The sequence below is a fragment of the Canis lupus genome, chromosome 21 (genome assembly GCF_048164855.1).
Source record: "Canis lupus baileyi chromosome 21, mCanLup2.hap1, whole genome shotgun sequence".
In the NCBI taxonomy this organism is placed as follows: domain Eukaryota; kingdom Metazoa; phylum Chordata; class Mammalia; order Carnivora; family Canidae; genus Canis; species Canis lupus.
The window spans coordinates 31,777,035-31,921,213 of NC_132858.1; the positions used below are offsets into that span (position 1 = coordinate 31,777,035).

Consider the following 144,179-nt stretch of genomic DNA (forward strand, 5'->3'; position numbering starts at 1 on the left):
ATGTTTCTATGAAGGTGTTTCTTAGATGACTAACACTTAAACAGCTGAACTCTGAGTAAAGCAGATGACCCTCCATAATGTGGAAGAGTCCAATCAACTGAAGATCTTATTAAAACAAGACTGGCCTCTCCCAACAAGGAAGGTACTCTGCTAGCTGTCTGCCTTCGGACCAGAATGGCAATTCTTCCCTCAGTCTCCAGCCTGTTAGCTTGTGCCGTCAGATTTTGGACTCACTGAGACTCAGGCAGAACAAATCTTATCTAACACATGTTTTCTCCATAAGGCACATCACAGACTTCTTGCACTTAGAGCACCAGGCAGCATTCACATGGCCTACTCTTGTGGGCCACTGTTAGAAGCAAAATCACCAACAAAAAGTACACAAAAAGGGCAGCTCAGGTGGCTCAGTGGTTTAGGGCCGCCTGCAGCCCAGGGCGTGATCCTGGAAACCCGGGATCAAGTCCCACTTCGGGCTCCCTGCAGGGACCCTGCTCCCTCTGCCTGTGTCTCTGCCTCTGTGCGTGTGTCTTTCATGAATTTAAAAAAAAAAAAAAATCTTAAAAAAAAATTACACAAAAAAATGTGAAAGGAGCGCCTCAATGGCTCAGTCAAACATTTGCCTTTGGCTCAGGTGGTGATCACCCAGTCCTGGGATCCAGCCTCGAGCCTCACATCGGGCTCCCTGCTGAGCAGGGAGTCCGCTTCTCTCTCCCTCCCTCTCTCTCTCTCTCTCTCTGTCTCTGCCCCACCCTACTGCCTGTTCTTTTTCTCTCTCTCAAATGAATAAGTAAAGTCTTTAAAAATAAAACAAAAAAACAATTTTAAAAATTAAAAAGATGTGGAAAATGTGGTGCTAAGTAGACCTTGAAAAGGACATTTGTTTACATCATGAGAACTGAAACAAGAAGTCAAACAATCACCTTTTTCAACTTCATCTGGGAACATGTGCATCAAGGGTCTCAAATTTTTCACACTCTACACATTTTGTGAATGACAGTGAAAGCATCAAGTAGCTTTGGGGGTTTGGGGGTTACACACAACTTGTATCAAGTAGCTAAGTTTGCAAATGTAAAATCCACAAATAATGAGGTACAATTGTATGCAAAAGGTTTTAGACTTATACCTTCCTTTATTGTCTTATAATATACAAAGTGAGCTTAGGGGGCTTTAGATAAAATATTTAAAACAGTAAATCAGAGTTCATATAAACATATAATAGGCAAAAGAAATACAGTTAAGGAGAAAACAAAACATACTCACACCACAGGATTTCATGGTGCTATTAAAACCAGGTCCCACATTTGGCACTGAGCTTCCGGGTGTGAAGAATTAGATGATTTAAGGGTCAAGCACAGCGTGGGAAATATGGATATTGAAGAGACGGATAAAGGGAGAGCATTCATATGAAGCCAACTGCACCCAGAACGAGCCTTTCACCTCCTTGCTGAGTACCACTGTCCTGACCAATGTAAAATAGAGTCTCAGTATACAATTTTCTCAAGCAAATAAATACATTGTATTAGGTCATTTTCTAAGTGAATACATTCTATTAGTGTTAAGAGTGCACTTTGCAACTCAGTTATCAAATGTACTGTCTTAATAATGAAGTGAAAATCAGTGCTACAGTGATTATTTCATCTTAAGCAAAATGTAATTCACAAAATAGTACATAGATCATATCAGTGCATCAAGTTTGTATCTAGACCTGAAAGTAGGAAATTCCACGTATAGAAAAGCATGAAGGCGGACGCCTGGGTGGCTCAGCGGTTAAGCCTCTGCCTTGGGCTCAGGGCCTGATCCTGGAGTCCCGGGATCGAGTCCCACATCGAGCTTCCTGCAGGGAGCTTGCTTCTCCCTCTGCCTGTGTCTCTGCCTCTCTCCCTGTGTCTCTCATGAATAAATAAAATCTTAAAAAAAAAAAAAAAAGAAAGAAAGAAAAGCATGAAGGGTAAGGTAAAATTGGCGGCTGATGGAGGAGACACACCTCTGTTCTTGCGAGCCCATCGTGCAGTGTACATCTCTTCCCAACACCCCTCAGAGGTGCCACACTCATAGTCTACAACAGGCAATGTGGGGAGTATTTAAACAATAGAAATCAGGAAATGGTCAGGAATGTTTTTATGCCCAAAAAATCAGTTGTTAAACCTTCACCATCATAACCCTGACTAAAACTTATACTTCATTATCTTATTTGTTTCCTATAAAATGTTCCTATTTGTTTTACTAATAATTAATGGCTTATCCTTGACATTTAATCTCTCAATATATACCATAGTTGTAGATCTAAGGAAATGCAAAAACTCAAAGCCACTGACATCCTCTGTTATTAGTTAGTTATTTTAGGTTTATGCTTCTACTTTCAGAACCTAACTTCCTTCCTTCTATGTGCAGTGTTGAAAGATGTTAAAAACCTTGAGCTCCTCAAGTATTAGAAGCTTTATTAAATGCTGATCAGTGGGAAAAAAGTCCTTATTCTTTTTTTAACTATGGGCTGACTTAATTGTTATCACCTATAGCATATCTTCTCATGTAAAACTGATACCAGGTAACATCAATGATCTAGGCCCACTCCTCAAAGATATCAAAGAAAAAGGGCAAGTCTAAAATGTAATGCTTCACATGCTTTCCTTCACTCTATTTAAATTTTCATCCTATTATAATTTCTCATTTTAAAAAGTTACAGTAGAATATTTACTACTTATTTTCTGAACTTTCATAACCAGGGCATTATCCAGCTAGGAAGATACTTTTCTTTACTGTAGTCCTAATTTTATCTTTTTCTTCCCTTCAAAAATATTAAAAGTGTTTTCTTTTTCTAAGAATTTAATTGAAATATTATTGTAAACATAGTTCATGTTTTTCAAAGAGAATTAATAGTAAATATCATCAGATATATTTTATTTTTAATAGATGTGTTTCTTACATTTTTATTTAAATCCATAAATAAATAAATAAATAAATAATAAAATTAAAAAAATAAATCTAATCTAATTCTAAAACGTGATTTTAAGGAACTTAATCTGTTTTCTTTTGGACAATTGGCAATAAATTCCAATTTCCTTCTTTCTCTGAAACTCCTTGTCAATAGGTTACTGATCTGTAAGTGTGTGCTTAAATTAACTCAAGTAGTTAGGAGTTAAGAGGGCGACCCCTAAGATGAAAACATTTTCAAATGCAAAGAGTAACATTATCAAGTAGTGATCAGGATATTTCAAATTTTTACTATATTTAAGTGTTCTCAAATTATATTATGTAAGGATATTTTCTCCAAATTAGTAAGAGAATTGAGTTTAAAATTCTTTTTATAAATCAAAACTACAGAAAAGATCACCTGGCTGTTATTTAATGCTGGCACTGCTATGTTCAGATGCCACAATGATACACACACTATAGCTGGTGACAGCGGTTCTCTGCATCTTTTATTCCCAAATTTATCAGTAGAGTCAGGAAAGTGTGCCAGGAAAGATGTAAATCTGTAGGTCTGGTTATCTAGCCAGCTACTAGTTCCTCTCCAGCATCAACAACCTGGCTGTAATCTCTCTCCACAGTTGTAAAATGAAGGAATGAACTCAATGTGTTCTAACCTTCCTTTCTTGGCTCTTCTGATTCCACATTTTCAAATCTAAAAACAAAAACACAAAACACATAAAAGGACATATAGCAATGACGCATGGCATCTCTTTCCAGGTCTCTGTTCTCAAGTTGAAAAAGTATGTCTGTGTATAGGTGTAAGGTTAAGTTACAGAAAAGTAAACTTTCAAACCAAATATCATATTGTGATTTTCCCCCAAGTATGCGCAATATAGTTTTGTTTTGTTTTTTTAAGAATGCAAGTAAATACTTTGGAAGTTGACTGTTTGCTCATGGCAAAATGAAGAGGCATTCTCACCCTTGAAAAACAGGTTTTTTATTTTTTAACACAAATACAAAAAAAGCCCAATCTTGTAATATAAGTGCTACCCCCAAGTCAACAAGATTATGCTAGATAACAGATAAGGTCCTAAACAGCTTCCATTCAAGCAGTAAAAGAACATCTCATGATTTATCTTAATAATTTTTCCTGTACACTTGGAAGTTCCGAAATAGTTGCAATAGAATGACTTCTATTAAATGGCAGAGAATGTTTAATTTTAACAACATTTCAACACTTCTTATCATTTAATTCTATCTTTCATAGGCCTAGAAAGAAGTAGAACCTTCTTACCACCCTTTGGACTTCATCCCCACTTCCATCTGAGGACACAGCCACCTGAGAGACAAGAGCCTCCCTTTCACAGAGGCCACTCTTCAAGAAGTGCTTAGGGTGGCTAGCATACTGGTCCTGATTCAGCTTGAATGGAAGCTGAGTTCAAAGGACTCAGCACTTTCTAGTGTAACGCCATTTTCCAATTATGATTTCCAACAATTATCTAGGTACCATCAAACTCCAGTTACTTCTCCTCTTTTCAAGTTAACTGATTTATTTAGCACACATTTACTGAACTATCCATTTTCTTCCAACACAGACTCTAAAAGACATTTTGAGTTAAATAGCATCCACATTAATAAATGTCTTACCAAATCCTTTTCCCAACTACACAACAAAAAACAAAAAAGACTGGAAGAGAAAAGGGAGAGAGAATTTAAAGGCATGAATTGGGAAGAACATTGACTTGCGTGCCTGAAGAACTGTACTCTATAACTTACCCTTCCAAGTATTGTTATTTCTCTTGAATAAAAATTTTGAGAAAACTTATCTTTACACATGTTTATCAAAATGCTAAAGCATATGATCTTTTTATAATGATTTTCTGGAGTTCCCTTACTAGGAAATCACAATGATTATTATTATTCCTTTGGCTTTGTAGCTCTATCTTTAAGATTTCAAAAGAGAATATTCCTCCTTATGTGATAGGAACTGAAGGCCAGAAAAGAATATACACTTAAACACATCAATACGATATATTGATATTTTTTAAAGACCAAAGAATTACATATGTAATTTGTTCTAATCAAAACAATCAAAAAACAGCAACAAGAAAAGTCATACAAATCCTAAATTCGTTAATTTCAAACCAATCATATATGGTTCAGAAACTTTAGAAACGAGTACAACTTTAAAAAAATTTATTTAATTTTATTTGAGAGAGAGAGGGTGCATGAGCAGAAGAAGTGCAGAGAGAGAAGGAAAGAGAAAGAGTCTCTAGTAAACTCTGCGCAGAGCTTGGAACCTAATGCAAGGCTTAATCTCATAACCCTGAGATCACAACCTGAGCTAAAACCAAGAGTTGGACACTTAGTCAACTGAGCCACCCAGGTGCCCTCAAATTGATTTGACTTTTACATGAAAACTTGTGTGGAATCTATCTCAGAAAAACCTGGTGCTCTATTTACAAACAGTTTAAGTTGGTAATGTTTGAGGAGTATTCCCTGGAATGGCTTTTTTGCAACACAAATTTTATCAATTATTAAATGAAGATAAAAACTGATATAAATTCTGTATTGTTATTTTTTATCCATCTCTCTCTTTTTATTTACCTCTTTTTTAAAATTATTACTTTGCTAACTTGGTAATTTGGTAAATTATACAGCATTTTTAGAAGTGTAATTATAAAGACTGGTAAGAGATTACTAAACCTATTTTTAAGAAACTAGGCAAGCCAGTAACTGTTCTCATTCTGAATTCCCAGATACAAGAAATAAAACATGGACCTTAACAATCTCTAAGACCTCTTCCAGCTACAAAACTCTCTGACTTTTCTCCTCAATGTATAATCCTAATTTCCTCTACATTTCTTTTTTTTTTTTTTTTAAGATTTTATGTATTTATTCATGAGAGACACAGAGAGAGAGAGAGAGAGAGGCAGAGACACAGGCAGAGGGAGAAGCGGTCTCCATGCAGGGAGCCCGATGCGGGACTCGATCCCAAGACCCCGGGATCACGCCCTGAGTCAAAGGGAGGCGCTCAACCACTGAGCCACCCAAGGATCCCCTCCTCTACATTTCTTAATAGGTCTTGAAGTTGTGCAGTACGCTGCTGGATTTCATTCAGAACTACAAGACTCAACACTGTCTCTAAATCACTGCAGATAATTTGCATGTCTTTGAAATTAAAAGCTACTTTTTACTTTACTATGAAATACTCATTGTATTTATTTTACTATGAAATACACAACTCTAGAGCCCTCTGTAATTACATACCTGTTTCAAACCAGCTATATGCATGCTAAAATTGGCAATAGTATATGTGGTACAAGAAAACAGTGCTGTGTTGACATTACAGGAATAAAAGAGAGATGGAACACTTTAATCAAAAATCTGCCCTGAGGGGCACTTGGGAGTTTCAGTCAATTCTGCCTCTGACTCTTGACTTCAGCTCAGGTCATGATCTCAAGGGCATGAGATTGAGCCCCACCTCAGGCTCTGTGCTCTCAGCATGACAGGCATGAGGAGTCTGTTGGAGATTCTGTCTTCTTCTCTCCTTGCCCCTCCCCCAAACCATGATCATGCACTCTCCTTCTCTCCCTCTCTCTCTCAAATAAATATATAAAATCATTTTCTTTAAAAGAGGCACTTATTGCCAAATCTATGCAAAATATTTTGCTGACTGCTATAGCACCCAGCACAAAATCTAAGCTATTGAGGACTTAAAAAATGATAGAAAGAATAAAACAAGCATCTATTCACTTCTTCCTTCCTTTTCATTCAACAGTTTTTGATTACTACTTACATGGAGTTTACATACTAGGGAGAGGTATGCAAAAAAAAAAAAAAAAAGAAAAGAAAAGAAAAGAAAACAAATAAAAACAACCACAACTACCTAAGTATGACAAATGCAAATAAGCCAAAATCTGTGTGTGATCAATGGGTTCAGGATGGTTTCTTTAGGTTGACTGGATAAGCAAAGCCCTACTGAAGAGGTATCATTAATGCTCAGATTTACTTTTCAACAGGAAATAGCCTTTTTGAAGAGGAAAAGAGCATTTAAGGCAGAATTAAAATTGTCTAAAGTATATAATATGTCTGAGGAACAATTAGATAGCCAATGTTTGTGTGATGTGAGTTGAGGTCACGAAGGTACACAGGGAATAGATTGGCTAGTGACTCATAAGCATAAATATTTGGGTTGTATTTTCTATGCTAAGTAAAGCCCTGAAGATATTTAAGGAACTGAGTGATTTATACATTCAATGATTTATATATTCAACGTATAAGGTTGGCCTGTGCAGGTTTTCCTGTGCAGAATATACTTATGAGAAGGAGTCCTTCTCCTTTCTTTAGTAAATTGGGAAGAAATAATGGTGAAATGCTGATGAAATAATAAAATGAAAATTATGAAATGAGAACGAAGCATTGATATCTTTGGAGGTTGTTAATGGAGCTGAAGTACAGAGAACAAATTTGGAATATATTTTGAAGGTCATTTTGATGATACCCATTTGGATGTTGAGGTTGAGAAGAGAGAAGAAAAAAGAAGAAGGAGGCTAACTCCTAGATAGTGGCTTAGCAAATATGTAGATGATGATGAGTTTTACTAAGCTGAGGACTCGGGGAGACCAAGTTTGGGAATTTAGCCATATTAACTCAAAGCTGCCCTTAGACATCCATTTTAAGTTACGGAGAAGGCAGATACAGCATCCTGTAGTTAAGACAAATTTGCACAAGTTCCACTCTTTAAATAAGTGAATTTAAGCATCCTAAACACCATGTTAAAATAATACAAATAAAGAAAGTTTAAAAAATAGCTATGTTTCTTCTGTTCTTTTCTCACTCTTTATCTAACCCTTGAGAAGGAAGAAGGGAGGGAAATAGGTAGAGCTTAATTCTAACTGACACCACATATTTCAGAGTAGAAATTGCTGAGTTTGTACAAATTTCCCTAGCCCAGTGGCTTATTTAGAGCTAAAGAGAAGAAGCTGACTTTTGTTTAATGCCCAAAGTGCTGATATGTACCAGATGAGAGTCTATTTTATCTCATTGAATATTTGGGGAAGTTTTTCAAGGCATTTATGGTTTTCAACTTTATTGAGGAAGAAACTAGGATCAGAGAGATTGGGAAGTTTGTTGAAGAACACCCAGATAGACTTGGTGGAGCTGGATGTGGAATGCTTGGATCTTGGCCCCGTATTCTTTTCCCACTCCACCCCAGAATCCTGTCTGCCAGCCTCTTCATCCCAGCTGGCCACCATTTTAATCTTCTCTTCATGAGACTGCTTGAAAAAGAAAGCAAGCATTGATTCTGTTATTTGCTTCCCTGTTTACTTTCACTGAAAGAAGGAAGAAACATCAATTTGCTTCGTATAGTTTTCTTCAATTGAATGTACAATTAGTTTATAATGAGTAGAAGGGATATTTTTACTTAAAAAGGAAAAGAAAAGCACTGGAATGTAATTCATCAGAAGGCATTCTAATAAACATAGCAAAATCAATTTAAAGCCTAAATAGATAATATCCTGCAGCTATGATTTGATATTCCTTATTGTTAAACATAGAAGGACAATTTACCTTTCCTTCTTCAGAAAAGAGAAAGAAGGAAGGAAGGAAGGATAGAATAATGGAAGGAAGGAAAAGAGGGAGGGAGAGAGAGAAAGAGAGAGAAAAGAAAGAAAAAGAAAAAGAAAAAGGAAAAAAAGAAAGAAAGAAAGAAAGAAAGAAAGAAAGAAAGAAAGAAAGAAAGAAAGAAAGAAAAAGAAAGAAAGAAAAGAAAGAAAAAGAAAGAAAGAAAGAAAGAAAGAAAGAAAGAAAGAAAGAAAGAAAGAAAGAGAAAGAAAGGAAGGAAGGAAGGAAAGAAGGAAGGAAGGAAGGAAGGAAGAAAGAAAGGAAAGAAAGAAAGAAAGAAAGAAAGAAAGAAAGAAAGAAAGAAAGAAAGAAAAAGAATTCCCTGTCCTCCCAAAATACATTTTTGGTTATGTTGGATAAATTAAATAATCAGCAAGTATTTGAGTGCCCACTTTGTGTCTAGTGAATTATGTAATATATCTATGGTTCTTACTTCATAAATATTATTCTTTTCAAGCATTTCTTCAGCAAGGGTAGCAACTTGATTCCAACTTTTTAGAACTATTTTTTTAAAGATGGATCCTCTGATAAAGTCGGTATGCCTTGCAAAACCAAGTATTTTAAACAAGATATTTAAACAAAGTTTCCTGAATATTGGCTGATGCAGTTACTTATCTTACTTCAGCTAAAGTCAGCAAAATGAGTCAAGGTTGCTAGATTTGACCATACTTACACCTAAACTTTGGAGCCATATAAGGCTATTTCTATAAATACATTTTATGAAAATATACATGACCAGTTATTATACATTTAAGTATTTGGAAAGATTTTAGTAACTGTTGCTCTCAAAGGAAAACATAGCCTCAAAAACTCTGCTCCAAAAACTTTATTATAATTAGAGGTATAAATATTAATGTCTTTGAAATTAAAAATATTTCCTAGAGTCAGTTTTTACTAAAATAAAATTATTCTGGTGGTGCCTGGGTAGCTTAGTCAGTATGCCTGCAACTCTTGATGTTGGTTCAGGTCATGATCTCAGAGGTATGGAAATCAAGCCCTGTGTCAGGCTCCACGTGCAATGCGCACAGTGCACTTGAGATTCTCTCTCTCCCTTTCCCTCTGCCCCTCCTCTGGGTGGTACACTCTAAATTAATTAATTAATTAATTAATTAATTAAATATTTTTAAAAATAAGATTTTCCTGAAATTTGTCTTTGAGGGAAATGACCTTCAGGGAAAGTTACTCATAATCAGTTTTGGGCCAGTGGTTAAAATTAAATCACATGGCACTGGGTAGATTTTTTATAGAAGATCATAAATAAGTACAATCAGTTGAGATTCAAGCTTTTTTTTTAGGTATAACAAACTCAAATCAATTCTGGAATTAAATCATTTGGTTATCTCTGAAGGGGAGAGTTTCAACTTAGTCTAGACAGAATTTTGCATTTAGTTGAAGTCTCCAATTTCTTAGGCATATCTGAGCACACTAGATAATGGCCCCTTCAATTTCCCCTACACATTCTCACACACATCACTCCAGGGTGGAAATGTTATTCTTTGAGTTTATAATTAGCTTTCCTCTTATTTATCTAATACTGAAAAAAAAAAAACTCTAAGTATCATTGTTCTGATCCAACAATACCCAGAAAATTGCACAAAATCTATTCTACTAAGAGTAAAGTTGATATGATCCCAAAATTTCCAGAACAACAAGCATTTAATGAAATAACTGAATGTACTTTTTCTTCCCTGTGGTCTTTCTGCTTTGAGTAATACTAACCACATCTAGCTCCTATATTCAAGTTAAAATAGTATTTAATAACTATCAGGTGCTTTCTCTGTGCTAGGCTACTTGACTAGGACTAAGTATACAGGATTAACAAATTAAATTCATCCCTGTCTTCATAGAACTTAGACCAATGACAAAGGCACAAAATTAAGGAGAGAAAAAAAAATATATATATAATTAAAAACTGTGATCAATGATAAGAGAATCAATTACGGTGTTTTGCAAACAAATAACAGAGTGGAAAGGTGCTACTTAAGACTGGATAGTCAATGGGATCCCTCGGTGGCTCAGTGGTTTAGTGCCTGCCTTTGGCCCAGGACGTGATCCTGGGGTCCTGGGATCGAGTCCCGCATCGGGCTCCCTGCATGGAGCCTGCTTCTCCCTCTGCCTATGTCTCTGCCTCTCTCTCTCTCATAAATAAATAGATAAAATCTCAAAAAAAAAAACAGACTGGAGAGTCAAAAAAAAAGTCCTCTTTGAGACAACGATACTTAAAGTAAGACTTCAGGGAAAATAACAATGTACACTGTCAAATGTGTTTGGTGGGTAGTTGGGGAAAAGAGTTGGGTGGAGAATCCTTCAGAAAGAGTTAATGCACAAGCAAAGACCCCAAATATAGGCAGGGTGGGAGGAAGCTTGCTGTTTTTAAGAAATTGAAAGTAAATGAGCGTGGCTAGAACCTGGCCATCACGGTAAGATGTATATGATACTTGAAAATTATTGTTAGAGTTAGAAGATGACAGGTGTCATGAGAGCCCACTGGAAGACTTTAGGTAGGACAGTGACCTAACCCCTAATGCTATTTTCATTTAAAATGATCAGTTGCATTGAAATAATTCAATATGGTGTCCCTTCTAGGTAGAAAAAAATCATGAAAAATGAAGGGGGTTGATGTTTGAGGACCCACAGATCATCCAGACACTCAGTGACTCACTAGTATGACTCACATAACTTGTATTCACTACAACACAGCAAGCATACACAGCAGGATTGCAGTAAGAGAAAAGGAAGTAGGCAGATCGGGAGGTGTCCATTTATGTAAGCTTTCTACACTCTCTGTCTGGAAAGAGGCCACTCCAACGGAGCCTTACCTTCAGCAGTGAAAAGCCTGTGTCTTTTCATTGAGCAATGTGTCTGCCTAGGAAACCTGTTTGAGATTCAGGCTGAAGGTTTATTGGAAGATGGTCACCTAGGCACAACGATAAACCATAGCTAATGAAATTCCATACTCTCAGAAGCAAAGCAGGTGTTGAGTGCCCTAGTCAGGTAAAAACAACCTTATCAGTGTATCAAACATTTCAAAGGCTGAATTTCCACAGGCCAGCCAACGGCCAAACCCACAAAAGTAGGGCTTCCAGATAAGTGCCTCAGGCCTGTTAGGATAAGTCTTTCCCGCACAGCCACAGCCGCTGAGATAGGAATGGGTCCAAAGCATCATGGAGAAGGAGATTTCAGAAGTGTACAAGTTGGCTTCTCAAAACTGGAAGTGCCTTTTCCTACAAAGGCACAGTAGGAATTCAAGACCATCTCAAATTCTACCTCTTTTACATAATAAGCATCTCCATTCTCTACCTCTGTTCCATCACTGAACTTTCTGTTCCCTGCAACCCTATAGCTATTTGTTTCATTCTTATGATATTTTATGCATTATCATGTGTTATACTTCCAACTGTTGTCATTCATTTTTTTATCCTAGGTTGTAAACCTTTACAAACGTAAGTTTTGATGGAGCTTTGCAGTCAGTTCCCTCACTCTCTTTAAGAGCAACGGCCATCTATGGATGTAATTGCAGGAGGAATGAGTCAAAGAAATGAGAAAAGTGTAGAACAAGAGAGTGGAAATTTGCATTCCTTTTGCATATTTATTTAGGTCTGGGTGTTTAGAATGACATCAACCCTTAAATCTTCAAAAGGGACAAAAAACCATACTGATGGAAATCGTTATTGTGGTCTGTATTACCCAAGATCACAGTGTATACATAATATTGGTAGACATTACCATTTTCATTTTCACTATGGCTTTTATTTTTTAATTTAAAATATATAGCTATTTCAACAATAAAAGAGTTAAATTTACTTCTAAAGGAAAAATAAATAACCATGTGGAGAAACATATTTAATTGTGCCATTGGTTTTGTTATTATTTTATCTCCTAGTAGCAATGTGAGCATATTTATTATTGTTTTAAACTTCACCAGCCACCCTAATGGTTTCCTATGTTTGTTTATTTTGGGTTGTGGTTATGATTCCTACATAAATGTTTACAGATCTCTTCAAGTTTCAAATACTTTTGGAAAGGCTATAGCCTCTAAAGGTAAAAATTTACAGTCCCGTGGGCCTATTCATAAACTAGAGTAGCATGTTTAACATGAGAAGTGGCGGAAATAGATTTTGTTGGAACAGAATTAATCTGTATCTACCCTGTTTTTGCTGAATGGGTAAATACCAAGTTGGGAGGGAGGGGGGCAGGGTAAGTAATGCCTCTTCGTAGCATACCAGACCTTGGAATCACCAGTAAGTCTGTAACAATAGCAGTGGGTAGACCCATGACAATTAGGAAGTGGATTTCAACCACTAACCCATTCACAAATGCTACACAAAATGCTTTCAGACACAAACCATGTTGGTTTCTACCATGGAAGACAGAATGCACAGCTTCAAAGTTAGGCAGCACTTTTCTATTTTATGATCAGCAAAGATAACTTGAAAACGTAATAACTGTATCAATTTGCTCATTTTAGACACCTATATAAATAAGTACAACGCCTTCTTTTTCTTTAACTGCTAACCACGTTTCTATTTGATTTTATGAAAGTAATTTCAAATGCTCTCCTTCCCTGTATCTAGATTGTTTTCTCTATCTACAGGGTAGATGAATAGATTAATTATAAAGAACTTGGTAAAATCGGGAAAACTTTGGTTCAAAGCCCTTCTCTTCTACTTACTAACTGCACAAGTTTGGTAATCTCCCCAAATCTCAGTTTCATCTTTAAAAAGGCATAATTGTATCCTTTCCAACAGGTTCTGTGAGGATTAAAAATAACACACACAAAATGCATAGCACAGTGCTTGATCTTAGTAAGCCCGACCTAAGCATTTTAGAAGGGAATATTACTTGGAGTAGCTGTACTGCTATAATTGAACTGGCTGTGTCTGTGACAAATTGCAATTTAGTTATCTTATTTCAGAAGTAAGAATTTGCCACTTTGGGCTGACCTTAGGGCTGAAGATTCAGTTACTGTCTTGCTTGACTTTGCTCTACTTCAGCTCTAACCAATGTGTCAGCTTTGTAGGTTGCTAGAAGAGGGAGGATTGTGGCCTCTACAGAGGGTCGCAGAGATTCACACTTAAGCAATACTAACAGAGACAAGCAGATTTTAAGAGCAGAGGTTCCCAGCTTTTTAAATTTTTGGGAATTTAATGCTTACTGTCTGCTGTGGTTCCAGGATGGCTGCTGGAAATACATCTTTAAAATATGACTTGGCCTACAAAATATTTTCTTTGTTTAGTGGGGGGAAAAAAGGAGGAAGATTATATAAGTCCCAAGGAAGATGTTATAAAGAATTTTGAAATTTATGACATGAAAATGTTAGACAACCATAGAGTACTTACAACTCTTCTAGGATGAAAAACAAACAAACAAGCAAAAACAATGTCCCTCTATCAGTAATAAACAGATCAGGGAGGCAGAGAATTAATAGGACATAATTGTCCTGAGCAGAATCATCAACCAAGTGGATCTAATTAACATTTATAGAATGCATCAACACAGCAGAATACTTCTCAAACCCACATGGAAGATTCACTAAGCTAAATCACATACTGGACTATCAAATACAACTCAACAAATCTGAAAGAAGCAAGATGACAAAGAATTAAACAGAAATCATTAACAGAGATATAGCTAGAAAAATCCAACATTTAAAGATCATACAATATGATTCTAAATAACAGGTCAAAGAAGTCTCTAGAAATTAACAAATATTTTGAGCTAAATGTAAATTAAAGCACAAATTATTAAAATGTGTGGAATATAGTGAAAGTAGTCCTTAGGGGGACACCTATGGCATTGAAGCCTGTAACTAATAAAATTCAACAATACAAAAGCAAACAATCCCGTTGAAAGGAGGGTTAAAGTTTGCAAAGAAATGTATAAAAAGACATTCAACATAATTTGTCATCAGGGAATCGCAAATTAAAATGAGATACCACTGCACATACATTAGAAGGGCTAAAATACCCAACGTTGACCACACCAAATGCTGATGAAGATGTGTAGCACCGGTAACTCTCATTCGTTGCTGGTGGGAATGGAGAGAGATACAGCCACTTTGGAAGAGAATTTGACCATTTTTTACAAAGCAAACACAGGGGCAGCCCGGGTGGCTCAGTGGTTGAGCGTCTGCCTCCGGCCCAGGGAGTGACCCCGGGGTCCTGGGATCGAGTCCCACGTCGGGCTTCCTGCGTGGAGCCTGCCTCTCCCTCTGCCTGTGTCTCTGCCTCTCTCTGTTTCTCATGAATAAATAAATAAAATCTTAAAAAAAAAAAAAAAGCAAAAATAGCCTTAATGGTGCCGCACTTGTGCTCTTAAGTATTTATCCAGTTGAGTTGAAAACTTACATTCATGTGAAAAACTGCACAGGGATGTTTACAGAAGTTTTATTCATAATCATCCCGAATGGGAAGCAACCTACATGTCATTAAGAGGTGAGGGAGAACCTGTCGTGCATTGCACAACGGAATATTGGGGCAAATAAAAAGAAATGAACTATCTAACCTTGAAAAGACATGGAAGAGCCCGAAATACATATTGCTAAGAGAAAGAAGCCATGTGAAAGGCTGGCTCTGTGGCTCTAGTGTGTCACGCTGCAAGGGCAACACTAGAGACCCTCTAAACCACCAGCGGCCTGGTGCGGGAGCCGGGGTGGAGCAGAGGGCCGTCAGGGCTGGGGACGGTAACTACGTGCAGAGTGTCGCGCATTTTCAAATCCAAAGATCTTTGTCAGACAAAGAATAAACCTTAGCATAAGCACATTAACAACAACAAAAAAATCACTTAGGAAGTCAGGAGACTGCAGCAAAGAATGAAGACTACGGCAAAAACAAAACAAAAAACCTAACTGTATTACAAATATATAAAATAACTTTGCTGAAAGGGGGAATGGGGATAAAAATATAAAATTAGATGCAATTACCTCTGTCAAACTGTGGGCAGACTTGCGGTAAATAGAGCTTTAAAATAGCCCAAGTACAAAGTGGCCCTGGCCTCTGAAGGAGTGGGGGTGAAGGGTTCTTCCCACTAGTCACTCCTCAAACTGAGAATCACTGAATTCTGTTATCTTAAATCTTGTGTGTTTGGCCTTACATATGTGACACTAAGTCAAACTCAATGAATTCTTGTGGATCTTCCCACCTGGAAGTGGTGCTAACCATTCTCTGTCTCAAAGGGCTGTCTGTGAACTAAATGCCATGTATCCAGCAGGCCTGGTTAGGAGGTACCGGAGTCCCAGGGCTATTCTGACAATTGTTTTGGTGAGAAGCTCTTTCATTTTCCATCACCCCAAGACTCACTTTTTCAGTTCCGTTAGGTAAGAGCAGAGTTTCGGGATCTAATGTTTCCAAAGCCTACAGTTCTTTCTTCTCCCTTGAGTCTCATCTCCAGTTCCCAGAACTAGCCCAAGTGCTGGAGGAGAATCCTACTCACGATTGGAGGGTAGATGCTCAGCCAAACCTACGTTATGATGGGGGCACGACCAGGGCCCTGTGGAGCAGCTGTTCCTGGTGCCAGCCCCAGGGCCCTGGCATACCAGGAGCTGTGGCCTCTTAGAAAGACTACACCCTCTCCTGCACCACCTGTATGCTTCCATCCAGGTCTCACCAAATTAAGAAATGATCTCTTAACCATCAGATAAATACTAGTAAGTAACTGGAATTCTAGAAAGAGTATTTCTGAAACTAGGCAAACAAAACAAAACACCTATGATGGCTCTCACTGGGCGTAATCTCCTGATGAATGAGAGACGAGTCCGAAGGGCCTTTCTTACATTGGTATCTTAATCATTTTTCGTTAGAAATAGATCACAAAATATATTGATTGGCTTATACATTTTCTGCTCTACCAGCAGTTTCTTTGGTATAACTTACAGAATTACCCTCCCATACACCTTTAAGTTCATTGCTTTCCATTGAGATTTAAAACTAAAAGTAATACAGCTTCTTCACATTAGTCATTTATAAATTGAACTACATTAGACTCATGGCTGTTTCCATCATGAGTTAAAATGATTAAAATTATAGGCAGAAGAAGTCCCATAAGGTCATGGGTTCCTATGAGTTCCTAAGATTCATATATGGCCCCCTCTTCTTTGCAGATTAAAATCAAAATATTGCCTAAAGACATTTAGAGGTCTTAGAAGTTTAAAAGTGGTATTTCTTCCTGATTGTCTAATGGTTCTACAAGAGATGATATTATGTCTGAGGCAAAATCTGACACACCCAGAAAGATTTGGTTCATTTATTCTCTACAGTTTGAGAAATTATTAGTGCCCTTAAGTAAAGACTCTTTGCTTGTGAATACAATTTTTTCTTCAGTTTCTTCCTTTTCATTCTGCACTTCATCTAAGCTGCTGCCTCATGAATACATTAGAATATTTACAAAACATGAACAGGATTTTAAAAAATGAATATTCTGAATTAAAATTCTTGAAATCGAGGGGAGGGGCAAGATGGCGGAAGAGTAGGGTCCCCAAGTCACCTGTCCCCACCAGATTACCTAGATGACCTTCCAATCATCCTGAAAATCTACGAATTTGGCCAAAGATTTAAAGAGAGACCAGCTGGAATGCTACAGTGAGAAGAGTTCGCGCTTCTATCAAGGTAGGAAGACGGGGAAAAAGAAATAAGGAAACAAAAGGCCTCCAAGGGGGAGGGGCCCCGCGAGGAGCCGGGCTGAGGCCGGGGCGAGTGTCCCCAGGACAGGAGAGCCCAGTCCGGGAGAAGCAGGAGCTGCACCGACCTTCCCGGGCGGAAAGGGGCCCGCAGGGAGGTGGAGCAGGACCCAGGAGGGCAGGGATGCCCTCGGGCTCCCGGGGACACTGACAGACACCTGCGCCCCGGGGGAGTGCGCCGAGCTCCCTAAGGGCTGCAGCGCGCACGGGGACCCGGCGGGACCCGGAGCAGCTCGGAGGGGCTCGGGGGCGGCTCCGCGGAGGCGGCTGCGGGGCCTGAGAGCGAATCCACCAGTGCAGACCGGGAGCACAGGGCACCAGGACACAGCCCAGGATCCGGCCTCCCCCCGGGACAGGCAGAGGCCGGGAGGGCCCAGGACAGCAAGGACGCTCCTGCCCCAGCTGAGCAGATCAGCGGCCCCGCCCCGGAGCCTCCAGGCCCTGCAGACCGAGAGCTCCGGGGTTACTGCGGGGGCTGACTCCAGGGCTCCAGAGCTGGCCCCGCCACTGCGGCTGTTCCTCCTGGGGCCTCATGGGGTAAACAAAACCCACTGAGCCCTGAACCGGGCAGGGGGCAGAGCAGCTCCCCCAAGTGCTAACACCTGAAAATCAGCACAACAGGCCCCTGCCCCAGAAGACCAGCTAGACGGACAAGTTCCAGGGGAAGTCAAGGGACTTAAAGACACAGAATCAGAAGATACTCCCCCGTGTTTCTTTTTTTTTTTTCCTTTTTGATTTCTGATTGCTTCCCCCACCCTTTTTTTCCCCTTTTTCTTTTTCTTTCTCTTTTTCTTCTCTTTTTTCCTTTTTTTCTTCTTTCTATTTCTCTTTTCTTTCCTTCTTTCTCTCCTCTCTTTTTCTCCTATTCCCAATACAACTTATTTTTGGCCACTCTGCACTGAGCAAAATGACTAGAAGGAAAACCTCACCTCAAAAGAAAGCATCAGAAACAGTCCTCTCTCCCACAGAGTTACAAAATCTGGATTACAATTCAATGTCAGAAAGCCAATTCAGAAGCACTATTATACAGCTACTGGTGGCTCTAGAAAAAAGCATAAAGGACTCAAGAGATTTCATGACTGCAGAATTTAGATCCAATCAGGCAGAAATTAAAAATCAATTGAATGAGATGCAATCCAAACTAGAGGTCCTAGCAACGAGGGTTAACGAGGTGGAAGAACGAGTGAATGACATAGAAGACAAGGTGATGGCAAAGAGGGAAACTGAGGAAAAAGAGACAAACAATTAAAAGACCATGAGAATAGGTTAAGGGAAATAAATGACAGCCTGAGGAAGAAAAACCTACATTTAATTGGGGCTCCTGAGGCCACCGAAAGGGCCAGAGGGCCAAAATATGTATTTGAACAAATCATAGCTGAAAATTATCCCAATCTGGGAAGGGAAACAGGTATTCAGATTCAGGAGATAGAGAGATCCCCCCTAAAATCAATAAAAAACATTCAACACCTCAACATTTAATAGTGAAGCTTGCAAATTCCAAAGATAAAGAGAAGATCCTTAAAGCAGCAAGAGACAAGAAATCCCTGACTTTTATGGGGAGGAGCATTAGGGTAACAGCAGACCTCTCCACAGAGACCTGGCAGGCCAGAAAGGGCTGGCAGGATATATTCAGGGTCCTAAATGAGAAGAACATGCAACCAAGAATACTTTATCCAGCAAGGCTCTCATTCAGAATGGAAGGAGAGATAAAGAGCTTCCAAGACAGGCAGCAACTGAAAGAATATGTGACCTCCAAACCAGCTCTGCAAGAAATTTTAAGGGGGACTCTCAAAATTCCCCTTTAAGAAGTCCAGTGGAAAAATCCACAAAATCAGGGACTGAATAGATATCATGATGACACTAAACTCATATCTTTCAATAGTAACTCAATGTGAACGGGCTTAATGACCCCATCAAAAGGCGCAGGGTTTCAGACTGGATAAAAAAGCAGGACCCATCTATTTGCTGTCTACAAGAGACTCATTTTAGACAGAAGACACCTACAGCCTGAAAATAAAAGGTTGGAGAACCATTTACCATTCGAATGGTCCTCAAAAGAAAGCAGGGGTAGCCATCCTTATATCAAATAAACTAAAATTTACCCCGAAGACTGTAGTGAGAGATGAAGAGGGACACTATCTCATACTTGATCTATCCAACAAGAGGAGTTAACAATCCTCAATATATATGCCCCAAATGTGGGAGCTCCCAAATATATCAATTAATAACCAAAGTTAAGACATACTTAGATAATAATGCACTTATACTTGGTGACTTCAATCTAGCGCTTTCTAACCTCGATAGGTCTTCTAAACACAACATCTCCAAAGAAACGAGAGCTTCAAATGATACACTGGACCAGATGGATTTCACAGATATCTACAGAACTTTACATCCAAACTCAACTGAATACACATTCTTCTCAAGTGCACATGGAACTTTCTCCAGAATAGACCACATACTGGGTCACAAATCAGATCTGAACCGATACCAAAAGATTGGGATCGTCCCCTGCGTATTCTCAGACCAAAAATACCTTGAAATTAGAACTAAATCATAACAAGAAGTTTGGAAGGACTTCAAACACATGGAGGTTAAGGACCATCCTGCTAAAAGATGAAAGGGTCAACCAAGAAATTAAGGAGGAATGAAAAAGATTCATGGAAACTAATGAGAATGAAGATACAACCGTTCAAAATCTTTGGGATGCAGCAAAAGCAGTCCTAAGGGGGAAATACATCGCAATACAAGCATCCATTCAAAAACTGGAAAGAACTCAAATACAAAAGCTAACCTTACACTTAAAGGGGCTAGAGAAAAAACAGCAAATAGATCCTACACCCAGCAGATGAAGAGAGTTAATAAAGATTCGAGCAGAACTCAACGAAATCAAGACCAGAAGAACTGTGGAACAGATCAACAAAACCAGGAGTTGGTTCTTTGAAAGAATTAATAAGATAGATAAACCATTAACCAGCCTTACTAAAAAGAAGAGAGAGAAGACTCAAATTAATAAAATCATGAATGAGAAAGGAGAGATCACTACCAACACCAAGGAAATACAAACGATTTTAAAAACATATTATGAACAGCTATACACCAACAAATTAGGCAATCTAGAAGAAATGGATGCATTTCTGGAAAGCCATAAACTACTGAAACTGGAACAGGAAGAAATAGAAAACGTGAACAGGCCAATAACCAGGGAGGAAATTGAAGTAGTCATCAAAAACCTCCCAAGACACAAGAGTCCAGGGCCAGATGGCTTCCCAGGGGAATTCTATCAAACGTTTAAAGAAGAAACCATACCTATTCTACTAAAGCTATTTGGAAAGATAGAAAGAGATGGAGTACTTCCAAATTCGTTCTATGAGGCCAGCATCACCTTAATTCCAAAACCAGACAAAGACCCCACCAAAAAGGAGAATTACAGACCAATATCCCTGATGAACATGGATGCAAAAATTCTCAACAAGATACTGGCCAATAGGATCCAACAATACATTAAGAAAATTATTCACCATGACCAAGTAGGATTTATACCCGGGACACAAGGCTGGTTCAACACTCGTAAAACAATCAATGTGATTCATCATATCAGCAAGAGAAAAACCAAGAACCATATGATCCTCTCATTAGATGCAGAGAAAGCATTTGACAAAATACAGCATCCATTCCTGATCAAAACTCTTCGGAGCATAGGGATAGAGGGAACATTCCTTGACATCTTAAAAGCCATCTACGAAAAGCACACAGCAAATATCATTCTCAGTGGGGAAGCACTGGGAGCCTTTCCCCTAAGATCAGGAACAAGACAGGGATGTCCACTTTCACCACTGCTATTCAACATAGTACTGGAAGTCCTAGCCTCAGTAATCAGACAACTAAAAGACATTAAAGGCATTCAAACTGGCAAAGAAGAAGTCAAACTCTCCCTCTCCGCTGATGACATGATACTCTACATAGAAAACCCAAAAGCCTCCACCCCAAGATTGCTAGAACTCATACGGCAATTTGGCAGCGTGGCAGGATACAATATCAATGCCCAGAAGTCAGTGGCATTTCTATACACTAACAATGAGACTGAAGAAAGATAAGTTAAGGAGTCAATCCCATTTACAATTGCACCCAAAAGCATAAGGTACCTAGGAATAAACCTAACCAAAGAGGTAAAGGATCTATACCCTAAAAACTATGGAACACTTCTGAAAGAAATTGAGGAAGACACAAAGAGATGGAAAAATATTCCATGCTCATGGATTGGCAGAATTAAATATTGTGAAAATGTCAATGTTACCCAGGGCAATTTACACGTTTAATGCAATCCCTATCAAAATACCATGGACTTTCTTCAGAGAGTTAGAACAAATTATTTTAAGATTTGTGTGGAATCAGAAAAGACCCCAAATAGCCAGGGGAATTTTAAAAAAGAAAACCATAGCTGGGGGCATCACAATGCCAGATTTCAGGTTGTACTACAAAGCTGTGGTCAAGACAGTGTGGTACTGGCACAAAAACAGACACATAGATCAATGGAACAGAATAGAGAACCCAGAAGTGGACCCTGAACTTTATGGTCAACTAATATTCAATAAAGGAGGAAAGACTATCCATTGGAAGAAAGACACTCTCTTCAATCAATGGTGCTGGGAAAATTGGACATCCGCATGCAGAAGAATGAAACTAGACCACTCTCTTTCACCATACACAAAGATAAACTCAAAATGGATGAAAGATCTAAATGTGAGACAAGATTCCATCAAAATCCTAGAGGAGATCACAGGCAACACCCTTTTTGAACTCGGCCACAGTAACTTCTTGCAAGATACATCCACGAAGGCAAAAGAAACAAAAGCAAAAATGAACTACTGGGACTTCATCAAGATAAGAAGCTTTTGCACAGCAAAGGATACAGTCAACAAAACTAAAAGACAACCTACAGAATGGGAGAAGATATTTGCAAATGACCTATCAGATAAAGGGCTAGTTTCCAAGATCTATAAAGAACTTATTAAACTCAACACCAAAGGAACAATCTAATCATGAAATGGGAAAAGACATGAACAGAAATCTCACAGAGGAAGACATAGACATGGCCAACACACACATGAGAAAATGCTCTGCATCACTTGCCATCAGGGAAATACAAATCCAAACCACAATGAGATCCCACCTCACACCAGTGAGAATGGGGAAAATTAACAAGGCAGGAAACCACAAATGCTGAAGAGAATGTGGAGAATAGGGAACCCTCTTGCACTGTTGGTGGGAATGTGAACCGGTGCAGCCACTCTGGAAAACTGTGTGGAGGTTCCTCAAAGAGTTAAAAATAGAGCTGCCCTACGACCCAGCAATTGCACTGCTGGGGATTTACCCCAAAGATACAGATGCAATGAAACGCCAGGACACCTGCAACCCGATGTTTCTGGCAGCAATGTCCACAATAGCCAAACTGTGGAAGGAGCCTTGGTGTCCATCGAAAGATGAATGAAGATGTGGTCTGTGTATACAATGGGATATTCCTCAGCCATTAGAAATCACAAATACCCACCATTTGCTTCAACGTGGATGGAACTGGAGGGTATTATGCTGAGTGAAGTGAGTCAATCGGAGAAGGACAAACATTATATGTTCTCATTCATTTGGGGAATATAAATAATAGTGAAAGGGAATAGAAGGGAAGGGAGAAGAAATGGGTAGGAAATATCAGAAAGGGAGACGGAACATAAAGACTCCTAACTCTGGGAAACAAACTAGGGGTGGTGGAAGGGAAGGAGGGCAGGGGATGGGGGGGAATGGGTGACGGGCACTGAGGGAGGCACTTGACAGGATGAGCACTGGGCGTTATTCTGTATGTTGGCAAATTGAACAATAAAAAATAAATTTATTATTAAAAAAATAAAATAAAATAAAATTCTTGAAATCAAAGATAAAACAAGATGAGAAAAGTTTGTTTTTCTCCTTAGGCAAAAACTATTGTAAAGATACTTATTGCAGATGGAGATTTTTCAACTAAAAAGTTGAAACTAAAACCATCATTTAAAAATGAATATATGTAAATCATTCAGCTTCCTGGGGCACCTGGGTGGCTCGGTTGGTTTAGCTTTCAATTCTTGATTCCCACTCAGGTCATGATCTCAGGCTCATACCATCCAGCCCCACATCGGGCTCCAGGCTCCACATGGGCTTGAGATTCTCTCTCTCCCTCTCCCTCTATGCCTCCCACTCACACACTCTCTCTCTAAAATTAATAAAATAAAATAAAATAATAAAGTTTCCTGAAACCTTTCCTTTACACTGGATCCAGGCAAGTTACGGAAATATCAAGAAGTCCTTTAGATGGTTGTTTTTAAAGGGTCACCTCCTCTGTCCTATTTTGCAGTTCTCTAGAATATTATTTCTGAAAGCATGCATTACATACATTACAAGGAAGGCTGTCTCTTCGGTCCCTTTCAATGCTGAAGCCCCAGTTAAGATTAGCTTTTTGGTAACCTGACAAAATATATTTTAACCCAAATTCTTCTATTCCAAGCCAACTGGAATATGTAAATAAAGCTAAAAACATAAATCTCTCATTTAGAATTGGCATAATAACCACTCTTGGCATAGAAAAATCTTATTTAAATGTGTTTACAGAATTACCCTCCCATACACCTTTATGTTGATTGCTTTCCATTGAGATTTAAAACTAAATATGGAGGAACTGACCTGGTCTATGTTTATCAAGATGTATTTTTAGAAAATGTCTTGTTTCTATATGCCTGGCTGGATTTTAGATCTGTTTTCTGTCCAAAAGAAGTTCCATGAACACTTTTATGTATGTGAGCATTTTTCCCCAAGCCAAAACCAGTCTGGAAGTTATAAACATGGCTCCATTAAAAGTAATAAACTGTAATTTCCTATTTCTTATATATTCAGTGTTAGAGGAATTATAGCTTCCAATGAAGTTTCATTTAAGATTTCTTTTCTGGTATTATGTAAATATGTCATATCTATTATCAAATGGCCACTATCATCTTCTTCCTCTAATTCAGTGGTCTTTGGGAAGATTTCCTCTGGAGGCCTTTGCTCCCATAAAATCTATTTTATTCATCCATTTAAGTATGTATTCTTCAAGCATTTTTAAAAATCTTTTCTTGTGTCAGAAGCCTTTTTTTGTACCTTGTGTGCACACTAGCACTGAACAAAACAGAAATCCCCGCTCTTATGCCTCACACATTCCAGTAGGAATATGTTAATGATTAGCAAATTAAGTTTTATATATTAGATAAATATATGCACATTAGTAGTGAGTATGGAGAAAAGTAGAACAGAAAAGAGGAGTGGGAGGGAGGGGCTATGGCAGGGAAGTGCATCATTTTTATTTCTTTGGATGTCAAAGATGGTAATATTTCTTTTTCTGCTACTGGATTATAAATCCGTAAGATAGAAACTTTTGTTCTGTTTCATTAACTACAGTGTTCTCAGCATATGTACGATTGTGCTGGACATATCTTAAATATATAACAAACATGTAGGTTGAATGAGCAAAGTAATGCTCAGGATGTTAACTATAAAAGTTGACATTGGTCTTCTAAGATTCTAGCTTTAAGAATCCCCGCAGCACCCATCGCCACAGACTTCCTCACGTGGCACAGTCAGCAGTATTGGCAATGGATCATCAAAATGCCAAAGTAGAATGAAATTTTCTGGAATTACGTGTTTAGAATAGTAGAGAAAATTGTTGAGGATCTATGGGTTTTCCCCCAAACCAAGATGATTATATTTCTTCATTTGTATTACCAATTACAACTACTGAAGTTTGATCAAAGTGCAACTTACAATCACGTCAAAAACTGTTCCAGGGGATCCCTCGGTGGCGCAGCGGTTTGGCGCGGGCCTTTGGCCCAGGGCACGATCCTGGAGACCCGGGATCGAATCCCACGTCGGGCTCCCGGTGCATGGAGCCTGCTTCTCCCTCTGCCTGTGTCTCTGCCTCTCTCTCTCTGTGACTATCATAAATAAATAAAAATTTAAAAATAAATAAATAAATAAAAACTGTTCCATTTGATCAGCTGTTAAGAGGCAATTCTAGGCGAGTCCCCCATATTTCAGTACATTTTACAAGCAGAAACGCTGATAGCTTGTGTTCTGGGATCTTGTCAAGGATGTTTGTACTATGAACAACTTTGAAGGAGAGATGGAATGTCTCTGTCTTAAGCATACGAAATCTGTCTGCTCATTTTGTATTTCCAAGCACAATACAGATAATATTCCTCCATCCAGTGCCGAGTTCAGTCAGGTTGAGAGTTTTTTATAAAAGATTAAGATTCCCTAATCTTGGCATTTCTCGGCTGTGATGCAAAACTACAGCTTGTGAAGCATCCACCTGAGCCCTCCTGGGTCATCCACGTAGGAAACGACAGCAAGGGGAGCTCAGCAAACACGAAGCTTATGCAGCCTGCTACACTACGAGTAATAAATATCTTTGTCTCTGATCCAGGAGTCTTGTATCTTCTGCCGCGATCCATTGAATTATGACTGGCTAACTTCATAACTTCTCAAGTAGGGTAAACGCTCAGATACTCCACAGTTCTTGATACCGATATTCTTTTAAAAGAATTTAAGCAAACCGTTTCCTTGATAACTAGTAGTGGTAAAATTAAGTTTCAGGTGAGTGACTTGGGTTGTAAATAAATAATATTTCAACTTATTCCAAGGTCTACAGACAAATAAATTACTTTTAAAATGCAATTTAAGAGACCTTTTCATTAATTGCAACAAAAATTTTGTAAAGGTTTTATTTATTTGAGAGGGAGCGCAAGAGACAGAGCATGAGTGGAGGGGAGGGGCAGAAGGAGAAGCAGACTCCCCCTGGGCAAGGAGCCCAATGTGGGGCTCAATCCCAGAACCCTGGGATCATGACCTGAACCAAAGGCAGATGCTCAACCATCGGAGCCACCCAGGCATCCCAGCAACAAATTTAGTCCCTTTAATAGATATCCTGTGGAAAGCCATGTAACTCATACAAATACAGTTGTTAACACTTTGAACAACATGGGTATTAAGAGCACTGGCCCTTGTGTAGTCAAAAATTCATAACTTTTATAACTTTGGTCTTCCCCAAAACTGTTAATAGCCTACTATTGACCAGAAGCCTTCTGATACAAGCAGTCAAAAACTCATATTATATAAGTTGTAAGTGTTATGTACTGTATTCTAACAATAAAGCTAGAGAAAAGAATGTTAAAAAATTATAGAGAAAATCTATTTATGGTAGTGTACTGTACTATCACAAGAAATCTACATATAAGTAGGGCCATTAAGTTCCAACACATGTTGTTCGAGGGTCATCTATAGAGTTAATTCATTTAATTTGTGTTAATTACACAATTCACATTACTTTTATATCAGGTTAAAATAATGTTAATTTTAATATCTCTAAGATATAATTGTATTTAATATATACTTATTGTGGTGTTTTGGTAAATATGCGAAATGGGGTAGGAAATAAAAGGGAATCAGATGGGATATAAGTGAAGTATAAGGAAGACACAGATTCAGCACAAGAAAAGCAATATTAGCTAGTGATAATACTACATAGAGCACATACTTTCTTAATTTGGACAATCCTAAGAGAAACTGAACTTGAATATGACATACTTACACCAAAATGGGAATCCTACCCGTGTTAAACTCAGCTACAAGTCATGGTGGAATTGACACTCAAACGCTAGAGGCTATGCCAAGTGCTTTATCTCTATTTCTTACAGTATTAGTATACGTTAGATCATAGTAGTTATTATGTCTCCGGAGTCAGAATAAACTGTGTGGCCTTACTTAGCAAGGTACTTAAGTGGAAATCATGGTAATCCCTAGATCATTATCAGTCCTTTAAAGAGCTTAGTACAGTGCCAGTCCATAGACTCAGTGTTCAATTCATATAATACACTTATCTACATAATTTCTGTATCTCTATAACCAACTCTCCAGAATAAATTAAATGTCAGATTATAAATTATTATTTATATCCTCATTTTAAAATGAAGAAAATAACACTCAATGAAGTTGAATAATTTGGATAAGTCAAACACCTGCCAAGTATCAAGACCAAGCGTTGAACCCAGGTCTGTGATTCCATTACATCACAGATGGTCCAGCTATGCATACAGAGCTTGGATTTGGATTGAATAATAAGTGGCAGTATTGGGTGGAAATTCACCCAAAGACAATTGTTACGATTTTCAGTAGGTTATCAGGGAAACTTGACATAGTACCAGCAAGCTTTGGAGATCCAGAGAGGTGGTGAGCAGTATCAGTGGATCCAATAGCGAGTAACAAGATCTCAACGATGTGACATGGTTTTTGAGGACACACTTCTAATGTTCCAAGGAATACTTATATGGATAGGATGAGATTCACATTTCAGAGGAACCAGTGTGCCAAGTAAAGTAGATGATTAAGGCAAGGACACATGATACAACTAGCATGAAGTCAAGGGAAGGGAGTTTTAGGGCAGGGATTTGATCATAAGAAAAAAGTGGACCTAGATACTCAGGCAGACTGACTAATTAAGATTATCTGCAAAGATAATCTTAGAGAAGCCTCACTACCAAAGTGGATTAATTCCACCTTACAAGATACAGAAGTTAAGATAGAAAAAAATGTGAGTTAAAAAGTTTGTCCATGATATGATTTAAATATGAAAATTAGTAGCCCGATAAAGCACCATGTTATGGTTATATTTCACCATATACATATATACATTATATACTCACCATAATTTTCAATACCACCTGAATCTTAATGTTTTAATATAGATTGGTAGATTTTGTTTAGGGAGGGTAATGTATTCATTGAATATTATTTGGAGATTCATAACCATATATTTTATGTTATCCATTGTTTCAGATTTACTAACTAAAAGTGTAAGAATCAAAATTTTATCTGTACTTTAGTTGAAGACAATATTGAAGGCAATGTACTATTATAAGGCTTCTACCTTGTTGAGCTATTCACAAAAATAGTGAAAAATTACTTTGAATTTTTATCTTAACATTGCCTTAAATGTTTCACACTCCCAATTGCTAATTCCTAAGTCCTCCCAAAATCTTAGCCTTCCAAGAAATAGGCTAAAAATGAGACATTCTAAAATATAATGATGCCCTACCCAATATTAGCACTCCTGGCCAAAAGACAGATGAGAAGCTCCAATTCTTCCAAAAATTAATTAAAAAAGCACATTCCAAGTCTCATGTCTAGATAAGTTTTACACAGACATTATTCACAATGTCATTTACTTGGCTATGCCAAGTAATTAACAATATTCCAACCCTCCACACCTCATTCCAGATGAGATAGAAAAAAATCACCTAAACTATTCTACTTAATTGGGACACCTGGGTGGCTCAGCGGTTGATGGTTTGACTTTGGCTCAGGTTGTGATCCCAGGGTCCTGGGATCGAGTCCCACATCGGGCTCCCTGCGGGGATCCCGCTTCTCTCTCTGCCTAGGTCTCTGCCTATTTCTGTCTGTCTCTCATGAATAATCTTTTTAAAAAAATACTCTAATTAATTTCAAAAGAAATCACTAATCCAAAATAATTAGACTTCTTAGCTTTCTGGGTTTTTAAAAATATTAATAAATCTCATTACATACATCCTTTTTTAAAACGCAGCATAAAATACTAATGTTTTTCATTAATACTTTCATGTTTTTCTTTCATGAAGGTGTTGAGTTGTCTTTGATATGGATAGGAATCACCTAAACTTATAGCCAACTTCTTCACTTACAGGTAATCTTTTGTAAGGAATATGATTTATCTGTTTTCATTTCCAAATACTTAAAGCAAAAATAATAATGTGACTTCACTCAGGATTGTTACAAATATATGAGTTAATTCATATGAACTGTAAAGCACATTAATTTTTAGGTATAAATATTGTACTATTAAGTAGTTCATCTCTCTCAAGATGACGTTACTCTCCCTCCCAGCTTGATTGTTTGAAATGTGACCACAAATTTACCAGCCCCTGCTGATGAATTATATTTTAAGTACCTGTCATTTTTTTCCATCTTTGATAAACTCCCTTCATAAACCATTTAAAAGATGGGTCAAAAATTATTTAAGGTGAGTCTCCCGAAGAATGTATGCATTTTTTAAGACAATACTTTATAATATTTGTACATTTCAAATATTTGATATGATATTATAGGTGATACAAAAAAAGGAAACTGTGATACAATATTTTAGGAAGTATTGATTTAATTGAATTTTATAATCTTCATAGTTAATTTTTTTCCACACTCAGAGCAAACTACTCTTATACGGAGGTCTCCAAGATGTTACTTCATCGAAGATTCTAGATAATCCAAATCCATGAGTAAGCCTGAATCTATTAACCTCCCCTAATCAACTGTCCCAGAAAAGTTGCTCAGTTTAGGAGTTAGCCTTGATGATTCTACTTCCTCCTCCCCCACATTCAGTTCATTAGCATTGATATCACTGCCCTGAACAAGTCTATATCTTTTCATTTCCATTGTCTCTATTTTATTTCAAGCAGCTTCTATCTTTCCCTCTGATTATGTTCATATTCTACTAGTTGGCTTTCCTCTTCCTCCTATGATCTTCATCCTGTTCATTTGCCGCACTACAGAAAGAGGAGTCTTGTCAGAATAAATATTCAGTCATGTCATTTTTAACAATTAACTGCTTTTTAGTTCCCTGAGGAGAAGCAATATTCCTCATGTTGTAACCTGATCATATTTCAACTTGAAGTTTTACTAACTCTCTATTTAAAAGAAACTTTCTACTTTTGCTTTCTCCCACTTTCCTCTTCCATTTTTTTATTCATTGGTTAAATTTCACCTTCGATTCTTTTTCCTTCTTTCCTTCCTTGTGTGAGGAGTAGACTTGGGGGACAGAGTTGATTAAAACTATTACTTGTTTCATGAAATGTCATCAGTATCTAAGTGAACACAATTGTGCAGATTATATTTTCCAAAGATGACTTCAACAGTGTCTCCAGTCCCACATGCTTTTCTTGACACTCCTCCCACTCAGAGATGGTCTCTATAATCCTACTTCTTCTACCAGGGTGACGTTGTGACTTCTTTGACCAATAAAGTGTGGCAGAATTGAGATGTTGTGACTTCTAGGGCAAGGTCATTAAAGACCATGCACCCTCCACTTGGTTCCCTTGGAGCATCCTTCACGAGAGGACTGAGAACAATCAGTCTTAGAATCTGGCCGTGAGGCTAAGAGGAGCTTCAGCTACATAGAGAGGCCATCTGTCAGAGTTCCGAGGAACTGTTCCAGCTGGGCCAGGCTTCAGGTCTTCTCACCATTGATTTGAAACTTGTGTTTGAAGACATCATCTTGGAAATAAATCATTCAGCCCCATATGTTTACATCCCCAGCTATTTAAATTTTCCTAGTTGAATTCTTAGACACAGTGTAGCCTCCAAGTTCCCTAATTCACAAATCTGTGATTAGACAGATACAGACAGACAGACAGATAGATTTTCTCATGTTTCTCCAAAATCATGCTTGAGTTTTATTCGGATTATTTTGAAGTCACAGATAAATATGAGCTTTAACACCTTTATGATAAGACATTTCATTCAAGAATACGTTCTCTCTTTCCATTTGTTTAATTCTTGTGCTATGATCTAACTTTTAACAATATTCTAAATTGTTTACAGGTAATTCCGAGATAGTCTATAGGTTTTTTTTCTTGGGGGGGGGGCGGTGGAGAGGGTTGCTGGGAGTGGATATTGTTTTTGCTGTTTTGAACAGTATCTTCTCACTCTAAGCTTACTTTCTTGTTTCACATCACTAAATTTGGGGAGGATTTGTTACATAATAATACCAATAATAACCAGGAAAAATACCATTTTGTTTCATTCTGTTTCATGATTCATAATTCTTACTCTTTGGGCCATGATTCCCACTTCTGTTTCCTTCTTTCCTTCCACTGGCAGCCACGCTAGTTTTAATATGTGACCTGGGATCAGTACATACCTATAAGAAATATTAGCAATTGTCTTATATACCTCCTTATTTCATTTAAATAAATCTTCTTGTACTAAGATTCTCCCCCCATTTTCACTCTGCACTCCTTCACAATCCATCTGGGTTGTATATGCACATCAAATTTACTGCTCCTAAATTTTTCACACTACTCTACAGTGTGCATCTGTCCCACTTTTTATCATCTAGCTGTCATGGGACGAATTCCTTGGTTACCTCCAACTCCCCTCCTCATTTAGTATGCAGTCAGTATGCTGTATGGATTAGTGAATCAGTTACAAGGCATATAGAACATAGAAATTATAGATTCAGAAGTATATTCATAATAAACAGGCATCATCACATAACTACAGCATCTCCAGCAAGCTGAACCCCTCCCAGCAGTGCACAGGGGCCCAAGCTCCATTTCATACACATTTACAAATTTCCATTTGATTTGTTGGATTTATTTTGATTTGCAGAATTTCTTATGTTTTCTAGATATCCATGCTTTGTTTTAGGCCTTGCCTATATTTTTATCCAGTCCCTAATGAATTTTCCTGAACAACAAAAAAGCCTGAAATTTGATATATTCCTATCTACCTCTAATATTTTTCATTTAGGTCTTCTGCTTGGGTTTTACAGTTCACTTTTTATATTTGGGTTTTTATTTCATCTAAAATTTACCTTTGTGCATAATGTCTCACTACTTTTCTTCACAAAAATGAGCCACATTTTCTAGGTGCACCTACTGAATGATTCATCTTTTCTCCCCTGAAGCTTGGTGCCTCCTTAATCTGATGCCCAATGTGTGTGTGCCCAGGACTCTCTTGGCCTATCTTCCTGCTCCTCTGTCAGCAAGGCAGTGTTTCCATGTTGATGGCTCTGTGACTCACCTTAGAATCTACTTGCAAAAAAAAAATCTACTTGCACTTTTCTTTTTAAAAAAATTACTTATTTGAGAGAGAGAGAGAGAGAGAGAGAGGGAGAGAGGGGGAGAAGGAGCAGAGTGAGGGCCAGAGGGAGAACCAGACTTCTCGCTGAGCAGGGCTCAATTCTGGGACTCCAGGATCATGACCTGAGCCAAAAGGCAGCTGATTGACCTCCTGAGTCACCCAGGCACCCCCTCTTTTTCTCATTTAAAAACTGAATTAATCGCTGACTTTGTCTCATACAAATTTTTTTTAGAATAGTTTCTCATGTTTCTCTAAAACATTGAGTTTTATTAGAATTATTTTGAATATTTTGGACTCAGATAAATTTGAGAATGAACACTTTTACTGTAAAACATCTCACACAGGAATAGGTTCTCTCTCCCTTGTTGAAGTCTGGTGTTATGACCTACCTTTGATCAGTCTTCTAAATTGCTTACAGGTAATTCCCACATGGTCTGTAGAGGTTTTTTTGGTTGGAGTGGAGTATTCTTTTTTTCTCTTTCAAATGGTATTTTATCAACCTAGGCTTACTTTCTTGGTGATTATTTTTTTTTTCTTGGTGATTATTGATGGTAGGATGAACACCATTTACTATTATGGAAGAGGTTTCTGATTTCCATTATCATAGCCGTGAGGTAATTTGTTAATCGTATTACCTTGTGATCCAACTCACTGCCTTGTCTGTCTATTCTATTTAGGAGTAGAATGTCAAAACACACCCCTCATCCTGCGTACCTATATGATTTCTAAATGATTCTGAGAATCAGATGGTAGAGCAGGGCAGGCTGCATCCTATGAGAACTTATCCAGTGGATTTAATATAAGTGGGTGGGGCTGATGCCCTGGCAGGTATTAACATTTTAACTAAATGTGATTCTGCTCGGAGAGACATTTAATTACATGCAGCTCTATTTTCCCACATCATACAATTCTAAGATAATATCCAATGTTTCCCAAGTTTATACGACCAGGGACCTTTTGTTTTGTCCTGTTTTAGTGGATGGTCTGTCAGTAAGGACCGATGTTCTTTGCATCATACTAGGGAAAAACTACTCTTCATATTTGGCGTTTTATTCCTGAATTAAATCAGGCTCTTAAAGAACCCCATACCCACATTTTAGTATATTAGCATCCATAGAAGTGTTTATTCCATATTAGATTTCAGTATAATTCCCTGAACTTACACTGAAGGGCTTGGGAAAGACCCGTTCTAATGAAGCACTTCAATGTATTGACTATAAAAAAGTGGCTGAACTCATATGTTGTTAATAGTACATGGTTCTCTTGGTGAGACCCAATGGAGGAATTCCTAGTACTGGCAAGAGGGTATCTTTACTTTTCTAAACAACTGTTTTGCTTCTCTGAAACCACAAATTTTCCTCACTAATTGTGTTTGCTTGATCATAGTAACCACTAGAAAGCTTAAAAGCTTAAAATCAAATTCATATATGGCCACTAATGACATTTAGGGTTTCTATTCTAACTCCTGGTTTCATCAGAATTTTATAACTTATTTTTATTTTTCTCATATATTTTAGTTATTTTAACATAGTCGATTTTATTACTTAAAAAAATCCTCCTTTGTCCTATAGAAGACAAGGGAAAGTGTAAAGTTCTTTGTTTACAAAGAAGCCAATTTACAGTAATGAAATCATTTCCAAAAATTTGTACTGCTAAAATAGCAGAGAGAGAGCAAAAAGAGGAATAAAATAAAAGAAACAGTGCTTATTACATATCTGCTATTATTCTGGAGTGGTAAACTGATTTTTCCTTTACTAACCACACCTCTGCCCCTCCCTCAATCATTCCTGGGATCAAAGCCTTCCACACTCCGGCCAGTGACTGACTGAGCCTATGATATGATGTAAGTTAGACCAACTGAACACAACCAGGATTTTCGGTAAAAATTCTTGGGAAAAAAGCATGCTTTTTTTTCTTTCTTTTTTTTTCTAATGAGTTTCCCTTAGAGTAGAAGATATGAAACAGGAATTGCTGATGGTAATCTTGCCACTGCAGAAATTGTCTACCTGAATCAAAAACTTAGATAAAAACAGAAAAGAGACATGGAGATAAATTGTCATGGAATTATCTAAGCTTGTGAATTTAACTACGCCTAATGCATCCTGGGGCTTGTCACTGGCAAATTTCAAATTAAAAAAAAAAAAAAAAAAAAAAAAAAAATTTAAAAAAAAAAAAAAAAAAAAAAAAAAAAAAAAAAAAGACTGACTATGAAAGTAGAGGTAACTTAGCCTGAGTTGTTCTCCAGAAAAAAAAAGGAGTGTTGGACAAGTATTTGAGGGCACGTAGCATATTTTGAGAAGTGATCTCCAAATCAGATGGGGAACTGGGAAAGAGGGAGAATCAACAGAAGAGTGCTGTGTAAAGTTGGTCATCAGGGTGGTCAGTGTGGGCTCTGTCCTCCTAGAACCTACTGAGAAACACTCAAGCTTACCCCCAGAATTGTCTGCCCAAGGAAGAAAAGAAGGGCACATTTGTCCAGCAGCTCTCATCCCCATTGGTCAAAGGATTTCTCTAGAATAGATTAACTCCCTTACATTTCCAGGTTTCACAAACATGACTACAAGATGTATTTTTCCAGTGAAATCCATGCCAAATGTTGTCCTAATATTTAACAGTGGGAGCATTATCCCACTGTTATATTATAAAGAATCATAACTTTTGGGCAAGAGCTGATTTGTTCTCTATATTCATCCCTGACTATTCACAATTTGTTGAGAAAAAGACCTAAGCCACTAGCGGAGGTTGAGGGGGATACATAGACCCCCAAAAGATTTTAAGAGACGAGAATTCTCAGACCAGAGTCTTGATGAATGAGCTTTGATTTCTCAATGATCTCTGCCTTGGAAGTTGACCACAAGGCAACAAAGTTGGCATTTTGCGAATCTTTTGAGGGAGGTAAACTGAAGAAGGCTGTCAGACCGGGCACGGCTCTACCCATTCCTCAATCTCTGGACTCCCAAACCATACCCTGAGGACATAAGCAATGAAGCTAAGCACTTTCCAGAAAGAGGGCCTCTCCTCCAGAATACCCTACGGATGTGACCACGCAATATAAACAACAGGAGAATTTTCTTGAAAGGAGAAGAAGATTGGCTGGGCGTGGAACTCATTCTGCTGCCAGGGCAGGGCTGGTACTTACTGCTCTGCAGGATGTGTTATGAAATTTGGACAAGTGATCGCGGGGTGCTCTCTGCTTCTTTTTACCAAAACGGGAGTTTTGAGTGCAGGCTTGTCCATTTTATCCTATTTTAAGTATGTTGGCAGTAATTAAATAGCACATTGAACTTTAAGTTGCTAAATCATGAGTAACTACATCTCATGTTCTGAGTTAGCTCAGCCAAAAAGTTTTTTTGGCTTCAGCTAGTTTAAGTTGTTTGCTGATGATTGCAGTAAAAAATACACTGGCTTTTGGATTGTAAAATTAACTAACAAGAAGGGAATGGTTAAGTAAATTGTAGTGCATCTATTTGATGCAACAGCATAAAACTACAGCAAAAACAAACAGAAAGGAAAACAAAAAGAAAAAAAACAGGAAAAAGCCTCATTACTGATGTGAGATAATGCTTATAGAAGCCATAATTTAAAAGAGGGACAGTAACTGTAAATAGTGCTGCTCAAGTAATATAAATGAAAAAGTATGTGCAGTATGTCAAAATTATTGGAGGGAAATATGCAAAAATGCTAACTGCAGGGATTACCAGAGCATTTTCTCTTCTTCTTCTTCTTTTTTTTTTTTAATATTATGGTGTTGTGCATATTTCATGCAATATTTTTAAATGTTTTTAAGTAAAATTGTATTAAAACTGAAGTTATTTGAATAAGATCTCTTCATTGTCCTATGATAAAACTAAAATTAAGTATATCAATATTGCCCAGTTTGGAAAATTCAAAATTTAAATATATAAGTATTTATAAGGTACAATATATACATGGTATATAAAATACAAAACATATGATATATATAACATATGTATGTAATAGTTAATTTTCTTTGCCTAAAGATAAATTTGAGGTAAGATCCAGATAAATCATTTGAAAAGTTTAAGTATTATCCATATCTGAAATCTTCTATCAAAATATAGTGGGAATTCTTACTTTATGGCAAACCAGATTATTAGTTAATATGATCTTAAGGATAAAAGTGTAGAATTAGTTATTTTGTCTGAGTAGACTTATGGCATAAATAAGTCTTTTGACCATAACAAAGGGACTGTGGGATAGTCTGTAGCATGTAATGACAATTACTTAAATTATCATCTATGAATACTTGTAATCAAATGCCTGTAGAATCAAGGCTTTAGGTGACCAAGAAATTGCTGCCATAGAATATTTAGGGAAAACAGGAATATGGTGATTTTAGTTGACTTTTTGCTTCTAAATGTGCCTGAGAACTTAGAAACAGAAAATTATAAATTTATGCCTTTAAATTTCCAGCTAGAGATATGAATAAGGAATTATAAAGATTTCAAGAAGAAAAAAGTATATCTCCTATAGCCTCAAGTAGTAATTTCTTACAGCCAAACTCAAAGTCTCATTCTGTGGGTAGCAAAATGAGTGGGTAAACTGTATTTTGAATTCCCAATATTACAGTCTTTTTTTGGGAAGCAGGGGGTTCCTAAAATTTGAGATAATGTGAGTGCAGATTTAAGTGAAGCTGAAGATCTTAAACCCCTAAATTCTGTTCAGCTTCTTTTGCCAGCAGGAGTCAACCATAGTGTCCACTCAGGGGAATGCTGACCCTCCCGAAGATCTGGTTCCATCCATCCGCGTTGCTCCTAGACTTACCACCAGATTCAAGTCCCAGAAAACCCCACTGTGTCAAGTTGTAAGTGTGAACTGTGAGAAGTCATCACAGACACCATAATAATGGCAAGATTTTGCCCAGTTTGCCTGGATCCTTTGAGGACCGACCTGGAGATGGAGGCCACTAGGTGACAATATATTGCTATCACAAGACAGAGTAATGTTCTCTAGGATCTGGTATATCATCTACACCAACAATCAACATGCAGTGTTATTTCTCACATATCCAGGATTCACAACTTGATTCTGGGGACTTAGGGGTGGAAATGAGAGTGGATCATTTCACTTTTATTCGTTATTATCCACTACAAAAATTTGGCCTCCCTTCCCTGCAACACTGGGCTCTGCTAGGCTAGTGGTGATAGCTCTCGGGGTGGAGTATTACCACCCGAAGGCAGAGCAGTGGTTACTGGAAACTGAATTTGCCCTGTGGCCACTCTCCAGTTCTCATTTCAGTGTACCAACAGGAAAAGGTGATTTCTAAACACATTGGAGAAATGGTTCTATTGCAGTGAAATTGGGTTGATATGAGGGGGTAAGAAGGAATATAGATGGAACACAGGATATCCTCTGAGACACCTAATTCTCCCACATTCTATGGTAAAACACAATATCCCAATATAGGCAACATTGTTCATCGACAGACTGTTCAGGAACAAAGGCTTGGGTTACCCCACCAGGCAGGGAAACAACCAGTGTTCTTTCTGAGGGCAAAGGGAGAAACAAAACATATAGGGAAAGAAGGAAAATAAAAATCACAGCTATTGCCATGTGACCACATGCAGAAATAAAAACATAATTATGAATATTTCTTTCTTACACTGATATGAATATATTTGCATATTATTCACTTTCTTCCTTTCCCCATCTTCTAATACTTAAGATATGTGATATTTTAATATAATAAACTTATGTCTCAGTGTATAAGTTAATAAGTATCAATGGGGGAAATATGGGTTTAGTTAGAAGAGAACAGAACATAATCCAAATACACGTATTGTGCCAGTTGGACTCTGTATTACCTTTTGGAGAGTGGGATAGTATATTTTCAGTTGGACCAGAGGTAGTTGTATTAGGTGAGGCTGATACAGTATTTTGATGATGTATTTATGTGAAAATGAAATATGATTTAAACGGGTATATATGGTTCTTGAGTTGAAAAGTGGGGGACTGTGGTAGTTTCTTACTGTGTCAGCACTGCTAAGCTCTAACTACATTTTCTGGAATCTCTTTCTACCCCTTTATAGTTCTGAGTTAGATTTGGCCAAAAGGGAAATGTTCACAAGAATCAATCACAGAATTTAAGAATTATGGATTGCTTCCTGAAGATTCTAGTGACTAATTGTTCTAAGAAACAGATGCAAGGTGCTAGTGGGTTTCGTCTTGTCCTTCCTCTCTCCCCCCCCCTCCTTGCAGCTCGTCTTCCCAACCAGCAGCTCTGCTAACCCACCAAGCCAAGCCTGCCACTAAATGCAGAGCCAATAGCCTTCCACAGACTTCTCTACAAACTATCAGTTCCAGTTTCCTTCTGACAGCTGGAATCACCTAGATCCCTAGATATATCCCCGCAAACTCCCACCTACGCATCACACCAGTGCTTCAGGAGGGCCGGTCAGTTCATTTTTCACTGGTAACTTTAATCTCCTTTTTGGATCTTACTTCCTTAGCTACTCCTGCAGTTGCATAACCGATAAACTCCTCATTCTACAACACTCATAGTGGTTCTGCTTCCCTGCCTGAACCCTGATTGATGAAGAATAGTTTCATTTAAAACAATTGGTAATTGTTGCTGATCTGATACTTCTCTTCTTCTCTTGGTTTCTAGGTCACCACTTTCCCTTTAGTATCTTGTTATTTATGTGAGTCTTCTATGCTATTCACTTTTAATAATAAATATTCCTGAACTCAATCATGGTCTTCTTCTCTATCTAAAGACTACAATCTACTATCCTTTGGTGAATCTAGGTAGCCTTGCAACTTAACATACTTAATTTTTTCTTCCATGCCAACATGCAATCCATCAGTTTCACAAAATACCCAGAATTCACCAGAATCCAAACATTTATACCACCTCATTTATCTGAGCTATCATTATCATAATTGTCCCTCCTTGCTCAATTAATACTGTAGAGGCTTCTTTAAAAAGAAGTCAGAGTAATTGTTCGAGATCATAGGTCGCATCATTTTATTCTATTCTCCAGATCCCTCAAGATCATCCCCTCTTATTTAGAACTATAGCCAATATTCTCACAAGTGCTTAGGAGGCCCTGTAAGATCTGGCCTCCTGTGGCCATTTTGGTGCCATCTGCTCTTCCTTCCCCTAGCTCACTCCACTCCAGCCACGCTGGCACTGCTGATGATTCTTTAACATACCAAGGATGCTCCTACATTCAGGCCTCCGTGTCATCTGCTCAGTGAAGCCCGTGGTGACCGCACCAATTAAAATTGCCGCTCATGCTTCCATCAGGATTCCTCAAGGCTGCTATATATTTTTTTCTGTATATTTATTAGCTTCAAACATACCAAATAATTTTATTATGTATATTTTTTCACGCTGATCTTCCCCACCCCAACTGTGGTTAGAATATAAATTCTATCAGGACAGGATTTGATCTTTTTTGTTGTTGTTTTCTCGGTAACTTAATCCAAGTGCCCTGAATAATGTCTAGCAAATAGCAAACATTCAATAAATATTTGATGCATTAATAAATGAATGTGAAATTCACCTTTATCAAGGATCCAGTACCTAGCCTGGCAAATAGATTTTTTTTTCTTTCTTTTTTTCTACTTTTATTGAGATATAATTGACACATAACATTGTATTGGTTTTAGGTATGAAACATGATTTGCAATATATATATATTGCAAAATAATTACCTCAATAAATTTAGTTAATATCTATCACCACACATAGTTACAAATATATATTCTTATTATGAGAATTTTTTAAATCTACTATTTTAGCAACTTTCTGTTTTTTTTTTTTTTTAAGATTTTATTTATTTATTCATGAGAGACACAGAAAGAGAGGCAGAGACACAGGAAGAGGGAGGAGAAGCAGGCTCCATGCAAGGAGCCCGACGTGGGACTCGATCCTGGGAATCCAGGATCACGCCCTGAGCCAAAGGCAGATGCTCAACTGCTGAGCCACCCTGGCATCCCTTTTTATATATATATATATATATAAAGTAATCCCTACACCCAATATTGGGCTCAAACTCAGAACCCCAAGATCAAGAGTTAGGTGCTCTACTGACTGAGCCAAACAGGTGCCTTCTTTTTCTCTTTAAGTAAACAGCAGCTTTCAAATATACAATACTATATTGTTAACTGACAAATATATTTTCCTATATTTTCTTCTTTTTCTTCTATAGAAATGTTGGTAAAGAGAACAATTTTAAAATGTTAATGTTTTAACATTAAACAAAAATACATTTTTTCCTAAAAGCTAGCCTTTGAAAAGAGCAACAGCAAGCAAAATTTTAATCTCTTATTATTTCTAAAGGACAAAAATTTACCATAGCAATGAATGAAGAGAAAATTATCTAAGCAAAATATCATGCATAATCTACCTTGATCTGCATTATAGTTAAGTCAAAATAAGAAAGGATCTTTAAAAAGATTTTGGAAATTTAAAAAATATTTGTTTAGTACTTCTTCCTTGATAAATGCCAACTAGATTTAAATTTAAACAAAGCAGGAGCAAAAGTAAAAGAAAAAAGAAAGAAAGAAAAGAAAAAAGAGGTAAGATTAGCTGAAATTGAACTGCCTGCCAGGAGCCAGCCAGGGTAGGGAAAAAAAAAAAAAAAAAAAAAGAACAACAACTAACTGCAAAAACCACATCTCTGGAAACACTTCCAAATATGATTGAGGGTGCAGTCTGGTGGTTTATGTAGCAATGTAGAACAGAAAGTCCATCAGGAAATCAGAAAAACAGACGTGACCGTGAGCCAGTGACCAGTGCAAGTATAGCCCAAGGACAACCAGGCTGGCTGTAATGTTTTTAAGACATTTGAGGAGATCTGCCTTTCATGGAGCAAAGCTTTAATGATGTATGGAGTCTCTTTGGTTTCAGAGGTTTTTCTTCCTTATAAGGATGCCATTCATCTCTCCTTTCACCTTAACAACAAACAGCTAACTAATCTAAAAATAGATTATTAGAGAGTCTGACCTGTAACAAGTTGTTAAATTTTCCTCTAGGAGTAACATCTTACTTTGGGGGCATACTTTGTAAAAACACTCCTAATAAAAATTCTAAACTAAGTATAATCCTTACCAGTTCAAACATTATTCTAATCTTATATTTCATGTTGTAATTTAAAATCACTACATCCACTTATCTGCAAGTAATATTTACAGCATCATTAATGTCATTATCCATCTGGGTAGTTTAGAGTATGTCTATTCTTATAGTTCACAGAGGTTAAGAATTCATTTTAGAGAGAAGACTTTGATAAACAGCAATATGAAAGGAATATGTGTGTATGTTTGTGTATATGTCTCAGAGATGAGGATGAATGGCCCCAAATCTTGCCAACAAAAGCATGCACCAAAAGCAACATGATCAAAGTAGTAACATAACCACTGACTTGGCTTTGTGATATTTTCCAAGCCTCATTACACAACAACAACAAAAAAGAATAAAATAAGGTAAGAAACATTCATTCCCTAATATAAAAGGAATTACCAATCTAATTATGTAAAAAAATGTTCTCTCCTTAAAACTGTAAACGGTTTGACACCAGCCCCTATAAAGAGTCTTCTATAATGCCAAGTATGGGTCATGTGTAAAGATGAATGAAGACCTTAGTGGTAAATGTTATTATTGTACATTAGATTAATGTTGTACATCACCCTATCTACAGAATTTCTTTTTTCTCTGAAATCACACACACTCCAAATATTTCCTCATGTCCAAGAAGTCATTGTTTAAGGAACTAGATTTAGCTGCACACATATTTTTAACTATACACATTCAATAAACCCTATCTATGCCCAATTGATTAATAATCAAATGACAAAAAATTAAAATATCCCAATAACATGTGACCAGATAAAGGTTATGACAGACACTCAAATATGTATATGAAACCAAATGACACATTTCTCAAGGAGAAAATATTTAACCATGCTAGAGTTACCTCTAGTTTGTCCAAAATAATGTTCTTTTGGCAGAACATATTTACACACACACACACACACACACACACACACACACAAACAAAATGAGTTGATAAGGATACCTGTCTTCATTCTTTTTTAAAAATAATTTTTCCACATATGTATAAAACAAAGTTAGGTTAAGTATCTGCCAAGGAGACCAGCTGATCACAATATACATCTAAATAAACTGAGGCAAATCAAATGTAAGCGATTTGTCTGAGTAAATCTGTAGCAGAACTATAATTATAACCTCTTCCTTAAAGCAATGTCTGTTCCTTGGCCCATTACACATTCCAGTGAGCCTTGCAAATTCAGGAATGGAGAAGATAATTATTTATTTAGTTGGAAATGTGAGTGTGATTTTAAAGAAAAGGAATTCAAAATTTCAGAATTTTTCTTTCTTCTCCAAATATCTTAAATCGTTTGTAAGTCCTTAGCTGTTAGTTTGTGGTTAAATAAAACATAATTATCTGATAAATCTTTGTAGTGTGGCCTGATTTTTCTTGTAGCAAATCCAATAGCCCAAATTAAACTAACACATTTTCTGGCTTCCTTCCGCTGAAAGAAATTATAAGAAAGTGAGCCAGACTTTCTGTCCTGGGGCAGATCTTTAAGAGCTAACATTTCAGTTTGTTAGATAAGGAATAGAATAAAAGTCTCTTGGCATCTTTACAGGTTTAAAGTCACAAGACATGATGTTCAATTTCTTAAAGCAGGTAACACAAAGCTATTTATCTGTCCTCATATCTATTTTATCTCACAGCCATCAATCTGATAACAGGTCAATTGCAGGTGCCTAGTTTCTAGGGCAGTGACTCGTAGACAGTAAAGACATCTGACGCCTGGCAGGTAGGAGTGGCAATACCCAGTAGTGCCCAGATCTGTAACTTAACCCTACTAAGTGATATTTTACTTCCATACCATGATGCCAAGGAAAGTCTTGAAAAAGACAATGTATAGTAAAAGTCACCAACATCAATCTTAAACATTTAAATAGGATCTGAATTAACAAGTTGGGAGTCTCCTATTCAAGAAACAGGCCAGGTTTCTTAAATATGGAAAATAAAAGTTGGAGATTCACTTTGAAAATATGAATACAGTAGGGAAAAGAGTTGGACCATGACCAATACTTTTCTAAGTCCAAATCTTAAGAACAATATAGGTTATAGATAAGAATTCCCTGTTTCCGTGATAAGTCTGAATTTCGAGCTGATCAGTTAAGCAGCCTCCTTCTCCCGCAGTCGCTCAAAACACAGACATACATTGGACAGGCATAGAGAAGTGGCAGCTTATGGAGCTAGGGAAGAGAGAGGGGACCTCAGGGCTTCCTTTCAGTCTTCAGATTCTAAAAGTAAAGGCACCACAGTCAGCTAAAGGGAAACTTAGTAGTTATAAATAAATAATGGCATGTGGAAATGGAAGGCTGCCTCCTTCCAGAGCCCATAGTAATTTTATTTATTATTTTCTTTAGATAGTTTTTAATTGCTTATCTTAATGTTTATGAATTTTCAGAGCCTGGGTGGCCTATTATTCTGCATTAAAAATAAAAATTAGGAACTTGTGAGTTCTTTGTTCTTCCAAACATTAGGCCCATGGCCTTAGGCAAGGTGCTACATTTCTTTGACACTGAGAGACGAAATTACTAATTGGAGGAGTTAAAAACCAAGAGACAGTGATGAAAATTATTTGTTACGAATACCTCAGATTCCTTGAGCCTTTGTTTGTTGACAGACCTCTCTTTCCTTCCTTCTGAGTTCAAATAAGAATCTTTCAGTATATAAGTCAACAAAATTCACTGCCTATAATTGCAGAGGAATTTTTAGGTCGAAGTTAAAATTCTCACTGAAAAATATAAAAATGATTTAAGCCCCCTTCACTTCCAATTTATACCAAAACTCAGAGTAATTGCGTATGAGTTTGTGGAGACTGCTACTCTCTTGCATTTATTTTTTTGTTGTTGTTGTTTAACGTCAAAACCACTGTTAATAGTTTCATTGAAATAATTTGCTGGGTGTATTTGGTAAGAAATATTTTTGTTACTTAGTTTTTACATGAAGGGTCAAGTGATCATAATCTCAGCAGAGTGAACTAATACAAACTTTGTCTCCTATTGTCAAGAACCTATATTTAAACCTCTGAAAACTAAAATTATGTACAGGGGCACATGGGAATGGACAGACAGGGGGAGATTGGACAGTGACCACTGCGGCCTTGATCCAGAAGAACTTCGTCAAAAAACAATTTGTGGTTCAACTTTTCTATGTTTATTTCATGCTTTCTAGTTACAACTTTTGTATAATAAAGTCATCTTTATATTATACTTACTCTCTCTAATTATAATCAGCATAATTTACCTTTTCTCATTCTCATGAATTGAGAAAAAAAGAAAAATCTACTTGTGGTTATTAGAAATTTAAAGCCACAGAACTACAGATAGAGTTCTTTTTGTAAAGAAAATAAAAATTCCCTAATCGTCAAGTATCTCACTGACTTTCATTAGTCATGATTTTTAAAAAAAATTTAGATAGTTCATACCATTTGGTGCATTTCCAACATATAAACTGTTTTTTATTATTTTGTCTAGTACAGTCCTGAAGAATAAGAAGGACAGTAGGATTAATGAAAGCCCTTTCCTTGAAAACATATTTAGATTTAAAATAGAGTTTAGAAGCTGACCTTTGTGAGCTCTTTTGTCTTCCTAACCCGCCCTGATGTGCAAACTAACCTTGCCCTCTCTAAAGCAGGTGCACAAATAGCCCTTCTGTACATCCAGCAGGAAGGGTGCTAGTTCCCCCATATTCGCATGTCAGTGTGCAGTCCTCCCACTCATCTGTGTGTAGAACTATACCTGCATTCTCTATGCAATCTTTTTGCTTTAATAATAAAGTCCTTTGGTAATTTAAGAGTTCTGTTTGTCACATCATGTCCAGCACTTATCCCAGAATGCAGCTTCCAACCTTTGCTGACCTATACTTGAAATACTGCTTCACCTAAGAGTAAACAACAGCAATGTCTACTTTTCTAGAATGACGATAGCATATGGGCAGAATTAGCTTTGTGTGACCTGTGGTGGGGATAAGGTTCACTCCTCCACTGCCATGTCATTTTGCCTACTATGTTTTAGACTCTTCCATAATTTTCTGTCTGTTAAGTAGGTACCTAAAGTGATAGATGGAAAGAACATCAAGGATCTGCACAGTCTTGACCAAACTGCTTAAAGCTCTGGTCCTGTCTTCTAATTTTTTTAAAAGATTTATTTTTGAGGGAAAGGGAGATTGAGAGAGAGAGAGAGAATGTGAACAGGGGGAAGGGCAGGGGGGGAGAGAAGCTTCAAGCAGTCTCCAGCTGAGCATGAAGCCTGAAGCGAGGCTTGATCCCAGAACCTGAGATCATGACCTGAGTCCAAAGCCAAAAGCCAGATGCTTAAATGACTGAACCACCCAGGTGCCTCCTGTCTTCTGATTTTTAAGATGCACAGTCTATATCAGGTATTTTCAAAAGCCCCTTTAAGTTATAAAAATTCATAAGTTTCATAGTATTTTGGTGGCATTTTTATCACTGTTCATTGTCGGGGTGTTTTCCCCTCTCCCTCCTCCTTCCTTCTTTTTTCCCTCTTCTTATTCCTTTTAGGCAATGCTGATGCACATTTGTACTAGTTGGCAGCATTGATAATTATATGTGTTAGCTTTGCATTCAAATATGCTCGTGTTTTACAAGTCTTTATAACAAGAATATGCTGTCTCTAATGTTATTTCAACAATCTTCAGTATAGCTGACCATGATCTATATGTTATTTTCACTTGCCTTTAAATAAAGACCCCAACTATTCAGAGGCCCTGGCTCACAACCTCCAACTACAGAAAGCTTACCTGATTAAGACTGCAGCTGCGGTGCTCCGAACTTGGCCTTTGAGGCCACGCTTCCCACCAGCCAACGACAGTCCCAAGGCAGGACTGTCCCTCAAAGGCATAGACCTCCCTGAGGACTTTGGCTGAAGGGCTCCCAGATGGCCTCACCGAACCTTCCTTACACTACACTGTTGGCTTCCGCCCAACTTTCATCTCCTTCTCCTCACTCAGGGTCAGATCAACAGTGTGATCTTAAAGCTATCCCAGACATGCTCCACTCCCTCTCCATTTGCTCCTGCACAAGTGGTTCTCTAATAACATCCTCGCACGTTTAATCCCATTTTGGCATCAATTTTTCAAAGGTGCCAGACAAACACAGGCCCCAAAGACCAGAGATGCACAAATACACCAATATTTATAAGCTAAAATAAAGAATTCAAAGAACCATAAACTTCATACGTATTGAAATCAAATCAAAGGATGAGGTGACGAATAGCAAGAAAGGGTTTATCGTGTTCACAGTTCCAAATGTAATTTTCTTTCTTTATAGAGGAGGCATTCAACATTTAGTTCATTCCTATTCCAAGTCCCAAGCTGTTCTCAGCACAATAAACACAGCATCTCATCTAATGTTCCTATCTGCATCTTTTTGGCAGATAAGGAACCCTGAAACTCAGCGAGAGTGATGCTGAACACACACAGCTGGTCGCATGGTATGTGGATCTAAGTTGTAAATCCATTCTTAGTCCTTCCTTCCATGCTACATTTGATATGGTGCTAGACTGAAAGATCAAGGTGGTGTAATAGCTGCCACATTTTTCCTATTGTTCTTGTTTTTATGTAGATTGCCCTAATTCATAGCTACTTATCAAAAACATACCAAACTAATTGTAATGAGTGCATTCATGTCAAAACTACTTGATTATAACATGCCACAGGGACTCACCCTATCCTATGTGGCTGAATATTTTTTTAAGATATGAAAAAGACATGTTTGTCAAATCTGCAGAAGGCAATAGAGAGTTGTTACTATGTAGGATTACACATGTTGAATGCAAACTGAACTTGACAGAATGAACTGAACTGCAAACAGCAAGATAAAGTGTTACAGACAAAACCATGTGGCCCTGATTTTAAGTTCAAAAGATAATTTTGTAAGTACAGGATATAACTGCTCAAAGATGAGACCATTTTTCTTTTGAATGTAATATAAGGTTGGACTTGTGGAATGACAGGAGTTCATGAAAAGGTCCAAGATTTTATATGACCACAAACTTGATATGAGCCAACAGCGTTGTTCTGTTGCTAAAAAGAGAACATCTAATTTTGTACTATACTCATTTACAAATGCATTATCAAAGAAAGTTAAATACATGGATCCATAAGACAGTCCCTGGGTCTGGGCATCAGTTTTAGGGGGAGTCTTCATGAATTCCAAAATTGTGGAAATCATGCTGAAACAATATCCTGGATTAAGGCTTACTTACCTATGCATTTAATAAGTGATGAAGTGCGCACTATGAACTAGACATGTGCTTGATAAATGGGATGAAAAAGGGATTCTTGCACTCAAGGAATTCAAAACCTGAAGCTGATGATCTGAATAACCTAAAGGATGATTTAAAGGAAAAATGCAAGTTGCTTTAAGATACCTGAAGATATTTTGACAGGGAAGGTTTACTTGTCCAGGCCTGACTCCATTTAGGCAGTTGTCAGAAAACAGAAGTTGGCCTGCAAAGCTATGTGGAAAATAGTTATATTCCTGGTACTGAAGATAATCATCCCTCTTAGTCAAGTATTCCTAAGCCCCCTGATGAAGAACAGTGATATGACAAAGCTATCTGTCACCTCGGATCTGAAACACAACAATAACTGCCCCAGGGAACGAGTGGTACCTACTGTCCCCTGGGATCCAGCAGGTAAGAGTTAATTGTTATTATATCCCAGCCTCTGAACACACCTGGGAAGGAATGAAGACCTGTCAAAGTCATCCCCCTAGAGTTTGACATTCAGCCCTGCTGGATGCTTATGCTGCCCCATAGTATGGCAGGTAGCGTGGAACTCACACGCTTCTTATCCTGTCTATATTGCCTCTTTCCTAAGAATTTTGCTTCAACAGGTCTGCTGGGCTATTTGACTTTCTTTGACTAACACATAAATTAGAATACATTGTGTAACATGTTGGGTTCACAAATGTTTGAGTGCAATAACTAGGAACTAAGCTATAACCAGTGGGTGGAAGTTGCACTCAACAGAATTTTAATGGAGTAAGAAAGAATGTTATAAAATTAGAGAAAATAGGACATGAAATAAAAGTGTGGGATTTTTGGTGTGCTTTTTGGGGGGCTGAGGGGAGGTTCCTGATGTAGAAATGTTTCAGTCATGAAAGTCTTCAAACACAGATGATTGCATCAATTAAGGATATTATTCAGTTTATTTTCACATCAGGTGATTCCTGTATTGGGTGGAAAATATTTTTGTTTTGTGTTGGTTTTTGTATCTGCTTTTTGGTTTTCTTTTTCTTTTTCTTTTTTTCTTTCTTTCTTTTTTTTTTTTTGTTGTTTTGTTTTTGTTTTTTTTGTTTTTTTTTTTGTAAATATCTAAGTCCCTTTTTAATGTGAAAAATCTGTTCTCCTATTTTGAATGGGTTGTGTAAAACTGCACCCAAGCAGTTGTCTTATGTGAATGATTAAATGTGAATGATTAAATGCAGGCAGTTGATCTGTATATTTTCTCAATGGCAGTATTCTTACTGGATTTGCACATTTCTGTTACCCTCTCCATCCTTTATTTCTTAATGTTATATGAGTAATTTCATACTGCAATTATATTTCCTTTATTACTTCTACATTATTTTTTTACATTATTTTTAAAAAAATGTTTTGAATGTCTATTTTTTCATTTACTTGAATTTTGTCTTTTTAAAAATTTTATTCATTTATTTACTTACTATCTTTTTAAATTTTAGAATACATATTAAGCTTAGTAAAGGGCTAAATTTTATCCAAACTTGTGAGAGATTTTCCTTGGAAGTATAACTGAAACCTATCACTTTTTCTTCACAGTATACTTATTAATACTATAAAATGAGAAGACTGTGTCATGGTGGAAATGTTAAAAAAAAAAAAAAAGGTTAAATGTTATTTGAGGTCTTGAAAACCTCCTAACAAAGAGTCTTATTTTTATATGTCCCTCAAAGATAATCTATGCTGGCAGCAATGAACATTATAACTAAACTTGGCATTCACAAATATAGCTTACTCTGATGCCAGAATTTCACCATAAAGGAATGCTCCTCTTAATCAGCTTCATTAGTTATTTCCTTTCTCATAACACACAATGCAGTTAAAGCGGTGAAGCCAAAATCCAAATGTTAAAACTATCTTGAGTAGGGACTGTAAAAATACTGTGCCCAAATGATGAAGAGCTATAAATGGCTAATTCCAAAACAGAGAAAGTTATTATCCCTATGAGACAAATAACTAATCAAATTTATGTGAAAAATTAATAGGGAGAATTAAAACATACCATCATTTCTGATCGCGGAGATTTTCCATTTATTTGAACTTTCCATTTTGGAGGTGTCTCCATTTTGATTTGTATCTCACAAAAGTTTTAAGGTAGTTATCTAGCATACAAGATAATTTTCAAATCTATTTTTCCTCAGTTGTTTTACAAGTAATTCAACCTCCTTAAGCTCTAGAATGGGAACTTAACTTTTTCTTCTTTCAAATAAACCAATATAAACATTTTTGAATATTTACTCCTCTTATTGTTAATTTGTTACAGGGATGTTTGTATGTGCCAAGAGCTATTCTTAAAATACGGCAGAGAACTGGAAATGCTATTTTTGGAATCACAATTTAATTTTACATAGCATCTAAGCACATGATGCAAATAGAAGTGCTCTAAACAAGAACTTTGAGAAATTCGAAACAGAATGAGCTTATGTAGAGAGAGTGAGAGCGGAGAAGAGAAAGAAAAATAAGGAAAAAATATAAGTAAAAAAGGAAGGGAAGGAAGAATTTTAGATTTCAGATAGGCTGGCTAAATTGTTTTATATCAGTCTATTTTGAATTGCCTTTATGTAATTTTAAAACAGCAGTTGGGGCTTCTTACAGTGTTATTTCTTTGATTAAAAAAAGAATTTGATATACTTATAGATGCTTCTTTTTAACTAGCAAGATTGAAACCAATTATCCAAAATTTGTGTGTATTGATTGCAGTAACATGCAGTCCCTCATTCATAAACCACTGTTATGGCTGATAGCCTACAATGTCCAGTTTTAGTTGAAGTTGTTCTCAAAGTAATATTCATAAACCATCACAGATTTTTAAAATTAATCTTATATATATTTTAAAGGTTTTATTTATTTATTCATGAGAGACACAGAGAGAGAGAAAGAGAGAGGCAGAGACACAGGCAGAGGGGGAAGCAGGCTCTATGCAGGGGGCCCGATGTGGGACTCCATCCCGGGACCCTGGGGTCACGCCCTGGGCCGAAGGCAGGCGCTAAACCGCTGAGCCACCCGGGCTGCCCTAATCTTATATTTTAAATGTGTTTTATGCACACCTCTTTGGTTGCAGGTAATTGACAGATTTTTCCAAACTATTTTACTTGTTTTTTGTGAAAATAAGTTTTCTTTCTTCTCATACTGCTGCTTTACCAGTTATGTAATATTTGACTAGTTGCAATAACTTGTTACAAGAAGAATAAATGGCCTCATCAAGTTTTTTAAAAAGCACAATACTTTCTTGATAAGCATGATAGTCTAATTGTTCAGAAAAAAGGTAAGTGATATGCTCTAGGATACAGCTAACTGACCCTGAATACGCATTAACCATACTGGTTAATCTTAGAAATCAGTTAAATAGAGGTATAATGAGAGAGCTCTTTTGTATTCATGCAATGATGAAATGTTGAGGATATAAAATGTTGAAAGTAATCTTTCCATTTTTTTTTTTTTGTAATCTTTCCATTTAAGAAAATGTTTATATGTGGATATATTTACATGATGCAAGGTTTTCGTCATAGGTAGATAGACAGAGATAACTATTAGTTATCATATATATTTCACAAAGGAAATGCTAGTTCGATTTGCTTTAAATCAATAGATCAAAGAGATTTTTTTTAAAAGACCAATTTTCTGTCTCCATTCAGAATCTGTTATTTCTGGACCTGCTAAAAATTCCTGGTTTATGCATATTACGTTGTGAACAACTTCAACTAAAACTGGACATTGTAGGCCATAACGGTGGCTTATGAGTGAGAGACTGCATGTTACTTCAATCAACACACATACATTTTGGATAATTGCTTTGATCCCAAGTCCTTTAGGAAAATATTGGACAAGTATGTGCCTCATTAGCAACAATGGCAAGGAGTCTTTCAAAACTTCTTGGTTTCAAATTCTCTTAAAAACTGCAGTTGGTAGTTAGAGTCAGATCTATGACATACTTGTAAAAACCTAAGGACTTTCTACATGTTAAATTCCTACATTCCTTGATGAGATCAATTTATATGGGAATATTCAGACAAAAAGATCACCCAGTATAGTCTATGGAGTCTTAATGAAGATGGACAAGTTCTGAAGACGTGGCCAGATTCCAGTACAGTTTCAGAAGACTTTTCATGAATACAGTAGGTCAGAAACAGGTTAGAGATCATATTCATATTTGCCTGTATGTATATCTGTTTTTTTCTTGGATAACATTCTCCTATACTTTAAAAATGTTGGTGTGCTTTGAAAAAAAATGCCAGAGTTTTAAACTATTTACTTTCTTATAATAGAGATGAAGACTTTATAACCTAACTGCTTTTAACAAAAAATGCCATTTTATTTTTCAAATTTTACACAAACATGTTTTTTGAAAGTATTAGGTACCTCTATCATTACCCACAAAGCAATATAAATCCTGTCCAATCTTTTGACAATAAAGAAAAAACCTAAACTAGACTTTTAGAGGAAAATAAGAGATCAAAAAACATACATTTTTCCCTCAATTTTTAGCATCGATAGGTGAAGTATCTAGTCTAGTATTATATCTTGAAAAGATATCAGACTTATTGATTAGAAAGTAGCATTTTATTTAATCTAAGCCATATGAATTTAGTTGATTTTAATGTATATTTTTAACTAGTTACTAATCGTCTGCCTTTAGAAGAAAAATTAGAAAATATTTCAAAATGAGATTTTTGTCTAGCTATATATATAATAGGCAACCATGCCAAGTAAAGTACGCCCTCAGATATTCTCAATATATAAATTGTAGAAACAATATGTTTTAGCTACTGATAAAGAACTCTCAAAGATGACTAGGAATTATTTTACATTGAGTTTTATTTAATGATGGATTTACTTTGAAGAAAAAATTTTGTTTGTGGCCTAGCAATATGTTTGAACATGACGATTTTCAAAGTGCATAGCAGAGTCCTATAAATCTCTCTGTTTCAAGTCCTTAAGGAGTTTTTTTTTAATTGTGATTTCACACAGAAATAAAAATATGTGGCAAGTGTTATACAAGTATGGCATTTCAGCACTGTGAGGTAATGCAAGAACCATAAGGATTTTTTAATTAGACAACAAAAGCATATATACCATTTCTTTCTTCTTCTAAATTCATCCCAGACTTGGTTTTTCCTCTTTTCTTGTAGTCTTTGCTCAGCCTTTCTCTTTTTAAGAAATCAGTACAGGCTAATACACACACAAGGCTTAATTTCATCATGCATGCCACACTTCTCCACAGAATGAACTTCTATTACCTAGATCCATCTCTTCATCATTAAAACACTGCTCAAGATTCAACTCTTCAAAGAAGCTTTAACAGTAATTTAATTTGCTCCAGAAAAATCGTCTTGACAAAACTTCACTTAATTTCACATATCTATTCATCCCAATAACAATATTTTTACTGATATCTTTAAGCAAAAATTATTCAGTAAGACTTTTCTTAGAGCCTTATTACTTTGAACATATTAAAGCACCTTTTATTAATCCTTGTTTTTAAAGCCCTAAATCCAGTTTTACTGTATACCTGTGAACTCTATAGGGCTTCCTATGAAATCGGAATCTCTTCCGTCCTCCCCTAAGGGGATATAAGTGCTAGTCTGGCAGGAATGTCTAAATAACAAGGTGTAAGTGACGCATTTTCGACGCACCATAGCATGAAACCTTGATTCAAAACATCAAGTCGAGCAAGGATCCTCTAGAAAAAGCCAAGCTTCAAATCTAGAGATACCAAATATATACACTAAGTACAATGGGTGAGAGGTAGGGCCAAGATCAGAGTCACAGAACGTGAGATTGACACTAGTTAGCAACAACATCTTTCATCACAATAAGAGAAATCTGATGTTTGAGACTACTATATTTTTATACTTCGGTCTTACAGATTTTGGATGTAGAATTACGAAATTGATTTTTAATCAAATCCATGATGAACTCAGTCTTTTTGAAAACACTCAAACATTACTAACATTTTATGATCTTACAGTTTCTGCAGTGAACAATAACCTACATGGCTAAATAATACTTCAGCATTTTGATATTTCTTAAGTCAATAAATTCATGAAACATAGAGTTCAATATTAAAAAGATATCAATTTATGGGGCATCTGGGTGGTTTGGTCGATTAAATGCTGGACTGTTGATTTCAGTTCAGCTCGTGATCTCAGGGTAGTGAGATCAAGCCCCACATCGGGCTTTGCACTCAACGAGGTGTCTGCTTGAATTTCTCTCCCTCTCCCATTGGCCCTCCCTTCACTTGGTGAGTGCCTGCGTGTATGTGTTCTCTCTCTCTCTCTCTCAAATAAATCTTTTTTTAAAAAAAAGTATTGATATATGTTGATATATACTCAAATAGAGATAACCCTGAGATACCCTAAGGTTTAAAAAGAACCAACTCAGGAGGCCTGGGTGGCTCAGTACAATTGAGCATCTGTCTTCAGCTCAGGCATGATCCTGGAGTCCCAGGTCAAGTCCCACATCAGGCTCCCTGTGAGGAGCCTGCTTCTCCCTCTGTCTGGTCTCTGCCTCTCTCTCTCTCTCTCTCTGTGTGTCTCTCGTGAATAAATAAGTAAAATTAAAAAAAAAAAAGCTTCTAATAAAAATAAAATAATAAAAAATAAATAAAAAGAACCAACTCATTGTTATATGTAAAATTAGTCCTATGTTTATTAACCATTGTATATAGAGAGGGAATAAATTCTAAAAGGGTATTCACAAAACTGATAATTTTAGAACTGTTACTTGAGTTAATAAGAATGTAAGTTTTAACTTTTATTTATATTTTAATTGTTATCATATTTTTAATAATAAACTATAACTTAACACATATAAGCAAAATATTACTTAACAAATCCTTAAATGTTAAATATTAGCAAAAATAAGGGGAAACTTCTATGTTTAATTGCTATCAATATCTCTCATAACCCTATCTTCAATATAAAAGACCAATTTTTTCAATTATACAAATCATTATTATTCAGAAATTCAATCTTGTTTGCTCTTCTCTCAGTTTTTGAACTTGAATTTACATATGTCCCCTGAAGGTAGAAAAATTCTACATCTACTATTGGCTATATGCCAAATTCCCCCATGCTCCTAGTGCTGCAGCTTTATGAAGCAGTTGTCTGTCTTTTCCTCTGATATTCATAGACACACATATATTCTCACTTAAATACCAAATTTTCTTTCAAGGTCATGCACACCATGCCAAAAGGCAAATGGAAAGAGAATTCCACTGTCATCCGCTTGTCTAGCGCCAGCCCATCCCTAAAATACCTGTCTTGACACTGATCCTGGATCACTAGTCAAATATCTCACTTCTTTGTGATAAATTTCTCTGAACACCTGGGTCTTTTCATTGCCATTGATGCTAAGGACTCCCAACTTCATGTAAATTGTCTAATAATGTGCATCAAAAAGGTAACAGCTTAGTTTCTTTATGACATTTTGCAAGGAAAACCTCATCTGCAATGCACATTTTCTAATCAACAACTTTTTAAATTCTAAATGTACAGAGTATTACCTTTATCCACCTGCAAAGAATCATGTTAGAGACTCCCTTGAGATTAATAGAAATCTCCTTTACCTTATTTGTTGTTTTAATTAAGATTTGTCTAAAGGTGACAGAGACCAACTCTTGCTTATTTACACATACACACACAATAATTTAATAATAGCTAGATTTAAACTTAAGTAATGGGCATTATCTATATTAAGACAATTTTCAAATGCTAGTGAAAGCCAGAAAAGAAAATTTACCTATTTTTGGATAGAAACACCCAATAATATGCCCATTCTCCCAAATTCCATCAGAATTTCAATGTAATCCTTATGGTATACCAGTAAGACTTCTCTGTTAACCAGGCAAGCTCATGATTAAGTTCATACTTTTAAAATAGCAAGTAACAATAATTTTTAAAAGTGAGCATTTGAACAAAAGAAACAAAACACAAAAGAAATTATGTTGCATGACTGCATTTACATTAAGTCCTAGAAAACCAAAAAGTAATCTGTAGTGATATAAATCAGCTCAATAGTGGTGGGAAGCAGGGGATTTGCTCAAAAGCGGCATGAGGAAAACTTATGGTATGATGGAAATATCTCATTTTTTCATTTGGGTGGTGGTGATTACATGGGTTTGCACAATTGCCAAAACTGATTTCACTATAATCTTAATTTATGAATTTTATTGCATGTAAAATATACTTCACCAAAAAATATATATAATACATTATTTTTTAAAGAAAGGAAAAAGCAAAGCTGAACATATGTTTAATTCAATGCATCCCTTGAATAGCTAATAAAACACATTCATCTTTCCACTGATGCAATTCCAATCTTACTTCTTCCTGTTCCTATTTTGTAACACCAGACATCCTTGTACTCATCACCCCAACCAATACTGTAACCTCTCCCTTTTATTCATTTTGCTTTTTTTTTCCTGTGGCATGGGAAGCTCATAATCATTAGAAGGTATTTTCAGATTCCAGTTCAATGAACTCACTCCATTATTAGGTATAGTGAAATCTTCAAATTAGCAGAAAGCAGAGATAAGAAATTAAAAGCCAAAATTTTAAGACTTTAGGTGTGACCATGAGTGTGATATCCACTCCTCCTCTTACCTAATATACACACACATACACACAACACACACACACACCACACTTTTGGCTTCTGGATGGACCAGTGAATTATGGCTATGAGGTTTAAATGAAATAGCACCATATATCACTTTGTTTTTCTCCAGGATCAACTGCCTCTGGGCTTACGAGCAGTAAATCTTATGATAATCTTTACATTTTGAAGCAAACTGAGTTTCTTAGTAATAATGGTATGAGATACACAAAAGTTATATAAAAGAGAACTGCTGGGCTATGGTACCAGCGGAGGCATTAAGGACAGGGAAATCAAACCCAATTTCAGAATAGGTTTTTGTCTAGTGCCTTTTTCTTAGTAATGTCAGAAATTTAGTGTAATCACTTGGATACCTCTGAGCTTGCTTGTCCCATTGACTTATAGAGCCATAACTGGAGGTCAAGGATTGGTTTTTGTAGATGAAAAACTGGTCGCTCAGACACGGTGAAAGCTATGTCTGTCTTTATGAGGGAGAGTTTAATGTATTGAGTGCATGTATATAAAGCCTCCATCACTACCACTAGGATCACTTTCCTCAAGAGCCCATTGAAAAAAACAAAATACCTAGGGGTGCCTGGATCCCTCAGGCAGTAGACCCTATGACTCTCAATCTCAGGGCTATCAATGCAAGCTCCACTGGGTGTAAAGATTACTTAAAAATAAAAAATAAGGTACTTAGAGACAGAAGTTGATCATTATCCATGGAGCAAGTTATCATATCCAATATGTGAAGAGCCCTTTCTACCTCAGAGACTTTGTAAAAAAAACCAAACAAACAAAAACATTCAAACAAAACTATATATTTTGTGATTTTGACCCATTTTAAGAAGTACATACTTATCTTTCTAAATTGTGTTATATGCAATATTTCATTCTTACTCCTTCCAAGCCACCATCCATCACATCAGATCATTAGCCTTTTGCCCAGGAATTGGTATAGGTACTGATCTTTTCCAGGCAGTTGTTCATCTAGAAAGAAAGAGAGATGATATTAAGGTATGGTAAGTTGTTATATCATGTAGTAGGATAGATTTCTAAGCCATGTACTAAGGGAGCAGAAAAAGAATATTGTTAACCAAGTGATCTGAGAGTACTAATTGGAGATGGCAAAGATCTAACATGGACCTTAAAAAAAGTGGTTAAGATTTGGTAAGAAAATAATGGACAGATGGTGAAGGAGGTATATAATCTAAGAATATGGAACACTGGTTCAGAGTTGGATTGTAAAATGTAACTAATTTTTATGGTATGTTTAGGTTTCACATTGAAGGATTTGCCTTTATTTTATCTTGTAGTGGGTAGTCATCAGATGAGTTTAACCAGGTAAATGATTCAGCTAGATGAGTGTTTCAGGAAGATAATTCTGTTAACACCATGCAGAATGGATGGGAATGAATAATATTAGAGGAATGGAGATCAGTTTGGAAAAAAAAAGAGGAGGAATTCCAAAGTGGAAAGAGAAATAAGATTTAGATGGGGGGAAAAAACAGTGTGGATATAGAATCAATAGAATTTGACAAGCAATTAGACTGAGTTGAGAAATAACTAATAGAAGCAATTCTAAAAAAGCCTTCCCTCATCCAGCATCTCTCCTGGGAAGGATAATGGACCAGAAGTATAATGGAGTAGTAGCTGTCTCCCAGAAAACCAGCAGGGTTTCAAAAGAATATTCAGGTCTCCTAAGCCCCAGAAGAGAAGAAACTCACATAATGGAGGGGCTGTCACTATGAATAATTCTGGGAAAAGGCAAGATCTCCTACTGGGTCACCTTTTGTCTGTGGCTTTGCACTATTGGAATACGTGTTACTCTTTCCCACAGAATAACTAAACCCTGCTACCCCCTTTAAGCCTGTTTTTTTTCCCTATTGTTTCTGTTTCCTAAAAGCTACTTTCTGTATCACTTCCTCCAGCACTGATTTTGTTTGCTTTTCTGTTTTTACCGGTTTTATCTAGTAATCCTGATCTACTTTTTACCATCATGAACCTTGAAGTAATTTCTAAATATTCTCAAGTCAAAATATCTTGGTTCTCCACACTGACTACTGAACTTCATAGGACTAAACTGAGCTGCCCCTCAACTTCTTTGGATTTTATCCCTACCATCACCTTTCAGGGTGAAACTGAAGGAAGGTTACTGAGAAGGTTTTAAGTATCTTGGAGTTTGGTAAGTTACTAGTCAACTGATTCAGAGGTTTCAGAAATAGGCAATATGATTACATGCAACCTGTTTTTTATCTTCCTTTCTTACTGTGAAACGGTCTTTGTGCTGCAGGAATATTACCCTACGCGCTAGCGTGGGTATACAGATAGAAAATCGAGACCACATCTTGTATTATGCAAAATTCAAGGTTGTTTTATATTTCTTTTATAATACTGACTTATTTTTATTTCATTAAATTTTCTATCCAAATGTTTCTGAAAGTTAAAATTGACTCTTATTGAATGCTGTGTTCTAACTCAAAATATGATTATTGAAGAAGGTTAAAATTTAGTCTAATCATTTGACTATCTGCATCTCAGTTTCGTATTGTAGAATGAGGATTGGACAAGACAGACTTTACAGTCTCAAATTGTTATAGAACACAATTAACGTATAATTTATGTATATCTAGTCAAAGACTATATCATTCCATTGTTCCCAGCTCTACCTCCATGCCTTCCCCTACCTTCCTCCAAGGATGAAAAAAAAATCATTAAAATTGTGATGGGGTTCAGGAGTGTGTGGGGTTTTTTTCCAATTTAAAATGTTTTTCTTAATTTTTAAATGCATAACATCTACTGATTAAGTTAATCCCCAGGATGAATTCAAAAGAGTAAATTTGTACCATTATCAAGTTAAAAATCCAGTGTAATTCCCCCAGACTCTATATCAATAGTACTTTATGATAATTAATATTCTTTATTGAGTGGCTCCCATTCCATAGTACAAATCTGATCATAGGCCTTTTTAAATCTGCAAAACTAATTTAAAAGAAATGAGATATACTTTTGTATAAGACTTAAAAAAATAAGAATAATATCCCATCATGTCTAATTATTTCAAGAATGTTTAGCTCCTGCTGGGCAAAACCTAATAATAATTAAATGATGCTTGGGGCAGTATGAGAAGTCCTTATTTGTTTAAGCTTCGTTTAAAATATACCCCACAGTACAAAATGCCATATCGTGGATGTTGTGGTTCATTAACTCAAGGCCATATCATACTCAAAAAGGAACATGGTTTTTCAATTAACCTATAGATTTTAGATAACTGTCCAAAACTTATTTAACATTCAAGATGATTACATACTTTTAGCATTTTTATTTTCAGTTTAGTGAAAGTTCATTTCCCAGTGGCTTTTACCCTTTCCTAAACTGCTGCAGACATAAGCCATTCTGCTTTAACAACACCTCCCATATTTATTCTCCCCCGTATGCTTTAGTGGTATCTAAATTAGACTTGGCAGAAATAAAGAGAGACTTTCCACTTTGGGACAGCATATCCTATGGGGCACAAATTTGAAAGAGACAAATTGAAAATGAAAAGAGATTTGATTCTACAAGGACAAAGCTAGAAAAATGGTTGAAAGTGGCACAATTTAAGAATACAATACCCTATGTTTATTTGTAATGTCTGGAGAATGCCATGGTTTGCTTATTTGAAAATTATGGGCAAATTCAAGGATACATATGCCATACAAAGATTACTGATTTTCAAAGTGCAATGGGATAAAATGCATTCAGCTTTTAAACTTCAATTTACCCAAACCTGAACTTTGATGATTCAGATGGACCCTCATTGTTTGTGTATTCTTGACCTGCCAAAACATGCTCCCTCTCTAGCAAAAAAGAATGAATTTTTGTTTTTATTCAGCCCCAAGAAAAGCAATGTGCCTTGCAACAAAGGGGAAGGTTGGTTTGTGGGAAACCACTGCATATTTTAAAAAATATTTCTATATTCCTGCTACTTGTCAAATGAGTCTATACATGGGAGTTCAAGAGAAATACAAGACATGGGCAAGAGGCATCAGAGACTACTCATGTAAAAACTTACCAGCTCACAAACTGGTTCATTTGACTTATTCTACAAAATGGAGATCCACTAGAAGCCAGGTTTTTCTAAGTAGATATAAACCTTAAAGTCAATCACTTTAGTAGTCACTGTTTAATAAAGTGGAAAGGAGAAATGAGAAGAAAAAAACATTAAACCATACTGTCATTCATTCATTCATTCATTCAAACATAATTAAGCACCACAACATTGCAGACTTTACAAAAATTCAAATGAAAGAGAACGTCAAAGAACTCGTTTAAAACAGGAGATAGTTGGGACACCTGAGTGATTGAGCAGCTGAGCATCTGCCTTTGGTTCAGGGCATGATCCCATAGTCCTGGGATTGAGTCCCACATCGGGCTCCTTGCATGAAACCTGCTTCTCCATTTGCCTATGTCTCTGCCTCTTTCTGTGTCTCTCATGAATAAGTAAATAAAATTTAAAAAAAAAAAAAACAGGAGATAGTCATTTAAGCAAATAACCATAATATATTGTCATTAGTACTCAAGGAGAAATATGCACAAAGTACTAAGAGAAGAAGAAAGAAGTGGGGAAAAAAGGGCTTGGTTTTCCTAGAAAGTTGTGAAGAGGGACGCCTGGGTGGCTCAGTGGTTGAGTGTCTGCCTTTAACTCAGGGTGTGATCCTGGGGGTCCTGGGATGGAGTCCTGAATCGGGTTCACACTCCCTGTGTTCACACCACAGGGAGCCCACGTCTCCCTCTATCTATGTCTCTGCCTCTCTCTGTGTCTCTCATGAATAAATAAATAAAATCTTTTTTTAAAAAAAAGAAAGTTCTTAAGAAGGGCCATTTATAAGTGGTGAAATTCAAAATATCTTGAAAAATGGTTGAAGTGTCAAGAATAACCAAAAGAGACCATGTACTTAAGAGACAAAAGTGACTATGTACAGCCAGTGGGACAAGCCACAGGTATGCAATTAAGACCATTTGAGCCCAGGGAGACTTGTTTTTATATTTTCTATGCCTCTTTTAGAATACATGGCAAACTCTACCCTTAAAATTTGAAAGTCCAATTTATTTCTTTAATCTCTTCAAGATTTTATGTGTGGAATAGGGACCCTATGTCTATTAACTTTGAAAATTTTCCTCACTTTGTAATGAAATAGGTATAAAATTTTTTAAATACTCATCTGTGGATTTTTCATGTTTAGTAAGTCATACCTTCCCCCCACTCTAGAAGATCTGGCAAGGGGATCAGGAAAGTAAAATTATTGCCCAAGGAGTCAAACACTATCAAGTACCTAGAACAAAGGAAGGCTCTAAACATATTTAAATTACAAATGGCTGGCAGCCGGTGTGGCTCAGCCTTCAGCCCAGGGTGTGATCCTGGAAACCCCCAGATTGAGTCCCACGTTGGGCTCCCTGCATGGAGCCTGCTTCTCCCTCTGCCTGTGCTTCTGCCTCTCTCTCTCTCTGTCTCTCATGAATAAATAAATAAAATCTTAAAAAAAAATTACAATGGCAGTTGTGGAAAATCAGGTACTATCAAATGTTTTATATATTCCTGTATCTCTTCTTTACATATTAATAACAAGCCTGGCTAACATAAAGTTTCGATGTACATTTGGGTAAGGAGAACTCAGGGTATCTGTGATTTGAGGAAGTAATCAAGTAATAGGAAATGTAAAAAGGAATCACTTCCCAATGGCAAAGAGGGAGCACTGAGGAGAAAAGAAAAAAGAAAAAGAAATATATGCTAGAATTGGGTACACTTGCTACAGTTTATTTTTCCATTTACTCATTTATTCATTTAACATTTATTCAATAACTGCAAAGTATCAGTTATTATTCTAGGCTCCATGAGTAGAGCATTAAACGTAAAGCCTCTATACTCATAGGCAAAGCTCTTGGAAGGAAGGTGTTTTAAGAAAAACCCAGATATATTTGAAGGAATCTTGGAGAAGTGAGGTTTCTTACTCATTTCTCAGGTTGCAAGATGAAAACCTGCAAGTACCCTTAGGGAAAAACTGCATCTAACTTCACCAGTTAGAACATTAGAAATAGTTAAGATAAGGTTTGAGGCAAAGACCAAGATGTCATCTTGGCTAGGAATAAATTCTAAGACATGGAAAATTTGGCAATAACAGAAAGAAAATACAAGGAAGCTGCTCTTGAATTACACAAAACAGAAATACTAGACAAAATAACAACAACAACAAATATATACACACATATATATGTATATATTTTTTGGTTTAGTTTGCTTCTGGTACCTTTGTTTTCTTTTACATAGCTAAGTTTGAAAGCATGAAAGACCAAAAAGGAAAAAAAAAAAAGGTAGTAGAAGTTAGAGAAAGAAATAAGCTATGGCATGAATGGGAAGTAAGGAAATGGGCCATGGAGTATCATGACAGAATGAGCCCAAGGGACTGGAGTGTTAACACCCATGTAGGGACTGAAGTTGAGGCCACAGGTCCTAGTAACTTGTGAATCTGGAACTAATCTCAGTATAAAGCTGGGAACCATCTATAAAATCAGGCCTAATAAAATTCCTCCCCCTAGTCCAAGTGGAACAAAAGTGGGCATTGGGCATAAGTAAAGATAATCACATGTGAAATTTTAAAGCCTATACCTGGAAACATAAGGGTAAGAAATCCTAAGCTGAGAAATTACCATGAAAATTGGCCCCAGAGTAGAAAATTTACAGGTCAACTGTAAGGCAGTCACATTAAGGATATCTGTAACTCAGTGTATACATACAATTCATGTGGAAAACAACTCATTCTAATGAGGTCACTGTCCAACATTAGAAAACATGAAAGGAAAATAAAATGTTAAAAGAGTGTGAAAGTTAAAACACACATACACACACAAGAGAATTAGGATCACACAACTTAAAAAACTAGAGCAATCTAAAAGAACAAAACATATTTGTCAAAAAGTTCAAATAGATGAAAGAAGCAATTAAGCTATAAAGCAAACAGAAAATTTGGAAAAAGACATCTACATTTGCAAAACACAAAAAATTTATATAAATGAAATATATATTGAAATTAAAAAGCCAGACACATAGAACAGCAGGCTAGAAGGAGCAAAGGAATGAATTAGTGACCTAGAAGATAAAGTAATGAAAATAATGAAGCCAAACAAAAGAGGGAAAGAAGAATTATGCAAAACAAGATCAGACCTGGAAACCCAGTGACTCCATCAGACATATTTGTATTATAGGAGTCCCAGAAGAAGAAGAGACAGAAAAGGGGGTAGAAAATAAATTTGAGGAAATTATAGGTGAAAAGTTCCCTAATCTGGGGAAGGAAACAGACATCCAGATTCAGGAGGCAGAGAAGTCCCACCAAAATCACCAAAAACAGGCCAACACCAAGACATATTGTAGTTAAATATGAAAAATGAAAAAAAAAAAGTGCTGAATGGGAAAAATCCATAGCCAACAACACTTTATCTAGCAAGGCTATCATTCAGAAGAGAAGGAGAGATAAAGAGTTTCCAAGATAAGCAAAAACTAAAGAAGTTTGAGACCATTAAACCAGCCTGCAAGAAAAAGGGGGACTCTTTGAGCAGAAAGATCAAAAGTGACAAAGACAAGAAAGCATCAGAGAAAATTTTCAGAAACAATGACAAAACAAATGATAAATTGGCAATAAATACGTATCTACTAATAATTACTTTGAATGTAAATGTACTAAACACTTCAATCCAAAGACATAGAGTGTCATAATGGATTAAAAAAAAAACAAGGCCAATCAATATGTTGTCTACCAGAGACTCATATTAGACCTAAGAACACCTGCAGACTGAAAGTGAGGGGGCGGAGAACCTTTATCATGCAAATGGATGTCAAAAGAAAACTGGATTAGCAATACTTAGCTCAGACAAACTAGACTTTTATTTTTTTTATATATTTTATTTATTTATTCATGAGAGACACACACAGAGAGAGAGAGAGAGAGAGAGAGAGAGAGGCAGAGACACAGGCAGCGGGAGAAGCAGGCTTTATGCAGGGAGCCTGATGTGGGACGGGATCCCAGGTCTCCAGGATCACGCCCCTGGCTGAAGGTGGCGCTAAACCACTGAGCCACCAGGGCTGCCCCAAACTAGACTTTTAAACAAAGAATGTAACAAGAGACAAAGAGTATTATATTATAATAAAAGGGACAATTCAACAAGAAGATATAATAATTGTAACTATGCACCCAACATGGGAGCACTCAACTATGTAAAATAGTAACAAACATAAAAGAACTAATTAATACTACTACAATAATAGAAGGGGACTGTTAACACCCCCACTTTCAGCAATGAACAGATCATCTAAGCAGAAAATCAAGAAGAAAATATTGACTTTGAATGACACACTGGACCAGATGGATGTTACAGATAGATTCAGAACATTCCTTCTGAAAACAGCAGAATACACAATCTTTTCAAGTGCGCATGGGACATTCTCCAGAATATGTCACATAGTGGGTCACAAATCAGGCCTCAACTGGTACAAAAATATTGAAATCATACTTTGCACCTTTTCTGACCACAACGCTATGAGCCTAGAAGTGAATCATAAGAAAAAATATGGAAAGACAACAAATACATGAAGCTTTAATAACATGCTACTAAACAATGAATGGGTCAACCCAGAAATGAAAGAAGAAATTTGAAAAAATACATGGAAACAAATGAAAATGAAAACACAGTGGTCCAAACCTTTGGGACACAGCAAAAGTGGTTCTAAGAGGGATGTATATAGCAATATAGGCCTACCCTCAGAAGCAAGAAAAATCTGAAATAAGCAACGTAACCTTATACCTAAAGAGCTAGAAAAAGAACAACAAAGCCCAAAGCCAGCAGAAGGATGGAAATAATAAAGATTAGAATAGACATAATTGATAAACTATAAACAAAACAAAACAAAAGCAAAGCTGGAGACACCACAATTCTGGACTCCAAGTATTTACAAAGCTCTAGTGATCAAAAAAGTATGGTACTGGTACAAAAATAGACACAGAGCAATGGAACAGAATAGAGAACCCAGAACTGAACTCACAATTATATGGTCAATTAATCTTCCACATAGTAGGAAAGAATATCGAAAGGGAAAAAGACAGTCTCTTTAACAAATGGTGCTAGGAAAACTGGACAGTTACATGCAAAAGAATGGAACTAGACCACTTTCTTACATCATACACAAAAATAAATTCAAAATGGATTAAAGGCCTCATCCATAAAAGTCCCACAAGAGAATACAGGCAGTAACTTCTTTGACATAGGTCATAGCAACTTCTTTCTACTTACATTTGCTGAGGCAAGGGAAACAAAAGCAAAAATAAACTATTGGGACTACATCAAAATAAAAAGCTTCTTCACAGCAAAGGAAACAACCAACAAAACTAAAAGACAATCTACTAAATGGGAGAAGATATTTGCAAATGAGATAGCTGATAAATGGTTAGTATCCAAAATATATAAAGAACTTATAAAGCTCAACACCCAAAACATGAATAATCTAGTTAAAAAGTGGGCAGAGGACATGAACAGACATTTTTCCAAAGAAGACATCCAGATAGCCAACAGGTACATAAAAAGATGCTCAACATCGCTTTTAATCAGGGAAATGCAAATCAAAACTACAATGAGATATCACCTCATACCTGTCAGAATGGCTAAAATCAAGAGCACAAGAAAAAGCAAGTGCTGGCAAGGATGTGAAGAAAAAGTAACCCTTTTGCACTGTTGGTGGGAATGTGAACTGGAACAGCCACTCTGGAAGACAGTATGGGAGTTCCTCAAAAAGTTAAGATAGAAGTACCCTATGGCCCAGCAATTGCATTACTAGAACACAAGAATACTAATTCAAAGGTATACATTGACCTTGATGTTTATAAGAGCATTATATACAATAGCCAAATAATGGATATAGTCCAAGTGATGAAAGAATTAAGAAGTCTCTCTCTCTCTCTCTCTGTGTGTGTATATATATATATATATATATATATATATAATATTATGTATTATGTAATACATGATTATAAATAAATATATTTATTATATAATATACATTACATAATTATATATTATATAATATGATTATATATAATATAGATTTATAAATTATATATAATTTATAAAACTCAACATATATATTTATATTTTATATATTATATATATAATTTATAAAACTCAACATTCCTATAAGTATATAAGAATGTTATTTAGCCATAAAAAAGAAGGAAATCTTGCTATTTGCAATGATGTGGATGGAGCTAGAGAGTATTTTGCCAAGTGAAGTAAGTCTGTCAGACAAAGACCAATACCATATGATTTCATTCATATGTGGAATTTAATAAATAAGCAAAGACTAAAAAGAAAAGGGGGGGGGCAAATCAAGAAACAGACTCTTAATTATAGAGAAGTGATGGTCACCAGAGAGGAGGTGGGTGGGGGGGAAGGGGGGTGAAACAGGTGACAGGGATTAAGGCATGCACTTTTTGTAGTGAGCACTGAGTGTTGTATGGAAGTATTAAATCACTATATTATATACATGAAACTATATTACACTATATGTTAACTAAGTAGAAATTAAATAAAAACTTAAAAAAATAAAAGTCTTTTTATTCTTTGGAATGGGAGGAATGTCAGTATTTTATTTTGAAAAAGCAAGAATGCATACTATAAATTATAGGGTGATCATTTAAAATGCTAACAGAGTGAAAATAAAAGAAAGGGTACTAACAGAGAGGGAAAATGGAGCAATTCAAATTCTTAGTTTGTAAATTCAAAAGAAAAGACATGAAAGGCACATAAAACAGATGAAACAAATAGAAGCAAAAAAAGTTATTAACACCAAATATATCAGTAATAACGATTAATGTCAATGGATTATATTCTTCAATTAAAATACAAAATCATCAGATGGGATAAACACACACACACACACACACACACACACACTCCTATATGCTGCATACAAAGAAACAGCCAAAATATAAGGATATAAAAGAATAAAAGGAAGATACTGAGAATAAATATTAGACAAATTCTAAAGAAAAGTTAATACAATTTTATTGATTCCTGAGGAAGTCTTTTTTTTTTTTTAATTTTTTTTTTTATTTATGATAGTCACAGAGAGAGAGAGAGAGGCAGAGACACAGGCAGAGGGAGAAGCAGACTCCATGCACCGGGAGCCCGACGTGGGATTCGATCCCGGGTCTCCAGGATCGCGCCCTGGGCCAAAGGCAGGCGCCAAACCGCTGCGCCACCCAGGGATCCCGATTCCTGAGGAAGTCTTAAGGGAGATAGCAGTTAGTGATAAAGAAATATATTTCTTTCTTGTTTTTTAAGAAATATATTTCACTATCATAAAAAAGGATCAATTCACCAAGATGATAAACATCAATATTTACCCAATGACATATTCTAAAATTTTCTAAATTCTAAATTAACTAAATTACAGGAAAAATAAAATTTCATTATGGGATAACAATTTTTCGGTATATAATAGAGCATTCAGGTAGAAATAAAAGAAGCAGAAGGACTTTAATAGCATAATCAGGATCAGCCAATTTAGACCTAATAAACACATGTATAAAAAACATTTCAAAACTACCAATACGTGTTATTTTCGAATGCACATGGAAAATTTACCAAAACTGACCATGTGCTGCACTTAAAGCAAGGCTGTTCTGGTCTGTTAGGACTGCTCTAACAAAATCCCACAGACTGGGTGGCTTCTAAACAACAAAAACTTCTTTCTCACAGCTCTGGAGGCTACAAGTGTGAGATCACAGGGCCAGTAGAGTCAAATGCAAGATCAGAGTGCCCTCTTCCTCGTGGCTGACTTCATAAGGGCTCCATCTTCATGAGCTAAGCACATTCCAAAGGCTTCACTTCTAAATAGGATCACATTGGGCATTAAGATTTCAACACATGAATTTTCAGGGAACACAAAATTCAGACGATTCAGACTTTGCCGTCTCAACAAATAACATAGTATTCAACTTATATAGAAAATGATTTAGCAAGAAATAAAACTGGAGAGTTCTCATTTATTTAGAAATTAAGATCATGAATTCAAAATAACCCATGCATAAAGTAGAGATTATAATAAAAATTGGAATACTTTTAACCGAATAAAAATGAGAATACAAATAACAGATTTGGGGGGCACCTAGGTGACTCAGTGGTTGAGCATGTGCCTTTGGCTCAGGTGGTAATCCCAGGGTCCTCGAGTCCTGCATCAGGCTCCCTGTGGTGAGCCTGCTTCTCCCTCTGCCTACGCCTCTGCCTCTCTCTGCATCTCTCATGAATACACAAATAAATCTTAAAAAACAACAAATAAATTTTTTAGGATGTACCTAAAATCAAGATTAGGGGGTTTATCATATAAAAATATATTTTTTAACAAAAGAAATGCTGACAATCATTGGCCTAAGTATCTCTACTGAGTAAAAGAATTAAAATATTGAGAGAAAAAATATAAAAGGAAACAATTAGCACACGAATTTGTAAAACAGAAAAAAGATCTATAAGTGGATCAACAAAACCAAAATGAGGTTCTACACAAAGACTAATAAAATTTATATACCCATTATCATAAAAAAGGGAGGTGAGAGAAAGAGCGAGCATGCATGCTTAGATGACCAACATCAAGAATAAAAAAGAGTGGTTTGTGGCTTATTTGACAAACACTAAAAGAAAGTAAGAAGATCTCATGAACTTAATTATCAAGAACAAAGAAAAAGCTTGATGAAATAAACTAATATCTAGAGAAAGATAACCAATCTGATTTAAGAAAAACGTAGAAAACCTGAACAGATCTCTTTACTAATAATTAATTATATATATAATCAGGAAACTTTCAAAGAATTCTTTTGGCTCTGATGACATAAGCTGATAATTACATCAAACTCTTGAAGAAAGAATTCTAACAATAATTCCAAAATTTTTCAGACAGTTGAAAGGGAAGAAACCCTATACATCTCATTCTATATGGCCAGAGTAATTTCAATTCTAAAACTCGACAAACTCTTCCCTCATAAAAACCTCTCTTACAATCATATTCGTAAATATTCTAAGTGGAATATTCCCAAGCCAAAATCAGTAATGTAGTAAAAGAGCAAAGAAATCACAGCCAAGTTACGTTGATGCTGGGAACTCAACGTGACTTCAAATGAACCCAGGCCGCTCACCAAGCTATTGGATCTGTTCTGATGTTCCCATCAGCCCCTCTGGGACAGTTGTCTGCTCCCTCTGCCTTTGTGCCTTGGCTTGTCAATCAGTTTCAATTGCTACCCGGTTTGTCTAGTCAATGGGAGACACTGGCCAAAGAAGGTAGTAAACAGTGGTACCGGACACCTCTTCTTGCAGTTCTCTCCCCATTGCGTCGTCCATCTGCCCCTGTGCATGTTGCAACCCCAAATCCGAGCTTCGATTGCAGGGGTCTCCTATTCCTCTGTATCTCACCAAAGTGAGGTATCTCTCTACTCTTCTGCTGTCGTATGCAGAGCTTTCCCGCTACAACCAGTTCTGAGGGGCTCTGACAATTCTTGTTGGATATTCTTTTTTTTAGATTTATTTCTTTATTTATAATAGACGTAGAGAGAAAGAGAGAGAGAGTGAGAGAGAGAGGCAGAGACACAGGAGGAGGGAGAAGCAGGCTCCACGCCGGGAGCCTGAAGCGGGACTCGATCCCAGGACTCCAGGATCGCGCCCTGGGCCAAAGGCAGGCACGAAACCGCTGAGCCACCCAGGGATCCCCTCTTGTTGGATATTCTTAACCCTACTTTTTGCTCTTTCTTTCAGAGAGGTAAACGGACAGGTAAGAATATCTTATGATGATCTCAGCAGATGCAAGAAAAACATTTGAAATAATTGTATAAATTCCTGCTATAAGTTCTCAGAAACTAGGATTGGTAATGGAAAGAAATGATAATCTGATAACTATAAAAAAAAAACCTTCATAAACATCATGCATAATGGTCAAGTGTTGAAAACTTTCCATTTAGGTCAAGAATGAGACAAAAATGTCCACTAAAACCATTTTAATTCAATTCAGTACTGATAGTTCTAATTTACACATTACTGAAAGAAAATGAACTAAATACGTAAGATTTTTTAGAGATGACATTTTAAATCCATAATTTGCTCACAGATAATAAGAATGTGTTGATAGAAAGCCCACAATAATAACAGGCATAGAATTAGAATAAGCAATAATTTCGCAAAGTGGTTAACATTCAAGAATCACATGTATTTTTACACCAACATAAAACAGAAAAGTAAATTTGAAAACTATACCATTTATACATTACAAATATCAAAATCTAGAATTCATCTAATAAAAGATACACAATATCACTGGCAGAAAAATATAAAATACTGAGAGAAATTAAAGAATACTTAAATGAATAGGTTATATTCATGGAATGGAAACATGAAATTTATAAAGATCTCATTTCTCTTTAAACTGATAAATACACCATTAAGAGTGCTTGTATGTTTGCATGCCAATTTAAAAAATAATTCTAAAATTAACATTGAAAAACAAAGAGCCAAGAATAACTGACACTCATGAAGAAGCAAAAGGTAAGATGATGGGACAATGGGATATTCATATGGAAAATACATTCAAACTCTTCCTCAAATCATGTACAAACTGCATTTTTAAGTGATCCACAGATTTAAATGTTAAAACTAAAACAGTACATGTTCCACAAGTTAAGACATTGTTTTCACAATACTGGGATAAAGCAAGTTTGGGTAAATAGGAAAGAAAATGACATGATACATAAGATAGTACTGAAAACTAGACTGTATTAAAATTGCACATTATTATTTACCAAAAAACCATTAAGAGAATGAAAAGATAGGCCACAAAGTAGTAGAGGACATCTGTTGTATAGATGACAAAAGACAATATATACAACTAAATCTTGATTTAAAGAAAAGAGAGAGAAAGAGGGAAATAAAATTTAAAAAATCAAGAAGGGGGCGCCTGGGTGGCTCAGTCCATTAAGCGCTCGACTCTTAATTTCAGCTCAGGTCATGATCTCAGAGTCTTGAGATAAAGCTCCACTTTGGGCTCCATGATGGGTATGGATCCTGCTTAGGATTTTCTCTTCCTCTCTCCCTCTATACCTCCCCACGCCTGTGCCCTCTCTTGCTATAGTTTTTTTTTTTTTTTTTTTAATCAGGAAGTATTTTTAAAATTTGCTTCAAAAAAACAGAATACCTAACTGACTAATAAATAAAGATATCCAAATACATTAATAATCAATGAAATAAAATTTCTAACCACGGTGAATTATTATTAATCACTAATTAGAGTTATAATAAAGCAAAGTCATAACATCAAGTATTGGTGTAAATGTGGAGCAAAAGCAAAACCACGACACTGCTGTTGGGAATGTCAATTGAAATATCATCTCCAAAAAGAAGTTTAAAATTATCTATTAATAATGAAAATAGAAAACTGCTATGATATAGCAATGTGATTGCTAGCACTATATCCAACAACCTCACAGACCCATGGGCAGTAAGAGGCATGTGCAAGAATGATCATATAGCATTATTTTTAACAAGCAAAAATTTCAAACAATCTAAATATCAAAGCAGAATAAATTGGTAACAGTATACAATGGGATACTATAAATTATAGGGCAAGGAAGTAAGCATCTACTGATGCATGGATGAATCTTGCAAACTCAACATTAAGTGAAGGAAGCCATTTGAAATATAGTATTTACTACATGGTTCCATTTAGATAATTTCAAAAACAAGACAAAACTAAACTTCGTAGGGGCCCACACTTTGGTGTCCAGTGAAAGAAAACCATGATACTATCACAGTCAAATTCAGAAAGTTTGTTCCTTTGGTGAGGGTAGTTGGATGCAGCAGGAGTAGGGCTCCTGCAGGCACAACTCCATAGGTGGTGGTCATGTGGGTTTTTGATTTGTGCTAATTTTACTGAGCTATTTAAGTCTTGCTTGTTTTCTTTTTTTTTTTTTTTAAAGATTTTATTTATTTATTCATGAGAGACACAGAGAAAGAAGCAGAGACACAGGCAGAGGGAGACGCAGGCTCCATGCAGGGAGCCCGACGGGACTCGATCCTGGATCCTGAGCTCACGCCCTTAGCTGCAGGTAGATGCTCAACCACTGAGCCACCCAGGTGCCCTGCTTCTTTTCTTAATGTACGTTGTATTTCACAATAAAGATTTAAAATCAAAACTATAAAAAGCTACCAAACAGAAAGGATAGCTGCTCAGGTTATACTGACAGTAAGCTTCTTGTCAGCAACAATAAAAGCCACAAAACAATGAAAAAATTACATCAACAGTAGGCAAACAAGCTGTAATTAATTGGCTATTTTAAGTTTTATACTCATTAACATTAGATTGGGATTTTCAAGATATAATATAATCAATAATAGAATATTATTAAAGAAGAAGAAGAAGAATAATAATAAAGAAAACTTGTATTTAACAGATATGGTATGAAATGCTTTCCTTGATTTTTGTCCCTGTTTTTATTTTTTCACCCTGCCCACTATCTACCTTTAATGAAGAGGTTCTAGGTGTTGGTCCTGGAGATAAGCAGAAAGACGATTCCACAGCCAGTCTTTCCTGGAAAATTCCAAAACATTGAAAAGGAAAATATTCTGTGCTATTACAGCATTACAAAAATTTAATATCAAAAGGTAACTGAGAAACTCTAACCAGAAGTTTTTCTTATTCGGAAAATAGAGGAGGGATTTTCCATAGGAGAGCCCAACGCTGATCAAGGCATCGTGAAGCCAAAGCATGGCAAGTGTGGGCAACCAGGAGTGGTTGCACGTGGCAACGGTCACAGGTGTCCAGCAGTTAAAGCAAAAAAACTAAAACAGGTTCTTCCCATAAAAAGCATTTATGGGAAACCCTAGATATTCAGGATTTTAGAAAAATCCCTCTATAGCCTCTTGGCCTTGTAATTATTAAATTCTCAAAAGTATCCCAGTTTGAATGATAAAATTGTGTGCTCACCTTGGTATATAGGAAGATGGGGAAATTTGTCACTTGGAAAAGCTACTGCACCTTCAGACATGTAACTTTATGTTATCTATTGATTCGACTAATAGATTCCTGTACTACAAAGTTGAGTTCTAAAGATATGAAAACCTGTCTAGGAAGTTTTTGAAGTTTGGAGTCCGGGGAAATTATTAACTCACAGAGGCAAAGCGAACTCCGTGGGTGGAAATCACATCTTTCAGAGACAGGTGGTGCATAAAACAAAAGCAGTCAGGGAAGGCCTCGTTCCAACCACACCTCGTAATTCAGACTCATGCAAGACTCCTTTCAACCCATCTTTCCTCATTAAAGAAGCTATCTTTAGGTAGGCATTGTATCATTCCTTGAGGGCTTTTCTCTCCCCCTCTCTTTCTCTGTTTTCCCCTCATTAGTTTTTTCTTCCTGTGACCATAGGAAGAAGTACCTTTGTAAAGAAAGGTACCCTTCTAAGTCAAAGGAAAAAGGAAGTCTTGCTATTTTTTTGAGCGGGATGTTCATAATAGGAAGGGGGACCATTTGCATTGTTTTGTTTTCTCAGAGGACTGATGGAAAAATATTTAAACCCTCGATATTATGTGACCCTTCCCCCACTCCCATTCATTCTTGCCAAGTAATTCACTGACACTTAAGCACTGAACTAGCAGAAGTTTTGCAACAGGCTTAATGTGGGATGACACACTCCCCAACATAATATTTAGTCTGCAGAGAGCTTGTGAAGCAGTAGCTAATTCTACAGGCAGGAAAGTTGGAGACATGCACTCCAATTCCCCCTTCCCAGAATCATTTTATCAATTTACAACAGAAATCTTGGCTGAGATGTATAAAATCATTCTTCATATTTTGAAGAGATTACAATTTGTGCTTACTATTGCAATGAATAACAAAATTAAGAATTTGTATCACAACCACTTCGTCCTGTATTTCTTTTTCAACTTCGTAGTTCATTCTCGTATTCTTTATAATTTGTTGCTCACATAGGATTATCCCCTTATCACAAGTGGAAAAATAACAAAAAAAGCAACATCTGAGTATAATGCTTCAATATCAGGCCCATGACCCATGGGTGGAGTGGAATACAAAAGAGAAACAGCTGTGTGACTTTCTTGAGTTTCTGATGGGTAATTTGTCATGTTCTAAGCAAAGAATCCAGACATTCCAAATATCATGCACAGAGTCACTAAGAGTTTCGGGTCCGTTTTTTTCTAAACAAAATGTGAATGCCAGGAATGGAGCTCAATGTACCAGGCTTCATATTTGAAATTGGAAAGTTGTCTTCAGATATTTGAGATACTTTATTCTCAACTATCAAAAAAATATAAGGGCAGGGGGCCCCCTGTGGCTGGTGGTTGAACATCTGCCTTTGGCTCAGGGCATGACCCTGGGGTCCTGGGATCGAGTCCCACATCGGGCTCCCTGCGAGGAGCCTGCTTCTCCCTCTGCCTGTGTCTCTGCCTCTCTCTCGGTGTCTCTCATGAATAAATAAATCTTTTTTAAAAATTAAAAAATAAAAGGGCAGGTAACACCTAAAGCTAATTATACTTTGTTTTCATGAGATAGACTGATAATGTGAAGCACTGGGACTCGAAGATATTGCAGACAACCAAGACAAAGAATAAACAGACAAGTTGAAAACTTCAAATAACATATTTTTACATACGTAGTTAAGTCAGCTCCCAGACAGAAACGCTATGGGGCCAGGGATGACCTAACAGTTGGATGGATAACCACCACCTTCTTCACACTGTTTCCACATTTTATAAATATGAAATTAGAATTTTATCTATTACTGAAGATATTATATAATCACCATCTATAGGACTTTGAGTCTTAGTTTCCACATCTTGTGGAACAAACATACTATGTTTGATGCTAGTGAGAGGATGGAGCCCAGAGCAGCTATGGGAAGCTGATTAAGTAGACATGATAAATTGAAATATCACAAAATTCTGAGGTTTTGTTGTTTTTATTGAGACAATGCTCATTGTGACTTGAGCTGAGGTTTATTTATATATTTTTTAAATATTTTATTTATTTATTCATGAGAGACACAGTGACACAGGCAGAGGGAGAAGCAGGCTCCCTGCAGGGAGCCCAACGTGGGACTCATCCTAGGACCCCGAGGTCACACCCTGGGTGGAAGGCAGACGCTAAACCGCTGAGCCACCCGGGCTGCCCTGAGCTGAGATTTAAATAGGATTACAGGGATCCTATTTATTGGTGGCAAGTGCCACCAATAAAACAGCTAATATTAGTTCCTGCAGTCACCATCATCACGAAAAGGAGTCCAGCTCACAATCAGAGCTCTGCTATTTTCTTTTGCAAGAGCCCTGCAGAGATATACTACTTAGTGTAAATGTCACAAATATTGGGAAATTGTTAGTAAGTATGCTGTTCCTTGAGGAAAGCATATGAAATAACACTGACTTACACTCAAAAAAAAAAAAAAGTAACTCCTGATTCTCTTTAGAAGTCAGTTTTTCATAAATCTAGTAGAAACTTGACGATGATATTACTCAGATTAACATAATAAGTGTCCTCATGTAGAACAAACATAGAGGGGGATCCCTGGGTGGTGCAGCGGTTTGGCGCCTGCCTTTGGCCCGGGGCGCGATCCTGGAGACCCGGCATCAAATCCCACGTCGGGCTCCCTGCATGGAGCCTGCTTCTCCCTCTGCCTGTGTCTCTGCCTCTCTGTCTCTCTCTGTGTGACTATCATGAATAAATAAATAAAATCTTAAAAAAAAAAAAAAAGAACAAACATAGGAAGAAAATTATGTTATAAAGCCTCAGGTTTTTTAGATTTTTATATATTTGAAAGAGAGAGAGCGGGAGACAGAGCACAAGCACGGGGAGACACAGAGGAGAGGGAGAAGCAAGACCCTGGGATCAGAACCTGAGCTGAAGGCAGATGCATAACCAACTGAGCCACCCAGTTGACCCTATAAAGCCTACTTTATTGACTTTTAGTAATCTGACTTTGACAGAAACTGTCTGAAAAATACTAATCATTGAAATATCATGTTGATTGTTTTCCACATTGGTTAAATTTGTCAGTCAAGACCTACATTTTTCAACTATTAAAAGATTAAGGGGCTTGAAAAGAGAGAGGGAGGCCGACCAAGAAATAGACTCTTAACCAGAGAACAAACTGATGGTTACCAGAGGGGATATGGGTAGAGGGATGGAGGAAATAGGTGATGGGGAATAAGGAGAGCAGTGGTTGTGATGAGAACGGGTGATGCATGAAAGTGTTTAAATAGTATACTGTTCACCTAAAACTCATATTATACTCTATGTTAACTAACTGGAATTTAAATTAAAACTTTAAAAAACTCAAAAAAAGATTACGGTGACTGGAATAATAATCAAATGATAAAATAATGATAAATGAAGAGTACTTGGTGAATTTTAGTTCAATTAACCTTCTTTATGACAGTAACTTAGGACATTCTCCAGCTTCTGGATTTCCTCAGTCCTGTGAATTAGAAAAATTAAATGGAAGCAAAATCTGAGAAAAGCAAATATATGGCTATTCTGTAAATCTCTACATTAAGTTATCAATAGGATAAAGAACTCGAACAGAATGAAACATGAAAATAGCCATATTTGATTCATGAATGGATCAAAATATCTACAGGTAGCTCAATTCAATAAAATGTTACATTTTTATTAGAGTTCTGTATTGTTGCCTTTTTTCACTTTATAAATCATTACTGAGTGATTTCATACATTCTGATTATTTAAACTACTATACACATGGGTGAATGACTCCATATCTCCAATCCAATTACTCCCTGGTGTTCAGTATTTATGAATCACTTCATCTTCTGGAACATCTTCTAATTATTCTTACTTAACAGTTCTCAAACTGAACTCAAAATTCCCCCTCTTGAAATCTATTTTTCAGTATTCACCAAGTGCCCATTTATGTCTTTCTCGCTATTTTACAAGCTTGTTAAATACGAAACATCCGTGCTTGTGTTTGCTTTATCTCTATGTATACTCGACACTAAAATACTGAGAAAACAAATGAACATTTGATTCATAGTCTAGAAACAATCTAATCCTGAGACCTCAGGTCCATCATGGCTATTCCTTTAGCACATTGCTCCTGATACCTCAGTTCTTTTGAGTTTGTTTTCATTTCTTTTTTTTTTCTCTTTTTAAAGATTTTATTTATTTGAGAGAGAGAAAAAGCTCAAGAGAGAGCCAGTGGGAGCAGTGGGGAAGAGCAGAAGGAGAAGCAGGCAACCGCTGAGCAGGGAGCCCTACATGGGGCTGGATCCCAGGAACCTGGGATCATGACCTAAGGCTAAGGCAGATGCTTAACTGACTTAGCCACCCAGGCCTCCTTGTTTTCATTTCTTAATCATGGTGTTAGTAAGTCCAGGTCAGAGTATTTACTAAGGTTGGGTAAAAATTGATAATGGTGTTATGTATATTAAAGGTGAAGGAGACTAATTTTGGCAGGATCTTTAACAAACTGGAGAACTGTGGCCTGGAAATTTAAGATTAAGGGGATAACTGGCATGAGGAGATCAAGACAGAGACAATACTGGGGCTCTTCTGGAACAAGCAGCCCAAATGGTAAAAACTAGAGACAAATTCAAAATAACAAGATATAAATTCAGCATTTCAGAATTGATAGCTAAGAAAAAGAGAGTTAGTTGGGGGATGCCTGTGGGAGCTCAGTGGTTGAACGTCTGCCTTTGGCTCAGGTTGTAGTCCTGGGGTCCTGGGATGGAGTCCCACATCCGGCTTCTCACAGGGAGCCTGCTTCTCCCTCTGCCTGTGTCTCTGCCTCTCTCTGTGTGTCTCTCATGAATAAATAAATTAAAACTTAAAAGGGAGAGAGAGGGAGAGAGTTAGTTATCCAAGTTCCAAAGAGAAGTGTTTTCTTGGACAGAAACTCCTTGGGTATCATAGAACAAAGAGACTACATTCCCTGGATGGAAGACACATCTGTTCATTTCTTAATTATCACCACTTTTATTAAGAAACCTTTTTAGGGGCACGTGGGTGGCTCAGGAATTGAGCTTTTGGCTCAATTCACTGCTTTTGGCTCAGGTCATGATCCCAGGGGATGGAGTCCCACATCGGGCTCCCTGCTGAGAACCTGCTTCTCCCTCTGCCTGTGTCTCTGCCTCTCTCTGTGTCTCTCATGAATAAATAAAATCTTTAAAAAAATCTTTTAAAATTATTTATCCCCTTTGAAATATATACATTATATAAAATATATTTTCCTTATTATGTCCCGTAATTGAGCACACATGACAGATGGGCAATAAGCTTCTGTCATAAGAAATGTGTATCATTCGGGTGCCTGAATGGCTAGGCCTCTGACTCTTGGTTTCTGCTCCATCATGATCTCGGGGTTCTGGATGAGCTCCACACACAGTGAGGAGCCTGCGTGAGATTTTCTCCTCCTTCTCCCTCTGTCCATCCCCCCACTCATGTGCATACACTCTTGCTGTCTCACTAAAATAAATAAAACTTTAAAGGAAAAAGAAATGTGTATCATTTAGGGGTGCCTGGGTGGTTCAGTTGGTTGGAAGACAGACTCTTGGTTTGGCTCAAGTCATGATCTCATGGGTGTGGAGATGGAGCCCCACATGAAGCTTCATGCTCAGGGGCAGGGCAGAGTCTGCTCGAAGATTCTTTCCCTCTGGCCCACCCCTACTCATGTGCATGCATGAGCGCCTGCATGTGCGCACTCTCTCTCAAATAAATAAATCTTAAAAAGAAAAAGAAATGTGTATATTTAAAGGGTATGATTTACATCACAGAAGTTCACCATTGAAAACTTCTCAAGATAAGATTCTATAATGTTATATTGACATTTATGCATAAACTTTGTTTTCCCCTGGAGTAAAACCATTTTTTAAATTCCTGTGAGTGTCAGAGATATTAGATGTAATAAAGTCATACTATTTAGCATTTAACATCTTTAATATTCAATAACTATAGTTGTGACACTTTTCTAAAATGCTATATATTCATGATGAATAGAACCTTGCATGAAATCAAAACATTTCTTATCAAAGAATATGTAGCCAATTTCCCATTTCCATTTTGCAAATATTATACAAGTATTCCTTGAGGATTTGAAATACTATTTTATTTAAAGTTGTGTTTTCCAAGATTTGTATTTAATTTAGGACTTAATCATCTTTGGAAATGTTCTCACTTAATTTTGCTCAAGGCAGATTTTGGAGTAAAAGGATACTTGTTTATATACTTTTAAAAATGAATGTATTTCATCAACTGGTACTTTTATCACACACAAATAATTGCAGCAAACAAAACAAGGTGGTGGGGGCAGGGAAACTATCTTGCATTTGAATCTCAAAGGGTGCAAAAAGTCCTGGGAAGCATTCCATGCATTTGCCCTGGGAAAAGGCATTGTAATTTGAAATCCTATCTCATAACCCATAACTTTCATATTGCATAGGCCATACATTTTTGTTTTTTTAAGTGTAAAAAAAAGATCAAGTGTTTTTTTTCCTCTTAAAGAATACATAATTGAAATATGTATTTTAGCAGAACAACAACTTACTTTATAAGTACCAGTCATGGGAGCCACTGGGACTCTAAAAACCACACACTGAAAATCCACTTAAGTAAGCCAGAGCTGCACTTGTGAATGAGTTTCTCTAACGATCTTAAGTAAGAAACATCATTGTTTAATATGCTGTACATCTTCAAAGGAAAAAGACAACACAGGTTGAGTGTTAGCAAAACAATTTTTATGCGGTAGTTAGCCTCCATGTACTCATATGGAAGAGACGAACAAAAATCCAAACAATATTTTTCCTCTACTCAAATAACATTTTGTAAATTAAATTTTATTCTGCTAGTTTTTTTTTCTTTTGAAAATCCATTATATATTTTACTATTTAAAGAAGGGAATGAACTATGATTTAACAAAATTCTAATATGAATTATAAAAATTACCTTCTAAGGTCGTGAGATAATTTGTCTAGAGAATTGTCATGTCACCATGCCCTGTAGATATTATAAAACCAACTTATAAGACCCCTTCCCGCAAAATAAAAATCCTAGGAAAAGAATTCCCTATCAGTTTGTCTCTAGTCTTCCCAGATGCCATGTAACATCAGTAAATTTTCTTAATGTAGAACAACAAAGGAAAAAAGAAGTAAACCTAAAGATCACATAGAGCAGCATCATAAATGAGGACCATACTAAAATTTATCTAATAGTAACTAAATAAAAGTAACTGATTCAGCGCCAAACTGAACTAAAACATTGGTAAAATGTCTTAACAGGTACTATGGTACTTGTTTTATCTCAACAAAATTCTATTGGAAAGATTTTCAAGGATCAGGTCCTTGTAGGAGATTTGTGTCCAATGCCAGAGACCAAGTGGCTCCAGTGGCTGAAGAGGGATCCTTTGGGATGGATTCAAAAGCAAGGTGTGCATTACTGGAAGTCTAAATAGGTGGATGAGGTACAGAAGAGGTGGAAATCTATAGCAATTGATACTCAAGCACATGTAGTCTGGTATGTAACTGTCATTAGCTATCAATACACCCACCTAGGCTACAAGTTATGGCTTGAGTAGTGAGGTAGAAGTTTTAGGTATGACTGTCAGGATCAAAGTTAAGAAATAAGCTGCCTAGCTACTTGAGTTTTTTCAATTCTAAAGCTGAACCTGAAAAAGTAAAGAATCTAGCCAAATTTTTAATTTCAAACTCTAGAGATTAATTAGAACAAAAGCTCAATTTTTGGACTTGGGCAAATATAGTAGTCAGGCGTAGGGTAAGGGAGAGACAGCATGAAACTTGCTCTTCAGTTCTAAGGTGTCATAAGGCAACTCATTTACTACAGCTGAGGCACCAGAGCCCATGGTTTCTGGTGGATTATTTCTGAGCCAACAGATGTAAATCATATTTATACCAGCTACTAGTGTTTCATGGCAAGTTAAATAATCTAAGTCTCCTATCGCCATCTGTAAATACAAAATAGTAAAGCCTATCTTTTAAGCCTCAGGGAGGACTTTTTGGTGGCACTCAATAAATGTTAGCTTTCTGTCGACTGGACGCAATTGAAAATAATTCTTGATTTAAAGCTGAACTGTCTGAAAGCTGGAGCATAATTGAGCTACAGCTGATTGATATGGGCCATATCAATGGTTCTAGTTGGGAGAAGCTGAGGAAAGCAGAACCAAGAAAATCAGCACTGGTTAATAATTATTTGTCGGTAGTTTCTTTCAATGAGGGAATGTATTACACTCCCTTTATCTAAGAGATAAAATCTGATGGTAGAGTGTACACAGTGCAGTATTAAAGAGTGTAAGATACATGACACCAGAGAATTGCACAGGAGTAAATCAGGAAGGGTTAAAATCTCTGAAAGGTGGACTTTGAAGAAAGAGAAGTACAAATGATGCCTAGGTCACCTAATTTAAAAAATATAAAAAGAGAACCTTAATTTCTACTTAGAGTCATAAAGGTCTGGGAAAGAAAGATATTGTCTGGTAGAGAGTTTTAAAAAATTCATTTCCATTTATATTCAGGAAATTTTTTTAGTATTTGCCACTGAAAACGATGGTAGTTTAAGTATGTGGAGAGTGGGTTCAGTAGATAGAATAAGAAGGATACGGTTTACCTTTGTCAGAATTGCCAAGGGCAAAAAAAAAAAAAAAAAAAAAAAGTCTGTTCTCTAACTATCAGCCTGGGAAATAGAATCGGGTGAATGGGAAAGTGCTTTGCCACTCTAGATCACAGGAGGTACGCAGGGCCAAAAAGCTAGAGTCCCATAAGCTGCACTGGCTGAGAGCAAAGAGTAAAGAGATATATTTTTGGAAAATGAATGGTACTATTGGGATAATATGAAGAAAGGGCCTATTTGCAGAGTATGGGAAAAAAAGAGACTCTAAAGAAAAGCAAGTGGAATGGAGGTTTAAACACACACACACACACACACGTATATGTATATACACATATATACACACACATACATATACACTGAATATATATAAATTCAATATGTATAAAAACTCAATTACATGTATTTTTTTCAAAACTATGATCTTAAACCATCTGTTTTAAAAGATATTACTTGAAACTATAAAGTTTAATTGTAAAAATTATAGAAATCTACATCGTAAGAAATGTATGCAGCTATTTTATTAATACATCCTCCCTCTGGGATCAGTAAATTTATTTTTAAAAGAATGCGTTAGGAAACCATGGTTAGTTCTTTGTATCAAGTCTATCTCCATTTAACTGAAAAATTTTAAAATCTGGTATTTATCTCTTTATTAAGTACACATACTTTGATTAATGAGCAAAGTTGTCTTATAAACTGGGAAAGGTATATATCACAGTCTTTCCCAAGCCACTCTCATAAAGGATAAAAATCAGAATTTTGTGTTTTCTCAGCCAACATATTTGACACCCACAGACATTACTATCATTCAAAATCAACATTTTACAAGCTTCATAATTTTCTTAGATGCATTACTCATTATCTGTCTTGCTTTCTCCTGATAAATGGCTTCGGGTCACAATCAGGCATCAAATCACTTTGGAGATGAGTCAAGGCCCAGTCAACATGATTTTACAACTTTTCCAGGGACTCTGCCTGGACTTGCTGAGAGTCCTAAAGCGTTGCTGTTCCTCCTATACACTCTCTGAAGTGACTTTTATATGTTATCACAACACTATCAGCATCATGAATTCAAGATATGTTTGTTTTAGTGAAGTCCATACTTCGCAATGCTCTGAAGTATCTTGGATATACTGCTGAAGACTTCAGCTCCTTCATGCTCTAAGAATGACATGTACCTTGGCTGAACTTTGAAATAAATTCTACGTTTATCACTGTTTTACTGCATCCTTTTATTTTTGTTGGTTTCTCTTACAAGCATGAATTCTCTTTGATCTTCCCATACTTTGTAGCCACACTGAAATTTATAGAGTTTAAGCCTCAATTTCTTTTTCCTATAGAACAGTCTTGACAATTCAGTGCCACAGTATTTCTCTTCTAAATGAAGAAAAGATGACTTAGTCCAGGCATATGACTCGGTTTGATTTTTCCCACAAATTTTCAGTTTCTTTAAAACTTCCCACATCAAAATACCTTTGAATTCATTCATATATGTGGAATCTAAAAAAGAAAACAAATAAATAACAAAAAGTAGTCCTCCTATGAATATGGAGAACTGATGGTTGCCAAAGGGAAAGGGGAGAGAAGGATGAGCAAAATGGGTGAAGGGCAGTGGGAAATACAGGCTTTTAGTTATGGAATGAATAAATCCCAGGAAAAAAAGGTACAACAGAGGAAATATAGTCAATGATACTATGATACCATCATATGGTGATGGATGATAGTTCTATTACAGTGAGTATATCATTACACACAGAGAACTTGAATCATTGTGTTGTACACCTGAAATTAATCTAACACAGTATATCAACTATACTCAAATATAAATAAATAAATAAATAAATAAATAAATAAATAAATAAATAAATAAATAAATAAATAAAACTTCCTAAGTCAAGCCACCTACCTACAATATGGGGGAAAAAACCCACACAATTTAAATTTTCTTTATGCATCCCACAATTTCTGGACTTCTAACACTATGAGATTTACTAGTGAATGTTATTTTTTCCTCATGGTAAGATACTTATTTGGAAAGCCGACATGTACTATTTTTAGTCCATCTCAATCAATCATTTTCAATAACCTGTATTTCAGTCCACATTCCACATATAATACCAGGAAGGTAATTCACAGTGGGAAAAAAAGGGATTCTTTGACCTTCAGATCCCTCCACCCTCCTCACCTCCAAATCTGGCAATCTGCTTGCTAATTACAATGATGGATTCCATATATTAATTTACCTTTTTCTTTCCATTCCTTTCTTCCTTCTTTTCTTAATTAAATGTATATTTATCTTCTACTATGTTTTGGACTCTAGGCTCAGTTCTGATGATACAGAAGTGAAACTCAGGAAGCCAGATCTCAGAAGTTCTGCAGAGATCTCAGGGCTACCTGGTAAGAGCCAACAGGGACTGTCATATGAAAGCACAGAGGAGGGGCCAGTTTATAGGATCACTTGTCAGTTTCACTTAGCATTGGCAGCTTTCTGATGGGTCTATCGTCAGTCGGTGATAGTAGCTTTATTGATGGTGATGGTTTTTTGTGACATTCTCATGGTTATTCTTCTCAGCAGTAAGAGCTTATAATTTTTTTTTATCTGTCTTTAATGCTTTAATGCTCATATAAGGGTCTCCCATGACTTGCTAACTTTCCTCACTGAATGGATCGAAGAGACTCTTCAATAGGATAGACTAGGGCAACATTCCTGCTGACCCTTTAATTGGCAACCAGGAGCTTAATCATATCTACTAAGTAAGAGTTCCTTAAGCATTGACTCAACACACTTTAGCAAAACATTACACAAGCATATCATTATGGAAACATACATCCATATCTGAGCAATTGACCTTAAATGCTTCTCCTTATGCCCTTGACTTAGGGTAAAATCTCATAATTTCAAAGAATTTCTAGTAACTGCATTGCAGCACACATCTGGCTGAAAAAGTAGATCAAAGAAAATGTCCTCATCTTTGTGTCCTGGAAAGAATGCTGCTAAATCTGATACCCACAACTGAGTCATTCAAAAAGCTAAGCCCAAAAGAATTCAAGATCCTTTAGCAACTGTGTGTGGTAGATGGAGATTCGGATTACATGAGAATTTGGGATTCTGTATGGAAGCAAAAACTGTCCAGACATTGGTTAAAATGCCATTTTTCAAATAAATAAATGGCAAGTGTAATGCCTACTGTCAGATATTCTCTCAAGTGCTAAGAAAGAAACTGAGAATGAGATAGGGAGGGATAGAACCACCAGGCAATGGATAACAATGGCAATGACAGCTACTACTTAGCACCCACTGCACTAAACTCTGTGGATTACCTCATTCAATCCTCATAAAGTCTTTATGGGCCTGGTAAAATCATTATGGCTATTTAACAATGACAAATGAAGGCTTAGAATGGAATAACAGTACTAATTATTTGATATATTTGCATTGACATACACTAACCCTGGTACTATGCCTGTGCAGCTAAGGTACTTGACAAGTCTCAAATTTTTTCATATGTCATTAGCTTCAGGAGAAAATATAAAAATTCTTCTCAGAGACATATCTGGACATTCCATTTTCTTAACTCAGTGGTGTCTAATTATAGTATATGATCCACAAATTTCATTTATCTGTGACTAAGTCAAATTAAAAAGATTTTAGAAATTATTTAAGACATTAACATTGCTCCCAAATCTATACAATTGATCATTTATCAAGTCATTACTGTCTGTGTTTTACAAAAGTACCAGTCCGTAATAATTTGAAATTATAAAAAAAGGTAAATATCTGCCTCACAGACCATTTGAAAAGTACAATCTTAAGTGACCCACAAAATCTAAACTTCAATTGAGACTCTCACAACACAAGTGTCAACTTATATCCATAAAACTCCTATAAGGGAAACTTTGATATTTTCAAGGGAAATTAAAATCTACCTTAAACATTGTAAACTATATTGCCTTTTTAGTTTCCAAATATGCAACATGAAAAATTAGATCACATATTCTCTAAGTTTTTTTCTAACTCTGTAATGTAATGATTCTAATACTTATATAGAGGATAATATAGAAGAAAAATGGTTCTTAAAACCTGATTCACTGAAACATTTTTTTCTCACTGAAACTCTTAAAAAGCTCCTAGAAATTCCTGAGTTTCATGTGTTTGCCACATTTATAATATTAATCTATTTATTTTACATATGGGATGGATTTGCTTTCATATAAAACCATGGAAACCATGGTATTGTCACTGTCAAGTGGTGTCACATTTCCCATTCACCAGGGTATTTCATTGACTTGGGGAAAATTTAAGTTGGTAGGCGATACATGGAGTAACTGTCGTTTCATATACAAGGCTTCAGACTTCTGGTCTTTCTCATTATGCACATTCTTTAAACTTCAAGTTACATAAGACCCCATCAGACACATGCTATTTACCACAAAAACGTATGGAATATAGTATGTTTCTGTATTTCATTTATTCTTGGACTATAAATTACTAGAGGTCAGGTACAAGAATAATCAAACAAATATCTCCCCAACTGCAAAGGTTCCTGAAAAATTCAGAAGTAGGAAAAAAAAAAAAAAAACTCTTGAGGAGACTAAGACTTTGATTATTAAATCTTTATAATCTTGATAAATGTGTGGTAGTATGATACCTGCATCACTCTACCCTGCATCACTCTACCCACTACATCACTCTACCCACTACTATAACCACTAGAGAGTTATTTATTCTTTGAGACAAAACAAAAATACTAGCATACCAAATTAAGGTCAAGGTCAGTAGCATTTTACTCATCTTAAATATATTGAATTCTAATTTATTTTGTTATATTTTACCATATTTTACTCAAAATGTTAGGATTCTGCATCCCTGTAACTTTAATGAATCATGTATAGTTATGTGCTTCTTTAAATCAATAAAACACATTTTATTCTGTGACTGAGGTCTACCAAGTTCAATGGCTTACTGATTTTATGATTGAAATGCATAGATTCTTATTTTCCCAACTTTGCACCTTCTACCAAATCCATCTACATGTTTCCCTCTCCAAAGTATCACTAAATTACAATTCTAAGCGAGATTTACCCTACCTTCCTTCTGCTTTTGTATAAACCTTTGTTGTGTAAACCTCTAGTTTTTCATGCTGTCAATTTTCCATTTCTCTTTGTTGACCTGATTTCCACTTTTTAAAATTATTTTCATTTGTACCAATTTACATTTCATACTATATGGAAATATAAGAACCAAGAATTCTTCCATTTGCCAAATAGCTACAGAGTAGAAAACCCTCATGCATAATAATTCATGAAGGAAGAACTGCATTTGTAGAAAGATGACCTTACTTTTATTAGTAATACCAGCATTTATAGAAGATTGATTTTTTATTTATGTATTTTTCTGATAGCCTTTTGGATAAAATCTGTCAATAGCAAATATCATTAGGAGCCAAATTATGCACAGCACTGCTTTCCCGGGCACCCCCACCCCCACCCCAAAACACAGTAGACCATGCAAAAAATTATCTGCGAGGGTTTCTGTTGAAGTTTCTTATGATCACTGGGTGATTGAAATGATTGACAACATTTATTCCAATCATAAAAATTTGCTAAGAAAGTCTAACATATTTATGTACATGTGACCCGGTCTACATTACTATCTATAAACACATAGTTTAGTCCCCAAACTAAAAGTTAAGTAGTTGACATTATTTTGCAATTTACATTCACACACTTACTCCCATGTTAAGAGCTACTAAAAGATAAAGAGATAATATGTCAGATAAAAGTCCTAAGGCACATGAGTCTTATTCCTTCAGACAAGTCTTAAACTTCTATCTCAAAACCTGTCCATTATTATTATTAATAACAATTGGGAAATTTAATTAAGCCTTTTATGATGGAAAATATCTGGTATCAATAAGTGCTTATAAAAACAAACGGAACCATATCAGTGACAAAACATTTACTTATGCAGAAGAATTCAACATCTTCAACTACAAAAGCATAATTGAATTAAGCTAAGTAAATAGTTTTATATGCTCCACAACATTTTCTAGCACTGGAACACATTAAGAAGATGGCTGGAATAGCTCACTGTCTATTTTTTCAAAGGACATTAAAAGTGACAGAAGTCCTGAAACAAAACCTGGCTCCTCTTCAAACTGGAAATGAAATAGAATTTATTAGATGTTTATTTAGGACTAATTGTGGCTTCTGTTTCAAACCCTAATTCTTATTCTTTCCTTGAACAGCCTAAAGATAGGCTTTCTTCACACATAACAGAAGAATTACAACGTAAAAAAATCTCATTTTATAATTATAATTTGCATCACTTCGATTTATTACTGATGTTAACACAAATTTATAAATCGTTCTACAATTTACTGAGGATTTTTTGTCTTGGAGACACCAAAAATTTAATGAGAACCAATAAACACAAATAAATACCTGAATGCATTTAGTAAATTCTAGTCTTTAAAACTATAGGTCAGCCCAGTGTTGACTACTTGATGGCCTATTATGGTAGATCGTTGTTGATTTTCCAAAGATCAAGTAGGCAATTGAATTTGTGTATCAAGATGATGATGGAGCTGGGCCCCTATCTTAGAGTTTCTTATCCACTCACTGCTGTGGCCCTTTTTCCAAAAGAAGGACATTCGGCTAGTTTTCAAAGCCATTTATCGCAATTGAATAACAAAGCATCATCTGACATCCTGAGGTAGAGTATAATTAGTTTTAGTTTGTATTTTATTTTTTTTTTTTTAAGATTTTATTTATTTATTCATGAGAGACACAGAGAGGCAGAGCGACTGGCAGAGGGAGAAGTAGTCTCCTTGCGGGGAGCCTGATGTGGGCCTTGATCCCACGACCCCAGGATCACAACCTGAGTTGAAGGCAGATGCTCAACCACTAAACCACCCAGGTGTCCCTGATTTGTATTTAAGCAAAAAAAAAATCTGGTTACCATTATGCCCAGTATTGTTATTCACCAACAAATTGATTATTTAAATATTCCCGTTAATGCTTGGGAATTGAAGTTTAAGCACATCCACAGTTGGGTGGTGGTGGTGGTGGTTAGGGGGTTGCTTGCTTTTAAATACTGACTTCAGTTATCAATGTGATGTGCTAAAATTTCTTTGTAGAAATGACAACATCGAGTGAGATAATTAGGTGTTTGAGTTGCAAAGTTTGTCAGCAAAGGCCATTTAATAAAGATTTAATGGCTTTTTAAACTTCTTAAAGAGATATAATGTCTGAGTGGATATAAAATATATGCTTTGGTGAAAAAAAGTTATCTTCAGTAATGAGGCTGGCCAGTTCAATTTAAAGACCCTTGGAGTCAAAGCTTAAATTTGCTTCCAGTTCATTCCATATGCCAGGCATTGCTTTGTTCACTTTTGTAGAATTCTACTTTGTGTTGCGAAGTCAATTATGTTCCCATGGCTCTCAAGGCAGAGACATGGGACGATGCATCTCATCATGACTAACTGAGACCTAAGGATGTCCCTTCTGCAGAATTAAAATGTGATCCTAACGTAGGTGAGACAGTCCCTGAGATGGATGCTGTATGTAGGGGAGGGAAGCAAATGGAACTAAGGCAAGTACTCTGGTCTTACCAAGCAGAGAGAAGTCAGATTTAAATTTCCACAATACTCTAACAATCCAATGTCTTTATTCTTAAATGCAGTGGTCAAAATGAGAAAAAAAGATGTAGAAAGAATCCAGCTGCGGTATTCACTTTTAGCCCAAAGTAAATAATCATTGGGTAGAAGTTTCTTTTCCACATACTGCTGGCTTTCAACATATATACACTTTTAATAAAGAGCACGTGAGAGAGAGCTTGATGTAGCCCTCAGAGCTCAAGCCAAGCCCTCTGCGGTCCTGGATTCTGATTCGGTGGCCACTGCGGACTGCTCATACAATATTTAAAATGAGCAGCAGTGACTTCTTCACCTTACAGAATCTTGTTTTCATAAAAGCTATGGCATCCCAGAACCAGTAATTACTTAAACTAGCTTATGGTTTACATAGTTAACCTTATCCAACCCATGACCTGAAACAAAGGCCTCAAAGATTAGCCTACTTTAATACATACAATTTAGGGTTACTGGTTTTTTATTCACTAATTTAGCTTCATGTAATAGGTACTAAGCAACTTTTAGGTGTCAAGTTCCAACTTAGAAGCTGGTCATAAAGTTGCAAGGTCACAGTCACAGGTTTTGCCCTCAATGCCCATAAGAGCTCACACGTGTGTATACATCAGTATGTGGTCTGTGTGTTAACTTGGATGGCAATATTTAACTTTTTAAAAAAAGATTTATTTATTTATTAATGAGAGATACAGAGAGAGAGACAGAGAGACAGGCAGAGGGAGAAGCAGGCTCCATGCAGGGAGCCCAATGTGGGACTCGATCCTGGCACTCCAGGATCCCGCCCTGAGCCAAAGGCAGATGCTCAACTGCTGAGCCACCCAGGTGTCCCTGGATGTCAATATTTAAATAATCACACTCACAATGTATTATTACATTGTGTAAGCCATGGTAAAGGCTGTGAAAGAAAAATAAAATACACAATAAAAGAACACAAGATCTTATTTATACAAGTGTATGTCAAAGTGACTACAATCACATACTTGCCCATTAATATCTTAAATTAATTCAATGCAATTCGACTTAGGTAATTGTTGTCTTGTGCATTCCTCTGCCCCTTTTCTTGGTCATTTCTTGCAGCGTCTCCTAGCGACCAATGTCTCTGCTACTCACGGCCTCCCATCCCAGTGCTACATGGGACCTGCATATGAACCCATTTGCTTCTGACCTATGATCTCTTTTTTGCTATGGGTGATAGTGCTGAGTTCTAGTCATAGAAGTGGTGTATTTGCTAGCTACTTGTTAACAAGGTCTTAGTTCCTAAAAAGAGATAACAAAAGAAGCTTCAGGAAACACACAGCTTGGTAGAAAATCTGGCTAAACAGGATCTTGATGTTCCTCTCAAGTAACAGTGTGGAGGAAGTTGCCAATTCTGGTCCCAATTGTGGCCAACCCTGACTAATAAATTGCTCTTTTCTATGTAATCTTAGCATTATACCACTGAAAAACTCGCTCAATTTTCTTTGGTCTATTATCACTTTTGTCAGGCATTTTTTTCCACTTAAACCAAAGGAGATCCTATTTCAGAAGAACATTTATGTGTAGTTTTTTCTTCTTGGAGAAAAAAAAAAATCCTGTCTTCATGGTGACTTGAAATTTTAGCATTTAAAAGAGTAATACTAGCACTTGATAGATTAGTTGACTCCCAGAATGTTATGAGCACCTGGCTATCCAAATGCATTGTGAATACCGATGCCTATGATCCAGGCTCAGCTTTGTTGAGTGGGCTAGGACACCTTGTGTAGTTATGATGTGCTGCATTTTAGCTTTCACATTCCAAGAGCACTTCACTAATAATCTCCACGGTCACTTTCAATTAAAATAGTCTACGTTCTGACACACGCTAAGAATTTCTTATTCAAAGCTATTATAAGATTCAAGGCATATATATATATATATATGCTTAAAAATAGAACAGTTTTGCGGCAATTATAAGTAATATTAGCACATTTAGAGATTATTTAGGGAATTTAGAACATTTATAAATGCTAAGTTTAGCTGTGGCTTAGAAGAGAAAACAGTTCTCCTTTATATTTGTCTCTGATGTGACATGGGCTTTCTTCAGCCAAGAGGTTCTTAGTTTTAAAACTTGAGAATATGTGATAGAACTGCTTTTCCAACTTCAGTTATGTGTTGCCTAAGTACTTATATGTGTGATTATACAAACACTACCATTGTGTTTTCTTGCTTGGAGTTGAAGGCAGAAAGGAAAAAGAATAAAATGTTTATAAACATTACCAAATACCATGTTTAAGCTACAGTCCAAATTCTAATTAATTTTTAGAGTAGAATTAATGTTTTTTACTTTTCAATCAACTTCTATTCTCAAAGTATTTCTTAAGATATTCTACTCTAATCACAGAACTTAAAGAATTTAATAAGTTCTGGTTTTAGTTCCTATATTAATGGCTCTTAACAAAAACTACATTTCTTTTTTTTTTCAAAAACTACATTTCTTACATAAATTGTAACAGCTTTGAACTGCCAAGTAGATGAGTACCTGAACAAGCACAAACTAAAATTTGATTCCTGAAAAAATTACGATGAGTATCTGAAAAAGCAGTGGTTTTCAGAAATGTCTGCAGTTTTATAAAGAATACCAAGAAGCCAAGAGCTACAGATACTGTACTCATCTCCGGAAAGACACAACCTAATTTTGCTCAAAAGAAAAGATAAAACAAGGAGAGTTGAAGTGGAAGCTCCATTATTTTGCCTAACGTGGACCTCTATAATGATTTAAGAAAATATTAATCACTGATAATTGTTTATAGGAGGAGTAAGATCTTAACATTCTTTCAAGTTTTAAAATAATACAAACCAGGTAATTTCTTTGCCATTCATTTATAATTTTGTTAAATAAATCACTGAACCAGAAATCTGGCAAGGTATCTGAAAATCCTTTTTTTAGTTTTATGTAAATAGGAAATTTTTTTTGATATTTGAATTAAAAACCCAAGGCTCAAAGCTGTATTCTATTTTAAAAGATGGTGTTTTAACATCTACTGTGGACTAAGTATGTGGCAGAGAAAATTACAGAATACTTGGTTGATTCCCTTAAGAAGCTGATAATCTTGAGAGTAAAACTGACACCAACAAATGTCTCAACAAGGTATTTTAAGTTCTAAACTGACTATGGTTTAGGGGAAACCTCCTTGGTTGGTGTTTCATAGCTATCTGATTCCACAGTAATTCCTTCAATTTCTCAGTACTTTTATTTCTCAAATCAGATGATACTAATACTGTCTACCTCAAAGGGTTGTTGAGAGGATTAAGTCAGCTAATGTACAGAATGCTTCTTGATACAAATCCCTCAATAATGTTCTTCTCAAACTTTATAATAAACAGTATAGTGCCAGGCACTTAGGAAGGACTCAATACATATTCGCTAGTATTATTATTTGGTAGGGAAACACAGAATTGGGAATCTATGCTAAGAAATGAAGTCAAATTTCTTCCTTCAGTTAAATAGACTAGATAAATTTTTAGCAAACGGTTGTTTGACTTATGAAGCAGCCATTATATTTTAATATGATTTTACCAGGAGAAAATCCTTTAAGAAGTCTGTACGGGTTTACTGATAAAGTAAATAAGCCCCGTATACAAAATATAAATAGAACTGAAAAGGAATGGAGAGTTTGTGTGTTTTAACTTGTTTTAGAGTAAGAAGGGATTGAAATATCAGCTGTGTATAAGAAATGTATAAGTAGTTGTACAAATACTGATTATAATATTCAAACATCTCACTCAAGTCGAGAGCTAAAATATGAGCCAGGACAGATGGGAAATGGTGGTTGCTTTTGCTCAGAGTTACGCGGTGAATTCCACACTTACTGAGAAGATTCCCTGCACCTCAAGCCTAGTGGGAAAAGGCCAGGGTCAGACTTGCACCTCTGAAGTACAGAAATGGACTGACCAAAGGATACCTTAGGAAACAAGGATCTCCTACCTGCCCTCCGGAACTTACCATGTCTTACAAGAGGAAGAGAAAAAAAAAAAACAAAACAGGGCAATAAACAGCTTAGTGTCCACTAATGTTAAATGCGAAGATCAAAATAAATCCTGAGTGCCCTGATTAGAGAGCAAGTCGGGTAAAGGAACGAAAAAATTATAGAGACAGAAAAAACCCACAAGCGAAAAATCAGGAGTGCAGCCTAACTGTGGATGTGGTGGTGTGTTGAATGAGTGACCATGGGCTCAAGGAGATGCCCCGAGCAGGAACAACAGCCCAGGTGGGACACCTCTTGCAGTATACAGAGCACACAAAGGCTCACAGAAGCAGGCAAGATAAAATTTGAGAACAAAAGAAGAGCAGAACCCTAAAATCTGGAAAGGAGACAGGAAAACCGAGGCATCACGTCTAGTAGTAATAGTCATTGTGGGGTATTGCAGCACCCGCAGGGGGAGTCAGAAGGCCTCCTCTGTCAGGCCTGACAATGTAGACAGAAAGAGTCAGGACCCGGCAGCCCCTATAAACAGGACTCAGAGAGCAAAATTGGGACAAAACCATGCCTGGCATAAACCCAGGCCCTTCAGACGGGGACTGTAACAGTTAATGTGGGAGAAGTTCTGCTTCAAGTTCGATTCACAGCTGTTTATTTGTGTATTTTATCATCTATAAAAACAGAATTGTTTGGTAGGAGTATAGTTTCAGGCATGCTAATCTCAGAAAAGTCCTGTTTTGCTTCCAGTCTAGATTTAAGGTCTTCGAATCGGTGCTACCTCTAGCCAAACACTTCCATTCGGGCAGCACCTGAAGTCCCAAGCTGTCCCCAAACCAAAGCTACCTTTGTCCCAAGCAGAGGGTGACCTCAGGCCCTGGGCCTCGCTGCCCCTGTCCTGTGGCTCCGGAGGAGCACCGCGGGCTGTTCACGGCAGCCACGGCCCCGGCAGGCCGGGCTGACCCGCGCCCCCTCCTCTCCGGGACCGTCGTGGCCCGCGTTCGCTCCGCCGTCGGGATCGGCCGGGCAGAGCTCGCCGTCGCGTCCTAGACAGATTCCACCAGAAGCCGAACACGCTGCAAGCGTTTGGATGAAAGCAGCGCCTCTCGGAAGCAATCCCGGGGAGCAGGGCAGAGCCCCGCGACCCGAGGAAGGACGGGACGGGACGGGACAGAAGCCGACGACGGCCGCGTGGCCCCGGAGCTCGGGCATCCCGCGGGTGTGCACGGCCCCTCCCGGGACGACAGGGACCTGGGCCAACTATCACTCATTCCCATCAGCCGCCGTTTGAGAGCTGTTTCCGGGGACAACAGCTGCCGAGCACTCCCATCCTGCCCGGTCCTCTCGAGCTCTGCTGGCCGAAGAACACCTCCAGGCGAAGCGTCACAGAAGCCCCCAAGGGACGGTGCCAGAAGCCCTGAGTGCCGAGGTAAGCGGGGAGGACGCCCACCCCGGCTGCCACTCCCCCTGGCAGCAACGAATTACTCTGCACCGAAATATTATGGAAAGCATGACCTTCTGTGTGAACATATCAATTTGCTGACTTAATATAAGTTACAACATGTACTGCAAATCGAGCTCTGAGGGCAGCACAATTTGAATAGAAATAAATATATATTTAGAATTGGGACACTCGGCAATTTTCAATCCTGAAATTTCCCTGGACCTATCACTTCTCTAACTTAAATGAATGTGAATAGGGTAGCAATAGCTTTCCTAAAGATGAATATATTAAATGAAATGTGGGGAGGATGTTCCTAGTATTATACCCAACAAAGAATAGATTTTCAATAAATGTTATTTCTCTTCCCTCTTCCTCCCTTTCTAGTTTAAAGATTATTCTTATCTAGAGACAGTTGAAATTTCCCGTATACCATCCAGCCCGTTGTAAACAAGTCAAAACCACTGAAGTTTGAAGTTACTGAAAATACAAGTAACATTCCTTTAACCTCATGTTACCGACACCTAATGTGTCACAGGTACTGCGCTTAAGCTGCTAAATAAAAGATTCTGAAATCCCTGTCCTTAACACATGATGAAAAAAGGACAGAGAAATGATTACACACTAAGAAGATCATTTGACATGTAACTTTCTACTCACTGACCATCATTATTTGCATTTCACTTCTATTTGAATATCATCATCATTTGAATATTTCTGGTGTGTGTTTCAAAATTGCTGGCATGCTTGTCCATTGCAACAGTCTGATGTGTCAATATTACAGAACATAATGTTTTAAGACAAATTTTTCCACTTGCAAACAACCATACACAGTAATACTACATGATTGCCCTTCCGGACTTTTACTGTAGGTTTTATAAGTAAGAATTAAAAATTATGTGGATGTGAACAAAGATCATCGTGGTCCCTTTCAACTCCAATTCTGTCAAGTATGGCTCGTAATAGAGAGGCAGAGTGCAACAAAAACACATATGTAAAGATAAAGAAATTTTTTTTTGTACGTCCTCAAAATAAAAGGACCCCTGACACTGAATGAAATGCTAACGGTGCCTGGATGAGGTTGATCTGAGCTGTTACTTTAGGATGGCTGCTGGTCGCCAGGAAGCAATTGGGTCCTTTCTGCGACGGCACCGGAGCCCCCGCTCCATAGCCGGTGCATCCAATGAAATATGTTTAATGGGGGAAAAGTTACTGAACTTGGAAAATAAGCCTCCTTTAAGTAGCAAAGTGCATTAAAAAGTAATTATAAGGCACTTGGGAGATTCTACTATATAAATGTTGTAATGAACATCAACTCCCAAAAAACACTTCAGAGGAAAGCTGCACAACCCAAGTGGGCCATGGCACAGCCTGGTAACTGAGTAGTGAGCTGGGAACTGACCCATCGCGAGGGTTACTCAAATGTTTTGAATAAAACTGTAATGGTTTTGCTTATTTTGTCTTTAAATAGTTCCTCAGTAATTTTACCTTTATTTCAATAAAGGTAACATGATACAAATGAATTAAGGAAATGATTCCCTTTGAGAACCCTCGGTGATTCAAAAAAAAAAAAAAAAAGAATCAATGCTTCATTAAGTACAGTTCACTTGTGAGCTGTTCAAGTTTGACCTAATTCTCTTGACATTGATCTACAGAATTCTACAGTTTGAATGTTAACCAAAAATAAACTTGTGTTAAAGCATGATTTAATTGAAACTAGTATTTAATGACAATATACTTTTAAAACTTTAGGACCCTGTCATATATGTATTTCAAAGTCTATCTCTATTCCCTAAAGAGGAAGAAAAAACATTATGTTCAGTGCCGAGCATATACTTTTAAAATGGCTTGCTGGATCTCTAAGGAATATTAGGGTACACTAACTTAAGTGTCAAGAAGAAGGTAATGATGGATGCTGGACTGAGCAAACACTACATCAGTGTCTATAATGATCCCACCCAACACGCACACAAAGAAACTGTGTATTTCAAAGAATGCTTTGAAGGTTGGTAGTAACTTGTTAAAAGCTAGGTTTCACACTTAATAAGCTGAATCATGTTCAAATCTTTTCTGAAAGAAAATTAAGGGGACGAGCTTTTCTCTTTTGGTGAATTTCTTAGATGCTCACATTTAAATGGCAATTTCAGAGAACCTATGTTTTAAAAGATGAATCAGAATAAATATGACGCTTAATTTAAACACATTCAATTGGCCTCATGTCAGGTTACATGCTGATTTTACAGCCATTTACTGAAGTTTAAAGCTTGAAATGGATAAGCTCCAAACTAATACCATAAATAGTTCTTTAAGACCCAACTACTTTATACGGTGTACTTTAAAATCCATTAATAGTAGCGTTTAGAGAATAAAGTTCTGCTGGCTTGTACCTGTCCATAGTCTGTCTACAAATTTGCAAACTTTCCAGTGTGTTTCAAGGAAGGAACAGGGCAAGGGGGAATTGCACCAAGCTTCTGGTGGCAGTCTTGGCTGTTTTTTTTTTTCCCCTGGACACAAGGGCAATACTGCCAATTACAGGAGAAGATCGTCTAGTGTGTCCTGTTCAACCACGAGCCACCGGAAAAATAAGATGCTAACCCCAATATTCTTCCCAATATTTAAACAAGAAAAAGTACTGCCAATAATAGAAGACGAGATGCCAAAGGAGGAGGTAGTGAGAACAAGTGATTGAAATCCTTATTAGCATCCTCATTTCAGCTTGCTTTATTGATCTCTTCCCATATACTGAAAATTGTGAACCGTCAGGACACTTTAAAAAGTGAGACATTGTCTTCCCTCCTCAACTCCCATTAGAATGCAAGAGATGAAAAATGAGCCCTTAATAAATAGGGTAATTTGATGGAGAAGGGATTCTATGCTATAAACAAGAGGTTGGCAATAGTGCAAATACAAAGACACAATTATAAATGCTAAATTAATCAAGCAAATGAAACACTGATAGAACTTTCAAAAATGTAGCAACTGCTACACATGCCACTGAGGAATCACAATTGATGTGGCCCAGAGTATTAGCATAAGGTCACAAAGATTGCCTGCTGTACCAGGCCTTTTCCCTTTAGTTATCGGGTTGTAGGGTAGTCCAGGTAACTACAAGCTTTACCTGTTTTTCCAAGCCATATACCATCCTGACCACATCAGTTTGGACTAGAACTGGTGTATCTTTTGAGATATGGTCAAAGAGGAATAAGAGAAAGTAGTAGCTACACCAAGAAGTAATACTACTAAGTAATGGAAAATGTGTTGCTATTATTCAGCAAAACCTTAATGATTTGCACTTACTATGTTTTCATGCACCATTTGATTAATCAATTTATTCACTAAAGCTTTAATTTTGGTTCAATTCACATTTGTACAATTGTATTCGAGGCAATATAGTGGTTATTACCTGTTGCCCCAGCAGCAAACAACCATTACTGTATTCTCATATTATTGAAAATATGACTTTGTCTATATAATTGTGTATTCTTTAAAAGTTACCAATAGGTGTATTTTCTTTATAAACTCAGCAAAGTAAGTGGGAGTTTGGAATTAAGGGTCATTAGCAAGAGTCATTACTATGCATAGTAGAGGGAAAAATCTAATAAGAGATAAATGGGAGTTTAAGACAGAGATTACTCTTCCAATAGGCCTGATCAAGAAACAGAGACTGAAGAATGGACTATACCTTAGAAAGCTGAGCGCTGGGAAGACTGGGAAGGAAGGACCAGAAAAGCATAAAAGTGGAGCAACAATATTGGGAGTTATATTGACCCTTACCATAATAGGATAATTTTTTTCAAATGTTTATTTAAATTCTAGTTAGGTAACATATTGGTATCAGGAGTAGAATTCAGCGGTTCAGGAACACCTGAGTGGCTCAGTTGTTGAGTGTCTGCCTTTGGCTCAGGGCTTGGTCCCAGAGTCCTGGGATCGAGTCCCACATCAGGCTCCCTGCATGGAGCCTGCTTCTCCCTCTGCCTGTGTCTCTGCCTCTCATGAATAAATACATAAAATCTTAAAAAGAGAGAGAGAGAGAGAGAATTCAGTAGTTTGTCACTTACAACTGTCACTGCTCATCACAATAAGAGCCCTCCCTTAATACCCATCACCCACCTAGCCCCATAATAAGGTAATTTAAACCTACTAGACTGCCACTGTCAAACATCTGAGCTTCTCTTTGGTTTCCCTGTGCTTGTCTTATCCTCAAGTTTCAGTCATATGGTAGGACAAAAATAGCAAATAGGACCGTTTGAATCCCAGCTCTGCCACTGATTAATTTCACAACCCTTGGGAACATTGATCACCATCTATAACCTTCCATTTATCAACTGGAAAATCCGAATACCAAACTTAGAAGGTAATTTTAAGTTTGCATAAGTGAGAATTTGAGCAAGGGCTAATTAATACAGCATCCGGCGTATGGTAAGACAACAAATTCCTATGATATCAATGGAACCGCACTGCATCATGCTGTAGTGGCAGAGACAGATGATAGGTTGTGAAATTTACTGCTCAGTATACAGCTCCTCAGAATGCAGTGGAAACCATAAACATTCACCCCACAGTAGACATATGGAGCCTACAGATCTCAGAGTGATGCTTTTATGTGTGATTTAATGCCAGAGTACATACAATCATCCTCACATGTAACACTATTGATAGCTTTATTTTCTTACCCAAGACACTGTTAAGGTTGTATTTGGAGAATTTATGTTTATGAACTTTTTACAGTTTAAGGGCTTGGAAACCCCCCCATAAACTTAGATATACATTAGTTTATTGTTATTTTGTAACTAACCTTTTTTGACAGTTTTTAAAAATATGTGCCAGAATTTGTGCTTTAAATCCTCTTTACAGGTGATCTCGTTGAATCTTTTTCATGACCATGTAAAGTTGCCTTTTGAATTATATCCCAGCTTTCTCCCCAACACACACATATTCATTTTACAGAGAGGAACTTAGGCTTAGAAAAAACGTCAGGCTTCTACCAGAAATTTCACAAGTAGCAGAAACAAGAAGATGCTCCGGACTACTTTACAGCAGGAGAGAGGGGTATAGGCAGAAGCAAAGCTACACTTGCCACAGGAGACAGAATTATCATGCACGCGAGGGGTATTTTTGAAAGATATGCATTCTCTCATTCCATTCTTTGGTTCACCTGCATAAATAAAGAAAATATTGAATATGGCCAAAATGTTAGAATGCCCTATAATGATAAATAGTAAAATTGTTACTGAGCTGGGATTAAATTCCGTTACATGTGAAGTAGTTTCTTTTTCAAAAAAGGAAATAAAATGGGTTTGTTGCTTGTTGTTGTTTTTACATTTGCCTTACAATTGATGGAGGATTAAAATATCTTCTGAGGAAGGCGTGTGACTTAAAATTGCTGTTTAATTTTCAGGAGAACCCAGTTAAGTACACGAATATTTAAGAATCCTATGTGGTTTCAGGTTCTCCATTTGTTCCTGAGTAAGCCCCATGAAATTAAGTAAAACTTGACCTTGGATCAAATATTTCATAAAGAGAATAAATGTTTTAATGCCATTTGATCCAACACTTGCCATTCAGTAAATTGATTTTATTTCTATTTCACAAGAAACTTTCAGAAAAAAAAATTAAATGGTGGAGAGGCAATTGTTTTAGTTTTAATTCAGCCTTTTACAATTTTCTTAAGAATAGATATTTTTGTTTGCCAAATGAAAAGGATATATATCAACAGTAAAGATATGTTGGTATTAGTTTCATAAAGAGAAATGAAGCCTTACCTTGGCCAATTTTTTTTTTTTAACATTTGAAAATGTTGGATGAAATCAAATGGAACACATTACATGTGTTGGGATTTTCACTGCTGCCAATTCAATTCCTGTGTCAGAAACCTCTCGTTAATAGGTGTGATTCTGTGACATATTGGTTTCTCTCCCCCTCCTAAATGGTTTCAATTTTATTTATACAGTAGAGTAATAAAACTAGTCAAGTGTGTTGAATAAAAAATATTTCCATAGCACGTTTGGAAAACATAAAACCAAAGCCTGATTCAAGCAAATGTCAATAAGTAAAAGTTTTTAACAGAAACTCCCCATTCACCAGGGACATCCTTATCAAAAATATGTGTGAGTCCAAAGTCAGCCCATTTAGTTGATGGAGAAAGCCTAAGAATTAGTGTAGGAAAACATTCCTTTGCTATCACAAAGAGCTCCTTAGAGAGATGACACACAGAGATCAGACTTTTGTCAAATTCTGTTCATGGATTCTCAAATGCAAATGGGAGTGGCACAACAAAAAGTGAATTTTTAAAAAGTAGCTATACCAAGGCCAGGAGCCCCAAGTGTTGAGTAGAATGTGTAGAGAAAAATTATTATTACAGGGAATCATACAATGCCAATTTAAAAAGGGGGCATTGACCCTTTCCAAAAGAGAAAAGAATTTTGTTCAGTGACAGTAGGCAGAACAATGGCTCTCCAAAGATGTCCTTACCTTAAACCCTGAAAACTATGAATACACTCTATTAAATGGCATGGAAGCTACTCAGTTGTAAATAGAATTATGATTAATAATAAATTGACTTTATTAGAGAGAGAGAGACTACCCTGGATTATTCAGATAGGCCCAATATCTTCAGATGAGAAGCAGGAGACAGAAGAGGCATAACCAGAGAAATGGCGTTGTGGGGAAAGCACCACTGGCCAGTGAGGCCTTGAAGACGGAGGAAGGGTGACAAACTAAGGAAGGCAGCCTGCATGAAGAAGCTGGAAAGGTCAAGGAAATAGATTTTTTCTCAGCACTTCCAGAAAAGGATACAGCTCTGCTCATACCTTGGCTTCAGCCCAGCAAGACTTACTGTAGACTTCTGACTTCCAGATTGTTCTAAACCACTAAATCTGTGGCTGTTACAGCAGCTAAAGAAAACTAATACATGAGTTTTCTGTTTCCTATGATTACATACAGCCCTGTTATAAATTAGTGTCCTCCCAAAAATATGTTGTAGAAGTCCTAAATCTCATTGCATCAGAATGTGACCCTATTGGGAAATACTGTCGTTGCAGATGTAATTAGCCAAGAGAAGGCCACACTGGGTGTGGTCGGGCCCTGACTACAGTAGGACTACAGTCCTTTAAAGAAAAGGAAAGATTCAACTGGAAAAAAAAAAAAAAGTAGAAAAATCAAGAGTCAAAAGCAGAGAAGACCATTACTTAACAACAGATGCAGAGATTGGAATGATCCACCTACAAGTCAAGGTACTGGTAAACACAGAAGCTGAAAGAGGCATAAAGAATTTTCCTCGTTAGGCTCCAGAGAGAGCACAGCCCAGATCACATCTTAACTTCAGATTGTAGGCTCCAGAATTGTGAAGCTTAAGGTATATTTTTGAAAGCACCCAGTTCACAGTCTCTTAGAGCAGCACCAAGGGGATGTAATACAAGGTGCCTGAGGCCTGAATTCTAATCGCAGAGTGTGGCTGCATATTAAAACTTCTCTTTAAAAGTCTGTCATGAAGCACTTGGCTGGCTCAGTCAGTGGAGCATGATATTCCTGGTCTTGTGTGGTGAGTTTGAGCGCCGTGTTGGGCAAAGAGGTATTTAAAATCTTAAACACACACACACACACACACACACAAATCTTATCCTCACGTTTGAAAACCCAATCCTATGTATTCTTTAGGTTGTTTGTACAATTGCTATATTTAGCATGGCACTGATTTGACACCTAAAATGTTGAATTTGTAGCAAATCAAATACTGAACAATTGGGCTCCAACAGCTGACTCTCCTCATCTGTCAATGAACTGTCTGCTATAAGCCCCACAATGCAGCTCAAAAAGAACCCAATGAAAGGAAACCAAACACTGCTTTGACACTCAGGAGTTTTATTTTTAATTAAAAATAGAAAAACAAAATGTAAGTTTTGTTTCGGACAAAGAGTAGAGGCATTAATACATTTCATCAAGTTGGGACAATGTGGGGCAGTTTAACCTCAAAGAAAACTTTTTCTTAAAAAGGTTCTAAATTCCTCCAAACTTTGAGCCAAAACATATTGGTTTTGTAACTGTTTCTGAATACTAAAGTTTAAATTGATTAAATAATATCGGCAATAAGATGGTCTCTCTAGACCACTATATCCCCAACGCTTACTCCTACATTAAGTAACATTTTCTACTTTTTGCTTAGTAAAAAAAATCATTAATTGTTTTGTGATTTCTATAATTTCTTCTATATTGAATTATACTTCTATAATTTCTATGATTTCTTCTATATTGAATTCTTATTTTTTCACATTATAAAAATACACACATTTCTATATGAGAGGCATCAGGAAGGCAATATTTCCTACAATCTTGGGTAATCTTATATTACTGACCCAAGTGCCACATACACAGGTACTCATACAATAATAGCAATTCTTTATAAAATAACTCACTTTTAACAGGGGCATCAGTTTTGAAAATAAGGTCTTAAAAAATACAACTACTTATAAAAGGATAGAAATAAGTCTTTCTTTTCCACCTTAGTATATAAAAATAAAAATTAGAGGAAAACTAAGTAGTATAAATACACACACAAATGAAAGGGAAGCAATGTCGCTTTTCTTAGTTTTTTTTAAGTAGTGTAAACTCTTACTGGAAATATACCTTTGAAGTAATTTTTGGCCAAAAGTTTTTCATAGAAATTTGAATTTATTGTTGAGAAAGACTGATGGATCTTATTAGGTAAAAGCTCTAGCTGATTGAAAGAAATGGTACTAAGTGCCTTGGTAAACTAGCCTTAAATACATACAGTAATCAAGCTCTGTTTATTTTACCACTCTACCTTATTCGTTGGAACGTTATACATGTTCAATGTACATTTGCCAAGATTTAAAGTATAGAACCACACCAATACTCAATTAACATTAATTGAAGGGTGTGGCATGTGAAAATAATATGATCAAGATACACATATCCAAATGTGTATCTTGAAACTCTCCCTAAAAATCAGTACTTTCAATGTTTTTTTGCTGATAAATTCTTAAAATCAGATTCTTGAAACTTTGCAAAGCAATTCAATGAAAACCTCCAGCAAATTTTGTACATTCATTGTCTAAATTCATTTGCAAATTATTTTCCCTCCATAAAAAATTGGTAATTTCCACAATATAGTAGTTTGCTAGGACTGACCTACCAAGTACCCTAGACTGGGTGGATTAAACAGCAGGAATCTATTTTCTCACAGTCCTGAAGACTAGAAGTCTGAGATTAAGATGTAAATAAGGTCAGTTCCTTCTGGGAGTGGTAAGGGAGGGATTTGTTCAGGTCTCTCTGCTTGGTTTACAGATTAGCAATCTTTTCCCCACGCCCAGCTTCACACCATCTTCCCTATGTGCATGTCTGTGCCAAATTTCTGCTAAGAAGAGCAGTGAAATTGGATGAGGGCCCATCTTAATGACTTCATTTTAACATAATCACTTCTCCTAAAAACCTATCTCCAAATACAGTTACATTCTGAGGTACAGAGAGTTGGGACTTCAATATAATTTTTTGAGGGGGCCATAATTCAGCCTGTTACACATACATCATTCACAATGCAGTATTTACAAGATCTCAGGTAGCTATAAATCCTTTGAACTTCAAAAAAGCAATAGATGACCCCTTTAATCTTGATATACAGTAGCATCTTTATTAATTTTGAACATTTAGCTAATTTTTCCAACCAGCTTAAGCTCCTTGTTAAGAGAATAATGAAAACTACACACTATATTTTTTCAACATCTTAAATATTTTAGGAAAAGAGTTATGCTAGTTATGTTAATGAAGTATACAGTAAGAATCATCTATGAAGTGTTAAATTTTTCATAGTAATTACATGTGAGGTTTTCAGGCTCGGAGACGAGCAAATGAAATTGAGAAGGACCATACAGTTTGTTTTTTTTTTTTTTTTTAATTTTTTAAATTTATTTATGATAGTCACAGAGAGAGAAAGAGAGAGAGGCAGAGACATAGGCAGAGGGAGAAGCAGGCTCCATTCACCGGGAGCCGGATGTGGGATTCGATTCCGGGTCTCCAGGATCGTGCCCTGGGCCAAAGGCAGGCGCCAAACCGCTGCGCCACCCAGGGATCCCCAGTTTGGTTTTAAACGCAAAAATGAACAGCAATGAAACCGCCAACATTAGCCAAGGCAACTATAGATCCCAAACTTCAACTGTCAGGTTGGAGTTGATTTTGGAACATGACCAATCTCCAGCTTCATTCCTTTACACTAACATATCAGTCACACCCAAGTGGGAGACGGCAGGGCCTGGCGCTTCGGGGCATGCTACCTACCTCCACTGTGCTCTGGCCTCCAGGCACAGGGTGGTTAGTGATCGCTTAGAGGTAACTTGTAGCCTTAGCTTTTTAATGCTTAGAATTCTATTAGTAACTATGACTGATAAGAAAAAAATACATATATTCCTGGGAAATACACCATATTAATTTTTTTTAATTTTAATACATATTTAAAATATACTTTCTAGTATGTCCTTGCCTGATAGTGTGATTTGTGCTAGAGTGAGCGATGTCTAGATTCCGAGCATCTGTAAGCAACCACGTAGAAGGAACACGGAGGGGGAGAAGCTGAAAGGGGCTAAAATCAGAAAAACATCTGAAAGGATGTCTTTTTTCCTTACTTCAAAATCTAATACAGATATTATATACATATATTAATGTGCACGCATCTATAAATTTATGTATTTTTTATTAATAAAAAGTAAGCCAAAGAAAACTTCAATTTAATCCAGTAATAAGGGATCATATCCCAAGGGTAAAAATTAGAGGATTAGTTTGTCATATGTGCCGAGTTCAGAACACATGGGAGTTAGTGTTAAAGGAGGGAAAAAATTCAGTTTAAGAGACAGTCCATGCTCAATTAAAACCCAATTAGCCTCACTAAACAATTTTTTGTGGTTTAATCCCACCTATGCTCCTTAGTCTCTGACTTCCCTTAAAGTGTTTTAAACAAGATCTTCTCAGCAGTTAACCCGATGCCTATTTTCAGGTTTTAGATAATGTTAGGAAAGACAACATCCAGCAGAGCACATCTATTCCATTACTTAAAATCCTTACACTAAAGAAATTCCAAAGTCATTTAAGTACCTTCTGCATTTCTGTGAGAGTTTAAGTGTGAAAGCGAGATGGAAAGATAGACAGCTGAGGAAGAGTAATCGTAAAAGCAGCAGCAAGCTCAATGCAATAAACCTAATCTTGAACACAAATGTACACAGCTGTGCAGTCTCCCGGCACCAGAGAAGCTGTCTATGTGTAATGCAATATTAAGGGAAAATATCCTCGTTCTTTAGAAGAACTTCTCCATTTCTTCTTCTGCTGTCTTATTTTAAAATGTTAGATCACAAGACATAGGATGCATTTAGAAACACTTCCTTTCTTTGAATGATCCCTCAGTCTTCAAAACCCAGGTGAAAAAAGGAAATAGGATTTCTATTTCTCATTCCAACTGTTACCTTATGCTTAGTTATTTCTGTGTAATACAATAATTTAGGATAATACTTGGACAATAAAAGTATTGATGAGCTTCTAGAAACTTCAGTTTCTAGAATACCTCTATTAGTAACCTATCTGTACAGAAATAACCTAAGAAGGTCTGTCATCACTTATTTGACAATGCTTCCACGTAATTTATCATATCTAATGAACCAAAGTAGTTTAAAAGTAGTTTAACATTGCTTTTATCAAGTGAGACACAAATCCTTTGAAATTTTCCAGGAACACTCTAGGAAATATCACGTACCTTGAGGTCAGAAAGACTCCATCTAGAATTTGATTCGGGGCGAAGTTGTCAAATCATCAAAAGGTTTGAACATTTTACTAAATAACATCACAGATCATTATGAAATAATACTTAACCAAAGTGACAACAGAAGATTTTTAAGGCAAAGATGGGAGGTTACATGGTTGTGAACAAAAGTTAGCTATTTTAATATGAAGAAAACAGGGTTTTCTTAAATAATCACAGACCTGATAAACACAACATGAAACACAGTCAACTGGTAATTGTCTTCGTACAATCTTCCCAGATGACCGAGAAGATACAGAAAAACCACAGAAAAACTATTTACAATGAAGAGCAGGCCAACAATTGAAAAAAAAAAAAAAAACAAAACTGCTCTTTTTTTTTTTCAAGATTTTATTTATTTATTCATGAGAGACACAGAGAGAGGCAGAGACACAGGCAGAGGGAGAAGCAGGCTCCACGCAGGGAGCCCGACGTGGGACTCAATCCTGGACTCCAGGACTCGCTCAACCGCTGAGCCCCCCAGGCTCCCCCAAAACTGTTCTTTAGAGAGAAAACCAAACTCCAATTTTGCACCACTGTACTTTTGTGTTTACAATTCATTCCTAAAATTCAAATAAATCCGTTCCAATCTTACCCTGCCTGACCACACATAAAGTTCCTTTCAAGATTCCCTTTTATATAAACATTCTATGAGGTTTTTGACCCTTTCAAGTTTTGTCCCATTCCCCTCCTTCTCATTTTGGAACAATCATCCTAGGAATTGCTGGATCCGATGGTGTATCTATTTTTAATTGTTTGAGGAACCTCCACACTGTTTTCCACAGTGGCCGCACCGCTAGGTCCCAGCAGCGGGCCAAGGCCTTCCTCGCATCCTCAACGACGCTGATTGTGTCTTTTCCATAAGAAAAGTGTGAAGTGATTTCTCCTTGTGATTTTGATTTGCCTTTTCCTGATAAGGAGTGACGTTGAACACCTACCCACGTACTCTCTGGCCCTCTGTATGTCATCTAACGGCTTTTAATGGTCTGACTTGTGCCAACTTGGATTTTTATATGCCAGTGGTCAAAACAGTCTGAATTTCTTGCCTTAATTTACCTTCCCGGGTCTGCCGGTGGTTTATGCTCTGGACTCATCTTGGGGTTTTGATGAAGTTCTGGAATATAGGTGAGGTCCGGAGCCGAGGACCCAGAAAGAATTCTTGAGACGTCTTTGGTTGGGGACAGCCCAGGGTCTGGGGGCTTCTGGAAGCCGGGCCTCGGGGCCGCGGGGCTGGCTGGGCCTGGGAGGTCGCGGGCTGCCCTCCGCTGGAGCCTGGTCCTGAGCCCCCAGATGCGGGCGGTGGCCGCGGGCCGGGCGCTGCCACCACGGGCCTCGGGGCGCAGACGCGGGGCGCCCTAAGGGAAGGCTCAGGAGACTCGCGGGCTGGGGTGGGGGGGCTGGGGCCGAGCACAGGGGGCATCGGGGCGGCCGGCTCCCTCGGGAAGGTCCCCGCCTGCTCCCAGGACTCGGCAGGGCCCGCCTCTGCTCAGCTGCCCCCTGTCCCCCCATCAGTTCCCTCCTGAACAATTTTAACCCTTAAATCTTTAAGGTTGTTGAAGGTGGAAGGTCTCATCTGTAACTTCTTCCTGCTGAGTAGGGGCGTGCAGAGTCCCTACCCACGGGTCACAGCCGGTCAGCGGGGAGCACACCCAGGAGTTATAAAAAGGAGAAGGCAGCTGGATCCACCGGGGACAACACGTGAATCTCCTTGAGTGGAAAGGATCATCGTCAGCGGGAAGTTCAGGCAGCGAAGGAGTCTTCCAGTAGGCAGGGAGACACCAGAAATAACACAGTTAAGGTGAATATTATACTGAGAAAGTGAAGACCTTTGGCGGTTGACCTTTGATAATTTTCCTCTAGTCCAGGACTTTAAAGGAATCACTAAAGAGAAATCATTTAAAGCACCAATTTGAGTATTTATGTTATAAACCTAGAGGGATCCCCTGGTGGCTCAGCGGATCAGCGGTTCAGCCCTTGCCTTTGGCCTGGGGTGATCCTGGAGTCCCAGGATCGGGATTGGGTCCGTCAGGCTCCCTGCATGGAGCCTGCCTGTGTCTCTGCCTCTCTCTCTATGTCTATCATGAATAAATAAATAAAATCTTAAAAAAAAAGAAACCTAGAAATATTTTTGTGGTCATCTGGAGCACAGCATTGTTTTTATGATATCACAAGTTTTAACTAGTGTAACAGTTAAAATATCTAATGTAATATCTATTTTGTAAATCTATTTTGTAATATCTATTTTATAAAACTGTTTCATGCATTTGTGTTAGTTTAGTATGTAATAGAGGAGTTTTACATTGGGTGTCATTTAGGACTTTGACCATGTACTTATTAAGAGGATCCATGTTTCAAACAACATCCTCTGGTCTCAAAGAGGGAACAAAGACGGATGCTAGTTGGTTATAATAATGAAACATAAAAAAACACATCCACTGTTTTAAAAAGCCCAGGGTACAGTGGCCTATCCAGATGTGGCCTATTGAAGCCATGCCACGAATTAGAGTGGCATAGTCATTGGGTCACATTAGAAGATGGTCATATAATTTCGGGCATCTGTAATGTATCATCCAATCCCGTCATAAAGTAGGGTCATCCAATATCTCCATGAGTCCAGAGTTAACCCTGTAGTGCGGTATGTTCTGGCTTTCAGGGAACTGATTGCCATCCCAGCCACAGAGAATTGGTTAGAGTGCTAGCTGGGTTATACAACTGTTGCGGAATCTATCCCCTTTTTTTTAAGCTGTTTAAATATTCCTATGCCCATGGGGTCCTGTTTTCCCTACAGAATAACAAGAAGGTTGTCTATATATGAGCTATTGTGTAGAAATAGAAGAGCTATTTCTCTCAAGTTTACCTCAAGTAGTCTAGCTTAGGCAAACATCATTCATTTAAAACGATCAGAGCTATAATTGAACATCCACAAAGATGTGTTACTGAGACATAGATTCTCTTTACAATAACCCTCATTTTTAATCAGAGGTAGCCACATCAGGACTGACCTGTCTGCAAAACAAGTCCAGTTTTAACAAACTTGACCTAATTATTTTACATAAGCTCAGCAAGAATAATGATCATATAGATCTTTTAGAATCTGCTTTGCTGGAACTTTTTATTTTTTAAAATTTTTATGTATGTATGTATTTATTAAGATTTTATTTATTTATTCATGAGAGACACAGAGAGAGAGAGAGAGAGAGAAGCAGAGACACAGGCAGAGGGAGAAGCAGGCTCCCTGTAGAGAACCCAACGTGGGACTAGATCCCAGGTCCCCAGGATCAGGCCCTGGGCTGAAGGCGGGTGCTAAACTGCTGAGCCACCGGGGCCGCCCAAGGAACTTTTTATAAGGAATCTCTATATTGAACTTTTAGTAGTGTCTCCAAGCCAGAAGCCAGGCCAAGTACTTGCTATCAGATGTGCCTGCGATACCTGTAGATTTGAGCAGATTCCTCTTCATGGGGGCCCCAAAGTATCCTGAGATTCCTGCACCTGCCAGGAAGTGACATTCTTTACTCAGCTGGTGAGGCTGCTGGGAACTCTGCAAGCAAGGTTTCAGGCCAACATTTCCATGTGGCTTTATTGTTCCAGGTTTCATAAAGTCAACCTTAGTTCCTCAAAGCTGTTTGGTCATATCTGAGTCTATGCATGTCTCTCAAATATGACATTCCAGTCAAAGCCTTGGTAAAATAACCCATGTTTCCAATGGTGTTCTGTTACAAGAACAGATTCTTACTGAGCTTATGCAACTATGATTGCCATGGAAGAAAGCATACTTGCTGAGACCTTTTGAATTTCAGAGGGTTCAAGTAGAGAGAAAAGTTAAATGCTTTAATTTATTATTATTTCTATTTATCACTGATGTCTTCCTTAGTCTGGAAGAACAAATATTAGAGAACCAGCAATGTTTTAACCAAGAGTAAAACAACAATAGCAACTATATATAATCAGTTTTTGCAACTTACTTAGTCCCATATTACTATTTTTGTTTAGTTTGAATGCAGCTTAGTTAGTTCTGGAAATTCTTACCTATTTCAGTTTTAGGATTTTAAAGACATTGAATACCTGTATTTGTCCTAAAGATCTTTTATGAATCTCCTTGAAGATGAAACCTATTTTGCAAGAGAATAAGAACAATTACAAGTGACAAAAACTTAGAAATGGATATGGTTGACAATCAGGATGCAATTGACAAGGAAACTCAAGTTATTTGTGACATATAACATTTCAATGATGAAATATCAAGTATCATATCATATGTTATATGAAGACATATTAAAACTTCAGAAATTGCATATCATCTCTGGAAGAGTTATAGCATTTACCTAAACGTAACCTAAGGCTTATCATTTGCTTAACAGTACTTTCAGAGTAACTTAACGTACCAAATACGAGGCCCACTGAGTCAAGACTCCATTTACAACACAAATATTGGGAAATTTATTAAAACCTTAGAAAGTTTTATTTTATTTTATTTTATTTATTATTATTATTTTTAAGAAGCCTTAGAAAGTTTTAAAGCACGTGCCTAAATAGGATTAGAGGGATGTTAAAGACCTGATAAAGGCAAAACATAGACACTGGTTTTTCTGGGCAGGCAAAGAGAAAGCAACGGTTTACATGGTCTTTTCAAGAACAGATCAACAATTCAAGAGAACTTGTCTTTTTGAACAGAGAGAAAGCAGACGTAATTTTCTACCAGTGTACTTTTAAAATCCTTTCATTTCAATCTTTGTCCTGACCACATTTAAAATTCATTTCCAAAGATTTCCCTTCATAGACCTTCTCCAACTTACCTTTGCATGCAGATTTTGTCCCAAGTCATTTCTTCTCAAACAACCAGTCTCATTTAGGACAAAATTACCTTCTTTTACATTTAACAAAAATATATTCTCATTCTTATATCTTTCTTACATGCCTCCGACCCTTCTATCTATGTACAAAGTCGTTTCCCTTATTCTCCATCAGTCCTAATTACATTTAGCAGAATTTTTCACTCCTTAAAACCTTAGTCTCCAGTGAAAACTAAGTAGCAACCAGTTGTGAACTGTTACATCAAAACTCTTGAGATGGCAAATTTATGGATTTATTAAGCACAAAGCGTGTTTACCAACAGACTCAAATATCCTTCTTCTCTGCAATAAGAAGTCAGAGGCACAAACCAACATCCAGTAATCAATGCTTTAGCACGTTATCCCATTTGGAAAAGACCTGGATGATTATCCAAGCAAAGCTTTAAGAGGTTTTGAGTTACCAAAGACTTTGAAAGTTGTCTTAATTACTGATGAAAACTTTGAGTTTGAAAGACAAATTAACCATCATTTCAAGTTACCTTTTTTCCTAACAAATTGCAACAGGGATAACATGAGCTTATTTGGCCTTTAGCAAACTTAGATAAAAGTTTCATATTTAATGCTGATAACTTTATTATTTTTTTAAAGATTTTTTTTTTATTTACTCATGAGAGATAGAGAGAGAGAGAGAGAAGCAGAGACCCAGACAGAGGGAGAAGCAGGCTCCGTGCCGGGAGCCTGATGTGGGACTCGATTCCAGGACTCCAGGATCACGCCCTGGGCCGAAGGTAGGCGCTAAACCCAGGGATCCCAACGTGGATAACTTTAAAGACAGGTCTACCTTAAACCAACGAACTTAAGTTAGTTTAAATATTGAATATGTTTCACCGGGGCCCACTCTGAAAGGTCACTTTGTTGGGCATTACCAATCTTTACCTGCGACACTGGTGGGGAAATCTGGAGCGAGCAGTGTTGAGGCCAGGGGCGCTCTCGTCTGGTCCTTGACAGAGGGTAGGAGCCAATGGTGCCAGAGGCACCAAGGACGCTATAGATGCCAGTTAGTAGGCTGCGCCCCAGGTGGTGCAGAAGCGGGGGGGGGGGGGCGGGCAGAAGGGGCAAAGTGCGGCCAGAAGGCAGAGAAACGGTTCCTGGTTCCAGAGCTCGTCCACTTGGATAGACGAGCACAGGCCGTGTTTTTCACCACCAAGTGGACCGAGGAGGCCGGAGAGACAGGGAAGCTCACGAAACCAGGGCAGTTGGGCAGCTGCTCGGGAATATTCCTCGCAGGCCCCGTCCCGAGGCCGACTAACCGCAGGGGCTCCAGTTGCGGCGCATAACCCAGGAAATGAGCGAGGGCGGAGCCCGCACCTGGCGTGGGAGGCCGGGGAGGGCGGAGCGCAGGAGGCCGGGGCGCCTCCACCCGCTGCCCCCGGGGGCCGCCTTGGTCCGGAGGGAGCTCACCCCGCCTCGGGCCATCGGCCCTGGGTCCTGCGGAGGCCACCTAGGGGGCAGGTGCCACCGGGCGGGCGGCCTGGAGTCGGTCCTTCCCTAAACTCTGCAATCCGAACGGTCCCCGGGGTTAAAAGGCCGCGCGGGGGAGGGGGGGATCCTTGGGGGCTGAAGAGAGGCCGCCGACCTGGGTGCGGGGGGCGCAGAGAGGCCGCCAGCCTGGGTACGGGGGGGGCGCAGAGAGGCCACCGGCCTGGGGGGTGTGGGGGGCACAGAGAGGCCGCCAGCCTGGGTACGGGGGGGGGGGCGCAGAGAGGCCGCCGGCCTGGGGGTTGTGGGGGGCACAGAGAGGCCGCCAGCCTGGGTACGGGGGGGGGGGCGCAGAGAGGCCGCCGGCCTGGGGGGTGTGGGGGGCACAGAGAGGCCGCCGACCTGGGTGCGGGGGGCGCAGAGAGGCCGCCAGCCTGGGTACGGGGTGGGGCGCAGAGAGGCCGCCGGCCTGGGGGGTATGGGGGGCACAGAGAGGCCGCCAGCCTGGGTACCGGGGGGGGGGCGCAGAGAGGCCGCCGGCCTGGGGGGTGTGGGGGGCACAGAGAGGCCGCCGGCCTGGGGGTGTGGGGGGCGCAGAGAGGCCGCCGGCCTGGGGGGTGCGGGGGGGCACAGAGAGGCTGCAGACCTGGGTGCGGGGGGGGGGGCGCAGAGAGGCCGCCGACCTCGGTGCGGGGGGCGCAGAGAGGCCGCCGGCCTGGGGGGTGTGGGGGGCACAGAGAGGCCGCAGACCTGGGTGCGGGGGGGGGGGGCGCAGAGAGGCCGCCGGCCTGGGTGCGCCGACCCCTCACGTGTGGGTCGTGGGTGCTTTCTTCTTGCATTAAGGACGCGGAGCTTGTCACCAAGTTGTTTTCCTTCTGCCGCCTGGGAGCTGTGGCAGCGGGACGGACCCAAAGGGAGCGGCTGCGGTTTGGGGGGCGGCTCGCGGGCGCAGTGGAGGCACCCCGGGCGCCCCTGCTTGGCGGTCTCCTGTGCTGCCTCCCAGGATCCTGGGGGAGCTTCCCGCGGTCGCTCCGCTTTTTCTGTGTTCGGAGTCCCTCAGGTTTGTCCTGTCCTTGTGGGGGGACAGTTGGGGAGCGAGACGCTGCAGGTGTCCCCGCGACCCTCCGCGGCCGCTGCAGCCGGGTTGCGGCCAACGTGGCGGGCGACGAAGGGCCTTCGGGAGGCCGCGGGCCCGGGGCCAGACCCCCCGGAACAGTGCGTCTGGCTGCAGTAGGGACGCTTATTTCAAGAAGGGGAAATAATGAGTGTGCGTGGATCGGAGAGTCAGCGGGCGGTCAGAGGGGGCTCCCCGAAATCTGGGGGACAGGAGGCAGCTGAGCAGAGGCGGGCCCTGCCGAGTCCTGGGAGCAGGCGGGGACCTTCCCGAGGGAGCCGGCCGCCCCGATGCCCCCTGTGCTCGGCCCCAGCCCCCCCACCCCAGCCCGCGAGTCTCCTGAGCCTTCCCTTAGGGCGCCCCGCGTCTGCGCCCCGAGGCCCGTGGTGGCAGCGCCCGGCCCGCGGCCACCGCCCGCATCTGGGGGCTCAGGACCAGGCTCCAGCGGAGGGCAGCCCGCGACCTCCCAGGCCCAGCCAGCCCCGCGGCCCCGAGGCCCGGCTTCCAGAAGCCCCCAGACCCTGGGCTGTCCCCAACCAAAGACGTCTTAAGAATTCTTTCTTGGTCATCGGCTCCGGACCTCACCTATATTCCAGAACTTCATCAGTTCCCACTAGTATTATTAGTTTTTAAAAAGTTTAGAAACTCATATGTACTTTACTAGAAAATATGACAATTTGTCTTTATTATGAATTCTTTTACCCCAGACAACTGCCTTTTTACAATAAATGGTCATACATGAATTTTGAATTTAAAAAAAAAAAAAGAGACAAGTATAAAAATCATCCAGAAGCTACAACTATCTAAACAAACTACTTAGCTAACTCATTCTGATAAGAGACTTACATATTCACCTCAATTTAGTACTGAGCGCTAGGCTCTCAATTTTGTTTAAGAATGAGTGTGCATGAATGAAAATACCACACAGTGGCATTTGCGAATATGCGTCACAAAATATAATCTATAAACTCATATGAAGAACAGCATTTCTTTCACAAAAGGCTGGAATTTTTAATGTGTTCTACTGTCACGTTTACTTGATATTTTCTGCTAATCTTGGGAGATCCCCTTTAAAAGACTACAGGAGATCTTGAGGTGCCTCTTCAGTTGTATTTAAAGGGAAATTAATTCTCTGGAATCTGCATTTGTCTTTTTAAATGACAAGAGACTTGCCTCAAGTGTGAAATCATAAATTTAAAGTTAAAAGGCCTCTGGGGTGCAAGGCTAGCAGTTGTCTCTGGATGAGGAGACCACTGACAATGGCAGCAGATCACATCCCTCAATACAAACATTGTGCTCGTCTGGCGTGAAGTTTGTGGAGAGGTATTTTAATTCTCTTCTATGGCCAGTGTGGTTTGTCTTCTAGAAGAGAAGCAATTGTTATCAGTATGAAACTCAAGCCCCTAGGACGTGATTACATACTTAAGGCATGAAGAATTAGCAATGCTTTCAACAGTCCCTGTGGACCAGCCTAGGCCCTTGTGATTGATCAACAGGAGTAACTGTCTTGGTTATAATCCTCACAGTACATTCCAGAGGAAAATCATCACTGCACCCTTAGTTTTGTAAGTAGTAGTATTTATGTCAACAGTGAGGATTTATACTAATATTAACTGGACAACTGTATACAGATGTATCATCTAAAATGGTTAGCCCAGGGGGTAAAAATATGTGTTGGTCTCACTGTTCCTCTGGCAACAGCTGACAATTTGGCAACAATCTCTGTTATGCTAAGATTTCCTAATATCCCTCCTTGTATTGTTTCATAGATGGCTTCTTGAGGAATCATAGGAGAGTAAAAAGCATGCTTTGCAGAATAAGTCCTTAAAACAGTCATAGGACATAGGTCTGTCATTAAAAAGAATCTTTATGATGTTATTTGCGTACGTATGTGAGAGGAGTAGGAGGGGTGGAAAGGTCAATGCCTGGGTGAAAAGTTTCATACACAACTGCAAATCTTTGTTTCCATGTATTTCAAATACATACTTTGTCTTGTGGAGGAAGGATATCCAGATTACCTTTGCACATTTCAAACAACTGAGGGTATTTTTCAGAGATGTATCTCTTACAGCCTCCCTAATAAGGAAAGAAAGACCTGGTAAAAACAGTCTAACAAGCACAGAAAATTAAATAACTGAATGCCACATACAGGGATTTATGGTCTGTCTCTGCATAGTCTCTCTTCTGGATCTAGTGGTTCTGCCTGGAAATACCCGAAAACCTGATCATGAGGTGTGCGCCCCAGGTCACTGCTTGTTGTGTGCCCATGTGAGCCTTTGTGACTGTGTTTCAATGGTACACTATTCCCAAAGGTGCCTTCATCCTGGTATGTAACCCGCCTACAGTTTCGACAACTGCCATCTTTAAATACACCACAAAAATTACATTCATATTATCATATTTTAAGAACTCAATTCATTTCTCAAGAATATTAAATAGTCTGAGAAAAAGAAATATGCTACTGGTAATTGTGAATAAAAACTATCTCAAGCCCCACATACTGGTAGCCCACACTTGCTCCCTTCAGCTATTTTTGACTATCAGTAAAATTAGCTTACTCTTCTATCCAGGTCATGAGCTTACTTCATTACCGTAGCTGAATTCCATCTTTTTTTTTTTTTTTAAGATTTTATTTAGGGGATCCCTGGGTGGCTCAGTGGTTCAGCGCCTGCCTTTGGCCCAGGGCATGATCCTGGAGTCCTGGGATCGAGTACCTCATCGGGCTCCCTGCATGGAGCCTGCTTCTCCCTCTGCCTGTGTCTCTGTCTCTGTCTCTCTATGTCTATCATGAATAAATAAATAAAATCTTTAAAAAAAAAAAGATTTTATTTATTCACAAGAGACACACACAGAGAGAGGGGCAGAAGCTCAGGCAGAGGGAGAAGCAGGCTTCATGCAGGGAGCCTGACATGGGACTCGATCGCGGGACCCTGGGATCACGCCCTGGGCTGAAGGCAGACGCTAAACTGCTGAGCTACCCAGGCGTCCCCTGAATTCCATCCTAATTCCATCCTGCTCTGCAAAGTCAATACTGTATCATTACTATCAGAATCAGAGTATTCAAACCAGCTAGAAACTCTCCAAATATTAAAGAGACCCAGCACAGTGTAGATATCCTCAGGCAATCAAGAGCTCCATATTAACCATATTGCTTTCATTCAGGTCACCTCATTGTTCTACCCAGATGGTGTGCTATGTGAACTAGTGAAAGGAAAAAAAGGAAGAAAAGAGGAAAGGAAGGAAGGAAAGAAGGAAGGAAGGAAGGAAGGAAGGAAGGAAGGAAGGAAGGAAGGAAGGAAGGAAGGAAGGAAGGAGAGAAGAAAGGGAGGGAGGAAGGGAAGGAGGGAGGGAGGGAAGGAGGGAAGGAGGGAGGGAGGGAGGGAGGGAAAGAAGGAAGGAAGAGAGGGAGGGAGGGAGGGAAGGAAGGAAGGAAGGAAGGAAGGAAGGAAGGAAGGAAGGAAGGAAGGAGAGAAGGAAGGAGGGAGGGAGGGAAGGAGGGAAGGAGGGAGGGAAGGAAGGAAGGAAGAGAGGGAGGGAGGGAAGGAAGGAAGGAAGGAAGGAAGGAAGGAAGGAAGGAAGGAAGGAAGGAAGGAAGGAAGGAACTGAGTCAAAATTAAGAATTGGACACTTAACTGACTGAGCTACCCAAGTGCCCCAAGAGTCTCCTTTTCATCTTTAGGATATTTTATACTCTCATTTTGCGTGATCAGGTATTTGGCCTTATAATATTTCTTTATCTTCACAATGTCCTGCCTCTTTGATGATAATATTTTTTCCCTAGATTTTTTGTTTTACAGTTTAATCACATTTATTCTACAAACTGGAAAGCATATTCAAAATTGAATAGAATTTGCAACAAAGAGTCATGGTGAAGAGACTGAATTCTGAATTTTGAAGCACTAGTTTCAAATCTCCAGTCCAACACTCAGTGTCGGCTAACCTCAGGCAAAGATGTTACTATTTCTTATTACCAAAGCCTTACTTTTCACCTGTCAAATTAGGAGGAATAGTGTATGGTCTTTGTTCATATTTGTATATTTACTTCATAATGTTGTAGATTTAAATGAGATAACACGCATAAAACAATTAGTGTAGTACCTGGATGTAAATTTTAATTATTTCCATTTTTGAAGTAGTGATGTATCTAAGGTTACTGTTTAATGCAGCATTTGTTTGTCTTTGTTTTCTGTTCATGAGTTCTACTAAGCAGGTAACCTCGAACATGAAAGCCTTCATTTATTCCGTGTTAACAAAGAACATCAAATAATAAAATTCATGCTTATAATAAGAATCATAAAGATCCAAAGGAGAAACATATCATGGATTTTAAAGTTAGGAGTAAAATTGGAACAAAAAAATCCAGTATCTTCATTTTAACTAAATTTTTATTTAGAAAGGATACCCATGTCAGATTTTATGCCAAGTGTTTGTAGAAAATGCAGGTTAAGGAGATTATGTATTTGAAGGGACATCATGTGGCACAGTTGGTGAGGTGGCTGACTCTTGTTCTGGGCTCAGGTCACAATCTCAGGCTCACGGGATGAGCCCAGCGATGGGCTCGGTGCTCAGAGGGGAGTCGGCTTGGGTTCTCTCTCTCTCTCACTCAAATAAATAAATATAAATAAATATATATATATATTTATATATATATTTTAAGGAGGTTCTGAGTTTGGGAATTTTAGATATAGACAAGGCTACAAAAAACTATGAGAATAATTAAAGAATCTGTTCAATGAGCCATGTAAAGAGAAAAGAAACAGATTTTACTTTGTTATAACTCATATATGACTTCATCCTCACTTTCTCGTGCATAGCGCATTACTGTCTCATCACTTGTCTTGCTCTAACATAGCAAAAGTAATGGATCCCCCCAGCAAACACTGGAGATAAACTTAGTAAAAACTGCTTAATTAAACTACTTTCTAAAAAAATTCTAAAAATTTTTCCTGTCCCTGAGGTCTTCGTGTTCCTGGTGATTTACTTCCCAAGATGTCCACTTCATATTGTTTTGCTGGATGATTGGAATAGAGAACCCTTTCACCGCTGTTTGCTTCACTTGAGTTGAGATGGACTGGTTCCAGTTGTGTAAACAGCTCTTGGTGATCTTCCAGCCTCCCTTCCAGTGCCCCATGGAGACGCAGTTGACTAAGCAGGGCACCGTGTGGGCAGGTGCTGCACACATTCCCCCCAGCTCCACCATCCCCCGGTGGGCCTTACATCTGATTCTAGTCCTTGTTCTTTCATGGGTTCAGACAACGAATTCTAATTTACTCTGAGGTGATTTGGGTCATGTACAAAAATTACAGATAGAATGAAGTTAATAGAGTCCTTTTATTGTGTGCATGGCTAAAGCAAGCTCTCTTGAGAGCAAAGACTAATTGACTACCCACCTCTTGCTTTAAATGCTCAGATAGACCTGAAGACAAGACCGTTAAAGCAACTAATAGTTTCCAATTAATACAGAGGATTAAGCTCTCCTCCTGGCACGCTTTTCATAACTGATGGAATTTGTTTGCTTTTTACATGGGAGGACTGTGGAGATAGGAAGGGAAGGGATTTCCATGATAAAAGGAGTATTTCGCATATCACTTACACATTAAGATTTTCGTCCATGAATAACTGCTTTCATAAATCTTAGGAAGTTTGTTAACCCATCTCCTGAAGCTATTTTCACGTGTATTTTTAAGAGGATCTTTTAAGGGAGAATTTTTTCAAAATTTTTAATCTGTATAGACTATTTTGACAAAATTATTTCTTTTTAAAATCTGTCCATATCAACCAAAAATGTTGATATGTGTGATATGAATAGTTTTATGAACATGACTATAACAACAAAAGAGCAGTAGAATTATTTGGGGTGCTTTTATATTTACTAAACAATTTAACTTGTATTAAGTATATATATAAACTTAGTTTTAATCACTGTATTTATGAATTTCATCTCATTTCTTTGCTAAAACTTGTATTTTCTTAGTTTCTTTTGTTTACTTTTCTGCCGTACTATAGTTATTTTTTTAAGAAAATATGAAATCATAAGGTAGGAAAAATGAATATTATGAAAGTAGCTATTTAATCAAGAATATATATGGTCTAGGAGATATTTTAGTATATTCATGTTGAAAGTAGATTTCTAACACCTGCTAGGACAGTGATTCTTAATCCCTGGTTACACAGAAAGATTATCTGGAGAGGTGACCAAACTCCCACTTCAGATCGTCTGGTTGATTTGTAAAGAATGATTCTCAAGTAAGAGTATTTTTTAAAAAGCTCCTCAAATTATTCTAATTCGCAGCCAGATTTGAGCTATGGAGCTCTGTGAAAATTAGTACACTTGCCACATGGTAGATATGGAATTAGGTATACTTAAAATTTTATCACTTTTATATCTATAACCAAAAAAATATAATTATTCAATAATCAGTTTTGAAGTCTCAGAATTTAAGTCTATGACTGTGTTATAGTTCACACTCCTTCCTTTCAGTAATGCAGCATTTGTTTGTTTGTTTTAAATGTTGTAAATTAGAATGGGAAAACCACACATAAAAAATAAAGGACTTTTATTTTTGTGTGCACAGACACAGGAATTATTATAAAACAAATCCCTGTACAGACTATTCAAGTCAAGAAATAGAAAGTTATCATCCACATTCAAAATTTTTATTAGTATACAAAAATTTATTTTGTTTCAATGGAATTTACATGTCAAAAAAGTTTACATTAAATCTTCTCATTTTTATAGGTTCTACTTGAAGAATTTTATCTTCATTTCTTTTGAATGAGTACTGCAATTCTCTCAATAATTTTACAGCAGACTCTTCTAGAAAAAAAGACTAATGGACTAGGATAAATTCAAAAGAAATAAATAAGGGATGACTGGGTGGCTCAGCAGTTGAGCTTCTGCCTTCAGCCCAGGGCATGATCCTGGAGACCCGGGATCAGATCCCACATCAGGCTCCCTGCATGGAGCCTGCTTCTCCCTCTGCCTGTGTCTCTGCCTTCTCTGTGTGTCTCTCATGAATAAATAAATAAAATCTTAAAAAGGAAAGAAAGAAAGAAGCTTTTAGCTTTCTTTTTCAAACAATATTTAGATTGTCATAGACCTACTGTCATAATTTATTGGAGAGTTTTCTGCAATTTTACAATAGCTAATATCTTGTTTGGCTATGCATTGTTAATATTTCAAATATTAAATTCAAATTATAAAATGTATTAGGTTTTCCTATGTGATATCATAATACATAGAAATTTTTAAATGCTATCACTTTTTTATTTTTTTAAAGTGATATGTTGATCTTGTTTGCAAAGATGATCAAGAAGTTGCTTAAGATTTACCTTATATCCATAAAAAAGGATCATTTCTCTTTTTTCTTTGTATTTTAGATACCGTGTTATTACTAGCATAAAGAAAACAAACATTTTAATTTTTAACTAAAATTGTTTGCACAGACATATAAACACATATAACAACACTAACATATAATACATATTATAAATATTATATATTATGAATAAACATATAATGTTTATAATTATATATAATATACAGAATAGGCAACATATTCTAATAGCATGCCTATCTATATTGGTGTTGAAATTGGATTTATAAATCAGTCAGCACGTTTTAAGTTCACAAATAAGCCTCAGACACCAAGGTATTTTATAAATGACTTCAATCATACCAATTTAAACTATGCTTTTGATATGTGACCCTGTTCAAGTTGTTTAGACTTACAATATGACAGGCTTAGCTTTTCTTTTTTCCTACTCTTAACTGAGGCAATTTCTGTGTGTTTGGAGTGAATTAGGTCCTTTACTATTGACAGTATTATCTATTTTCTCCCTAACAAAAGGTACGTTGACTCCTTTCATTTTACTGCTAGAATTTGAAACAAAGAACAAGAGAGAATGTCTGGTTTTCCAGTCTTTATGACGCTCTTGACCAGGAGCTAAAAAGAACATTGTTAAATAATTTTTAAACAGGGGATGTGTGGTCATCTTGTCTAGGATGTTTTCTTAGAAAATCAGACTTAGAATTTCCGTCTGTGTAAACATCCAGACCTAAACTACAGCTCCAAACTTTCACCAGAATTTTCCACATGAAATGTATTTTCTATAAAGTTCTTTCAATACAAATCTTTCAAAATTTATAAGACAAAGGTGAGACCTTGTGGCAGTGTCTGGGAGAGTTGGAACAGTAGATTTTGCCAATGGTCATTTCTTATTACTTGTATTAGATAATGTATTTGGGGGAGGGATTGAATTAGCCTCATCAGCACAGCATAATAATGGATAGAAATAAGGCACAAAATTCAGAAAACTGGCTGTGTCATAAGTTCCCCTGGATTTCAATGCCTATCATTTAGGCTATAGAAGTGTTTTGCCATTAATGACTTCATTTTCCACAATCAGAAATGGTGACAAAAGACTGAACTGTGAGGGACGCTTGGGTGGCTTAGGGATTGAGCATCTGCCTTTGGCTCAGGTCATGATCCCAGAGTTCTGGGATGGAGTCCTGCATCAGGTTCCCTATTGGGAGCCTGCCTCTCCCTCTGCCTGTGTCTCTGCCTCTCTCTCTCTCTCTCTCTGAATCTCTCGTGAATAAATAAATAAAATCTTAAAAAAAAAAAAAAAAAGGCTGAACTGTGAGAACAGAACAAGAGTTTTCTGATAGGCTGTCCTTTCTCTTATTATTTATGTTTGGTCTCAGCAATAGCAATGAGCTTGTAAATAAGAACCTTGACTTCGGGGATCCCTGGGTGGCTCAGCGGTTTGGCGCCTGCCTTCGGCCCGGGGCGTGATCCTGGAGTCCCGGGATCGAGTCCCACGTCGGGCTCCCTGCATGGAGCCTGCTTCTCCCTCTGCCTGTGTCTCTGCCTCTTTCTCTCTGTGGTCTCTCATGGATAAATAAATAAAATCTTTAAAAAAAAAAAAAAAAAAAAAAAAACCTTGACTTCGGTGGATTTGACTACCAGAATAAAATAAGTATCAAGGGCATCTTTCTGGCAATCCAATAAAACACTGCAGTAAAACACTCCAGTAAAATAATCACTTTTTGATTCCTTCACTATAAAAATATCTGACTTTCAATGAATACCTTTTCTCATCATTATAGACCAAATTTCTATTTTCAAAAAGTTTTCAGTACTTTAAACACTATTTCCAGTGAGTTCTTTAGAGTAGAGGGGTGACAGGAGATGGGTTATAGAATTGACCTTTGAAAGGGATCAATTTTCTTTATAACAACACAGGAATCTTCAACATTAGAAAAACAAAAACAAAAACAAAACATGTTATTCAGTATATTTCATAGCTCAGCATGTGCTTGAATGACCCTTGACTATAAGAAAGCATTAGAATTGACACAGCAAGGAAAAAATATTTTTGAAAAGAAGTTGTTACCAATAAGCAAAGAATTTTGTTTTAAAGAAAATATACTGAATAGTCAGGGTTTCTGTGAAACACACCATAGTTGTGTCTTCCTGCAAGAAAGTCTTTTGACTTACTGTTGTGTTTGGTTCAGGACTTCTATTTATGCCTTTTTTATACATCCATAGAAATCTAGGAAGAAAGTAACCAGATAGCATCATGTCAATAAACCATCAGTTTGTAGTCTTTATGTAGAAAAGAAACAATAATGTAATTTTTTCAGTATTTTGAAAATAGAATCTATATGAATTTCAGAGTTTGAAAATATACGTGTATGCAATGGTATGTATCTCTATCTACGCTTTGGAACCAAGTATTTCACTTTTGTGGCAGAGCAGAGATAAGCTTCCTCATAGTCTACTGTTTTCGCCCACTCTCTATCACTTTTCCTTCTCCTCAGTCTCATTTTCATTTCAGAAACAGAAAAGTAAATTAAGGCTGACTGTGGTTAGACTTACTGGGATTGGCAACGTAGCGTCTTGCCTGCAGCACTATTCACCCAGAGCCTTTCTGTATTTCCTTCCAAGTTGCCTTAAGACTGGAACTTAAAAATTATGAAATGTCAGTGTTCGTAGCTCGATATGACCATCCAGTACTGTTAGCATTTTGGGAAGATGATTTGTTACTTTACTGGATTAGCTGTTGGCTTGTAACTGTGCTCCACTCTATGATTAGTGCCTTTATGTCAGAATAGTCCTCCTCCTATAGAAAGATTGGAATCTTCTTACAAAGCCTGGTGTTTTCCTGAAAGCACCACTTAGCATAAATCATAAATTCTAAAAGGACAAATAGAGGATATTCTGTTTTGTTCATCATCGTATCTTCAGAGCCTACCCAATGTCTGACATGTAGGAGGCATTCAATGACAATTTGCTGAATGAATAATAAAAGCATTACGATAACATAATCTGCAAGGTAGTCATGATTTACTTCATTTGATTTACCTTGGTCAGTATATACCTTCGTAAGGATAGGCATTTTATCTTTGAACTTAGTATACTTTTAAAAGTAGTATAACTATCTAGAAAATAGTAGTCTATTTTCATTTATTGTCCAGCCAACTAAATAAAATCTGACTAGAATTTAAAAATCAGATATCAGTACCATTGGCAGGCATTGTAAAATATTCCGGTGGTCATACTGCTACTTTTGAATTCTTGCTCTACAATTTAAACAATTTTCCCTGTACAATTTCACTGTAGCTATGTGGATACTAGTCTAGCATTAATTAATTTTTTTAAAAAATTAAACCAAAACTTGAACTATAACCACCAAATGACTGAGTTCCATCTTACAAGTAGTTCTACAATGTTAAAAAATCCAAGATGTTAGTTAATATATGTTATTTTTTATTAGAGTGATGCACTGAAGAAACTTCCTCTAGTAACCCTAAATACAATCTCTCTATATTTACTCAATAAAGTTTTTCCCCTAAGTATCTTATTTTGCAATGCTTAAATTGTAGTGCATCATCTAGGACATATTTGATCATACTTTGATATCTATGGGTGGATACTCTGGTGAGTACTTTTCCTATGAGTTTTTGTAACTAGGGAGAAAAAGACCTGACTATATAACCAGTCTCATTAGTCGCTAATTTCCAAATTGGCCTTCTGGAACTTTACCTCCTGCTTAGAGATTTTAAGATTTTAGTGTGGTGATTTTGGCTGACATCCCATATGAGTTCTACCAAAGAAATGCATGCTCCAAAACCCTTCTTTGGAGGCCACCAAGCTAAAGTTTGCTTATAACGTAGTCCCAATAGAAGTAAATAACTCTGTGTTAAAGTTTGTAGTTTCTTTTGGACCTCATAGCTCTCATCTGTTTCTGGTTTACATAACCACCCATGTCATTAGAAATAGTGAAATACAAGGTTAAAATACCCAGAAGTGATGAGAATTGTAATCATAATAGAATCATGATATTTTAGGAACATGTCAAAATTCAAATGGCAAATGCAAAATTCTAATAAGGTAAACCTCACTGAGTGGTACCATAACTATCACAGCAAATCAGACTCTTGAAAATGTTTACATTAACTTTTCATTGCTATCAAATTTTGCATTGCTCTCTAAAATTCTACATTAAACTTGGAAATGTATTCAGTTCTACATTTCACAGTAGATTTGTCTACATAAATGGAAACACTAGGTGGATAGAGTAAGCAGTGAATTCATTTCTTTGATACAGTAGTCTCCCCTTATCCATGGGGGATACATTCCAAGACTCCAGAGGATGCCTGAAATCACAGATAGTACCGCACCCTACGTACGTTATGCTTTTTCCTATACGTACATAACCATGATAAAGTTTAATTTACAAATTACACACGTTAAGAAATTAGTAAAAGAAAATAACAGTTATAACAATATACTGTAATAAAATTTATGAGAGAGGCAGGCTCAGTCGGTTAAGCATCGCCCTCAGCTCAGGTCATGATCCCAGGGTCCTGGGATGGAGCCCCACCTCCGGGCTCTCTGCTCAGTGGAAAGTCTTCTCCCTCTCCCTCCACCTGCCACTCTGCCTACTTGTGCTCTCTCTCTCTCTCTGTCAAATGAAGAAATGAAATCTTTTAAAAGAATTATGTGAATGTGAGCTCTCTCCTTCTCAAAATCTCTCATTGTACTGCATTCACCCTTCCTTTCCTTGTGATGCTATGAGATGATAAAATGCCTCTGTGATGAGAAGTGAGGGAAATGATATAGGCTTTGTGACGTAGCATTAGGTGCTTCAGACCTTCTGGCCATACATGAGAAGGAAGATCATCTGCTTCACCCTTCACTGACCACAGGAACTGAAACCAAGGAAAGTGGAACTGTAGATAAGGATAAGGGGGGACTACGGTACTTTGTTTTTGCTGCCTGTAGTTTATCCTAGGAGGAAACCCATCAACTCTTATATAAGTAGGAGAGACAAACATCTCTCCTGTTTCCCTACAAGAAGATCTTTCTATCCTCACTAATCAGTTTGATCATACTAGGACAAGAGGACTTCAAGTAATTCCCTTGACTTTTGTCTGTGGTTTCAATGTTGCAGGTAAATATTACCCTATCTGTGAAATGTTCAGTCACGACTACCAGAATTGTTTTTTTCTTCACATAGATATTTCAGAAAATATGTTCATTTCATAACTCTAAAGCTGATTAGTTTCATTTTCCCCTATTTCATATTCTTTAAGAATTTGCAACTTGAAAAAGTACTCAAAATCCATACCAGATCTTACATATAGACAAAAAGTCAATTATCTAAAATAATCTTTAAAAATATAATCTTTGAGCCTTTGAATAGGAAGTGGTATATGAGATCCCTTAATACAAACCTCAACATTTTCAAGGGAAGAAATTCACTCCTGGAAAGGGAAGATGGTTGTAAGTGGTCTGTCTGCAGTGACCCAGTGAGACATGGCAGAGAGAAATCTGGAATCTACATCTCAGGGCTCCACGACAGTATATTTCCACTTCACCATGTTACCTTGCATTAAATCTAAACTATAGGAACTGCTTCAAAAGTTATAAGACATAGAAGGGTATTCAGTGAATCCTTTCCTCTTTCAACTCCACTGTAAAATTTAAGAGGTAAAGCATGGGAATGGTGACATAAGCTCCTGAACGACGCTTATACTAGCTTAGCCCTGACCTTGTGTTATTTCGTGGTGTAGAGTCCCAGAGTTAGAGAACGTCATTCTCTCTCATTTTAGGATTGTCAACACCTTGCACAATTATCGCATATTTTTCTTTTGATAGAAATTTTTGGTCAAATGTCTCTATGATTTAGGATATGAAGCATCAAAGAATTCTCTCTCTTGCTTTTTAGATACAACTGAATAAATCTACCACATTGCAATTGTCCCATTTCTGTAAATGCAGCTCCTTTTCCACGATGCCTCACCTTTTTTAAATGACCACTAAAGTGAATACCTACAGAGTATGGAAGATCCAGCAGATAAAGTTTTTTTACGAAGGATCCCAGAAATATTTTTTAAAGCTGCTTATCTTAGATCTCTGCATGCATCTGATTGCAAATTGCTATTTTCCAGCAAAGGTTAATGGGTACCTGTTTGGACAGGAGCAGAGCATAATTATTTTTTTCCCCTGAGGACAAATGTGAAAGGAGCCTGGAGAGATCTATGAAAGCTGTCTCCAGACTTGTGCAACACCTTTGATTAATGGGAGGTAAGGTTGCTGGCCTTTGGGAGAACAATGGAAAAACAAAGGAGTGTATATTGAGCTTCAGTTGGTGTTGCCAACAGGGGTTCTTGTTTTAATCCCCAGGACAATAGTGCTGGCATTCTTTGCTACCGGATCCTTTTCACAACTATAGCTTGCAAATCTTTAGGACAGGCTCTATCTGACAAAGAACTTAAGAAGAAACAGAATTCTTTCCTTACACAAAACCTGAGGAGGAAAATGGTGTTTAAGTATAAACTAACCAGGAAACAAATTTGAGCTTTAAGTAATTAAAAGATATTTTTTAATACAAAGTATTCTCATATTTTTAGATGGTATTATAGTTGACACAGTACTAGAAAAAATAGAGCTGCTTTTGGGGTTTCCTTATTTCACTGATTGAGATTTATGATACATGCTCACCTAGAACTAGGAATCAGGCAGACATGAACAAGTCATATAAATTTAATCCTTTCTGTTTAATGATTAACAACCTATATCATATTTTGGACCCTTCAGGTTTATGGAGGGAAAAGAAGCTGTTCTCTCCTTGAAGAAGTTGCCTACTTGCTTTGATTTATTCTTTATCCATTCACTCAAATAACTTTTATACATGCCTTACAAAAGCCAGGCACTAGGTCAAAAAAAATAACAATTCCATATCCTCATGTTGACTTTTGTCCTGAGCGCCAATTCAAAATTTTCAAGACATTCCTTTTAATACCCAATCATCCTCCTTTTGGATTCCTGGTTTTTGTAATACCACCCTTAACTTCCTTCTAGACATCCAGGCTTAATTCTTGAGTTCTCCATGCTTGGCTCCTTTCTTCCCCCATCGTCAGTCAAAGACTACCCTCACTTTCCCCTTCAAAATGGTTCTGTTCCCATTACTACGACTGTATTTCAGATTTCATTCCCAGACTTCTCTGCTGATCTGTCATATACCTTAGAACCAAACAAGTCTTTCTCAAACACTCTTGAAACATGCCTTACACAAAAAGATTCAATAATTTCATAATACCTGCAATTTTTCTTTACTTAAGCAAGCAACTTAAAGTTTAATAACTTCACATTAACTCTTAAATATATTTTTGGACTGACATCCAATGCCCTCCCTATCTGGCCCCAATCCTATCTCACCAAGTATAATTTAGGTTCCTCTTAGAAACAAATCTTTGGTTCCACCTATAACATCAACCTCCTGAACTCTACTCTTGCCAGCCACATTCTCTTCCTTTGTTTTGGAAAATTTTCAACCTCTCTTCAGCTTCTTAAATTTGATTTATGTTATAGCGTGCATTTCAAGGCCTGTAAGAGTTATATAGCTATTCAAAGGGTAACTTCTAAATTCAGATGGTTTGAGTACAAATCCACACCCCAGTCATGAGAATCTAAGGTAAGCCAAAGTGACAGACAATTCACAAATCTAATGACTTTAAAAAGCAAAGGTTTATTGTCTCTCATACCATATGTCCTTACCAGATTGGCTAGGGACTCGAATCTGTTTCTTTCATTGTCAAGGACAGACTGATAGGGACTCTACCCTTTGCAATGTGGCAATAGGAAGAGTACATGAATAACAAGAAACTGGCTTTTAGAGTCTCCCACCTTTTATATATCCACGTGCAGCTTCAGAAGGTTCAGGGAAATAAATCCTACCATGAGTGTGGAGTTAGGAGAAATGAGCAGTTTGACAAGGGCCCGGGGGAATACATTACTTCCTAAACTGTAGTGCCCCATCTTTACCATGGAAATAATAACTGTTTTGAAGGATTGTTCTGAATTTTCAATGTGATTGATTTCTTGAATACTGCATTGAAAACAAAAAACAGGGGCACCTGGTGGCTCAGTGGTTGAGCATCTGGCTCAGGTTGTGATCCCAGGGTCCTGGGATCTTGTCCTTGCCTATGTGTCTGCCTCTCTCTCTGTGTGTCTTTCATGAATAATAAAATCTTTAAAAAGAAAGAAGAAAAGAAAGAAAGAAAGAAAGAAAGAAAGAAAGAAAGAAAGAAAGAAAGAAAGAAAGAGAGAGAGAGAAAGAAAGAAAGAAAGACAAGAATGGTTGTATGGGTACAGAATGATTACAAGTATCAGTTGTTTACCTTGTGGTCACCTGGCTGAATGGGAGCTGAGACTCACTGCCGCTGCTCAGCATCACTGGAGTATGGTAGAGCATACTGCTAGTCTGGGAAAAGATCAAAATTCAAAGTTTCTGGTGAATGTTTATTGTTTTTGCGACATTGGAAAGTCTAAACATTGTACATTGGGGACTGTCAATATATATCATACAAAGTGCTTGGGAAGAGTCTGGCACCATGTATGTGCAAAATAAAAATTAGCTACATTTAGTGTGGGGGCCAGCAGCGTGGGCAGTGAAAGCATTCACCCAAGGTAGAATGAAGTAGATGAAAACTTATATGTAATTAATGATACGGGAGAGCTCGGTTCATGGAGTCAAAGAACGAATCTCGCAGACGCAGGAGAGTGAGTAAAGGGATAGAAGTTCATTAAGTAAAGACACAGAGAAAGCTCTCAGGAGTGAGAGGGGTCCCCACAGGGTTGCCCCTGAGGGTTTGTAGGGTTGGTCTTTTATTGGAAGCCTGATTAGGAAACCTAAATCCTTTTAACATTATCTATTGACATCACCATTGAGAAAGGACCAGTGACAACATCTTTAATGTCTTACTTCTTCTTTGGGGTCTGGTTATTCTTTGTTGGTCACAAGTAGCTGTTATAACAAGACACCCTCCGCACCCACACCTAGGGCCGGGTGATCTGGCTTGTTCCCTTATCTCTGGTTTCCTTCCACCTCAGCATTTTGGGGACTTCTGTGAGCCTGCTCCCGTGGCCCCCTGCCTGGCCCTGTTTGTCCCTAATGCAGGTATCTCTGCTGACCATACTGTAAGGGAGCAGCGGACAGGACAGTAAGGGAGGGATTGTCTGCTCTGAGGCGGTGGTGAGGGGCTACAGTTAGAGGGCAGAGAGAAAGATTACCGGGATGCACGGGATTTTCTCTTTTTTGGTAATCTTAGGAGGTGTGCCTGGCTCTAAGTAGCCCATTGGTAGGTTAGGACCTATGACTTACTGAGCCCCTTTGTGTCATCAGCATGGTGGTCTGTGGGTCCTTTCGCCTTGCTCAAATTTCCGCTGCTGAAGCTTATTGCCTAAAAGCAGCCTCTGCATCTAATTTCTGTGAATCCTCGCAGAATTTCACACAGTGGCTGTCAGTCTGGGTTTCCCCCAGAGAACACGAGTGGAAGAAACGGCTCTGGTACAGGGGTCTTTTTTTAGGAAGCATCCCGGGAACAAGACTGGGGAAGTGGGAGAAGTGAAACTGGAGAGGAGGAGAAAGACAATTAAATGGAAGATGTGTTAACGAGCTTGTTACTCTGTTGGCAACTGAGGGGGAGACCTACAGGAATCCCAAGAATTCAGGGACAGGAGAGGGGGTATTTAGGCACAGACTTCTCTGCTTCATTGACCAAGGATTGGCCCGTGCGCTGTCTTTTACACTTTGTAATACTGTGATTTATAAGTAATACATATTTGGTCGTTTGGATGAAATTTATCTCATATTTATTCGGTCTTCACTCAGGGTTTCTGGCTCACTACTAAAGTCCTTGGAATTTCCTGTGATAAGGACAATAAAGGTGTCTTTTGTTATGTTTATGAATGACTTTTAGAAAGCCCTGAGGTAAGCTAAGGATGAGGGCTGGTTGCCAGGAGAACCCACTGTGTGATTAGAGGGTTGGAAGGGTCAGTACCTCCCATTCCCCCAGTTCCAGGGAGGGGAGAGGGGCTGGTGATGGAGTTTGCTTGTCAATGGGCGACGATTTAATCAATCATGCTTCTGTAATGAAGCCTCCTTTTAAAACCGAGATGTCTGGGCTAGGAGAGATTCTGGGTTGGTGAACATGTGATTTGGAGAGAATGGTGTTCTCGGAGAGGGCCCACAATCTCTGTGTCCTTCCCGCATAACTTGCCTTGTGCTTCTGTTCCATCCAGCTGCCCCTGAAGTATGTCCTCTTATAACAGTGAGCTGTCTCTCCCGATCAGATGGGGGCCCCCAAATGTGGAGTGATGGTGGGTAGAAGGGGGGAGGGGGGCATGGGCAGTGAAGGAATTCACCTGAGGCACAACAAAGGTTTCAGAGGTTGAATGAATACAGCGTGAGGGAGGCTTGGGAAGGACAGCAAAGGAGAGGCTGTGTGCAACGGGGGAGGGGGGAGTGTTAAAGGGAAGATGAGGCTGTATGGCGACATATAGAATTCTCCCCTTTTTGGTAACTGTGCCTGGTTGTCAGTAGCCCCGCTGTCAGTAGGCCCACGGATGTTTTGAGGGGGCCCACCTGATGGGCCTGCCTGTTTCGGCCCTGGTCACTGTGGGCCCTTTCTACAGGCCGTTGCCCAAGTCCGTTTGCCTAAAAGTGGCCTCTACATGGTGATCTAGTAAGTACGTTTTTCTGGGTTCTTTGAGCTGCTCCAACGCACTGATGGAACCTGAGGGGTCGGCAGCAGCCGGTCAGAAACGCGGTAACAACGGGGCTCGCAAGTGGCGAAGGGCGGGGCGCTCTCAGGAGGCTGGGGCGAGGCCCCGTCGACGGGCAGTGCCGGAGGTGGGTTGAGCTGAGGCCCCTGCGGGCCCGGGGATGCTGTCCGCAGTGTGGAGCCTGTACACGTTCGCTGGGGCAAGGTCCGGGATTAAAGGTTCCAGGCTCCTGCACCCCAAGTGACTAGTGGGAACCCACCGAGGCCTGGGCTCCGAGAAGCAAGGTGAGCACTCAGGGGAGGGAACAGTGACTGGAGACAGCCCCGGGCGCGGGGAGCTGGGAGAATCGGAGGGGAGGAGGGGAGGAGGTGCTCGGGACTGTACCCGATTGTGTGGGTGGTGTCCTGAGGCGGACTTTCATTTTTCGGGTAAACAACCGTGTTAATCAAGCTCATAGAGACTGCTATTTGTAAGGGAGAATATTGCTTTTAAATTATAATGGAAAGTTGAATTGGCATGCTGTAGGGGACACCTGTTGCCTTTGTCTATACTCTGTCGCCTTCACCCTGGTTGTGGTAAAGATGAAAGAGGATTTGGCTGCCTCCATTTGGACCTCAGACTTTCTGGTTGGTTCTTCTTCCCTGCTTGTCTCTAGGCTCAGGCAAAATGTCCCATGATGGGAACCAAAGCCATCCCCTCAAGCAGTTAAGGAATGCCCTGAGGCAGCAGGACCTCCCTGTGATGGACTCCAAGACAATGATTGATCGGACCTCCACTGCCTACCTGCACACACAGCCCGCCCGCCTTTGCCCCACATTTTCCTTATATAGACCTGGAAGTATTTTCCACACATTGGAGGCAGCCTTTGAGACACTAGCCTGCTGTCTTCCTGGTGCTAGCCTCACTGAAATAAATTCCTTTCTTGTTTGCCTAACACAGTTTCCTCTGCTTTTGAATTTTGTCAGTGGCAAGTGGCTAAACCTGGTCTGGTCCCTAGAGCCAGGTGCTCTTGCACCCCAGGGTGCTACTTACAAAACAATTCAATTTTCCTTTGGAGATCTCAACCTTCTAAAAAGTCTTCTGGATGAGACAAAGCTGAAGCCAAAGCCAAAGCCATGCTCCATAATTGGACACCTGACCCAAGACAGCCAAAGGTGTCGTCAACCCTGGGACTTTCTCAAATACTAGCCTTTGGGAAGTAAAGTGCATCTATTAGAGGAGATTTTTGCCATCACAGGGGAAAGTTGCCTGAAAGAGACCAATATAGATCAAAGAAGAGCCTAGAAGTAAAGAGATCAGGTCCTGATCACTCCTTTTGCGTGATTGCATTCACCCAGGTTTATAGCTAATTTTATCTGCCTAGATTTTTTTTTTGGGGGGGGGGGTTCCTTGATTCCATTAATCTCTTTTTAGTCTGAGCTAATTTCAGTTATATTTCAGTCATTTGTATCAGGATTTCTGGCTAACAGTCCAGAATGCTTACATCATCTAACCGTTTTGGTTTTTTGTCATGTTACATGCAAAGCCAAATTAAATAAAAAGTACTTTGATGAGCCTGAAATCAGAATAATTGGGATCCATTTAGTAATTCACATATTTAATGGCACTAGATTTCAACAACTTAAAGCATCCCTCCCTGTAGACTGTATATTTGACCTGGATACCGTCTGGTCATTCCTTTTTTGGACATTACTAATTAGTCCCCTCAGAATTTCTTTTTATTATTCCTAGTAACTACCTCTTTTTCTTTCCCCATATTGCCTCTTTCAAAACAAGAATGGTTAGGGTTAACTAATCATATAATGCAAATCTTGACTCCTCAATGACGTTGAGTTTTTAGAGATTAGTTTGCTTAATATTTCAGATGTCTAATCACATGAATGTTATGTGGATCTTTTCTAAATTTAACAATCTGAAGATCATCCTATTTTTTTTATCTCCAGTTTATCCTTTTGCACCCTAGACAAATCCATGAACTTTGCAGTTGGGTAGATGTTGGTTAAAACTTTGGAATCACCACTGATCTCTAGAAGGGTTCTTTTTACTTTTCTCTCTCTCTCTCTCTCTCTCTCTCTCTCACTCTCTTTGGTAGGCTCTTTACTCAACATGGAGCCCAACATGGGCTCAAGACCCTGAGATAAAGACCTGGGCTGAAATCAAACTGGATACCCAACCAGCTGAGCCACCCAAGTGCCATTCTAGAAGGGTTCCTAAACGTTAGTTCCCATATCTATAATATAGGAATAATTATGATTCCTTAAAATACCTTTTTTGGGAGGCATGAAAATAAAAACACATACATGTACAACAGTACCATAGCAAAGAGGGGCCTATTAGTGAAATCTCAAGTGACACTCCACAGGATTAAGCAGTAACATTACCCAATAGAAAGCCATGGAGAGATCAAAAAAACAAAAAACAAAAACAGCCCCTATGGAGAAAAAAAAAAAAATGATGACATTTTACCAAGATAATTACAGAACATTCAGAACACTTCCTTTGTGCAAAGTGGTTTCAAATAATTCACACACCATTCCCAGAACAAAGGATTCCTATTTTGTCCAACAGAAGATTCATAGATAAGAGGTGAGGAAGAAGACGGTAGCATACAATAGGCAACAGAGTCAGTGAGCAAAACCTTTACACCTCTTCTGTCACCACAAGTAAGATAAAGGACCTTGGAAAATGCAGAATTTGGGGAGTCTATGGAAGTTCAGTTATCACACATCACTTGATACTTACTGTTTTAGTCCATTTGGGCTGCTATAAGAAGATATATTTTGGTTGCTTATAATCAATAAACATTTATTTTTAAAAATTCCGGAGGCTGAGAAGTCCAAGATCAAAGCTTCAAGAGATAGAGCATCTGGTGAGGATCTAATTCATAAATAGGCTGCCATCGTTGGGCTGTGTCCTCACATGGCATAGGGGCAAGGAGCTATACAATGAATGTTTGTATCCATCACCAACCCACCAAGTCCATATGTTGAAACCTAATTCCCAGTTTAATGGTATTTGGATGTGATTAGGTCATGAGAGCAGAGCCCTCATGGGATTTGTGCCCTTAAGAAAAGAGACCTCAGAAAGCTTGAAATATGGGACAGGTATGGCTTAGCAAAACTTTCTTGCCCTTACCTGAGATAATCAAAAGAGAAGTGTAAATAAGAAAATATATGCCCCATATTTCAAATAGACTTTGGAAATTGAGAGGGGGAAATGAAAATGAATTTTTTAAAAAGATTTCTTTGGTTGCGAGTAACTGAAACTAATTCCAACTAATCTAAGCAACATGAAGATTTATTTACTGGAGGGTAAACAGGCTGAACAACAGGCTTCCAAAACATCAAAACCAGAGAAGCTCTTGTGATTTAAAAGGCAATGTCATCAGGCCACTACCTTCTGAATAAATCTTCTACAAGTGTTTTCTTTCTTTGAGACACTCTGCTTAAGCATCAAATTCCAAAGTGAGTCTAATTGACTTAGCTCTAGACATATGACAAACCCTTTGCCAGGAAACGTGGGGTGTTTTGGTTCATTGTCCCAAGACTAAATCTAAGTAGGGTGAAAAAGTTTGGGTGTGGATAATAAATAGGCAAAAAGAGGGATGCCTGGGTGGTGGCTCAGCAGTTGAGTGTCTATCTTCAGCTCAGGGTGTGATCCCGGAGTCTCAGGATAGAGTCCCACATCAAGCTCTCTACATGGACCCTGCCTATGTCTCTGCCTCTCTGTGTGTGTGTGCCTCTCATAAATAAATAAATAAAATCTAATAAATAAATAAATAGGCAAAAAAAAAAAAATGACTACAGCCATAAATGCATTAAGCCATTTACCTGGATAACTCAGAAAAATATGCTGCTAGTGCTAGATTTTTAATTTTTCTGTGAAATAATTATAATTTCTCAATTTAATTTTACAACTTCCTTAGATACACATATATAATTAGCGGAAAAAATATTCAAAGAGCAATACTGATGCATTCATTTTGTTTTTGGAGCTCAAACATGGAGCTGGAACTCAAGACCCTAAGGTCAAGAGTAGCACGCTCTACCAACTGAGCCAACTAGCTGCCACTTCATGCATTCATTTATAACATTAAAAAAAAATTGCTCACTTTCAAATAAAGATTTATAGCTTTTAATAATAATAATAATAATAATAATAATAATAATAATAAAAAAAACCCAGCAAGTTTCGCCCCCTCTGAGTTTTAATTTCCCTGTTTGTGAAATGAGAGATTGGGAATAGATAATCTCCAACTCCTACAACCTGTAAATATCTGAAGATGATGACCCACCCACTACAGGCCAGCCTCAAAGTGAAAGATATTTTTTCAGAGATAATTTAGAAACTAAAACTCACCCTTTGATACTTTGACTTTGATTCAAAGTGCCTGGACTAAAGGAAGTAGGTCTCAGTAAGAAATGTCTTTCTTGAAATTATGACCAAGTCTCTGATGTCTATCTAGAGTCTGTATTAACTTAGTAGCCTGCCACAGTTCAGAAGAGCAAAATTATAAACTTTCTGGAGTTAAGTACAGTTAGATACCTTGAAATTAGTGAATATAAACATGATTGATATTATCTGATTTTAACCGCTGTTTTTTTTCCTCTTGCTAGAGATTCCCATTCCTTACCTTAGAGTATAAATGAAAAATCAGAATCTGATAGACATCTACAAAAATAAAATATAGACATTAATAAGAGATAGCCCCTTACATTTCCCACTAGGTATCAAACAAGCAAGCATTTTTTTGGTGGGAACATTTCCACATGCTTGTTTGCATGATGTCAGATCCTTTAAATGAAAATATACTAGAGCATTTAATGCATGATAATTATGGTTTAGAAGACATATTTTAGTAAAGCATGTCCTTGATTTTTATTGTCCAATCTTTGCAAAGAAGCCAAAATTTCCAGCTACACTACAAGGCAAAGAAACTGTGATTAAAAAATAAAATGATAGAAATATACCTTTTGATAAACTTTTAAGTTTTTTTTTTTTTAAGATTTGTTTGTTTGTTTGTTTATTCATGAGAGACACAGAGACACAGGCAGAGGGAGAAGCAGGCTCCCTGAAAGAGCCCCATGCCGGACTCAACCCCGGGACTCCAGGATCATGCTGAAGGCATACACCTAACCACTGAGCCACCCAGGCATCCTGCCTTTAGGAGTTATTTTATCGGCAGTATTGGTGGCATTCTTATTAGAAGTCTAATACCAGTTTTTGAAGTTTATAAAATTTCAAAAGCATAATAAGGATTGCAGAGAAGGGAGGGAGGGAGAGGAGGGGAAGTGGCAGGTTGAGAAAAGTGAGGAAAAAAATACAGACATCACTTAAAAGTCACTGACTGGGGTGTCTGGCTGGCTCAGACTGAAGAGTACGTGACTTGATCCTGGGGTCATGAGTGCGAGATTACTTAAAAAATAAATAAATGAGTAAATAATATTTAAACAATACAATTCACTATGTTTACTGAACTCTACTCTCCATTCAATCCAAAGCAAAGGAATGCATTTTTTTAAGGTTTATTTATTTATTTATTTGAGAGAGAGAGAGAGAGAAAGAGAAATAACAAACGGGACAGGGGAGGGGCAGAGGGAGAGGGACAAGCAGATTCCACTGAGTGTGGAGTACAGCCCTGGCTCCTTCCCGGGACCCTGAGATCATGACCTGAGCTGAAATCAGGAGTTGGATGCTTAACCAACTGAGCCACCCCATCGTTCCAAAGCAAAGGAATGCATTTTTTTAAATAAGCTGTTTACAGTATGTCTTCTTCAAGACATCTAAATAGTGTTGAACCAAATAAATGATTAAATCCAATCGAATCAGCATGGAAACATTTTCATAATTATGCATTTATTAGTAAGTTCAATTTAACACTGTGTTAGTGCTGCTTTAGTCAATTCTTTCTCACGTCAGAATCTACTTACTATACTTCCATTTTCTTCTATTTGTTTAATAATTTTTTGTTATTATAAGAATACTGTAACCACTTTCTCTTAACTTGAAGAAAATAAAATGGAAATTTCTCATTATATTATCCATTAATAGTATATTAGTTCACTTCCCTCTGGTTTGTCGTCACCATATATACGTAGCTTCTTTTTTAAAATGAGAGTTTTTTGGAATGTTATTCTCTCACTGAATAATATAAATATTTTCATGTCTTAAGAATAGAAATAATAGCCATAATATTTAGTGGCAAGGTAATATGTTGTCATGAATCAGATCTCCCCAAATTTACTTAGCTACCACCAATCCTGGACTTTAAAGCCAATTTCTGGGATCCCTGGGTGGCTCAGTGGTTGAGCATCTGCCTTCGGCTCAGAGCCTGATCCTGGAGACCCGGGATCGAGTCCCACATCAGGCTCCCCGCAGGGAGCCTACTTCTCCCTCTGCCTGTGTCTCTGCCTCTCTGGGTGTCTCTCATAAATAAATAAATAAATAAAATCTTTTTTTTTTAAAGCTCCAATTTCCATTTTCTTTGAATAAAAATTAATATTGTAAGGAAAATTACCTTAGTATATTTTTCCCATATTTCCGAAGGATACATATAACAATTTTGGATTCAGCAGATAAAGAATATATAGTTATATTCTGGTTTTGCATTAGCAAGTTGCTTTCTGAAAAGACTGTCTGATTATAGTTCCACCAATCATATGCAACTTCCTCTTCCTTTGGCAAGAGAGTTAATGAAAAAATTGATACTTCGTAGTAGTTTTCATCAGCATTGTTATGGATTTTTTTTTCCTCTTGGGCAGCAAAGCAAAGTTTACTGAGCAATAGCAAAGTGATAGTACAAAGCTCCTGAGGAGGGAGGGGATCCGAGAGGGTTGCCCTGTTTTGGATATTTCTATGAAATCTTTTCTCCCCCTATTTTCACTGTTCGTTACTGATTGTTGTCCCTCCGTCTTGTGAATGGAGAGGTAATAAAGTTTATTACCTTTCCTGGTTGATATAAGGAATTATTCTAATTTGGGGGAAATTAAAGATCTAGGAGGTAAACAATTATCCCAAATCCTTATTTGACTACCTCATTGATATTATCAGCCTCCACAAAACTGTGTATAGATTTATCTCCATCCTAAATACACAGACTGGATGTAAATAATAATTCCATTTCAGTTTTCATCTTTGGGAATTAATGATTATATATGCAAATATGAACCACACATGTAAGTATAGTACCTTACCTTTGGTTTCCTACTTTGATTTGTTTCAAGTAAAGCAAGCTTCACACAACAGGGACAAGAGATAGGCAGAAAAGGGCGCGTATGTTGTTTTATGTACTTGGAAGAGGATAGGTTTGGAGGAAGAAACATGGGTCCGTCAATGGTAAGACTCTTCAGTAGGAAATGACCCGCTGGTTTTCTGACAAGGAGGAAGGGTTGCATTCCCCTTACAGAGGCCTGTAAGTGCACTGCTAGGACTGTGGGGCACTGCTCCCATTCTGGCATAGTTCAGAAGAGGGTGTGTTGGGTGGTAAGATAATCTGAAAGAAAAATGAAGCATTTAGTCATCACTCACTCTAAGTTGTTATTTTATCAGCATAACACGCAACAGCTTGTTTTACTAATATGTTTTTAATGGTGTCGTACGGGCTCTGCTGCTGTGTCATTCTGCACCCAAAAGGTAGAGAGCACTTTATATTCCTGAGGGTGAAACATGAACAAAGATTTAGCTATAAAATGATTTCTGGTATGCAGAGTGTGGCCCTGAGCCCACCCCATGCCTGAAAGTCCTTACTCATCCCCCTCCATTAGGCACGTGGGGGAAATTTGTTTATGTATTCTTACTTATGGATTGTCTTGCTTCCTTTAATTTAATGACTTTAAATTTTTGCTCTGCTCAGGAATCGCACTGGCTACTTTATCCCTTAGGATACACAATCACAAATATTCTCAATAAAATTTCCTAGAAGAGTTACAGAAGTTCTGTGGGGATTTTCAGGTTAGAAAATCGCTGCTTAACATTCTTCTCTTGTAGTATTCTAAACCTACATGATTTAAAAAGTCTAAACAAAATCTGATATAATGTCAGATTTAATGAAAAAACACATCTGGAAACATTCCTAACAAGTTTTTTGAAGTCTAATCAGATAACGTCTTATAAACAAGTTTTCACTGAAATTTAATTAACCTACACAAATTCACACCTAATGTAATTAATAATTTCAAAATGTTTCCATTTTTATATGAAGAACTTTCAAATATTTTTATTCAATTCATGTAAAGTATAAATCATTTTAAAGCATGAGAATTACATCTTTTCCTATTTTACCTTCTTGATGCTCTTTTTTCTCCCTATTTAATTTTATGGTTGAGTGTTTTGACTTTTACTTTTCTGCTTTTCAAAAATTAAGCGGATTTCTTAAATTGGGCTAATTAGTCATTATAATCTACTACCATTTCATTTATAAGTATTAGAAGGATAGAAAATTAAATCATCTAAATGATTTGACAATACATCCTCCAAATTTCCTGGCAACTAGCCTCACTCTTTGAAAATAAAACTCACTATTTATTGAAATAGTTGCACAATCAAAAGCCTACTTTTAAAATGCATATACCTCTAAACTGGATGAATTTTTAAGACATTGAGATAATAGTTTATCAAAAACTGCTCTGAGGAATAAATCTTTAAGTAAATTTATCAAGTATTTTTTATCAAGTAAATATATCACTGATAACTCTTCATACTATTTTGTCACAATTTGGCAAATATTTGAACACCCATGATTCCTATTTGGTGTATTTAAATAATGAATAGGCTCCGTACATGCTTTGCAGAGCTTATCTAGAAGAAAAAGCATACAGGCAATCAGATAGTTTCAGCTACATTTTAATAAGGCTGAGATGCATAGGATGCTATGGAAGAAGCAGCTAGAAGGATCTCAGGAATACTGGAAACTTAACGAGGAGTATGGCTGACCAAGAATGGGCGTGGTGTGGAAGCCAGTTGCAGCCTAAGCAGTTTCAGGTGGAGACAGAAGCTGTAATCACATGGACATCATGCATAATTAGGGGTAATCCAGTAATGCTGAAATGTAAAAATTGGACAGGGATACTGAGAGTGGATGAAGCCGGGCTAAATCACAGAGGGTCTTATACGTGGTTATGTCAACATGGCCAAGTATTAGTTACCAAGCAAAGGAACAATGTAGTCTCCTTTGCATTCTAGAAATGACACTCAGGGATAGTGTGAGAAATTAATTTGGGGAGGTGTTTAGAGGGCAAAGAACAGAAGCAGGGAAACCAGATATGTGAAACGATCCACGGAAAAAAGACCAGGAGCCTGAATTAAACAAATGGTATTGGGGACAGAAAGTGAAAGGATAGATGTATAAAATACATGTGAAGTAGAATTCACAGAACCCAGTACCCCCAACTGAGTGGCTACAGATGAGAGGGTTGGAAGCATCCAGGGGGATTGCCAAGTACTTATTTTTACAAAAACTTGGATGATGGAAACACCATCCAAAACAGGGCATGCTGAACTAGGAGTGACCTGCTGCACATGAGGTGGCATGGGAACTCCAAGTACATGTGACATTAGGCAATGGGTCCTGTGAATCTGGACCTCAGGGCTCCTCAGTAGTAATATCTGTTTCTTTCTTCCACAGCGCAAAATTAGAAGCCTTTTCCTGAGCTGGTTCTTGTTACTATTTTCCTGGCTCCTCTTCTTATGGTTTTACTGTTGCCCTATAAATTCTGTGAGGTTAGAAACAGTGTCTTATTCATGTTTCTTCCAATAATTTGCACAATTTTGTGTTCTTTTTGGTGCTCAAAAAATATTAAATTACTCCTTTCATTTGCTAGTCATTGAGGTCACAAAGATGAAAAGCAGGCACAGTCCGGCCCTCAAAGGGCACACAGCATCCCTGTACAAACTAGTAAGCACGAAATTACTACTCTTGATACCTGCAATGCTGGAGAGGCTACAAAGCAAGGAAGAAGTAGCGACTGAGTTGATTTTGCAGACAGCAGAGGTAAGTGGGGGATGTTTGGGTTGAATTCCCTAAGCAAGGCCATACAGGGCTGCAGCATTACATTGACTCTTTCTCAGCAAAATGTAAAGCCTGAGTGAATAAGCGACCTCAACCCTCCATACCACCTAACAGCTTATTCTCCACCCCCACCCCCACCCCCATCCCCAAACAGACACATTCACAGCTAAGGCTGACTCTATGGCTCCCTTCCACCACGTCAGATGTGGACCCCAGTTCTGGTTTTTATTTTGTTTCCATTTGTTTTTATTGAAGTTTGATTTGCCAACATATAGCATAACACCCAGTGCTCATCCCGCCAACTGCCCCCCTCAGTGCCTGTCACCCAGTCCCCCCATCCCCCCGCCCACCTCCCTTTCCACCACCCCTTGTTCCTTTCCCAGAGTTAGGAGTCTCTCATGGTTTATCTCCCTCTCTAATTTTTCCCACTCAGTTCCCCTCCTTTCCCTTATAATCCCTTCCACTATTTCTTATATTCCCCATGTGAGTGAAACCATATGATGATTGTCCTTCTCCGACTGACTTACTTCACTCACCATAATACGCTCCAGGTCCCTCCACGTCAAAGCAAATACTGGGTATTTGTCGTTTCTTATGGCTGAGGAATATCCCATTGTATACATAGACCACATCTCTCTCCATTCATCTGCTGATGGACCCCGAGGCTCCTCCCCCAGTTTGGCTATTACGGACATTGCTGCTGTGAACATCGGGTGCAGGTGTCCCAGTGTCTCACTGCATCTGTATCTTTGGGGTAAATCCCCAGCAGTGCATTTGCTGGGTCGTAGGGCAGCTCTATTTTTAACTCTTTGAGGAACCTCCACACAGTTTTCCAGAGTGGCTGCACCAGGTCACATTCCCACCAACAGTGCAGACGGTTCCCCTTTCTCCAATCCTCTCCAACACTTGTTTCCTGTCTTGTTAATTTTCCCCATTCTCACTGGGGTGAGGTGGGATCTCATTGTGGGTTTGATTTTTATTTCACTGATGGCCAGTGATGCGGAGCAGTTTCTCATGTGCGTGTTGGCCATGTCTAGGTCTTCCTCTGTGAGATTTCTGTTCATGTCTTTTGCCCATTTCATGATTGGATTGTTTGTTTCCTGGGGGTTGAGTTTAATCAGTTCATTATAGATATTGGATCCTAGCCCTTTATCTGATAGGTCATTTGCAAATATCTTCTCCCATTCTGTAGGTTGTCTTTTAGTTTTGTTGACTGTTTCCTTCACTGTACAGAAACCTTTAATCCTAAGTCCCAATAGTTCATTTTTGCTTTTGTTTCCCTTGCCTTCATGAATGTATCTTGCAAGAAGTTGCTGTGGCCAAGTTCAAACAGGGTGTTGCCCATGTTCTCCTCTAGGATTTTGATGGATTCTTGTCTCACATTTACATCTTTCATCCATTCTGAGTTTATCTTTGTGTCTGGTGTAAGAGAATGGTCTAGTTTCATTCTTCTGCACGTGGCTGTGGAATTTTCCCAGCACCATTTATTGAAGACACTGTCCTTTTTCCAGAGGATAGTCTTTCCTGCTTTGTCGAGTATTAGTTGACCATAGAGTTGAGGGGCCACATCTGGATTTTCTATTCTGTTCCATTAATCTCTGTGTCTGTTTTTGTGCCAGGACCACAGTATCTTGATGATCACAGCTTTGTAGTACAACTTGAAATCCAGCATTGTGATGCCCCCAGCTATGGTTTTCTTTTTCAATATTCCCCTGGTATTCAGGTTTGTTTCTGATTCAACACAAATCTTAAGATGATTTGTTCCAACTCTGTGAAGAAAGTCCATGGTGTTTTGGTAGGGGTTGCATTGAACATGTACATTGCCCTGGGTAACATTGACATTTTCACAATATTAATTCTTCCAATCCATGAGCATTGAATGTTTTTCCATCTCTCTGTGTCTTCCTCGATTGCTTTCAGAAGTGTTCTGTAGTTTTTAGAGTTTAGATCCTTTACCTCTTTGGTTAGGTTTATTCCTAGGTATCTTATGTTTTGGGGTGCAATCGTCAATTAGATTGACTCTTTAATTTCTCTTTCTTCAGTCTCATTGTTAGCTTATAGAAATGCCACTGATTTCTGGGCATCGATTGTGTATC

General features: G+C 37.8%; 1 long non-coding RNA gene across 2 annotated transcripts; it reads right to left on the minus strand.

The window, feature by feature from the left end:
• Positions 1-1,109: 1,109 nt before the first annotated feature.
• Positions 1,110-73,254, minus strand: LOC140613506 (uncharacterized). 2 transcript variants are annotated; one of them, XR_012014504.1, is made up of 7 exons: positions 73,138-73,254; positions 72,673-72,741; positions 60,148-60,254; positions 56,952-57,083; positions 25,034-25,203; positions 3,585-3,622; positions 1,110-1,459 (listed from the first exon to the last, which is right to left on the minus strand). It is a non-coding gene; the product is annotated as an uncharacterized lncRNA (long non-coding RNA). The 2 variants fall into 2 exon arrangements; XR_012014503.1 differs by lacking the exon at positions 60,148-60,254.
• Between the last annotated feature and the right edge of the window lie 70,925 nt (positions 73,255-144,179).